Raw genomic sequence first — 132,599 nt, 5'->3', positions numbered from 1 at the left:
TCTGAAGAAACCTAATAATGAAGTGTAGCAGTCTGTTCTCATTGTTTACAAGAGAGACCCAGGTTTGAGTCCAACCTTTGGTGACTGAAGATGTGGAGTTTGCACATTCTGTATCTGTGTGGGTTTCTGCCAGATGCTCCAGTTTCCTCTCACAGTCTAAAGATGAAGTTAAAAAAATCACACAACAGCAGGTTATAGTCCAATAGGTTTATGTGGAAGCACTAGGTTTTGAAGCACCGCATATCTGTTGGACTATAACCTGGTGTTGTGTGATTTTTAACTTTGTCCACCCCAGTCCAACACTGGCATCTCGAAATCTAAAGAGTGTTTAAGTGCATTAGTCGTGCTAAATTGTTTCATAGTGTCCAGGGATGTGCAGGCTAGGTGGATTATCCATGGTAAATGTGGGGTTTATGGGGATAGGGTGGGAGGCTGTGTCTCTACTCGATGGAGTTTTGAAGGATGAGTTTATAGAATAAGAAAACCTAGATAGAGTGGACACACAGTAGATATTTCTACCAGTAGGAGAGACTAGGACGCAAGGGCACAGCATCAGAGTGAAAGGATGATTCATTAGAACTGGGATGAGAAGGAACATTTTCAGACAGAGGATGGTGAATCTGTGGAACTCAAAGCTGCAGCAGGCTGTGGAGGCCAAGTCATTGAGTGACTTGGAAGGCAGAGATAGATATGTTCTTGATAGGTAGGAGTTCATGGGTTTGAGGAGAAGGCAGTAGAATGGGGTTGAGAAACATATCAGCCATGATTGAATAGCAGAGCAGACTTGATGGGCCAAATGGTCTAATTATGCTCCAATATCTTATGGTCTATTAAATATATATTTAGCTCTCTTTTAAAACCTCTTATGGAAGCTGACTCCATCATTCTCCCAGTCAGTGCATTCAAAATCCCAACAAATAAAGTTTCTTATTATCCCACTCCTTTGCTGACCATCTTGAAATTGTGACTCCTAGCTACTGACATACCAATAACCCTGTCAACGTTTTTCATAATCTTGAATACCTCAATAAAGTCACCTCCTAATCTTCTTTGCTGTAAGGAGAGTAAGGGGAGAAAGTGAGGACTGCAAATGCTGGAGATCAGAGCTGAAAATGTGTTGCTGGAAAAGCGCTGCAGGTCAGGGAGCATCCAAGGAACAGGAGAATCGACGTTTCAGGCATAAGCCCTTCTTTAGGAATGAGGAAAGTGTGTCCAGCAGGCTAAGATAAAAGGTAGGGAGGAGGGACTTAGGGGAGGGGCGTTGGAAATGCGATAGGTGGAAGGAGGTCAAGGTGAGGGTGATAGGCCCGAGTGGAGTGGGGGCGGAGAGGTCAGGAAGAAGATTGCAGGTTAGGAAGGCGGTGCTGAGTTCGAGGGATTTGACTGAGACAAGGTGGGGGGAGATGAAATGAGGAAACTGGAGAAATCTGAGTTCATCCCTTGTGGTTGGAGGGTGCCTAGGCAGAAGATGAGGTGCTTTTCCTCCAACCGTCGTGTTGCTATGGTCTGGCGATGGAGGAGTCCTAGGACCTGCATGTCCTTGGTGGAGTGGGAGGGGGAGTTGAAGTGTTGAGCCACGGGGTGGTTGGGTTGGTTGGTGCGGGTGTCAGAGGTGTTCTCTGAAACGTTCCGCAAGTAGGCGGCCTGTCTCCCCAGTATAGAGGAGGCCACATCGGGTGCAGCGGATGCAGTAAATGATGTGTGTGGAGGTGCAGGTGAATTTGTGGCGGATATGGAAGTGTCCCTTGGGGCCTTGGAGGAAAGTAAGGGGTGAGGTGTGGGCATAAGTTTTGCATTTCTTGCGGTTGCAGGGGAAGGTGCCGGGAGTGGAAGTTGGATTGGTGGGGGGTGTGAACCTGATGAAGGAGTCACGGAGTGAGTGGTCTTTTCGGAACGCTGATAGGGGAGGGGAGGGAAATATATTCCTGGTGGTGGGGTCCGTTTGGAGGTGGTGGAAATGACAGCAGATGATATGCTGTACATGGAGGTTGGTGGGGTGGTAGGTGAGGACCAGTGGGGTTCTGTCCTGGTGGCGGTTGGAGGGGCGGGGCTCAAGGGCTGAGGAGCGGGAAGTGGAAGAGATACGGTGGAGGGCATCATTGACCACGTCTGGGGGGAAATTGCGGTCCTTGAAGAAGGAGGCCATCTGGGTTGTATAGTTTTGGAACTGGTCTTCCTGGGAGCAGATGCGGTGGAGACAAAGGAATTGGGAATATGGGATGGCGTTTTTAGAGGGGGCAGGATGGGAGGAGGTGTAGTCTAGGTAGCTGTGGGAGTCGGTCGGTTTATAGTAAATGTCCATGTTGATTCGGTCGCCCGAGATAGAAATGGAAAGGTCTAGGAAGGGGAGGGAGGAGTCTGAGATGGTCCAGGTGAATTTGAGGTCGGGGTGGAAGGTGTTGTTAAAGTGGATGAACTGTTCAACCTCCTCGTGGGAGCACGAGGCAGCGCCAATACAGTCATCGATGTAGCGGAGGAAAAGGTGGGGGGTGGTGCCAGTGTAGTTGCGGAAGATGGACTGTTCCACATATCCTACGAAGAGGCAGGCATAGCTGGGGCCCATGCGGGTGCCCATGGCTACTCCTTTGGTTTGGAGGAAGTGGGAGGATTGGAAAGAGAAGTTGTTCAGGGTGAGGACCAGTTCAGTCAGTCGAAGGAGGGTGTCAGTGGAAGGGTACTGGTTGGTACGGCGGGAAAGGAAGAAGCGGAGGGCTTTGAGTCCTTCATGATGGGGGATGGAAGTGTACAGGGACTGGATGTCCATGGTGAAGATAAGGCGTTGGGGACCGGGGAAGCGAAAATCATGGAGGAGGAGGAGGGCGTGGGTGGTGTCCCGAACATAGGTAGGGAGTTCTTGGACTAAGGGGGACAGGACCGTGTCGAGGTATGCAGAGATGAGTTTGGTGGGGCAGGAGCAGGCTGAGACAATGGGTCGGCCGGGGCAGTCAGGTTTGTGGATTTGGCTCTTGCTCCTGCCCCACCGAACAAAATCCACAAACCTGACTGCCCCGGCCACAAGAAATGCAAAACTTACACCCACACCTCCCGCCTTACTTCCCTCCAAGGCCCCAAGGGATACTTCCTTATCTGCCACAAATTCACCTGCACCTCCACACACATCATCTATTGCATCCGCTGCACCCGATGTGGCCTCCTCTATATTGGGAGACAGGCCGCCTACTTGCGGAACGTTTCAGAGAACACCTCTGGGACACCCGGACCAACCAACCCAACCACCCCGTGGCTCAACACTTCAACTCCCCCTCCCACTCCACCAAGGACATGCAGGTCCTAGGACTCCTCCATCGCCAGACCATAGCAACACGACGGTTGGAGGAAGAGCGCCTCATCTTCCGCCTAGGAACCCTCTAACCACAAGGGATGAACTCAGATTTCTCCAGTTTCCTCATTTCCCCTCCCTCCACCTTGTCTCAGTCAAATCCCTCGAACTCAGCACCGCCTTCCTAACCTGCAATCTTCTTCCTGACCTCTCCGCCCCCACCCCACTTGGGCCTATCACCCTCACCTTGACCTCCTTCCACCTATCACATTTCCAACGCCCCTCCCCCAAGTCCCTCCTCCCTACCTTTTATCTTAGCCTGCTGGACACACTTTCCTCATTCCTGAAGAAGGGCTTATGCCCGAAATGTTGATTCTCCTGTTCCTTGGATGGTGCTTGACCTGCAGCGCTTTTCCAGCAACACATTTTCAGCTGTAAGGAAAATAAGCCCAATTTCAGGATTCTTTCCTTCCATCTAAAATCTCTCATTCTGATATCATTTTAATAAATCTCCTTTGCACTTCCTCCAGGGCTTTCAAATCCTTACTTAAATGAGGGCTGCAGAACTGAACTCAGTACTCCAGATGTGGTCTGACTAATGATTTGTAGAGGTGTAGCATCACTTCCTTGCTTTTATACTCTCGACCTCTATTGAGAAAATGAAGATTCCATAAACCTTCTTAACAACTGTTTTAATGTCTCTGGCCACCTTCAGGGAATTATGTACATGAATCTCGAGGTCCCTCTAATGCTGTACTCCTCTCAAGGTTGTACCATTGAGCCTACATTGTCGCTCCATGTTGCTTCTACCAAAATTCAATACCTCACATTTCTCTGCATTGAAATTCATTCTGCCAGGTGTCTGCCCATTTGGCCAATTTGTCAATATCCCCATGAAGATGTTCAGCATCATCCAATTAGTTCACTGTTCTACCTAGCTTTGTACCATCTTCAAATTTAGAGACTTTGTCCCCAACACCCATCTCCAAATCATATCTCTCAATCAGAAAAATAAAGCGTCCCAAAATTGATTGCTGGGGAGCACTATGTTCAACTCATCTCCAAATCTGAGAAATGCCTATCTACATCTACACACTTTTCCTATTTTTTAGCCCACTTCTAATTCATGCTGCCAAGAATTCATCAATCCTAAACATTTCTAATTTGCTAACCAACCTGCCATGTGGCACCATATCAAAAATTCAATTGGAAGTCTAAATAGTCGAGAGTATGTTGCTGGAAAAGCACAGCAGGTCAGGCAGCATCCAAGGAGCAGGAAAATCAATGTTTCAGGCATAAGCCCTTCATCAGGAATGAAGCTGCAAGCCTCAGGGATGGAGACATAAATGGGAGGGGGATGGAGCTAGGGAGAAGATAGCTGAGAGTGCAATAGGTGGAGGGAGGAAGGGGTAGAGGTGATAGGTCAGAGAGGAGGTTGGAGCAGATAGGTGGGAAGGAAGATTCCTGATGAAGGGCTTATGCCTGAAACGTCAATTCTTCTGCACCTCAGATGCTGCCTGACCTGCTATGCTTTTCCAGCAACACACTCTCAACTTTGATCTCCAGCATCTGCAGTCCTCACTTTCTCCTGGAAGTCTAAATATACAACATCCATAACACTAACGTCATCCACTGCCTGGGTCACCTTGTGATAGGTCACAATCAAATGTGTCAGGCATGATCTGCCCTTGACAAAGCCACATTGACTTTTGAGTATTAACTTATCTTTCTCTTAGTATATATTTACTTTATTCCATATTGGATCTTAATCAATTTTCTCACTGTTGACATCAAGATGACAGGTCTGTCCTGGGCTATCCTTTCCCCTCTTTTAAACAATTGTGTTCCATTTGCAATTGTCCTTTATGGTACCACCTTGTGGAATTATCACTACACTATTAATCCAGAGACCCAGCGAAGGCTCTGGCGACGTGGGCTCAAATCCTACCACCATAGATGGTGGAACTTGGATTCAACAAGGAATCTGAAATTAAGACTTTAACAATGACCAAGAATCGATTGCTGGTGGCGGGGGGGGGGGGGGGGGGGGGGAACCCATCAGGTTCAGTAATGCCCTTTAGGGAAGCAGAAAAAGTTGAAATTCTGAAGGGAGATTACAGAGAGTTCGGCGGAAATTTAAAAAGGAGGTCCTCAAGGGTGGTAATATCTGGATTACTCCCAGTGCTACGAGCTAGTGAGGGCAGGAATCGGAGGATAGAGCAGATGAATGCATGGCTGAGGAGATGGTGTATGGGAGAAGGATTCACATTTTTGGATCATTGGAATCTCTTTTGGGGTAGAAGTGACCTCTACAAGAAGGACGGATTGCACCTAAATTGGAAGGGGACTAATATGCTGGCAGGGAAATTTGGTAGAACTAGTAAGGTGGGGGGAGGGGGGGGGGGGAGGGGGTGGTTTGGACCCAGGGAGATAGTGAGGAAAGAGATCAATCTGAGACTGGTACAGTTGAGAACAGAAGTGAGTCAAACAGTCAGGGCAGGCAGGGACAAGGTACGACTAATAACACAACAAGCCAGGCAGCATCCAGAGATGGAGAAGTCATGTTTTGGGTGTAACTCTTCTTCAGACTGGGGGTGGATGTAGGGGGAGCTGCAGATAGGGGAGGAGGCAGGAGCAGGGTGGTGAAGTGGGGATAGATGAAGGTATGACCTGGTTGGTCAATGGGAGGAATGATTCTGGGTTGGTGGCAGGGAGGAATGGAACAGAGGGGGAGGGGCTGGGAAGGGAGGTTATTTGAACTTGAAGAACTCAATGTTGAGTCCTCCAAGGCTGTAGGCTGTCCAGACGGAAGATGAGATGTTGTTCCTCCAATTTGCAGTGTGGTTCATTGTGGCAATGGAGGAGACAAAGGAGGTCATGTCAGAAAGGGAATTGCAAGGGGAATTAAAATGGGCGGTGACTGGGAGGTCTAGTCAGCCCCTGTGGGCCTGGGCAATGCTTGATGAGCCATTCCCTAGGTTTGTAGAAGAGACCACATTGGGAGCACCGGATACAGAAAACTGGGTTGGAAAAGAGGCAGGTGAACCTCTGTCTCACCTGGAAGGACTGTTTGTGGCCCTTGATGGAGGTGAGAGGGGTGGTGTATCAGCAGGTTTTGCATCCTTTCCAGTTGCAGGGAAAGGTACCTAGGGGTTCAGGGAGAGGGAGACTGGGGTTTTTGGAGGTTCAGGGAGGGGGAGACTGTCACAAACCAAGGACTGTCAAAGGTAACAGTCCTTGTGAAAGGCAGAGAGGGGTGAGGAGGGGAAGATGTTCTTGGTGATGGGGTCTAGTTGGAGTTGGCGAATGTGTTTAAGGATGATGGTTGGATGCGGAGACTGGTGGGGTGGTAAATGAGGACAATGGGTCTCTGTCTTTATTCCGCTGGGGGGAATGTTTAGAGCTGTGGAGCAGGGAATGGAGGTGGTGCGGCAGAGGGCTGTCTGGGTGACAGGGGGAGGAAAAACACGTTGTTTGAAATAAGTGGATATCTGGGATGCGAGTGGGATGTGTCCTCGTCTGAGCAGGTGTGGTGGAGGCGGAGGAATTGGGAGAACAGGATGGAGTTCTTGCAGGATACTGGGTGGGAGGAGATGTAGTCCAGGTAGTTATGGGAGTCTGTGGGTTTATAGTAAACGTCTGTCTGGAGACTCTTGGAGGAAGTAGAAATGGAGAGTTCAAGAAAAGGGAGGGATATGTCTGAGATGGACGAAGTGAATTTGAGGGTAGGGTGGAAGTTGTGGGCAAAGTCGATGAACTGCTCCAGTTGAGCCTGGGTGCAGACGATGCACCCGGATGGGACCTGGGTACACCTATCTTTTTTCGGCCATGTCGAACAGTCACTCCTTGGTACCTACAACATGAATTGTGCCCCAACTCTTTTGCTGTTAGATTGATGACTGTATCGGTACAGCATCCTGCACCCAAGCTGAACTGGAGCAGTTCATCAACTTCACCCACAACTTCCACCCCGCCCTGAAATTAATTTGGTCTATCTCAGACACCTCCCTCCCCTTTCTTGACAGCTCCATTTCCATCTCCGTCAACAGTCTCCAGATGGATGTCTACTACTAATCCATAGAATCTCATAACTACCTGGACGACACCTCCTCCCACCCAGTATCCTGTAAGAATTCCATTCCATTCTCCCAAATTCCTCTGCCTCCGCCACATCTGATCGGGCAAGTAGATATTCCATGCGCGAGCATCGTAGATGTCCACTTGTTTTGAACAACGTGCTTTTCAGCTCTCTGTCATCCAGACAGCCCTCCACTGCACTATCTCGATTCTACATTCCACCAGTCTAAACCCCCCCCACCCCAACACATAAAGACACTTACCACACCCACACATAAAGACACTTACCACCCCACTAGTCTCTGCATCCAACTCATTATCTTTAAACACTTCCGCCAACTCCAACTAGATCCCATCACCATGAACATCTTCCCCTCCTCACCCCTCTTTAACTTCTGCAAGGACTGTTCCCTTTGACATTCCTTGGTTTGCGCCACTCTCCCCACCATCCTCCCCGAACCCCCAGGTCCCTTCCCCTGCACCCAGAAAAGTTTCAAAACCTGCCAGTACACCACTCCCCTCACCTCCATCCAGTGCCCCAAACAGTCCTTCCAGGTGAGACAGAGGTTCACCTGCCTCTCCTCCAACCTAGTTTACTGTATCCAGTGTTCCTGATGTGATCTTCCCTACATCGAGGAAATCATACGTAAACTAAGGGAACGTTTCACCGAGCATCTCAGTCAGGTCCACAGGGGCCGACTGGACCTCCCAGTCACTGCCCATTTTAATTCCCCTTCCTACTCACTTTTTGACACAACCATCCTTTGTCTCCTCCATTGCCACAATGAACCACACTGCAAATTAAAGGAACAACACCTTCCGCCTGGGCAGCCTACAGCCTAGAGGACTCAACATTGAGTTCTCCAATTTCAAACAACCCTCCTTCCCATCCCCCGACTCCCTTCCCAGCCCCTCCCCTCTGTTCCATTCCTCCCTGCCACCTAGAGGATTAATTCCGACCATCGACCCACCAGGTCGCACCCTCTACCTGTCTTCACCTATCCCCCACTTCACCACCCTGCCTGCGCCACCCCCTTTATCTGCAGATCCTCCTGTACCCAAAACGTCGATTTCTCCACCTCCTGATGCTGCCAGGCTTGTTTTATTTTTCCAGCTTCCTGCCTGTCTATTTTGGATTCCAGCATCTGCAGATTTTTTTGTTACTAACTGTTCTCATCAAGACAGCGGGACACGCATTTCACTGTGTCCTCCTCTCTGTGTTCCAATCCCCTTACCCCAGTATCAGGTTGCTGGGTATTATCCTGGGTTCAAAAATAAAATCTGTATTTCAAAGATTCCCTTCATGTTTTTTTTTTGGCTGGTTTGTTTTCTAATTCTGTAATGACTCACATTTGGGTGGCAGCTACAAAGGAATAAATAACAATTTAACAGTGAGTTGGAGCCTGATGAAACTCAGACTGAGAACTAGTTTGACAGGTTTCTGGCTGATGATCCATATCAAACAGCAGAGAACAAGTGTGACTAATAGCAACAGCATTGACACAGAAAGAACTTGTATGTTCTTCAACCAAATTCTATGGTTAATGACTTACATTTTGACTGCTGTTAGGCAGAAAAAATATATGCCTGGATCTTTGCTTCCAAAGCTGCAACGACAAACTGGGAAGTTTCCCAGCTCACCACAGCCTCCTCAAGCGAAACTTGCCGGAATGAAGTGATCTTCCTTCCAGGGGCTTTGTGGGGGGTTAGTCAGGCCTGCAACCCAGGATACAAACTGGGTAAAGGCCCATAGAGACTAGCTAAATTAAAATAAACCAACACTGATGTGATGGGCCAAATGGCCTCTTTTGTGTTGTACAAAGCAGTGAAAAGAGCATTGGTGAGGGAGTACTAAAATAGGGAAGATCTCTCTCCTAGGGGGGAAGGCAGGAGAGATTCAGTGAAATGGTCTGAAAACCACAAATGCTGGAGATCACAGCGGGTCAGGCAGATCCATAGAGGGACAGCAAGTTATCTTGACTCGAAACATTAGCTTGCTGTCCCTCTATGGATGCTGCCTGACCCACTGTGATCTCAGCATTTGTGGTTTTCAGTACAGATTCCAGCATCTGCAGTAATTAGTTCCTAAATTCAGTGAAATGTTGGTGTGTGAAAAAGCAGACAGTATTGAAACAAAATCCAGAAAAAAATGATGAGTTTGCAGGAGGCGTAAAGGGGCTTGACTGAATGGGAGAAATAAATCCTGTGATTGATTCACCCTCCTGCTGTGCTGACACCACACTGGTCTCTGAGGGCAGTGCAAAAATTGTTCATAATTTGAGAACTTGTTCCAACTCAGCACACACTTGCAGCTGTAAAATTTTTTAAAAAGCAAGGATGCAAATGTTGAGATTCTGAAATAAATCTGAAAGATAGTGGAGGTATACATCAAGTTTTCAGTAACATCTGAAAAGAGACTGAGGCAAAGTTTGTGCTTCAGAGATAAGGATAAAAGCAAAGTACTGTGGACGTTGGACAGAGACAAACCAAAAGTCCTGGAGAAACTCTGCAGGTCATGTTGGATCCAAAATGTTAACACATGTGCTGCCAGAATTACAACACCACTTTCTGTTTGTATTTCAGATGTGATTTACTGAAACATTTCAGGTGTGAATTTTTCATTCTTTCAAAGAGCTATATTCAATGTTTTTTATTGTTCCGAGGTGTGGAATTGACTTAATCACATCAGTTTAACCTGAAGATTGCAGAGTGTAAGAAGAAATTCCCATAGTGAGCACAATGCAAGATAAGACAAAAAAAGAAATTGCTGGAGAAACTCAGCAGATCTACCAGCATCTGTGGAGGGAAAGCATAGTTAGCGTATTGAGTCCAGTGACCCTGCTTCAGAACTGTAGTCACTGGATTCAAAACATAACTCTGTTTTCACTCCACTGATGCTGCCAGACTCTCTCATAGGAATAAACAAAAACAGACACATAGGAATGAGCTGAAAAAAGTGTAATATCCGGAACATCGACTTCCTCACCTCCTGATGCTGGCTTGCTGTGCTCTTCCAGCCTCTTGCCTGTCTACTTGAGATCACAGCTGGTCAGGCAACACCCATGGAGAGAAAGCAAATTAACGTTTCAAGTCTAGATGACTCTTCAGACACATAGGAATGTTGAATTAGGCATAATTCGATTGAATGGCAGAGCAGGCTTGAGGGGCTGAAGGGCCTACTCCAGTTTCTATTTCTTAAGATCTTATCGTCTAAGGAATACACAAAGGGCACGGATGAACCAATTCCACCTGATTCACAAGAGGCCCACAGAAAAATTATTCTTTTAAACTTCTCTTGGTACCTATTGGTCACTTCATGACTCCTGCTATGATTTAGCTTTCAGATGTGATCCCTTGCAGAGCTCTTGATCTTGTAATTAAAAAGACCATAAGACATAGGGGCAGAAGTTAGGCCATTCAGCCAATCGAGGCTGCTCCACCATTCAATCATGGCTGGGAAGTTTCTCAACCCTTGCCATCTTCCCTTGCAAAACCTGCGTCCACACCTCCCCCCTCACATCCACTGAAGGTTCCAAAGGATCCTTCCATATTTGGCAGAGATTTTCCTGCACCTCCAAATGCTTCATCTACTGTGTCTGTTGCTCTTGATATGGTCTCCTCTACATTGGGGAGACAGGACACCAACTTGCAGAACATTTCAGAGAACATCTCTGGGACACACGCACCAATCAACCACACCGTCCTGTGGCCAACCACTTAAACTCCCCCTCCCACTCCGCCAAGGACGTGCAAGTCCTGGGCCTCCTCCACTACCAAATCCTAGCCACTCAATGACTGGAGGAAGAACACCTTATCTTCTGCCTTGGGATCCTCCAACCACATGGAATCAATGTCGATTTCACCAGTTTCCTCATCTCCTCTCCCCCCACCTTATCCCAGATCTAACTCTCCAAACTCGGCACTGCCCTCTTGAACTGTCCTACCTGTCCATCTTTCTTCCCACCTATCCGGTCCACCATCCTCTCCAACCTATCACATTCCTAGCTACTTTCCCCTCAGCCCCATCCCCCTCCCATTTATCTCTCAGTGCCCCTGCCCACATTCCTGATGAAGCACTTATGATCGAAATGTCGAATCTCCTGCTCCTCAGATGCTGCCTGAGTGGCTGAGCTTGTCCTGCACCACATTTTTGGATTCTGATTTCCAGTATCTGCAGTCCACACTTTCTTCAAGCACCTATCTATCTCTGTCTTAAATACACTCAATGACCTGGCCTCCACAGCCTTCAGTGGCAATGAATTCCATAGATTCACCACTCTCTGGCTGAAGAAGTTTCTCCTTATCTCCATTTGAAAAAGTCTTCCCTTTACTCTAAGTCTGTGCCCTGAGGTCCTGGTCTCTTCTACCATTGGAAACGCCTTCCCAACATCCACTCTGTCTTGGCCACTTAGTATTCTGTATGTTTCAATTAGATCCCCCCTCATCCTTCTAAACTCCATCAAGTATAGACCCATGGTCCTCAAATATTCGTCATATATTAAGCTTTTCATTCCTGGGACCCTTCTCAGGAACCTCATCTGAACACGCTCCAGGGCTAGTACATCCTTTCTGAGATATGGGGCTCAAAACTACATACAATACTCCAAATGTGCCCAACCAGACCCTTATAGAGATTCAGATGTACATCCCTGCTTTTTTATTCAAGTCCTCTCAAAATAAATGGCATCAAATATTTTTGAGAAGATTTGTGGCGGAGGTTGATGATATGGATGTAAGTTTTTAAGAAAATGGGTACGCAGTAAACACGATCCGCCAATTCCTCAGAAGCAAGCCCAAACAAGCAGACACAACGCAACCAAAAACTATAGCCACATTACCTTACATCAAAGATATATCAGAAATGACTTCCAGACTACTCAGACCCCATTGCATCATGGTAGCCCCACAAACCAACCAACACACTTAAACAGCGACTAATGAACCTAAAGGATCCATTAGATGCCACAAGCAAAACTAACATCATTTACAAATTACCATGGAAGAACTGTAAAAAACATTATATTCGACAAACAAGCAGGAAACTTGTCCACAGGATACGGAAACGCCAACTGGCCACCAAAAGACACGACCCACTGTCACTACATGCAAGCAAAGAAAGACACCATTTTGACTGGGACAACACACACATCCTAGAACAAGCAAAACAGACACACACAAGAATTTCTAGAGGCCCAGCATTCTTACCATGATTCCATCAATAAACATTGATTTAGACCCCATCTACATTCCCTTGAAAACAAGAACCAGAAACGACATCACCCATCTTAAGAAACCAAGACCTATAAATAGAGAGGCGGGACATACCACCAGTGCTTCACCAGAGGTTCTCATGATGATGTTACCTCGTCAGGGTGACGAAACGTCTGAAGACAAACCTTCCAGTTCAGTGAGCTAACTTACATCCATAAATGGCATCATTGCATTTGCCTTCCTAACCACTGACTCAATCTGCAAGTTAACCTTGTGAGAACCCTGAACTAGAACTCCGAAGTCTCTTTGCACTTCAGACTTTTGAATTTTCTCCCCCTTTAGAAAATAGTCCATGCCTATATCCTTCCTATCAAAGTGCATGATCTCACACTTTCCTATGTTGTACTCCATACAACTTCTTTGCCCATGCTCCTAACCTATCCAAATCCTTCTTCAGCCTCCCTACCTCCTCAATGCTACCTATCTTTGTAAATCTGTAAATGTAGCCAGAATGCCATCAGTTCCTTCATCTAGATTGTTAATTAAGAGTCCCTACAGTGTGGAAACAGGCCCTTCAGCCCAACAAGTCCACACCGACCCTCCAAAGGGTAACCCAGCCAGACCCATTCCCCTACACTATTACTCTACATTCACCCGTGACTAATGCACTTAACCAATATATTCCTGAACACTGGACAATTTAGCACTGCCAATTCACCTAACGTGCACATCTTTGGACTGTGGGTGGAAACTGGAGCAGCTGGAGGAAATCCATGTAGAGACAGGGAGAATGTGCAAACTCCACACAGTCACCAGAGGCTGGAATTGAACCCGGGTCACTGGGTCACTGAGCCACCATCCACTCTATGGCAATAAATGTATTAAGTGAAACGTTGTGGTCCCAACACTGAGTCTTGTGGAACACCACTTGTCACCGGCTGCCATCTTGAGAAAGACCTTTTTAACCATTTTAACCCCACTTTCTGCTTTCTGCCAGACAGCCAGGTTTCTATCCATGCTCACACCTTGCTTCTAACTCAATGGGCCGTGATTTTACTTGGTAGCCTCCTGTGTGGCCTTTATGAAGTCCAGCTAGATGATCTGGAAAAATGGTGCACTGAGAACAACCTAGCTCTCAATGCCGGCAAAATCAAGGAACTCATTATTGACTTTCGGCAGGATGTTACTCATGCCCCCCTACACATTAACAGAGATGGAACAGTGGAAAGAGTCAAGCTCCTGGAAGTGGTCATCCACAACAAGCTTTCTTGGACTCTTCATGTGAATGCACTGGTTACAAAGGCCCAATAATGTCTCCTTTTCCTCAGGCAGTTGAGGAAATTTGGCATGACGGCGAATAACCTTGCCAACTTTTATAGGTGCGCCATCGATAGCATTCTGTCTGAATATATCACTACCTGGTATGGCAACTGTACCATTCTAGATCAAAGACGGTTACAGAGAGTGGTGAACTCGGCCCAGACCATCACAAAGGCCAACCTCCCATCTATAGAATCCATCTACCAGGCCCGCTGTCAAGGAAAGGCCACCAGCATTCTCAAAGATCCATCCCACCCTGGCAATGTTTTTCAACAACCTCTACTATCAGGGAGAATGTACAGGAGTCTGACCACACGCACTAGCCAGTTTCGAAAAAGTTTCTACCCTACTGTTGTTAGAATACTGAATGGACTCACAAACTCTTGGTATTCGCCTGTACTTGTGTTTTGTTTTTTGCCACTATTTACCTATTATTTACTTATCTATGTTATTTAACTCTGTGATCTGACAGTATTCCTTGCAAGACAAAGCTTTTCACTGTGCTTCGGTACATGTGACAATAAATTCAATTCAATTCAATCCATTGGCTGTCCTTGGTCTATCCTGCTTGTTACTTCCTCAAAGAATTCTAGCAGATTTGTCAGGCCTGATCTCCCCTTGGTGAAACCATGCTGACTTTGCCCTATTTTACCAGACACTTCCAAGTATTCAGAAATCCCACCCTTCACAATGGATTCCAGGATCTTACCCATGACCGAAGTTAGGCTAATTGGTCTGTAATTTTCTGTCTTTTGCCTTACTCCCTTTTTAAACAGGGGTGTCACGTTAGCAGTTTTCCAGTCTTCTGGGACCCTCTCTGACTACAGTGCTTCCTGAAATATCACTACTAATGCCTCCACTATCTCTCCAGCTATCTCCCTCAGAACATTGGGGTGTAGTCGATCTGGTCCAGGTGATTTATCTACAGGCTATTCAGTTTTTCGAGCACCTTCTCTTTGGCAATGGCAACCATATTTAGCTCTGTCCCCTCACTCTCTTGATTTTTTGGGTATTACTCATATCTTCCAGGATGAAGACTGACATAAAGTGATTATTCAGGTTCCTCAGCCATTTCCTTGTTCCCCACTACTATCTCTCCAGTGTCATTTTCCAGTGGTCCAATGTCCACAATGTGGCACGGATGAAGATGTCAGGCCAAGACGTTACTTTGTTAAGGTAAGCAGCTATGGTGGAATGTATTAGGAATTCCCCTCGACCAGCTTCACCTTAATGATACCTTTCCAACTGGACTGGGGAGGTAAAGTCAATGACAATGGCATTAAATGTGATTTTTGGTTCTCATCAGAATTCCGGCAGTTCTTCAACTGAAACAAAAGCAAAATACTGCAGATGCTGCAAATCTGAAATAACAACTGAAAATGTTGGACATACTCAGGAGATGAGGCAGTTCTATTGGAGAGAGAAACAGAGTTAGCTTTCAAGTCAATAATCCTTCATCAGAACTGGACATAGCATACAGGTGTAATGAATTTAAAGAGTGCACAGTTACAGCAAAGGAGTGAATAAAGCCAAGAAAAGAATAAGAGGAAAGGTCTTTGAGTAGAAAGAAGACAAGAAAAATGAAATAGGATTTATTGTTATTGTATTGAAAAGTATTCATGCAGCTATTTCAGAATCAGTACTAAGGGATAGTTGAACATTTACCAACATTTAGGTTATAAGAACAGTAACAGAACTGGTTCCTGGAGCATGGGTACTGTAGTTTATGCCTACACCAAAGTAAACATTTTGAACTATTAAATATTATGAAGACTAAAGCCATTATTTTCCATCCCTGCAGCAAATTCTGTTCCTTAGGCCTTCAGTTGCCTAGGACCCAAACTCTGGAATTCACTCCCCACACCTTTCTACTCTACATTCGTCCCTTAACATACTTCTTAAAATCCACCTCTTTTACAAAGTTATTTATTATCTAACCTAATATATCCTTGTGTATCTTAACCTCATACTATGTTTTATACTGTTTCTGTGGAGTACCTTAGTACAAATCATTATGTTAAAGACACTGTATAAATACATGTGTTGGTGACTTAACGTTACAACAGGGAAGGATGCCTTTCTCAGTCACTAACTTTAGTGAATCTGATTACTATTTTCATATAACTGTTTCCCTGGAATGTTGGAAGCTCAGGACTAACTTTATAGAGGTTTATAAAATAACGAGAGGCATGGATATGGTTAATAGACAAGGTCTTTTCCCTGGGGTGGGTGAGTCCAGAGCATGGGTATAGGTTTAGGGTGAGAAGGGAAAGATTTAACAGGGACCTAAGTGGCAATGTTTTCATGCAGAGGTAGGGCTTGTATGGAATGAGCTGCCAGAGGAAGGGATGGAGGCTGGTATTCTTATAACATTTAAAAGGCATCTGGATGGGTCTATGAATAGGAAGGGTTTATAGGGATAAGGGCCAAATGCTGGGCAAAAGAGACTAGATTAGTTTAGGATATCTGGTCGGCATGGACGAGTTGGACTGAAAGGTCTGTTTCAGTGCTGTGCATCTCTATGACTCTATGATATTGCCTCTAACTACAAGAGTAATATCCAGGGTTAGGGTTAGGGAAAACACATTGTCTATTTATCCTAATCATGCCCCTCATGAGTTTATAAACCTCGATAAGGTCACTTCTCAGATTCCGATGGTCCAGGGAAAACAGTTATACCAAAATAGTTATCAGATTCACTAAAGTTAGTAACTGAAAAAAGCAGCCTTTCCAATGATAACTTGACATTAAGGCAATACAAAAGCACCTCCAAGATTTTATGTGTCTGTGATTGGTCTGAAATCTTCAAGAATTGACAAAATTGAACAAAACCATGAAAATGGAATAGCAACAGGCATTACTTGATTATAACTTTGCACTGCCTGCTAACTTAATTAAAGTAGCATATAAGTAGCATGAGTGCAGTGTTGAGGGCTGCACACCTGAGCAGGTTTTGCTACAACTGAGAAATTACCACAATTTAAAGATATACTGCACCACTTAATACTACCCTGTACCTCTTAAAGGAGCGCTGCAATGTGCCTAAACCAGCTGTTGGAAGTTGTTTTAGAAATGAAAACTACTCAACAATGACACAACATGGAAGAGAGTGGACTCCACAATGGTTACAATTTGCGTTGGAGACCTTGGTACAGGAGATAAAAGTAGGAGGGAAACCATAGAAAGCCAGGAAGCTCTCCAAACAAACTTTGTGAGAACACAGGTATTTTTACACTATGACAGTCAATGCCAGCAGGTTAGCTCTGAGGATCTGGATGTGTTGTCTTGAGCTAACCCTGAGAATTTGGTTGTGGCTTCAGCAGATTTCAGTGATGGCCTTGTAACTGGAGGGTAGATATTTCATACATTGTTCCTCGCTGAATTTCAAGAAGGAGAAATTCTCACTCAATACCCTCAGCAAAGTTATGTCCTTGCTGAGACATTTCTCCTCTCTTCCAACATCTTGTATTCCAAGGGAAATATCGAGGTATCCATTCATATCTGGGAGTGAGTAACTCATTTGTACAGAAGGCTTGAAGTCAGCAATAGCCTTCAGTACATGCCACACCACTCCCTGTAGATTTTGTAACTAGGATCAATTAGACAGATTTCAAAAAACACTAATAGAATCTCAACAACAGCTGGAAAAATCTAATTGGAAATCTCATTCTAAGACATCAACCAGCAACTTAACTCTAAGTAGCTGATAATCACTTAATGTTGCTAGGATGGGACCTTCCTGTTGTTCTTCTGTACAAAGTTCAGAGATGGTGTTAGAGTACCGATCTACAAAATAGCACTGCTAGCATCAAGTCAATGGTGCACACTGCTTGACATCCTGAACCACTGACTTTGCACACGATGATGTAGGCGTCACCTCACCTGAAGAAGTGAGCTTTGACTTGAGGCTTTACAGCAAGTATTAGCCATCAATTGACAAATGAAAAACATCACAGCAGATATTCACTGCACATGTGCCAATGCCCTGTTCAATTAGGTCCACAAGTGTCCATGAATGCTATTTTGGATTTGGACATTTGTAACAGACAAATAATGGATGTTATTGAGCTCAATTTTTCACCGAAAGGACAGAATCATGTGCCTTCACCTTTGGCACATTTGATGGAGAGGAACATTTGATCAGACGGAGCATCTCCCTGCCTCACCCCAAATAAATCAGTGGTGCGAAAGCCTGGAACAGTGTTCTTGCCTCTAACTTGAGACCTTTAAGTGGACAATTATGCTCAATTAATGTCCCCACCTATAAGCCTTCCATTATTACTGCATTAGCCCAGCAGGTTTTGCAGGTGAGGATTGTGGGTGAAGGATGTTTAAGGGGTTGGCAGAAAATATTTCATATGAGCTTGTGAGAAGTGTGTTCCTCTTCAAAGAGATGATTGAAGGACCTGGCTTCAGGAGGTAAGGGCTGACAATGAGCGTGCCCCTGTTCTTGCTGTCTATTACACTGTATCTCCATCCATGACCCCCTCCCTGCAACCACTCACCTGAGCCCAGGCCCCTCCATAAACTAAGGCCTCAAGTGGGTGTTGTACCAGCAGCTATCACAAACTGCCTTCTGATTGGCTACCAACTCATGGTAGAGTCACGTTTCAAGCATAAGCCCTTTATCAGGAATGTAGGAGGGGAATGGAGCTGAGAGATAAATAGGGAGGTTGAGGTGGGGGGGTGGGAGTGGAGCTCAGGGGAAGGAAGCTGGGAAGGTAATAGATGTATGCAGATGAGGGGTAATTGTGCTAGGTCACCTCCTATCACAATTAACCTCCCCCCCCCCCCCCCACCTGCATCTACCTAACATCTTCCCAGCTACCTCGGCCCCAGCCCCAGCCTCCCATTTCTCTCTCAGTCCTCCTCCCTTTCCACACTCCTGATGAAGGGCTTATGCCTGAAACGAGGACTCTCCCCTGCTCCTTGGATGCTGCCTGACCTGCTGTGCTTTTCCAGTGCCAAACTTTTCAACTCTGACTCTCCAGCATCTGCAATCCTCACTTTCTCCTAGAAACTCATAGTAGGCAGGTCTTTCACCCAGAGAATCCTGATTCCAGAGAAAGGCCCACTTCTCCTCTGGTAGCACATATTTCCAAGCTGGTTTTCCTAGAAAGAGGTGGTGCTGGGCTCTCACTGGCACTTCAGACCTCAGGCAGAAGTCAAGAATGCCAGACATCGATATCAGCAGCAATGCAGCGCAGAGGGGCGGAATTGTTATCAGATCACTGTTACAGCCAGTCCTTGGGTGAATGTCCCCAATTTTGTCACATATTCAGACTGGCTATCCCAAATTGCTCAGCTTCTGGCATGAGCATGGATCAACTGACTTCCCTTCCTTATTCACCTGCCTTCTCAGTTGGTTGCAGAAAGGTTAATTTTCATAAAATGATCCTTTGTGGAGACCATCCTCCCAAACCAAACTAAATCACGCAGAGGGTGGTACGTGTATGGAATGAGCTGCCAGAGGAAGTGGTGGAGGCTAGTACAATTGCAACATTTAAGAGGCATTTGGATGGATATATGAATAGGAAGGGTTTGAAGGGATGTGGGCCGGGTGATGGCAGGTGGGACTAAGTTGGGTTGGATATCAGTCGGCATGGACGGGTTGGACCGAAGGGTCTGTTTTCATGCTGTACATTTCTATGACTCTAAAGGAGGATAGTTTGACCATGTTCTCTTGATAACAAAAGGATAAGCTTATTCGTTACTAAGCACAAGAAGAAGCAATACTATGATGCAATAACCTTCAGTACATGCCACACCACTCCCTGTAGATTTTGCAACTAGGATCAATTAGACAGATTTCAAAAAACACTAATAGAATCTCAACAACAGCTGGAATAAAGATTGGGAATAAAGGAGGTGAGCCCCATGAAAGATAAAAGTTTAAAAATGAAGACTGTACAGATTTGTCTCTAGGTCATTCATGAAGTGGGGATTGCTGAATGCTGCAAGGGTTACTGAAGGTATTATCGCTACATTGATGTTTGTAGATGAACAGTCAATTTGCAGATTCAAGGCCCTGCAGGTTAATTATAATTCCTTCAGCATAAGCAGCAATTAACAGAGCTAAGCGATCCCACAACAAATGGATCAGATCTAAGATCTACAGCCCTGCCACATCCAATCATGAATGGTGGAGGACAATTAAACAACTCACTGGAGGGGAAGGTTCCACAAATATCCTCAAAGATGGAAGAGTACAATGCATCAGTGAAAAAGATAAGGCTGAAGCATACACAGCAATCCTCAACCAGTAGTACCCAGTGGTTGAGCCATCTCAACCTCCTCCAGTGGACCCCAGCAATACTGATACCAGTCTTCAGCCAATTTGATTCACTCCATATAATGTCTAAAAAACAATTGGAGGCACTTGATACTGCGAAGGCTATGGGCCCTGACAACATTTCAGCAATTGTTCTGAAGACTTGTGCTCCAGTACCTGCCAAGTTCTTCCAGTAGAGCTACAATGCTCCCATCAAGCTGACTATGTGGAAATTGCCCAGGTATATCACGTAACTGAAAAGCAGGATAAATCCAACTTGGCAAATAAAAACCAAAAGGACTGTGGATGCCGTGAATCAGAAACAAAAACAGAAGTTGCTGGAAAAGCTCAGCAGTTCTGACAGCATCTGTGACGAGAAATCAAAGTTAACATTTCGGGTCCAGTGACCAGTTCTGAGGGTCACCAGACTTCAAATTAACTTTGATTACTCTTCCCAAATCCAACTTGGCACTAAGTTTGGGTTTCGCCAGGGCCTCTCAGTTCCTGACTGCAAATAGGTTCAAGCATGGACAAAAGAATTGAGTTCCAAAGGTGAGGTGACCATGACAGTCTTTGTTATAAAAGCAACATTTGACCCAGTGTGGCCTCATGGAACCCTGCCAAAACTGGAATCAATGTGTATCAGGGCAAACCTCCCCATTTGGAGTCATACCTGACACGTAGGAAGATGGTTGTAATTGCTGGAGGTCAGTCATTTCAGCTCAACATCTCTGCAGAAGTCTCTCAGTGTAGTGTCCTTCACAGGCCCAACCATCTTCAGCTGCTTGTTCAAGGAGCTTCCCTCCATTATAAGCTCAGAAATGTGGATGTTCGCCAATAATTGCACAATATTCAGCAACGTTCTTGACTCCTCAGATACTGAAGCAGTCCATGTTTAAATGCAACAAGATCTGAACAATATCCAGGCTTGGGCTGACAAGTGGCAGGTTACATTCATGCCATACAAATGCCAGGCAATGACCATCTCAATAAGAGATAATCTAATCATCACCCTTGACAATTAATGGTGTTTCCATCACTGAATACCCCACTATTAACATCCTTGGGGTTATCATTGACCCGAAACTCAGTTGAACTCATCACATAAACAAAGTGGCTACAAGAACAGGTCAGAGACTAGGAATATTTCAGTTAGTAACTCTCCTCTGCCACCCCAAAACCTGTCCACTATCTACAAGGCATAAGTCAGGAGCGTGATAAGTAGATAGGTGTAGCTCCAAGAACACTCAAGAAGATTGACACCATCAAGGACAAAGCAACCCACATGATTGGCAGTACATCCTCAAGCATCCACTCCCTCCACCACTGATATTCAATAGCAGCAGTGTGTGCCATCTAAAACGCACTGCAGAAATTCACCCAAGATCCTTACACAGCACCTTCCAAACCCTAGAAGGACAAGGTCAGAAACTACAATGGAACATCACCACTGGCAGTTGCCCTTCAAGCCACTCACCATCCTGACTTGGAAATATATCACCAGGATTTTGATCACTGTCGCTGGATCAAAATCCTGGAATTCCCTCCCTAAGGGCATTGTGGGTCAACCCACAAGAAGCTATGTATCTTCAAATGTTAGTTGATCTTTGATCAAGAGATAAGAGCAGTTCAAGAGGCCTCAGCTCTGCAGGCTAGTATGGGCAAGATTTACCAAGATTCCTGCATCTCATTGTTATCCAGTAAACATAACTGGAAAGGGAATGTTGATGACCCAGTGGCAATGAAGGAACAGTGGTATAGCTCCAAGTCAGGATGGTGAGTGGCTTGGAGGCAACTGCCAGTGGTGATGTTCCATTGTACATTCTGACCTTGTCCTTCTAGGGTTTGGAAGGTGCTGTGTAAGGATCTTGGGTGAATTTCTATGGTGCATCTTAGATAGTATGCACTGCTGCTACGGATAGACTACAGCAGCTCAAGAAAGCAGCTCATCGCCCCTTTCTCAAGGGCAACCAAGGACACAAAATAAATGCTATTCAGCCATATCCCATGAATGATTTTTTAAAAAGCCTGATTTCTTTCAACAGTGGCAGCACTCAGAGTGAGACTAATTATTATCCTTCTTCACCTGTAACACAGGAGTATTTGATGGCTGTTCTTAAAATTGTGCATCAGTGCACATACTTGAATGACAGACCAACTAACACACAACGATCATGGATTTAGTTCACCTTTAACCCTGTTTATTGTTTTTCTCCAGAAGGGTAAAACACAAACATACCTGCAGGAAATGGCCTCCTGCTGAGAGGGAATTAGATAGTCAGCCTCTTAGTCTTTCCTTTTGAAGTTCCCCTGATGCTTTACAAGTGTAACATTTCAGAATTCCCCTTCATGCAGCCACTGAACTTGCATCTGCAATTATTTTTTGACTGTAGCTGTCCTCTTTTAAAAAGCATATGTTGGAATTAAAAGCTCAGTATGATCATTGGTGCTCCGGTGTTATGATCTCTGGATCATGATACCACGTATAGAGTATGTATGTATTCCAAATGTGTTTATATTTCCTTTTAATTTACATCATTTAGTTTTTGATACTTTAGCTTATTGCTGTACAAGGGTCCGAGATATACAATGTTGGGCTGCAGCATTTCACTATAGTGCAGTTGTAACCTTTTCAAAAGTATGTATGTGCTGTTAAATGTTTTGGTGAACCCTGTTCTGAAAAATGCTTACTCCCACCCCTACTGTACTTTCATCTCACCCAAACACATTTATTTATTTCTGTGAATCTTGAAAATGAGTGTCGGCATCTCTTCAAATCTGGTGCACATCACCACAGGTCATCAACATTCCCTTTCCAGTTATGTTTACTGGATAACAATGAGAAGCAGGAATCTTGGTAAATCTTGCCCATACTAGCCTGCAGAGCTGAGGCCTCTTGAAAGCTCTTATCTCTTGATCAAGGAAGATCAACTAACATTTGAAGATACATAGCTCCTTGTTGTGTTACATTTCAGGTACTTTATATGCAGGTATTTTTGCGTAATAATTACAAAAGTTAGGTTTTGAAACAATGGGTCAACACAGATGTAGTGTGCACAAAAGCCACTTATTTTTATTGCAAAAATAATGTTATTCATAAAATAAATGTATAAGTACAGACAAAAATGTTCTCTTCCTGCTCTGTACAATGTTTCCAATGAAGAAAAAGAAACACAAACAATGCATTGGAATTTTACATCCCACAGAGCTATCATGACATTGCAAGTAATAACGGCAGTTTTACCTCATGTCGGAAGAAAATATTTACATTTTGAGACACTGAGACGATCTAACTGAACAGACCCTCATTATACTTTGGCAAAAAGACCTCAGATGGTGATCTTTCCCCGCTGCACCCTGGCAGCAGCTGCTTCAAGAGTTAGTGTGTCACTCAGGGCATAGTCCTGGATCTTGGAAGGTGCCAGTCTGCAATACTCAGCCAAGGCTAGCTCTTTAACTGGAAAACTAACAAGTTTCAAGCAGACCAAAGAGAATCTTTCACTGAGTTGATGGTCTTCAAGGCACAGTTGATGTTTGGCTTGGTATGCATCCCAGCGCTGAAAATGTGTTGCTGGAACAGCGCAGCAGGTCAGGTAGCATCCAGGGAACAGGAGAATCGATGTTTCGGGCATAAGCCCTTCCTCAGGAATGGCTTATGCCCGAAACGTCGATTCTCCTGTTCCCTGGATGCTACCTGACCTGCTGCGCTGTTCCAGCAACACATTTTCAGCTCTGATCTCCAGCATCTGTAGACCTCACTTTCTCCTCTATGCATCCCAGAGAACAGGCTGTAGACCACAGAGTCCTGCAACACAGAGCTGCTCAGGATAAACTTTGACAAAAGCTACTGTGTCTCCCTCCAGACCTTCTTTGCAAAGGTACGTCTCAGAAGGAGATATGTGACAGTTCCTTCCACCCCAAAGCTGCTTTGAGAGCAGCATGCAATGGCAGAGAGAGTCCTGGCATATGTAAAGAATCTGATGGGCAGTGGCCTTCTCACTACCTACCAAGCTAAGTCTTGGAGCTTGTTGAAAAGTTCTGGCATTGAGGTATTCTGCCAAATTACCTTGAGAGTCTACTCTAAGAAGCACACAAGAGAATCCACCCTCTCCTTTTCCTGCAGGGTTTTGAGGATGCTATGTGCTGACCACTGCTTGAGGACTTCTGGTCAGAGGTGATTTTCTTCACAAATTTCTCTCTGAGGGAAAGATGATATCATCCATCTGTTTGGAGCAGGCAGTGAGGCCAGGTCCATCCATCATAACACCAGGGACAGGTCGAACCTCAGTACACAGCGATACATGGTGTTTGTGTACCGAGGATCTATACACAGCTTGATGCAGCCACACATAAAAATGGCCATCAGGAGGGCAGCATTAGGTACGTCCTTTCCCCCTTATCCAGAAATTTGAACATGGCATCCCTGCAGATGTCCATCTTAGACCACCAGTTGAAGTGGAAGATAGCTCAGTGGCATATGCTTGGAGAATGGGTCAGACCTACAGCAACACCGAGAGAATCTCACACCTGATGAACAGAGTTTTACTCACATTGGAGAGGGAGCAGTGCTCCCATCTGCCTAGTTTCTGTCTCACCTTGGCAATACCCTACTCTCAAATTTTCGCACATAACTCGGCCCTTCCGAATTACATTCTCAGCACCTTCAGGTAGTCTGTCCTAACAATGAAGGTAATAAAGGATTTGTCAGCCCAGTTCTCAAAGAACATGGTCCCACTCTTGCTTTGGTTTACCTTAGCTCCTGAGGCCAATTCAAACTGATTACAGATGTTCATGAGTTTGCGCACTGACAACGGATCCAATATATAGGGAGGCTTCAAACAGCAGGACACCACTTCCATAAGACCATAACACACAGGAGCAGAAATCAGGCCATTCAGCCCATTGAGTCTGGTCCACCATTCAATCATGGCTGATAGATTTTTCAACCCCATTTTCCCACTTTCTCCCTGTAACCTTCGATCCCCTTGGCAATCAAGAACTTATCTATCTCTGTTTTAAATATGCTCAATGACCTGGCCTCTACAGCCTTCTGTTGCAATGAATTCCACAGATTCACCACTTTCTGACTAGAAGAAGTTTCCCTTTATCTCCATTCCAAAGGGTCTACCCTTTACTCTAAGACTGTGCCTTTGGGTCCTTGTCTCTCCTGCCAATGGAAACATCTTCCCAACATCCATCTGTCCAGACCATTCAGTATTGTGTAAGTTTTAATCAGATCCATCCTCATCCTTCTAAACTCCATCAAGTATAGTCCCAGAGTCCTCAAACGTTCCTCATATGTGAAGCCTTTCACTCCTGGGATTGTTCTTGTGAACCTTCTCCGGACCCGCTCAGAGCCAACCCATCCTTCCTGAGGTATCGGCTCAAAATTGCTCACAGTATTCTAAATATGATCTGACCGGAGCTTTATTGAGCCTCAGAAGTGCATCCCTGCTTTTATATTCAAGTCCTCTCGAGATGAATGACAACATTGCATTTGCCTTCCTAACTACCAACTCAGCCTGCAAGTTTACCTTAAGAGAAACCTAGAGTAGGATTCCCAGTTCCCTTTGCACTTCAGATTTCTGAATTTTATCCTCATTTGGAAAATAGTCCATATTTTCTACCAAAGTGCATGACCTCATACTTTTCCATGTTATATTTCATCTGCCACTTCTTTGTCCACTCTCTTAACCTGTCCAAATCCTTCTGTAGCCTCCCTGCCTCCTCAATACTATCTGCCCCTCTACCTATCTTTTTATCATTTATAAACTTAGCCAGAATGCCCTCAATTCCTTCATCTAGATTATTCGGTATAAAGTGAAAGGTTTTGGTCACAACATTAACCCTTGTCACTAGTCACTGCTTTCCATCCTGAGAAGAACCCTTTTATCCACACTCTCTGCTTTCTGTCAGACAGCCAATCTTCTATCCATGCTAGCACCTTGCCTCTAACTCCATGGGTTGAAACTTTATTGCTGGAACAGCACAGCAGGTCAGGCAGCATCCAGGGAACAGGAGATTCGACGTTTCGGGCACAGGCCCTTCTTCAGGAATGAGCAGAGAGTGTTCAGCAGGAGAAGATAAAAGGTAGGGAGGAGGGACTTGGAGGAGGGGCGTTGGAAATGTGATAGGTGGAAAGAGGTCAAGGTGAGGGTGATAGGTCGGAGTAGGATGGAGGCGGAGAGGTCAAGAAGAAGACTGCAGGTCAGGAAGGCGGTGCCGGGCTGGAGGGATTCGGCTGAGACAAGGTGGGGGGAGGGGGGATGAAGAAACTGGTGAAGTCCAAGTTCATCCCCTGTGGTTGGAGGGTTCCCAGTCGGAAGATAAGACGCTCCTCCTCCGACCGTCGCGTTGTTGTGGTTTGGCGGTGGATGAGTCCAATGACCTGCATATCCTCGGTGGAGTGGGAGGGGGAGTTGAAATGCTGTGCTACAGGGTGGTTGGGTTAGACCAGTTCAAAATACGTACAACACAGATGGCCTCCTTCTTCAAGGACCGCAATTTCCCCCCCGACGTGGTCGACGGTGCCCTCCACCGCATCTCCTCCACTTCCCGCTCCTCCGCCCTTGAGCCCCGCCCCTCCAACCGCCACCAGGACAGAACCCCACTGGTCCTCACCTACCACCCCACCAATCTCCATGTACAGCGCATCATCCGCCGTCACTTCCGCCACCTCCAAACAGACCCCAGCACCAAGGATATATTTCCCTCCCCTCCCCTATCAGCTTTCCGTAGAGACCACTCCCTCCGCGACTCCCTTGTCAGATCCACACCCCCCACCGACCCAACCTCCACTCCCGGCACCTTCCCTTGCAACCGCAGGAGGTGCAACACTTGCGCCCACACCTCCCCCCTCACTTCTCTCCAAGGCCCCAAAGGAAACTTCCATATCCGCCACAGATTCACCTGCACCTCCACCCACATCATCTACTGCATCCGCTGCAGCCGGTGTGGCCTCCTCTATATTGGGGAGACAGGCCGCCTACTTGCGAAGCGATTCAGAGAGCACCTCTGGGCCACCCGGACGAACCAACCCAACCACCCTGTAGCACAGCATTTCAACTCCCCCTCCCACTCCACCGAGGATATGCAGGTCATTGGACTCATCCACCGCCAAACCACAACAACGCGACGGTCGGAGGAGGAGCGTCTTATCTTCCGACTGGGAACCCTCCAACCACAGGGGATGAACTTGGACTTCACCAGTTTCTTCATCCCCCCTCCCCCCACTTTGTCTCAGCCGGATCCCTCCAGCCCGGCACCGCCTTCCTGACCTGCAGTCTTCTTCTTGACCTCTCCGCCTCCATCCTACTCCGACCTATCACCCTCACCTTGACCTCTTTCCACCTATCACATTTCCAACGCCCCTCCTCCAAGTCCCTCCTCCCTACCTTTTATCTTCTCCTGCTGAACACTCTCTGCTCATTCCTGAAGAAGGGCCTGTGCCCGAAACGTCGAATCTCCTGTTCCCTGGATGCTGCCTGACCTGCTGTGCTGTTCCAGCAATAAAGTTTCAACTTTGATCTCCAGCATCTACAGACCTCACTTTCTCCTCTAACTCCATGGGCCCTTATCTGACTCAGGAGTGTCCTGTACAGCACCTTGTCCAAGGCCTTCTGGAAGTCCAGATACATAACATCCATTGGCTATCCTTGGTCTAACCTCTTCATTACCTCGTAAAAGAATTTGTCAGGCATGACCTCCCCTTGATGAAACCATGCTGACTTTGCCCTATTTAATGCATGTCCAGGCATTCAGAAATCTCATTCTTCACGATATACTCCAAAATCTTACCAACGACTGAGGTCAGGCTAATTGGCCTATAATTTCCCATACTTTTTCCTACTCTCTTCTTAAACAGGGTGGTTATATTAGCAATTTTCCAGTCCTCTGGGATCCTCCCTGACTCCTTTGAGACCTGAAACATCGCCACAAAAGCCTCCACTATCCATTCAGTTATCTCCTTCAGAACTCTAGGGTACCTTCTGGTCCAGGTAATCTATCCACTTTCAGACCTTTCTGTTTTTCTAGCACCTTCTCCTTGGTGATGGCCACAGTAGTCATCTCTGCCCCTCTACACTCTTGAATTTTTGGGATGTTATTCATGACTTCCACTGTGAAGACTGACACAAAGTACATAATCAGTTCTCAGCCATTTCTTTGTTCCCCATTACTACTTCTCCAGCATCATTTTCCAGTAGCCCAATTTTGCCTCTTATTTGCACTTTATCTATCTAAAGAAACTCTTGCAACCATTCCTAATATTACCAGTTGGCTTACCCTCATATTTAAACTTCACCCTCCTTATTTGTTTCTTCATTGTCCTCTGTTGGTCTTTGTAAGCTTCCCAATCCTCTGGCTTCCCACCGCCCTTTGCCACATTATATGCTTTCTCTTTTGCTTTTATGCTGACCCTGACTTCCCTGGTCAGCCATGATTGCCTCATCCTTCCCGTACCATGCTTCTTTTTCCTCGGGATGAATTTTTGCTGCGTCTCTCGAATTACTCCCAAAAACTCCTGCCATTGCTGTTCCGTTATTTTTCCTGTGAGGCTCCTCTCCCAGGAGACAGTGAGGTCTGCAGATGTTGGAGATCAGAGTTGAGAGTGTGTTTCTGGGAAAGCACAGCAGGTCAGGCAGCATCCGAGGAGCAGGAAAATTGAAGTTTCGGGCCAGAGCACTTCATCAGGACTGAGGCCTCATTCCTGCTGAAGGGCTCCAGCCTGAAACTTCGATTTTCCTGCCTTTCTGATGCTGCCTGACCTGCTGTGCTTTTCCAGGCTCCTCTCCCAGCTAATTCTGATTAGCTCCTCCCTCCTGCCTCTGTAACAGTATTACATCTGATTCCACCTTCTCCCTTTCAAATTGTGGAGTAAATTCTATCATATTATGATCACTGCCTCCTAAGGGTTCCTTCACCATAAGCTCCCTTATCAAGTCTGCCTCAGTGCACACCACTAAATCCAGAATTGCCTGTTCCCTAGTGGGCTCCATCAAAAGCTGCTCCAAAAAGCCATCTGGTAGACATTCCACAAAATCCTTTTCTTGCGATCCACTACCAACCTAATTTTCCCAGTCCATCCACTTTTTAAAATCTTCTATGATCACTGTAACCTTGCCTTCCTTTCACACCTTTTCTATCTCTTGGTGTATCTTATGCCCCAAATCTGGCTTCTGTTTCAAGGCCGGTAGATAACTCCCATTATGGTTTTCTTACCTTTGCAGTTCTACATCATCTTGACCCTACTTCACTTATTGTAATTGATTTAATTTCATTTTTTACTGACAAGGCAACCTGAACCTCTCTGCCCAACTGCCTTTTTTTTGATAGAATGCATATCCTTGGATATTTAGCTCCCAGTCCTGATCCCTTAGCAGCCAAGTCTAAGCGATGCCTACCACATCATAACCTGCCAATTTCCATCTGGCCAGTGTGCCAAAAGTCTTCTTCACTGCCCTGACTACCTGTGACTCCACTTTCAGAGAATCATGCACCTGAACTCTGAGGTCCCTTTGCTCCAAGATACTGCTTAAGGCCCTACCATTCACCATGAAACTCCACCTTGATTTGACTTTCCAAAATTCCATGCCTCATACTTATCTATATTAAATTCTATTTGCCATTTCTTGGTCCACTTCCCCAGCAGATCAGGTCCTGCTGCAATATCTGATAAACATCCTCATTGTCCAAGATATGCCTACTCGGATACACTTAGAGCCATAGAGTCATAGAGATGTACAGCATGGAAACAGACCCTTCGGTCCAACCCGTCCATGCTGACCAGATATCCCAACCCAATGTAGTCTCACCTGCCAGCACCCGGCCCACATCCCTCCAAGCCCTTCCTATTCATATACCCATCCAAATGCCTCTTAAATGTTTGCAGTGTCATCTGCAAACTTACTAATCATGCCTTGTATGTTCTCATCCAAATCATCAATATAGATAACAAACAGCAATGGGATCAGCACCGACCCCTGAGGGACACCACTAGTTATAGGCATCCAGTCCAACAAGCATCCTTCCACTATTACCCTCTGCTCCCTACCATCAAGCCAATTGTGTATCCAATTTGCTAGCTCCCCCTGGATTCCATGTGATCTAACCTTCCAGAGCAACTTACCATGTGGAACTTTATCAAAGGCCTTACTGAAATTCATTTAAACTATATGTACCGCCCTGCCACCATCAACTTTCCTGGTCACTTCATCAAAGAATTCTAACAAATTTGTGAGACATGATCTTCCACACACAAAACCATGCTAACTATAGATACGCAATATCCTGCCAAAGGCCTTCTCTTGGTCCAGACTGATGAGACTGGTGTCCAACCATTGTCCTGCACATAGGCGATCATAAACCTGAGGATCCCAAGGTTCTTTGCCCAGTACAGCACAAGTTTGATTGGGGTGAATCACTTATCCAAAAACAGATTGAACTCAGTTGCTGATGACCTTAGACAGGATTTTATAATCTGTACTCAATGGAGAGACTAGTCGCCAATTTCTGATTTCCTCCCTCTCCCCCTTTTGCCTGTAACTGAGGTTTATGAAGCCCTTCCTCATGCCCATGGTACTTGTCAGCAAAATACCATTGTATACCTCCAGCAGGCCCTGGCCAATCAGGACAATGAACCTGAGATCCACTGGGTTGTGGAGAGATGCAATTCAGATGGAAATGTTTTGAAAGTGAGAAGAGAAGCAGGGTAACAAGTTAAATTAGCATTCTTCTACCAAGAGGAGGAGCTACTGACTGCCGCTTACATCATTCTAAGAGGGCAGAGAGGACCTGGAAAGCCTGATGTCTGAATTTTTAAGGGAGGACAAGCAACTGGGGTAGAGTCTGATAGAATTTTATACCCCCACTTGTGGCATTTTCAGAGGCAACGAGAACATTTAATCGAGTGACAAAGTGGTGTGTGAGCTTTCCCAATTCCGCCATAATAAATTCTTGGGGTGGGGGGCAACCCATGGTTCAATGTCCTGTGACATTATCTATTAATAACCAGTTAAGGGCCAAATCTCACCAGTCCTAGCATTAACTAGCTGTGGGCTGGCCTGGTCACTGTATGGAGGCATGGCAAGCAACTGATGTGGCCTGCTTGTATTCTGCTGAGGTTCCAACTTCAAAGGCACTTGGTGCCTGATAAAGGAACTTGGCATAGGAAAAAGGGGTCCATGAGAGCCAGTCCCTGTATTTTCCACCAAACACCTTAAATCCTCTTCCCTACATCCCCCACCCCATAAAACATCTCCTGCCATAAGTTGTCTCTGGCCTGGAACTCTCTCTGGTGGCTTTATTACTGCAACTTTCACAACTTCCTGACAGAGTGGCTAGCAGATATCAGGAAGAAGGGTTTCCATTTCCAAGGTCCTTGATCTATGGGATTACCTGCTGCATGTCACTTCAGTGCCTGAGAGCTACTAGTGGAGGGAAGATGCGTAACAACCAGCACACAAGACCTCCAGCATCAAAACATAATTCTATCCCATCTCCTAGCTCTTCAGCAGTTTTATATTCAGATCAGATATCAGTCTCCAGTGGAAAACTAGTTAAAGACACAAGTTTTAATTGATTTTGATATGAATTATTGATATGGAAGTAGGTTTCTTGTCCACTCAGATCCATTGCAAAAGTGGAGGAAGTGTGAGGCTGATTTGGGCTCCTCACCACCAATCATAACTGAGTCTTCTGGTTGATCTAAGGGAAAAAAATCTCTAGTCAATGTGCAAAAGCTTTTCACAGCAACAGAAGGAAGTGAGATGTCACAGGGGAGTCAGAAGTTTAGCCCTTGTTGCAGGGCTCATTGTCAAAGTGTGTCAGAGACTGCGAAGAAGAGGATGCTGCTCCTGTACCTCAATGGTGTTAGGAGGAAGTGGGAGGTCATCATCCATCAGAGGCACGTTCCTATCAAGTATCATCCACCTTTGTTTCCTCTTCCTCTCCTCTCATATCTCCTGCTCCTGCCTGGCAAACTGTCTCTTTGAATGACCTTACTGTCCCCCACTTCACATCTATCTAGAGAGTTATGGAGAGAGCAGCAGATCACCACAATGACTAAGGGAAGGTATTGAACATCATGACTAAATCAGTTCTGGCACCAGAAACTCAATGCTCATGTTGTCCTTTTGAAAATGTGGCATTGCTTGTATTGCATCTGCATATTAAGGCTTCCCTGGAGAGGTTGGCAGGTAGATCTTCAAGAGATATCTCTTATTCTGTAGAAGTGATCCATGGATTTTGGAGATTGGGATAAAGATATGAGGTAATCTGTACTGCTGGAGAATGAAGGAATCATGGCAATACCAGAAAAGCAAGTGCACATATGGAGGACATGATGTGGAGGTGCCCTACTCACACACTCAAGCAGACCCCAACTCATATGCACACTCAGACATCCCCCACACCAACGCTCACACCCTCTCACAGGCTTATACTCCATCACACTCACACACTCACTTTACCAAGCATGCCCACATGCAAGCACACACTTTCTCATGCGCACTCAGATTCTCTCACACACACTCAAACACACGCACATTTACATACACACACTCACACTCTCTCTCTCTCTCTCCCTCACACGTGCGCACACTCACATGCACACATATAGGTCTATGGGGTGAATTTGTATTTGCAGAATTGTATTTGCAAAACATTCTATTTTTGCTCAAGCACACAACCTGCAGACATTCAGTGCAGGTAGTCAATCCATATAACATTTTATAAATTCCTATTTTGGAAATAGAACCAGTCTGACTCAAGATTAGGATACAGTCAGATTCCAACCTTACATCTTTAATGCATTGTCTGAGCTGAGATCTCACTTTTTAAAATAAAAGCATAACTTATCTCAGGTATATGGCTTGAAAGAAGTTCTGAGATTTACATCATGCAACCCATTCCAAAAGATGAGAAATTTAACAGCAATCTAGGTTCGGTCAATATATTTTTTTAATTGCAGGATACTGTGATCTTTAGTTATAATTTCTGTGTCTTATGATCCTGCCCCACTAGTTACCTGATGAAGGAGTTGATGGGGTTGTGAGATTTTTAACATGTGGAGGAGACACTTGCTATAGTCACGGAGTAGTTGAATGTGGAGGGAGTGGTAGCCCTTTGTGCTGGTGAATTTGATAGACCAGTCACTGCATTGCACTGATGGTCATATGAGTACAGTCAATGATGGCATGCACCCAAGGAAACGCAATGCCCACTGGCCCTACAAGGCCACATTTATCATGTGTTTGTCACAGTGACATAAAAGATGGACTATTGATTTTTGAGTTCAATTATCTAATTTAATACTTGGGCATTTATTGGACTGAAATGGTTTTAAAACAGGATCAAGAAGAACTGTGGCATAGTGCTGGTGTTCCTACTCCTGGATGGGGAGGCCCTGGTTCAAGTCCCACCTACTCCAGCGATGTGTATAAACATCTCTGAACAGGTTAAATAGAAAAATAAGTGAAAGTTATTATGTACAGCACCAGAATAATGTTCTGTTGTCATGCCATTTTCTCCACTGGGTGAATGAAATGTGATCCATTCTCTTTTCATTACGAAGGGATAAATATATAAAACAACAAAAATACTCACACAAACAGAGTATTATCTGTTCAGTTCTAACCTGTTCTCTCTAGTGCCTGGAGAAAGAGTTTGCAATTACATTTGAGTTCCTGGCAATGTGAGTGAATTTTGAGTGATATGATAGTCAAAACAAATTCCAACAAAATGACCTGTTGTTCTTTTTCTGACACATCTCCAGAAACTTTGTGCCTGGTATACTGTGGGCTCTCTGTGTGCATTTTGAGCACTAAAAAAAACGATGTAGGGGCAGAAGTAGGCCTTTCAACCCATTGGGTCAGCTCTGTCATTCAATGAGATCATGTATGATCTGCTAATCTTTAACCCACTTTCCTGCCTTTTCCCCATAACCTTTGATTCCCTAACCGATTAAAAATCTTGTCTATCTCAGCTTTGAACATACAGTACATAACAAACTAGTCTTAACAACCTCTGTTGTAAAGAATTCCACAGATTCACAACTCTCAGAGGAGAAATTCCTCCTCATCTCTGTCAGTGACCCTTTATTCTGAGTTTGTGTCTTTTCCTCCTTGACTCAAACACAAGAGGAAACAACCTTTTCACACATAGCTTATTCACAGATCTGTGAATCTATCCAGGAATAGCTCAGTTGGGAGAGTGTTAGGCTGAAAAGCAAAAGGTTCTCTAGTTCAATCCCAGGCTTCAGTAAAATAAGTGGTTCTTTGTAGTTGGGATTATGGCTGATAGGTGAAGGTGATGGATTAGAAATACATTGGGGTTACTCCTGCATAGGTTTGAATCCTGCTCATTATGTTCTGCAGTGCCGTTGCTTTACTAAAGCAAGTTGCTGATCAATCTAACAAACTTGCATTTTCTATCTTGATCATATAGGCCAATAGGATGAGGAGTGGCAGATGAGGTTTAATTTAGATAAATGTGAGGTGTTCCATTTTGGAAAGGCAAATCAGGGCAGGACATAGAGTCAAAGAGACATACAGCACGGAAAGGGACCATTCGATCTAATTTGTCCATGCCAATCAGATATCCTATATAAATCTAGTCTAATTTGCCAGCATTTGGCCCATATCACTCTCAATCTTTCCTATTCATATTACCATCCAGACGCCTTTTAAATGTTGTAATCATACCAGCCTCCACCATTTCCTCTGGGAGCTCATTCCGTAAATGCACCACCCTTTGTGTGAAAAGGTTGCCCCTTAGGTCTCTTTTCTATCTTCCCTCTCTCACCTTAAACCTCTGCCGTCTTGTTTTGGACTCCCCCACCCAGGGGAAAAGATCTTGTCTATTCACCCTATCCATGCCCCTCATGATTTTATAAACCTCTATAAGATCACCCCTTAGCCTCCGATGCTCCAGGGAAAATAGCTCCAGCTTATTCACCTTTTCCCGATAGCTCAAACCCTCCAACCCTGGTAACATCCTTGTAAATCTTTTCTGTACCCTTTCAAGTTTCATGACATCTTTCCAATAGAAAGGAAACCAGAATTGCATGCAATATTCTAAAAGTGGCTGAACTAATGTCCTGGTAGGGGATTTTAAATTTCCAGACATAGACTGCGACTGCCATAGTGTTAAGGGTTTAGGTGGAAAGGAATTTGTTAAGTCTCCAGGGGAACCTCAATTATCTGGCATTCGATTATCCGAATATTGGATTATCCAGCAAGATCGCAAGGTCCCAATGTTTGGCTAAACTATGTTATCCGGCATTTGATTAATCGGTATTCGATTAACCAAGCGAAATACTCCACACCCGTGTCCTTCGGATAATTGAGGTTCCTCTATATACAAGAAAATCTTCTGATTCAGTATGTGGATGTACCTATGAGAGAAGGTGCAAAACATGACCTACTCTTGGGAAATAAGACGGGGCAAGTGACTGAGATGTCAGTGGGGGAGCACTTTGGGGTAAGTGACCATAATTTTATTAGTTTTAAGAGTCATGGAAAAAGATAGACTGGATCTAAAAGTTGTAGTTCTAAATTGGAGGAAGACAAATTTTGACGGTATTAGGCAAGAACTTTCAAAAGTTGATTGGGGGCAGATATTCACAGGTAAAGGGACGGCTGGAAAATAGGAAGCCTTCAAAAATGAGATAATGAGAGTCCAGAGACAGTATGTTCCTGTTGGGGTGAAAGACAAGGCTGGTAGGTGTAGGGAATGCTGAATGACTAGAGAAGGAATGAAGCATAAGTCATGTATAGACAACAGAGATCCAGTGAATCCTTAGAAGACTATAAAGACAGTAGGTGTATTCTTAAGAGAGAAATCAGGAGGGCAAAAAGGGGACATGAGATAGCTTTGGCAAATAGGGCTAAGGAGAACCCAAAGGGATTTTATAAATATATTAAGGACAAAAAGGTAATGAGGGAGATTAGGGATTAAGGCCCCTCAAAGGCAGCCGATGTGTAGAACTGCAGGAGATGGGGAAGTCATTGAATGAATATTTTGCATCAGTGTCTACTGTGGACACTGATGCAAAATATTCATCTGTGGAAGATTTAGAATGTGGGGAAATAGTTGGTGACATCTTGAAAATGGCCATATTACAGAGAAGGAGGTGCTAGATGCCTTAAAATGCATCAGGGTGGATAAATCCCCACGACCTGATCAGGCGTACCCTCGAGCTCTGTGGGAAACTAGGAAAGTGATTGCTGGGCTATCTATCACTCCTTGGCCCATTGGCCCATCGGATCAACTTCCCATTGTAATCTGAGGTAACCTTCTTCGCTGTCCACAACACCTCCAATTTTGGTGTCATCTGAAAACTTACTAACTATACCTCCTATTTTCACATCCAAATCATTTATATAAATAACGAAAAGCAGTGGGCCCAGCACCAATCCTTGTGGCACACCACTGGTCACAGGCCTCCAGTCTGAAAAGCAACCTTCCACCACAATCCTCTGTCTTCTACCTTCAATGGGTTTGCAGGGATATGGGCCGGGTGCTGGCAGGTGGGATTAGATTGGGTTGAGGGATATCTGGTCGGAATGGATGGGTTGAAGTCCATATAGGTTACGTATACCACTCTGCCCTCATCAATCTTCTTTGTTGCTTCTTCAATCAAGTTAGTGAGACATGATTTCCCATGTACAAAGCCATGTTGATAATCGCTCATCAATCCTTGCCTTTTCAAATACATGTGAATCCTGTCCCTCAGGATTCCCTCCAACTACTTGCCCACTACCAACGTCAGGCTCACCGGTCTATAGTTCCCTGGCTTTTCCTTACCATCTTTCTGAAATATTGGCGTAACGTTAGCCAACCTTCAGTCTTGCTGCACCTCACTGTGACTATCAATGATACAAATATCTCAGGAATGGGCCCAGCAATCTCTACCCTCGCTTCCCACAGAGTTTTAGGTACACCAGATCAGGTCGTTGTACACTTAATGGTAAGGTCCTGGGGATTGTTGCTGAACAAAGACCTTGGAGTGAAGGCTCATAGCTCCTTAAAAGTAGAGTCACAGGTAGACAGGATAGTGAAGAAGGTGTTTGGTATTCTTGCCTTTATTGGTCAATGCATCAAGTATAGGAGTTGGGAGGTCATGTTGCAGCTGTGCAAGACAATGGTTAGGCCATTTTTGCAATATTGCATTCAATTCTCGTCTCCCTGCTTTCAGAAGGACGTTGTGAAACCTGAAAGGGTTCAGAAAAGATATACAAGGATGTTCTGTGTAAAGGTCACCAGACCGACATGTTAACTATGACTCCTCTTCACAGATGCTGACTAATCCACTGAGCTTTTCCAGCAATTTCTATTTGTGTTTTTGATTTACAGCATCTGAAGTTCTTTTGGTTTTTATTTATTATTAATTAATTGCCACAACTCTTCTAGGCATGGCCGCCTTGCAGAAGTTCTGCTCCTCTCTCAGAAAGGATTTCCACTCCAATCTCTTTTCTTTTCCACTGAGATTAATTTCACCATCGCTCCTAGTGTTTGACCAGGTATTTGCAAAAACCCGTTTCCACAGCCACATCACATTCCTCAGTGACTGTGTTTGGGAGTTCTGAGGAAGGGTCATTGGAATATAAATATTACAGAAATGATCTGGAAGAGGACATTGTTTGCAGATGATACGAAGATTGGGGGAGTAGCAGAAAGCGTAAGGAACTGTCAAAGAATACAGGAGAATATAGATAGACTGGAGAGTTGGGCGGAGAAGTGGCAGATGGAGTTCAATCCAGGCAAATGTGAGGTGATGCATTTTGGAAGGTAGAATTCTAGAGCGAACTATACTACAAACGGAAGAGGCTTGGGAAAAGTTGATAAGCGGAGAGATCTGGGAGTTCAGGTCCACTGTACCCTGATGGTGGCTGCACGGGTGGACAGAGTGGTCAAGAAGTCATATAGTATGCTTGCCTTCATCGGATGGGTATTGAGTATAACAGCTGGTAGGTCATGTTAAAATTGTACAAGATTTTGGTTCAGCTGCATTTATAATACTATGTTGTGGTTCTGTTCACCGAGCTGGGAATTTGTGTTGCAGACGTTTCGTCCCCTGTTTAGGTGACATCCTCAGTGCTTGGGAGCCTCCTGTGAAACGCTTTTGTGATCTTTCCTCCGGCATTTGTAGTGGTTTGAATCTGCTGCTTCCGGTTGTCAGTTCCAGCTGTCCGTTGCAGTGGTACAGAGAACACCTAATGGAGAATTCACCACAAAGGTATACAGGAAAGCCACACACACAGACCAAGTCCTGAACTATGAAAGCAACCACCCCAACACACACAAAAGAAGTTGCATCAAGACACTATTCAAAAGGGCCACAACACACTGCAGTACACCAGAACTGCAAAAAGAGGAAGAAGAACACCTATACAATGTATTCGCCAAAAACAGATACCTGCGCAATTTCATCAACAGACGCCTAAGGGAAAGACAACGGAACGAGGACATGCCGCAACCCAAAGGACCAGCCACACTACCATATATCAAGAGCATTTCCGGAACTGACAGCCAGACAACTGCGACCACTAGGACTCATAACAGCACACAAACCAACAGCCACACTCAGACAACAACTCACCAGAATGAAGGACCCGATACCCAGCTTGAGCAAAACCAATGTAGTGTACAAAATCCCATGCAAGGACTGCACAAAACACTACATAGGACAAACAGGAAGACAGCTAACGATCCGCATCCATGAACACCAACTAGCCACGAAACGACATGACCAGCTATCCTTAGTAGCCACACACGCAGATGACAAGCAACATGAATTCGACTGGGACAACACAACTATTATAGTACAAGCCAAACAGAGAATAGCCAGGGAATTCCTAGAGGCATGACACTCATCCACAGATTCAATCAATAAGCACATCGACCTGGACCCAATATACCGGCCACTGCAGCGGACAGCTGGAACTGACAACCGGAAACAGCAGATTCAAACCACTACAAATGGCAGAGGAAAGATCACAGAAGCGCTTCACAGGAGGCTCCCAAGCACTGAGGAAGTCACCTAGACGGGGGACGAAACGTTCTGCAACACAAATTCCCAGCTCGGCAAACAGAACCACAACAACGAGCACCCGAGCTACAAATCTTCTCACAAACTATAATACTATGTACAGTTCTTGTTGCCACATTACCAAAAGGATGTGGACACTTTGGAGAGTGTGCAGAGATCGTTTACGAGGATGTTGCCTGGTATGGAAGGTGCTGGCTATGAAGGGAGTTTGAGTAGGTTAGGATTGTTTTCATTAGCAAAAAGGAGATTGAGGGGGGACCTGATTGAGATCTACAAATTCATGAAGGGTATAGACAGGGTGGATAGAGATAAGCTTTTTCCCAGAGTGAGGGATTCAATAACAAGAGGTCACACATTCAAGGTGAGAGGTGAAAGGTTTAAGGGAGATACACGCAGAAAATGTTTTACACAAAGGGTGGTGGGTGCCTGGAATGTGTTGCCAGCAGAGGTAGGAGAGACAGGTACGGTAGATTCATTGAAGGTGCGTCTGGACAGATGCATGAGTAGGTGGGGAACAGAGGGATACAGATCCTTAGGAATTGGGCGATAGGTTTAGACAGTGGATTTGGATCAGTTCAGGCTTGGAGGGCTGAAGGGCCGAAGGGCCTGTTCCTGGGCTATGAATTTTCTTTGTACTTTGTTCTTTGACCCGAAACTTTAACTCTGATTTCCTTTCACAGATGCTGCCAGACCTGCTGAGCTTTTCCGGCAACTTCTGTTTTTGCTTACAAGGACGTTGGAGAAAGTGAGGACTGCTGACGCTGGAGAGTCAGAGTCGAAAAGTGTGGTGCTGGAAAAGCACATCAGGTCAGGCACCATCCGAGGATCAGGAAAATCGATGTTTCGGGTATAAACCCTTTATCGGGAATGTGGAGCGGAAAGGGATTTGTAGGTCGGGTGTTCATTGTTGTGGTTCTGTTCGCCGAGCTGGGAATTTGTGTTGCAGGTTGGTGGGCAGGGTGGAGGCAAGTGCTGGGGAAGGAGATGTGGCTGTAGTAGCGGGTCTGCTTCAGGATGTGCTTGAAGAGCTTCAGGGCAGAGGAGATTACCTGTGGCGGGGGGAATGAGAAAGAGAGGGACTTGCTGAAATCCTTGTGGAGGGAGGAGGTGAACTTCTTCAAGGTGGGAATCCTTGGGAGAGACTTCACAGTAGGGTTTTCAGTTGTGAAATGTCAATAACATATTTAGTTTGCAAATATAGCAAGGACCAATTCTCTCCATTTTACATCTTAATTTACACCCTTTTTACGTTTCATTTTTGCTTCCTCCACAATTAACAACTCTTTTGTGTTTTTTTGCATTGGGCCCACACACCATCTTTAGTGTCTGCTCTGCTTCTGTCAAAAGTATTAAAAAGAACCTCTTTTCCAATACCTTTCAGTTCTGAACAAGAGTCATATCAGAGTTGAATCATTATCTTTGTTTTTCTTTCGCTGCAGATGCTGCCAGACTTGCTGAGTTTCTCCAGTTTCTCTGTGTTTGTTCCCTGAAGAATCTTCTATAGTTCAAAAAGGTCACCTCTCATTCTTCTATATTGAGCATTTGAAAGCTGAAAATAAAGCAAGGGGTTCCTTCTCTGCAGTAGCGTTCCGACTCTGATGCTTGTTGAGTGTTTTGGACCCTGTCTCAATGTCACTTGCATCAATGGCTGCTTTCAATGCTTTGTTAAAGTGTGGAGTTACAAGTAAAAGCTTGCACATTGAAATACCCTTCGGCTGTTCAAAACCTGTTTAGAATTTCTTAGTCCATTCTACCTTTGTTTATTATTCTGCAGTAGGTCTGTCAACATCGTAGCTAATTTACAGAATGTTGAGTTAAACTTTCATTAGAATCAATATTATCCCAAGAGCCTCATGTTATTTCCTGTTTTGTTTTGAGAATGGGGAATCTCAGAGTACAACGGGATCTTGATCAGATGGGCCAATAGGTCGAGGAGCTTAATTTAGATAAATGTAAGGTTTGTATTTTGGTAAGGCAAACCAGGACAGGACATATACAGTTAATGGTAGGGCCCTGGGGAGTGTTGCCAAACAAAGAGACATAGGGTGTAGGTGCCAGCAAATTACTGCAGATACTGGAATCTGAACTGAAAACAAAAATGCTGGAGATTACAGGAGGTCAGGCAGCATCCATGGAAAGAAAGCAAGTTAACATTTCGAGTCTAGATGATTCTTCATCATGCTTTCTCTCCTAGAGTGCAGGTGCCTAGTTTCTCGAAACTGGTATCGCAGATAGTCATGGTCGTGAAGAAGGCATTTGACATGCTTGCAATTGTGGTCATAACATTGAGTACAGGAGTTGGGATGTCATGTTGCGGCTGTACAGGACATTAGTTAGGCCACTGTTGGAATATTGTGTGCAATTCTGGTCTCCTTCCTAGCGGAAGGATGTTGTGAAACTTGAAAGGGTTCAGAAAAGATTTACAAGAATGTTGCCAGGGTTGGAGGATTTGAGCTATAGGGAGAGGTTAAATAGGCTGGGGCTGTTTTCCCTGGAGCATTGGAGACTGAGGGGTGACCTTACAGAGGTTTATAAAATCTTGAGAGGCATGGATAGGGTAAATAGTCAAGCTCTTTTCCCTGAGGTTGGGGAGTCCAGAAATCAAGGGTATAGGTTTAAGGTGAGAGGGGAAAGATATAAAAGAGACTTAAGGGGCAATGTTTTCACACAGAGGGTGGTACGTGTCTGGAATGAGCTGCCAGAGGAAGTGGTGGAAGCTGATACAAATGCAATATTTAAGAGGCATTTGGATAGGTATATGAATAGGAAGGGTTTGGAGGGATATTGGCCAGGGGCTGGCAGGTAGGTCTAGATTGGGTTGGGATATCTGGTCAGCATAGACAGGTTGGACCGAAGGGTCTGTTTCCATGCTGTACGTCTCAATGACTCTGTACTGCGTACAATTCTGATTGCCCTTCTTGAGGAATAATGTTGTTAAACCTGAGAGGGTCGAGAAAACATTTACAACAATGTTGCTGGGACTGGAGCGTTTGAGCTATAGGGACAGGCTAAATAGGCTGGTGCTTTTTTCACTGGAGCACCGGAGACTGAGGGGTGACCTTACAGATGTTTATAAAATCATGAAGAGGATGGATGGGTTGCATAGCTAAAGTCTTTTTCCAAGAATGGGGGAAGTCCAAAACTAGAGGGCATCAGTTTAAGGTGATAGGGGTAAGGTTTAAAACAGGTAACTGAGGGATAAGCTTTTCATGCAGAGGGTATTATATGTATGGAACGAGCTGCCAGAAGAAGTGGTGAAGGCAGATACAATTATGGCATTTAAAAGGCATCTGGAAGAGTGTATTAATAGGAAGGGTTTAGAGGGATATGGGCCAAATGATGGCAATTGGGACCAGGTAAGATTGGGATTTGTGGCCAGTGCAGATGAGTTGGACCGAAGGGTCTATTTCCATGCTAGATAACTATATGTCTCTTTAATCTACAGCTTCTAGTACAGTACTGTGGATATTTCTTACCCTATAATTCCATTTCTACAGATGTAAATGAAAGGCTGTCTGGAGAAAGAAACCTATGGAATTTTGCAAAGTAAACTTCAAACATCAACATTTAAATAAGGAAAAGTTGAATCAAAACAGAGTGGATTGTGAATTCTTGCCATGACAAAGATAATGAAGAGCTGATGACCCCCTGCTCCAGAGCAAGCCTCTATCACCCATGACTTATGGCCCAAACTGTTGACACATTTTGTATTTTCTTGTCTAAAGAATATACAAGAACAGGGGTAGAAAGACAGTTTCAGTTGTACTCATGCGTGCTAGTGAGACTGCGTGGGCAAAGGTACCCACATATTCCTGCCAAGGATTTGAGCATTAGCGTGCTGTCAAGGTCAGAGTTGAAGAACTTTCCTGTCATCACCATTGTGTTACATGGACCAAGAGATTTGCAGGGACAAAAAGACTCTCTCTCACCCTGAATGCTAGAATTCAGTCACAATCAAAAGTCTGATCAGCATGGATGAGTTGGACTGAATGGTCTGTTCCATGCTGTACATCTCTATGATTCTATGAAAGGAATCAAAGAACATCATCTCAACCAATCTGATTAGTTAAGAATCTTGAAATCAGCAGGACAAATGGAGAAAGCAGAAAATGGAGAAACATGCTATAATTTTGGTTATATGATTATTGAGGGAAAAAGTGAGGACTGCAGATGCTGGAGATCAGAGCTGAAACTGTGTTGCTGGAAAAGCGCAGCAGGTCAGGAAGCATCCAAGGAGCATCCTTCCTCATGCCCGAAACGTCGATTCTCCTGCTCCTTGGATGCTGCCTGACATGCTGCGCTTTTCCAGCATATATAATTATTGATAAGGGCATAGAGTACAAGAGCATGGAAGTGATGTTGAACTTTTACAAAACACCTGTCAGAGCCCAGCTGGAGTACTGTGTACAGTTGTGGGCACCACATTATAGGAAAAATATGCATGCATTGGAGAGGGTGCAGAAGGAATTTACAATAATGCTTCCAGCAATAAGAAACTTCAGTTATGAGGATAGGAAAAAATGGTGGCTGTGGCAGATTAGGAAGTGTGCAAGCTCCTGTGCCCTTACACTCCCACTTAGCTGGCCATCCACATTCTTCTTTGTTCTTTTGTTTATGTTTCTTAATTTCTCCTTAATATCAAAGTTCACTTCTTTTCTGCAGCTGCGATGGAGGAAACTAGTTTTGAGGGCCCACTATCATGCAGTAGCGTGTGGATCCGGATGTCCATTCCTCATGGCTATGGTGACCACAGTTTTATTAAATGCTGCATCTCAGTGATACGGTTGGTCTAGTCGGTCCCTCCCGGTGATGGTGTGGTGGCTATAGTGGTGTCAGTATTGGGTAGCAGTTGAAGTGGCGACAGCTTCAGCGTTGGCAACTTGGTGGGTCCAGCCTGTCCCTCCTTGCTATGCGGACAACGCAGCGGATTCAGTATTGTCTTCAGCAATAGCCGTGTGGTGGGTCCACTCTGGAGATCCTTCCTTTGGCTACTTCAGGGGCGGCTTCAGCAGTGATGTCCCATAGCCACTTCAGAAAGCTGGAGCTGTGGAGGAAACAAAAATGGGCTTTGTCTCAGTTATGATTTGGAGGAGCCCATGTTGGACTGGGGTGTACAAAAGTTAAAACCAGGTTATAGTCCAACAGGTTTATTTCAGAGTGCTGCTCCTTCATCAGGTGGTTGTGGAGTATAAGATTGTAAGACATAGAATTTATAGCAAAAGTTTACAGTGTGATGTAACTGAAATTCTATATTGAGAAAGAGCTGGATTGTTTGTTAAGTCTCTGATCTTTTAGAATGACCATGTTGGTTTCAGTTCTTTCATATGTAAAAGTATATTATATTTCATATTTAAAGTTACATTCTCAAGACAAGGGCGTTGACCCAGACCCGACCTCCGTGCTGCAACCTGGTGAGCCCTCTCTATCTTCAATCCTCTCATGCCAGTCTCCAAGTCAAGGAATTTCAGAAGCCAATCTTCAACAAATTCCGCAGGCCGCTCACCTTCCTTACCCTCAGGCAGACCGATGATCCGAATGTTTTTTCTCCTGCCCCTGTTTTCAAGATCATCCACTTGGTCACGCAAATTATGAACCTGCGTCTTCAGGGCTTGGATCTTTTCCTTGAATGAACTGGCATCAGCTTCCATCACTGGGACCCTGTGCTCCACCTCATCCGTCCTCTTCTCCAGGTCTCCCAGCTGCTGCTCATGCTTCTGCAGCATGAGAGAGACGGGAGCCAGCTTATCTTCAACCTGTTTCCCCAACATCTCACGAGATTTCGAGAGCTGGTTCACCAGGTCCTGGAGAGTAATCTGCTCTGAGGCTGCTGCAGGCTGAGCTGCAGGCCCGGCCTCAGATGCTCCTCCTGGACAGCTGAAAATACAGGTAAGTCAATTTTTAACTGTTTCTTGGGGCTCCACAATCTTTCCAACACCCCAAGAAATCCTGATGACCTGGGTTGGGTGGGTTAAAGGACCGTCCTGTTCCTGTGAAGCTCTGCAGTGTGATCTTCTCAGATCGCCGCCATCTTAGATCCCCTCTCTCCGCATACCTTGACACCGTCCTGTCCCCCTTGGTCCAGGATCTCTCACATACATTCGGGACACCATCCATACCCTCCATCTTCTCCATGATATCAGTTCCCTGGCACCAATCCCTCATCTTCACCATGGACATCCAGTCTCTGTACATGTCCATCCACCATGACGAAGGCCTCCAAGTCCTCCATTTCTTCCTCTCCTGCCGACCCAACCACTACCCTCCCATCGACATACTAATTTGATTAGCTGAACTAATCGACAATTTCTCCTTCAAATCCTCCCACTTCTTTCAGACTAAAGAGGTAGCTTGGGGCACCCACATGGGCACCAGCTATGCCTGCCTCTTTGCTGGGTATCTGGAACAGTCCAACTTCCGCAGTTACACCAGCACCATTCCCCACCTTTTCTTCCGTTACATTGCTGACTATAGCGGTGTCATCTCATGCTCCCACGAGGGGGTTGAACAGTTCATCAACTTTCAACCTGATCTCAAGTTCACCTAGGCCATCTTGGACACTTCCCTCCCCTTCCTGTACCTCTCCATCTCCATTTCTGGTGACTGACTCAACATGGACATCTACTTCAAACCCACTGACTCTCACAGCTACCTGGAATACACCTCCCACCCCCCCCTGTAAAAATGCTTTCCCTTACACCCACTTCCACTGCATCTGCTCCCAAGAGGATCAATCCCACTCCAGAACATCCCAGACGGCCTCCTACTTCAAGGACCACAATTTCCCCTCCCATGTGGTTGATGATGCCCTCCAGCGCATCTCATCCACTTCCCACACCTCTGCCACCTATTTTTGCCACCTACAGTCAGACCCCACCACCAAAGATATATTCCCCTCTCCACACCTTTCAGCATTCCGCAGAGACCATTCCCTCTGTGATTCCCTTATTAGGTCCATGCCCTCCACTAACTCACCCTCCACTCTCAGTACCTTCCCTTACCACTGCAAAAGATGTAAAACTTGCACTTGCACCTCCCCCCTCACCTCCATCCAATGGCCCAAAGGATCCTTCCACATCTGGCAGAGATTTTCCTACACATCCAAACACCTCATCTACTATGGAGGAGAAAGTGAGGACTGCAGATGCTGGAGATCAGAGCTGAAAATGTGTTGCTGGAAAAGCGCAGCAGGTCAGGCAGCATCCAAGGAGCAGGAGAATCGACGTTTCGGGCATGAGCCCTTCTTCAGGGCTGAAGAAGGGCTCATGCCCGAAACGTCAATTCTCCTGCTCCTTGGATGCTGCCTGTCCTGCTGCGCTTTTCCAGCAACACAGTTTCAGACCTCATCTACTGTGTCCGTTGTTGTCGATGTGGTCTCCTCTACACTGGGGAGACAGGATGCCAACTTGCAGAATGTTTCAGAGAACATCTCCAGGGAATACACACTAAACAATCCCACTGCCCTGTGGCCGGCCACTTCAACTCCCCCTCCCAATCCGCCAAGGACATGCAAATCCTGGGCCTTCTCCACCACCAAATCCTAGCCACCCGTTGACTGGAGGACGAACACCTTTTCTTCCACCTGGAGAGCCTCCAAGCACACGGAATCAATGCTGATTTCACCAGTTTCCTCATCTCCCCTCCCCCCACTTTATCCCAGATCCAACCCTCCAACTCAGCACTGCCCTCTTGAACTATTCTACCTACCCACCTTCTTTCCCACCCACCCACTCCACCCTGTCATCACCACTCCCCACCTTCATCTTCCTATCACATTCCTAGCTATCAATCCCCCAGACCCACCCCCTCCCACTTATCTCTTAGCCCCCTTTGGTGCCCACTTCCCCCTCCCCCAACTCCACCCCACCCACATTCCTGTTGAAGAGCTTATGCCCAAAACATCGATTCTCCTGCTCCTCAGATGCTACCTGACCTGTTGTGCTTTTCTCGTGTCACACTTTTTGACTTTTAAAGTCCTGAGCTGAGTAGTCGCCGTACCAAGCATCCAGATAGAATGCTTTCTATGGTGCATCTGTAAAAGTCGGTGAGAATCCTTATGGACGTGTCAAATTTCCTTAGTGCAGGATTACCAGTGCAGAAGATTGGCACAAGGTAATAAAACTGGTACAAGCATGCTTGACCAAATGGTCTCTTTCTGCATTTCAGTGCTACTGTGAACTGTTCAACTAACAACATCAATGTTATCGTCAATCTCAACTGCAACAGCCATAATGTTCAGCTATCCACTCTTCACAAACAATTCATAGACAGTTTGGTATCTCAGTTTTTAAAAAACCTCGAGCTTTAGCCACCCACCTTTTATTCATAACCTTGTATATACGTGTCACGTTATGGATTCTCCTCGCACTGTGTAATTAATAAATACATTCTTTCTTCACTCAAAAACACCCTGGCTTAATTCATTCCTTTTAAAACACAAGTTCTTTTGGATTTGGGCGAAAAGTAGCCACAACTGAAACGATCTATTTTAAAATTAACCTTATTGTAAACAATTGATGATGCAGGTCAGTAAAGAAGGAGAGCCTATTCATCCCTCCTTATCCAAATCTTTAATGATTTGAGATATCTCATCTGGAATGCTAACAAATTGAGGCATCTCACTTAGGATCTGTTTCTAAAGCATGAACCTTTAAAGTGGGTGTTGGTTATGACGTGATTCCGGCCCCCATTAGTTTACATGATGCTGCTATTACAAGATTTTCTTATAACATGGGATGGACAAGAACGGAACTACCACATTATAGCGGAACCGACTGTATCCATTGAGTGGATTAACCTTAGTAATGCAGGTTGCTTTACCTACCCTATCTATGCAATCTTCCAGCTGGCTTTGAAACAGAGCTGGCTCTGGTCACGACATTACGTTTTTAGTAGTTATAGAGTCATGCAACATGAAAACAGACCCTTTGAACCAACTTGTCCTGATGAAGGGCTTTTGCCCGAACCATCGATTTTCCTGCTCCTCGGATGCTGCCTAACCTGCTGTGCTTTTCCAGCACTACTCTAATCTCCAGCATCTACAGTACCCACTTTCACCCACTTGTCCACACCAACCAGACAATCTGACCTAGACCCATTTGCCAGCATTTGACCCATATCCTGCTAAACCCTTCTTATACATACACCCATCCAGATGCCTTTAAATTGTTATAATTGTATCCACCTCCACCACTTCCTCTAGCAGCTTGTTTCATATTAACACCACCCTCTGTGTGAAAACGTGATCCCTCAGGCTCTTTTTAAATCTTTCCCCTCTCTCCTTCAACCAATTGCCTCTAGTTTTTGACTCCACCACTCTCGGAAAAAGATCTTGATTACTCACCCTATCCATGCCCCTCATGGTTTTATAAATATTAATTCAGTTAATGCAGTTTGAACTTTTTAAGGATTTATATAGTCCCAACAGAGAGAAGAGCAGGATCCAATTTGTTTAAAATTATTGGCACAGGGAACTCTTCTTCATGTGCTTTTGCCTGAAACGTCGATTTTCCTGCTCCTTGGATGCTGCTTGACCTTTTGTGCTTTTCCAACACCGCTCTAATCTAGACTCTGATCTTCAGCATCTGCAGTCCTCACTTTTGCCATATCAGCAAAGTACCAGCAATTACTGTTTCTGTTTCAGATCTTCAGAATTCGTAGTTTCTTGTTCAATTTTAGTACAAGATTTCACATATGCTGGAAATCTGAAACATAAACAGAAAAAGTATTAGAAATACTCAGTAGAACTGAATTTTGCCAGTATTTTCTCATTTAATGATTTAATTGGCTGCAAAGTAATGGTTAAGCTCTGACGTTCTGTATTTTGAAAGCCTTCTATACATGCAGGTGAAGTGAGACTGGCTTTCTTTCCTTCAGTCATCAGTAAAACTAAACAAAGGATGGAAAGAGAGAGAAACAGAGAGAAAAGGACTGAGATTAGTACAGCCCATTGTCACAAAGCACAAAAATGTTAGAAAGAGTTGGCAATTTGGGCAGCATCCATGAGGAGAATCAAAGTATACCATTTCATTAAAATGGAGTCTGTCAGAACTTTAGCCAGTTTGTTATCTGTCTCTTTGTATTGCCCTGGGTATTAGCTCATGTACAATTGTTTAAAAAAGGTCCCCATTGAACTGTGTGGGAAGGAGTTAATACATTACAGTGGGAGGAGAGCACTATAGAAAAACAAAATAAATGTGAATAAGAATCAAATTACTAATTACAGTTGAATGCTGCCAGTTGCACATTGCTCCTTGATGACTGGTAAATGAAACGTCTCAGCACTCCTCCCTCCCAGTATTTCAAAAAGGAAAAACAATGAAGCCACACCTTAGCATCACTGAATACACTGCAAGGTACGTTACATGTGATCTTCCCATGTCTTCTGAACATGTTGACACTTGCTGAGGAACAATTGCACTACACTAATGGAAGATTTGGTAGGGTGGTGTTTTCTTCGTAAAGAGTCCAGAGTAAGGTGACATAACATTAAAAAAGAGCGAGACTGTTCAGGGCAGATAGAGTCATAAAGATGTACAGCACAGAAACAGACCCTTCGGTCCAACTCGTCCATGCCAACCAGATATCCTAACCTAATCTAGTCCCAATTTTCCAGCACTTAGCCCATGTCCCTCTAAACCCTTCCTACTAATATACCCATATCTGAGGTAACCCTCTTCGCTGTCCACTTCGCCTCCAATTTTGGTGTCATCTGCAAACTTACTATCTATACCTCTTATGCTCACATCCAAATCATTTATATAAATGACAAAAAGTAGAGGACCCAGCATTGATCCTTGTGGCACTCCACTGGTCTCAGGCTTCCATTCTGAAAAACAACTCTCTGTTTTCTACCTTTGAGCCAGTTCCGTATCCAAATGGCAAGTTCTCCCTGTATTCTATGAGATCTAACCTTGCTAATCAGTCTCCCATGGGGAAACTTGTCGAACGCCTTACTGAAGTCCATGGAGATTACATCTACCACTCTGCCCTCATCAATCCTCTTTGTTACTTCTTCAAAAAACTTAATCAAGTTTGTGAGACATGAGTTCCCATGCACAAAGCCATGTGGACTATCCGTAATCAGTCCTTGCCTTTCCAAATAAATGTACATCCTGTCCCTCAGGATTCCCTCCAACAACTTGCCGACCACCAATATATGGCTCACTGGTCTATAGTTCCCTGGCTTGTCCTTACCACATTTCTTAAACAGTGGCACCACATTAGCCAACCTCCAGTGTTTCAGCACCTCACCTGTGACTATCAATGATACAGATATCTCAGCAAGAGGCCCAGCAATCACTTCTATAGCTTCCCACAGAGTTCTAGAGTTCTAGACCTGATCAGGTTCTGGGGATTTATCCACCTTTATGCGCTTCAAGACATCCAGCACTTCCTCCTCTGTAATATTTTTCAAGATGTTACCATCTATTTCCCTACAATCTATATCTTCCATATCCTTTTCCACAGTGAATACTGATGCAAAATACTTGCTTAGTATCTCCCCCATTCTCTGCGGGTCCACACAAAGACCGCCTTGCTGATCTTTGAGAGGCCATATTCTCTCCCTAGTTATCCTTTTGTCCTTAATGTATTTGTAAAAACCCTCTGGATTCTCCTTAACTCTATTTGCCAAAGCTATCTCATGTCCCTTTTTTGCTCTCCTCATTTCCCTCTTAAGTATACTCCTACTGCCTTTATACTCTTCTAAGGATTCACTCAATCTATCCTGTCTATACCTTACATATGCTTCCTTCTTTTTCTTAACCAAACCCTCAATTTCTTTAGTCATCCAGCATTCCCTATACCTACCAGCCTTTCCTTTCACCCTGACAGGAATATACTTTCCCTGGATTCTCATTATCTCATTTCTGAAGGATTCCCATTTTCCAGCTATCCCTTTACCTGCGAACATCTGCCTCCAATCAGCTTATGATAATTCTTGCCTAATACCGTCAAATTTGGCCTTTCTCCAATTTAGAACTTCAACTTTCAGATCTGGTCTGTCCTTTTCCATCGCTATTTTAAATATAATAGGGTAATTAAAATTCTACATTTGATTATTTGCCGTGTGTGTGTGTGTGTGTGTGTGTGGGCAGAGAACCAAAAGACAGCACAACCATAACCCTTAACCAGCAGTCACTGGTAAGCCAACCTTTTCACTTGCTATGCTTACATAATAACTTCCAATATGGACTAAAAGTTGGAGTAAACCAGCCTCTTTGCCTCCAAATAGATACGGACAAAGAAGTACAAGTTGAGTAAGATCTAACGATACTGCAAAAAAAATACATCAAATTTCCTTTAAAAACATTTCATCAAACTGAAGAGAACTTTAAAACTGAATTCTACACACATGAAGAGATTCAAGCCATACCTATAGCCATCATTACAGATTTTACTTTCAATAGAATGTATCTTCTCGAGTAACTATAATAAACAACACAGGTTATACAGCTCTTTAGGGTCAGTGGCAGCAGAAAATGAGTATATCAAATCATAAAATATATTGAGAAAGAAAAAAACAATAAAATGGGAAAAACATTCCATTCATAAGCATCTGATTCTCCTGATTCAAATTCAAACACAAAAAGCTGGCTAAACAACTGTTTGAAGTCCAAAAGGTAAATATAAAATGACATTTCTGGGTGATAGAAAAGCTTCTGAAGTAGTTACGCAGTTTAGTTGCGCGGAGCAGAATTGGACTCATCTTGACAGATTTATCCATAATGGAACAGTTGAGCGAAGTTTTACACATTTTTTTGTAACTCGGAAGGATAAACTCAGTGAGTTTTGAGGGGATTTGTAGCTGAAGTTGACATTCTGGATGTAGGTTTGCTCACTGAGCTGGAAGGTTCGTTTTCACGAAAATGAACCTTCCAGCTCAGTGAGCAAAGCCACATCCAGGATAAACTCAGTTTTGAGATATAACGCCTACACAAATCTCATGTGTACAATCAGAAAGAAATTGTAATTTAATAGTTCTCATCCTTGTCTCCAAAATTCTCCCTGATCTTAGTCTTCTATCTCTAACGACTACCAGCTCTACCACTTGAGAGATCACAGAATTCTTCCAATTTTGATCTTCGGTGCGTCCAGATTTCCATCACTCCACCAGTAGCAGCTTGGGCACCAAGCTCCACAATTCACTTCCAAATCTCCTCCTCCAAAGATAATCTCTAAAACTTCTTCTGTTTATCAAGTTTTTGCTCACCATCTCAGTAGCAGAGTGGAAGATTTCATAGTTTCATCAACTCTGCTAAAACAGAACTCTCATTTTAACACAGAGCCCTTAATTGATCAGTCCTGTACTGTATCTCACATGAGAAGTGCAAAAGTTGAATTAAATCCTTGTTGCCTAATTGAGATTTACAATAGTTCTTGAGAAAGTGGTGGGGAAGTCACCTTCTTGAACCATTGCAGTCCATCCTGGTGAAGATACACAGTACTGTTATGGAAGTAATTCTTTCTCCAAAACACTGTTGAGGCTAGATCAATTGAAAATATAAAAACTGTGGTTAATAAGTTTTTTTTAGCAAGGGTGCGTTTATTTCAAAAGTAACATATTATGAATGCTAAAAATCTGAAATCACCGAATTTTATGAAAACGTATTCATTCACAGGATGGAGGTAGCCTTGCAAAAGCCAATATTTATTGCTCATCCCTATCTATCCTTGAGTCAAACCAGTGGCCAGCTAGTTTATTTCAGAGAGCACCTAATGCTGCTACGGGTCTGGAGTCACATATAAGCCAGACCATGTAAGGATGGCAGTTTCCTTCCCTGAAAGACTTTATTGAACCAGATGGGTTTTTATAACAGTCGACAATGGTCACAATAACTGATACCAGCTTTTTGTTTTCCAAGTTTGTTTAATTAATTCAATTGCCCTTTCCAGTATGAAGGGGCATGCTGGGTTTAGCAGAATTAGCAGGCTTAGAGGCTAAAGGATCAACACTTATTCATATGTTTCTATCATCAGAAGTTATTGCTTCATAGCTGCAAACCTTGACAGTGTGCATTGAAACTGTAGTAATTATAACGAGGTCAGCCTGGAGGACATCATAGAATATGAGTTCCCAAAATGGGGCTGTTAATCTGGTCCAATCAGCAAACCCTGGCGGACAAATAAGAACAGATATCCTGTTCACTCTGACAGCTGGCTCTGAGAGAGGTGGATCAATGTCAAGAACTCTCCACACGTAAATAAAGGGTGCCTTGGTGACAGGATACCAGCCTCCGTGGAGTTATTTCAGAAACGTGTTCGACCATGAAGAACATGAAGGCCAAGTCTGACCCTGTCCTCATTCAGATCCAGATGCACTAATGCCACCGTGGAGTAATCAGGAACAGAAAACTCTCAAATATCAAGTTCCAAGGATTGCTGCTGAAAAGTGCCTGAGTGTGGATGCTAAGTTCAGAAAGACTCAAACATTTTAATATTGCCCTACCCTAGTCTGCTAATTGGCTAAACACACAGTTAATTGAAAAAAATGATGTTGAAGAATGGCCATCTTTGGGGAGCAAAATATCTATTGTCCACAGATCTTTTCCAGATTGAGGCCTCCCTTCAGACGTGAAGAGAAAAAATAATTTTCAGATCAATGTCACTGGAGATCTCCTGGTCTCTAGATAGTGAATATTGATTTTACAGCTGAACCATCAGCACAGCTTGACAGCATATTTACAAGTCACAGGTTCAATTCAGGTTTTCCCCTAACTGTTATGTATTGCAACATTGCAATGTTACTAGAAACTAAATACATTCTTTTTTTAGAATAATCATCTCCCCTGTTTTACGAGCACACTGACTTCTTGCACAGGTATGATGGTTTCAAGTATCAGCTGAGAGTTGCTGGCAACACTCATTCCCCTGACTCAGAGGGTTGTGGATTCACGTCACTTCTGAAAAAGAGTCACTGGACTTGAAACATTGACAGTTTCTCTCTTCACAGACGCTGCCAGACCTGATGAGTTTCTGCAATAATTTCTGTTTTTGTTGCAGCACTTTGCCCCTATTTTCATGCTAAAAGCATGTTGTTCTCTTTCTCTCCTTCACAAACCTTCAGCTATATGAACAAATTACAGTGTTTCAATGGATCAGAGCGAGCAGAGCTTGGAGCTAAGGTGCAGAGCCCATCCTTTAACTACATGATTAATTGCTGTTCATCCCGTTTTTTTTTAAGAAAAGCACATTGGGCCTCACATTTTCACTGAGTTATTCTCTCTCCTAAGCCTGCTGAAGAAAGGTATGATCATGTGTAGCAATTTACCAGAATACTAATATATTTCATAGATTATTTTGGAAAGTTTAGTTCAACTGAAACCAGGAAGCAGACGTTCACCCTCAGGTGTTGATGGCAATCACCCAGCACCTGTTTCGAAAACATTTTCGGTTGCAAAGCATTGTATTACAGTGAGATCAGTTCCGACACATAAAAAAACCCAGAGCCTCAGTTTTCCGTACTCCATTTTCTACCGTAGAAATACCGAATGGAATTTTCCCAACTCCTGAACGACATGGACAATGGCAAGTCTCATATGGTGAGATTGGAAAAATAAGATTCTCAACTTCAAGGAAATGATCCAAATTTTCCACCCGAAGTTTTAACAGCAAGACAAGAATCTCACTATTCAGTGGTGAGGGGCCGATTTGCATGCATCAATGTCTCATTATTATCTAATTTCATTTCATTTATTTGTACTTTGCTATTTTCCAAAGGCGCCATAGGGAAAAACTAGACAGCAACAATTCCTTACATGAAAATCCAAACAGGTGACTGGTGGCTCCAGCATCCTGTTTGCTCCTCTGGACCTCAACCTCGGCCAACTTTCACTAACACCTCAGGATATACTCCACGTGCAGTGACCCCCCGCATCCATCAGATGTAGATTGGAACCAGGCTCGGCACATCATCATGACACTTCTTCCACTCCCCTATAGTAGCGAAAACATTGCATATACTTCATAGCAATGTCTCAAAGTTCAGGGTGCAAGCTAAGGAAGACTGACTTCAGTCAGGGAGCTCCTGCCACATGCAGTCAAAGGGTCAGTCAGCCACTTGGGTTTCCAAATTATTTTTGGAATATTGTGTGCAATTCTTGTCTGAAAATGTGTTGCTGGAAAAGCGCAACAGGTCAGGCAGCATCAAAGGAGCAGGAGAATCGACGTTTCGGGCATGAGCCCTTCTTCAGGAATGAGGAAAGTGTGTCCAGCAGGCTAAGATAAAAGGTAGGGAGGAGGGACTTGGGAGACGGGCGTTGGAAATGCGATAGGTGGAAGGAGGTTAAGGTGAGGGTGATAAGGTGAGGGTGATAGGCAGAGTGGGGGTGGGGGCGGAGAGGTCAGGAAGAAGATTGCAGGGAAGGAAGGTGGTGCTGAGTTCAAGGGTTGGGACTGAGACAAGGTGGGGGGAGGGGAAATGAGGAAACTGGAGAAATCTGAGTTCATCCCTTGTGGTTGGAGGGTTCCTAGGCGGAAGATGAGGCACTCCTCCTCCAGCCGTCGTGTTGCTATGGTCTGGCGATGGAGGAGTCCAAGGACCATGTCCTTGGTGGAGTGGGAGGGGGAGTAGAAATGTTGAGCCACAGGGTGGTTGGATTGGTTGGTCCGGGTGTCCCAGAGGTGTTCTCTGAAACGTTCCGCAAGTGGGCGGCCTGTCTCCCCAATATAGAGGAGGCCACATCTGGTGCAGCGGATGCAGTAAATGATGTGTGTGGAGGTGCAGGTGAATTTGTGGCAGATATGGAAGGATCCCTTGGGGCCTTGGAGGGAAGTAAGGGGGGAGGTGTGGGCGCAAGTTTTGCATTTCTTGCGGTTGCAGGGGAAGGTGCCGGGAGTGGAGGTTGGGTTGGTGGGGTGTGTGGACCTGACAAGGGAGTCACGGAGGGAGTGGTCTTTTCGGAACACTGATAGGGGAGGGGAGGGAATTATATCCCTGGTGTGGGGTCCGTTTGGAGGTGGCGGAAATGACGACGGATGATACGATGTATATGGAGGTTGGTGGGGTGGTAGGTGAGGACCAGTGGGGTTCTGTCCTGGTGGCGATTTGGAGGGGCGGGGCTCAAGGGCGGAGGAGCGGGAAGTGGAGGAGATGCGGTGGAGGGCATCGTCGATCACGTCGGGGGGGAAATTGCGGTCTTTGAAGAAGGAGGCCATCTGGGTTGTTCGGTATTGGAACTGATCCTCCTGGGAGCAGATACGGTGGAGACGAAGGAATTGGGAATATTGGATGGTGTTTTTACAGGGGACAGGGTGGGAGGAGGTGTAGTCTAGATAGCTGTGGGAGTCGGTCAGTTTATAGTAAATGTCTGTGTTGATTCGGTCGCCCGAGATGGAAATGGAGAGGTCTAGGAAGGGGAGGGAGGAGTTTGAGACGGTCCAGAAAAATTTGAGGTCGGGATGGAAGGTGTTAGTAAGGTGGATGAACTGTTCAACCTCCTCGTGGGAGCACGAGGCAGCACCGTCTCTTGTCTCCCTGTTATAGACAAGATGTTATGAAATTTGAAAGGGTTCAGAAAAGATTTACAAAGATGTTCCCAAGGTTGGAGGGTTTGAGCTATAGGAAGTGGCTAAATGGGCTGGGGCTGTTTTCCCTTGAACATCAGAGTCTGAGGGATGAACTTATAGAAGTTTATAAAATCATGAGGAGTATGGATACAGTGAATGGTCAAGGTCTTTTTCCCTAGGGTGGTGGAGTCAAAAACTAGAGGGCATAGGTTTAGGGTGAGATGGAAAAGATTTTAAAGAGACCTAAGGGGCAACGTTTTCACACAGAGAGTGGTGCCTGTATGGAATGAACTGCCAGAGGAAGTGGTGGAGCTTGGTACAATTACAAGATTTGGATGTGTATATGAATGGGAAGAGTTTGGAGGATATGGGCCAAATGTTGGCAAATGGGACTAGATTAATTTAGGATATCTGGTCAACATGGACAAGTTGGACCTGAGGGGTCTGTTTCTGTGCTTTACATCTCCAGGACTCTGCCTGACTCTATTACTGTCCAGGATTTGGTCCATGATCATTCCTGAATGTCCTGAAATTCAGTTGGGGAGCAGCCAAAAATCAATCAGGGGTCAGCTTACTAATTAGTTAGGGTTGGCATTTCAAGTCAGTCAGGGGAGTGGGTCACAGTCAGTCCTGGGGAGTGGCAGGGTGTGTTCACTGCAAGTCTACAGGGGCCACCTGCTATAGTGAACAAGTTGGTGAAGTCAGTTGTGGAATTGTCGGCACAGAGGATCGAGACGGTGGTGCAACCTCAAAATGTAAGGAGGAGAGGCAATAGTGCATTGGAGAACTGCAGGAGTGAAAGGGGGTGGGGAGAGAGTTGATGGTCATCACTGACAGCCTAGTTTTGGCGTAGGAATAGCATATCACAATGGTTGGCACAGCTCAGCTGTTAGCCTGGAGCTGAGCAGGTAATATTGGGAAATGATCCTTTAGTGAAAGAACTGGAGACTTTCTACTGCTCCCCTAAGGATTAATGTTACTTTCTGACATTTCTTAGGAATAGCATTGGTGCAATCCAAAGACTAGAGAAATGAGACAGTTTGCTCAGGTCCACCACATTGCCATGATATGTGTGTAGAAAAAAAGGAAGGAACATTTGGTGTCCTGTGAGTAAAGCAAGGAAATTTCAGGACTGGCCAGGGCGGCCTACTTGTGTGCTGTGCCAGAGGGATTCTGTTGCTCTTTAAATTCCATCTCTTTCTCTACTTCAGTTCTATTTTCCCTGATTTAAACAATATAATTTACAACAATATTAAACCACTTGACTGAGGGATTACTGTAAACTAATCTGCTTTAGTTCAGTTTCATTTTGGGACTCGCACGCATGATTTTCTGCCCTGTCCATGTATATAAACATTAAGGACAGGTCTGACATGGAGCTGGTCAAAGTGTTCATGAAACCTGGAAATGGCAGAGATGGGAGAAAATTTAGATAAATAAATGTGAATGAGAAAACAGATTAATCATAGCATGATGGGATTAGTCTCACATTGTTTGGTGATGACTAACAAATGAAACTTCAAGAGCAGCCAACAGAGAAACTGGATTAACCAGGTTTGACATCATAAGATATTTTTTGCATACGAGCGATCCCACTTCTTTTATTCTTTCATGTGTTATTCTGCCTTTCCTTTCTCAGAGGTTTTATACACTCACACTAAGTTTCTCTACGATCCATACCTGCAGCTTTTTGCAGACCTAGCAGAACTTCCCAATAGACTTACATCAGCTCCCTGCAGCAGACAGATTCTCAAGAACTGTCATACCAACATCTTCTGTCTAAGCTCATACAACCTTCTGTACTCTCACTCCAGTATTTTCTCTTTTAGGCCTAACAATGAACAATTTCTCTTTTCATCAATTCAGTCTCAGGAAAGAGTCAGTGGTCCACTGTAGGCTCAGTAATCTGATAGCATAGGTGTGCAGCGTTCTGGAGCACATGCCAATTGCCCTGACTTATCAGTGAGACCTAAAGTGGTGGACCATTACTGAGAAATTATGTATACGGTTCCAATCACGTGCCTTAATAATGAAGTGTTCCTGGATGGATGAATTGCAGCATCTGTGCTGGTTAAACTCAGATATTCTACACACATCTACAAGTTTCTAAACTCAGGAACTCTCTTATCCAGCTTTACATAAGGACTTTACCAAGACTTGACTGAAATCAGAGCAACTAGTGGCAATGAATTACTACTCCTAGCTTAAAGACCACATTTTTTTTTCAGTCTGTTTCCCTATCTTGTTCTATGATTGAAGTTAATTACTTCAAATAAGTAATGTTACGATTCAGTGACATTATTATGGAAGTTTGACAGGTTTTGTATGATAAAGCATGTTAGAATACTGTAGACATAGCATTCCATCAGATATTCTGTCTACTTTGTCAAGCTGAAGAGTTGAATATCTCTCAACATTTTCTTGTGCAGGAGCACCCCACTCCAATTTTTTCAACAGAATTAATTCATGAAAATGTGATTGAGAATTTAAAAGCACTTTTGTTGATTGTTTAATCAAATTGCTCCATTTCTCTGGTCCCATATTTCCTGCCCAGGTTTACTATTTATGATACCTATAAAATCGACTCCATCTACTCCCTCAGCCTAGATGGAATTACATCACAATCATCTACTTTCCTACCTCAAAATCATAATTTCATGCCGCCAGTGTCACGTTAATTCCTGTTTCCTCCAACTTACCCCAGCAACAGTTACAGTGCTGTTTTAGAACTACTCAGCCTTTATTACTCAGTTATTGAAGGGAGCATGAAACAAATTCATATTAATCAGAAAATGAAAAAAGAATGAAACAACTTTGCATGCTGGAAGCCTGATACAAAAACAGAAATTGCTGAAAAATCTCAGCAGGTCTGGCAGCATCCATAGAGACAAATCAGAGTTAACATTTTAGGTCGAGACCCTTCTTCAGAACTAATGGCAGCTCGGAAAAGGATAGTTTTTATGCAAAAGATGGAGGTTGGGAAGGAGTGTGTGGAGAGGACAAAGTGCAGATAGAGCCCATAGAGAGGGAAAAACAGTTGGACAGTCAAAAGAATGGTTAAAAGTCAGGCTGGGGGGAATGAATAGCTGCTAATTGGAACTATTAATGGCTGACAATGGTAATGTGTGGTAGCAGTCCATGTGATGTCAAGACGTGGTGTGTTGGTGGGGGGAAAGAAATGATGAAAGGTTCTCAAGCTCTAGTATTAGGTCCAGGAGGCTGCAGGGCTACTAGCCTGAAAATTAGGTGCTATTCTTCCAGCTTATGCTGAGCTTTGCTGGAGCACTGTTGCAATCCTGAGACAGAGATGTTGACCAAGGAACACAATGGTGTGTTGAAACGGCAAGTAACTGGAAGCTTGGGGTCTTTTTTAAGGACAGGCAGTCTGCTGTTCATTTCTCCAATGTAGAGGAAATCACATTGTGAGCAGTGAATACAGTGGACTAAATTGAGTGACGCGCAGGTAAGGCGAAGCTTCACCTGGAAGGTGTGTTTGGGGCCTTGGATACTGAGGAGGGAGGAAGCCATCAGGCAGGTGTTACACTTCTGCGATTGTGGGGGAAGGTACTGTGAGGCTGTGGAGAGGTCTTGGAAGTGAAAGAAGAGTAGACCATGGTGTCCTCGAGGATACGGTCCTTAAAGAAGGCTGACAAGGGAGGGGAGATGAATATGTGTCTAATGATGGCATCCTGCTAGAGATGGCAGAAATGGCAGCTAATGATCCTTTGGATGTGGATGCTGGTGGAATGGTTTGTGAGAAAAAGGGGGACCCTATTTCTGTTGCGAGAGGTAAGAGAGAAGGTGAAAACCAAAGTATGGGAGATAATTTGGATCCAGCTGAGTCAACTACGGTATACAGGGGAGTCCTTGGCTGAGGAAAAAGATGGACTTTTCAAGGCCCCCTTATCAAAGTTGGCATCAATAGAACAGATGGGACAGAGACAAAGGAACTGGCAGAATGGAATAGAGTCTTTACAGGAAGCAGGGTGTGAGGATGTATAGTCAAGGTAACTGTGGGAGTCAGTGGGTTTGTAGTGGATATTGATGTCCAACCTGGTCCCAGAAATATAAACAGAGATGTTAAGGAAGAGAAAGGAAGAGTCAGAGATGGACCAGGTGAAGGTGAGAGCGGGGTGGAAATTGGAAGCAAAATAGATAACTTTTTCCAATTCTGGACAAGAGAGGGAAGTAGCACTAATGATGTTATCGAAACGCCATGGAATGAGTTGTGGGTGGTGACTAGGTTAAGACTGGAACAAGGCATGTTTCATGTACCCCACAAAGAGATAGGCCTAACTGGGACTCATGCAGGTACCCGTGGCCACCCCTTTGACCTGAAGGCGGCAAAAGGAGTTAAAAGCGAAGTTGATTGGAGTAAGGATGAACTTGACAAGGTGGAAGAGGGCGGTGGTTATTGAGGATAGTTCAGGTCTTTTTTCCAGGAAGACGTGGAGACACCTGAGACCATCATGATGGGGGATGGACGTGTAAAGGTATTACATATCCACGGTAAAGAGGTGGTGGCCAGAGCCCACAAACAAGAAATTCTGAAACTGACCTGAGGCTTCAAAGGAATCGCAGATGTAAGTGAGAAGAAACTCGACGAGGGGAGAAAGAAATTCGAGTCAAAGTAGGAAGAGATGAGTTAGTTGGGGCAGTAGCAGGCAGAAACAATAGATCTGCCAGGCAGTTCTGTTTGTGGATTTTGAAAAGGAGATAGAAATGGGCTGTGGGAATATGGGAGACTATGAACTTGGAGGCAGTGGAGGGGAGATCAGCAGATGAAATAAGGTTAGTGACCACTGTGGTCTTATGTTTCAATGGTGGGGTCAAGGTTCAGGGGTAGATATGAGGAGGTATTGGAGGACTGGCACTCAACCTCTGCAACAGTAACAATAGCACCAACTTTGTCAGCAGGTTTAATCACAAAGTCAGGGTTGGATCTCAGAGCATGGAGTGCAGTCAGTTCAGAGGGAATTCAGATTAATCAGAATGTTCCAGATTCAATTCCTTCTCAAAGGGAACATTACAATTGGCTGTAATCATGTTGGGTAGGAAGGAGAAGATTAGATGGAATTCCTATCTAACTCTGTAATCCTCAGAAATCTCTAGTGTTGCCCCAGTACACAAGGTTAACTCAGCACACAGCATTCCTGATGAAGGGCTTATGTCTGAAATGTCAGCTCTCCTGATCTTCCAATGCTGCCTGACCTGCTGTGCTTTTCCAGTGCCAAGCTTTTCAACTCAGCACACAACAAGACTTGAAAATGGAAGTTTCTGAGTTTTGTATCTATGATGCACATTGAGCAGTGTAATGACGGTTTCAGCAATCAGTGTATGTTTAGGAACCACAGTAAATAATTACTAAATTAGGTTAATTTGACATATGAGCAGGCAAGTTTCATAGGTCAGCTTGTATAGACAGTACAACATGTGCCTAAACATTAAAGAATAGATAGACTCTTCAATACAAACAGATTGCTAAGGCAACAATGATAAGGCATATCTTTGGACTGGCTAGTAATACTGAAGCAAGATAAGGATGAATAGTGGTCTGGCTCTTATAAACAAGCTGGGTTTATGCAATAGATTACATTATGGTGTTACTTAGAATTCTATTGCAAAAAAAAGTCCAGAATGTATTTTCAAGGCAGTAAATAGTGGCTGGACATAACTGCAGTTGGGAGGGATCAAGGTAAGTGGTAGAGGTGACTGATCAAAGAAGAGAATCATTCTGAGACATGAAAGGCTAGAAGGAATATTCATATAGCACAGCTGACAGGATTATGCAACATGGATAATTTCATAAGGCCTTGAGAAGATAAATCGTAAATCTAACAGGACTACCTGATGAAGGAGCACTATTGTTTGTAGCAGTGATCACAAAAGCTCCATGGGGAAAGGCTACAGTCTAAATCCCCCTGCCACAATATACAAAAGGCATAGGAAATACATAAAACCCACAGACTAAATGCACCTGAGAGTGTTTGACATTTTATAAATGTAATGTAGTGAGACAACTCAATGCCGTATACTATACTGGAAGAAATTGAACCACACTGTACTTTAAATAATGTCAAAACTGTTAGGTTTCAAGAATTCAATGAGTAATGTAGATTCTTGAAAGGAAAAAACAATTGTTTTGTTTACATAAGCTCTCTAAACCAATCATTGCACAGCTAAACGGGGTGGCTAGGATTAAGGGAGGTTAAGATAAAGTTCTGAAAAAGTCATACTGGACTTGAACTATTAACTCTATTTCTCTCTCTACATATGCTGCCAGACCTACCTAGTTCCTCCACAATTCTTTGTGTTTGTTCAAGGAAATGTCGATAGTTCTCACTGTTACACACAAGCAAGAACAATTTAGAGAGGACTTTATTACCAGCTGTGAATTGTCATTTTTCGATTTTATTGTCCTTCAATTTCCTGCTCCATCAGCGTTTTTGTTTTGTCACCTTGCTCCAAATGGAACAATTGAGAGAACTTTGTTATTTATCACAAGCTGTGAATTTTCATGTTTTTGATTTATTGTCCTTCAACTACCTTCTCTGTCAGCATGTCTGCCTTGTCACCTTGCTCTGTACCATCCAGAATTGTTGAAATGATTCTCTTCTTTGATCAGTCACCTCTACCACTTACCTTGATCCCTCCCGACTTCAGTTACGTCCAGTCACTATCTACTGCCTTGAAAATACGTTCTGGACTTTTTTTTTGCAGGGGCAATGCAATAGAATTCTAAGTTAATTTACTTAGGAAAACAGCAGTGGCTAGTATAAGGTTAATAACAAAAAGGGTTGGAAGCTGGATGCTCAGATCTGTGTGTCAGTACATCACAATGGAGCAATGTTGACCCAACCACAAGTCCTCCTTTAAAAAGATGCTTTCATTGCAGCAGACAATGAATAAAAAAACACCCTTTAAATTCTAGAAATCTAAAACGAAATAATTGCCAGATACCAAAAATAGATCAGTCAGCATTTGTGATAAGAGCAATTAGCACCTTTTGTTTTTCTTATTGTGTTATGTATAATGTCTCACTTATGTGCATTAGAATTTTGCTCATGAGTTTGCAATATAGTTAATCTAATTAAATTAATTATCTTATTGTAATTATTTAGATGCATTCAAGATGGGGCTAAATGAAGGCCAGCCTAAAACACAGATGGGAAGGTGCTAGATTTGAAAAAGTACAAATAGGCAATGGACAAAGCTTTATTTCATTACGTTAAAAATCACACAACACCAGGTTATAGTCCAACAAGTTTAATTGGAAGCACTAGCTTTCGGAGCACTGATGGTGGTTGTCACAACCACCTGATGAAGGAGCAGCGCTCCAAAAGCGAGTGCTTCCAATTAAACCTGTTGGACTATAACCTGGTGCTGTGTGATTTTTAACTTTGTACACCCCAGTCCAACACTGGCATCTCCAAATCCTTATTTCACGACAAACTCCTGGGCTACCTAGCCAGGGAAAGCTTGAAGAGACATTAATCGTAGCATTAAACAAATCCTGTGTTATGGAACTTAACAAAACAGAACTGATCCTGTTTTTGGTGAGCCATGATCCTTTAAGAGCTGATCTCCTGTCAGATTTTGAAATTTACAGACAAACATACCACAAGGTTAGCTCCAAGGGAAGTATCTCCTTTGCAATCAATAAGAGTTGGGCCTTGAATTGAAAACTCCAATGTAACCTAAATCCAATAATATGGGCACACAACATGAGATTGTGCATTAACAATGTTCAGAACCTCAGCTAACATTGAACTCCCTCAAATTGAATGTGTACTGGAGAAATTTGGAGAAAGCTTTTTATTTAACTGGTTCCATATCTGACCACAAAATATTTGATTGGACAAGGCTGTCTGTATTCTATATGTTGTACAGGTATTTGATCTGGAAATGCTGAATGGGACAGCGTAGAAGGACCTTTACATTGCATTCCCTTTGAACATAGAACATAGAATATTACAGCACAGTACAGGCCTTTCAGCCCTCAATGTTGCGCTGACCTGTGAAATCAATCTGAAGCCCATCTAATCTACACTATTCCATTTTTGTCCATAGGTCTATCCAATAACCATTTAAATGCCCTTAAAGTTGGCGAGTCTACTACTGTTGCAGGCAGTGCATTCCACACACTTACTACTCTCTGAGCAAAAAAACTACCTCTGACGTCTGTCCTATATCCATCACCCCTCAATTTAAAGTTATGTCCCTTCGTGCTAGCCATTGCCATCCAAGGAAAAAGGCGCTCTCTGTCCAACCTATTTAACCCTCTGATTATCTTATATGTCTCAATTAAGTCACCTCTCAACCTTCTTCTCTCTAATGAAAACAGCCTCAAGTCCCTCAGCCTTTCCTTGTAAGAACTTCCCTCCATACCAGGCAACATCCGAGTAAATCTCCTCTGAACCCATTCCAAAGCTTCCATGTTCTTCATATAATGCAGTGACCAGAACTGTACGCAATACTCCAAGTGCGGCTGCACCAGAGTTTTGTACAGCATCAGCATGACCTCATGTTTCTGAAACTCAATCCCTCTACCAATAAAAGCTAACACACCATATGCCTTCTTAACAACCCTATCAACCTGGATGGCAACTTTCAAGGATCTATGTACCTGGACACCTAGATCTCTCTGCTCATCTACACTACCAAGAATCTTACCATTAGCCCAGTACTCTGCATTCCTGTTACTCCTTCCAAAGTGAATCACCTCAAATGTTTCCACATTTAAACTCCATTTGCCACCTCTCAGCCTAGCTCTGCAACTTATCTATGTCCATCTGTAACCTACAACATCCTTCATCACTATCCACAACTCTACTGACCTTAGTGTCATCCGCAAATTTACTAACCCATCCTTCTACATCTTCATCCAAGTAATTTATAAAAGTGACAAACAGCAGTGGACTCAAAACATATTCTTGTGGCACACCTCTAGTAACTGAACTCCAGGATGAATATTTCCCATCAAAGTCCACCTTCTGTCTTCTTTCAGCTAGCCAATTTCTGATCCAAAACGGCTAAATCACCCTCAATCCCATGCCTCCATAAGTTGTGCAATAGCCTACTGTGGGGAACCTTATCAAACACCTTACTGAAATCCATACACACATCAACTGCTTTACCCTCATCCACGTGTTTGGTCACTTTCTCAAAGAACTCAATAAGATTTGTGAGGCACAACCTACCCTTCATAAAGCTGTGTTGACTATCCCTAATCAACTTTTTCCTTTCTAGATGATTATAAATCCTATCTCTTATAACCTTTTCCAACACTTTACCCACAACCAAAGTAAGGCTCACTGCTCTATAATTACCAGGGTTGTCTCTACTCCCCTTCAACATTTGCTATCCTCCAATCTTCTGGCACTATTCCTATAAACAATGATGACATAAAGATCAAAGCCAAAGGCTTGGCAATCTCCTCCCTGGCTTCCCAGAGAATCGTAGGATAAATACCATCTGGCACATGGGATTTATCTATTTTTACACTTTCCAGAATTGCTAACATCTCCTCCTTGTGAACCTTAATCCCATCTAGTCGAGTAGCCTGTATCTCAGTATTGTCCTTGACAACATTGTCATTTTCTAGTGTGAATTCTGACAAAAAGCATTCATTTAGCACTTCCACTATCTCCTCTGACTCCATGCACAACTTCCCACAACTATCCTTGATTGGCTCTAATCTTAGTTTAGTCATTCTTTTCTTTCTGATATACTTATAGAAAGCCTTAGGGTTTTCTTTGATCCTATCCCCCAACAACTTCTCATGTCCCTCCTGGCCCTTCTTAGCTCTCTCTTTCGGTCTTTCCTGGCTACCTTTAAACTCTTAAACATCCAACTGAGCCATCACATCTCATCCCAACATAAGCCATCTTCTTCCCCTTGACAAGAGATTCAACTTCTTTAGTAAACCACAGCTCCTGTGCTCGACAACTTCCTCCTTGCCTGACCGGTATATACTTAACAAGGACCCGCATTAACTGTTCCTTGAATAAGCTCCACATTTCTATTGCACCCATCTCCTGCAGTTTCCTTCCCCAACCTATACATCTAAAATCTTGCCTAACTGCATCGTAATTGCCTTTATCCCAGCTACAACTCTTGCCCTGCGATATATACCTATCCCTTTCCATCACTAAGGTAAACATAACCGAATTGTGGTCACTATCGCCAAACTGCCTCCAAATCTAACACCTGGCTGGGTTCATTACCCAGCAGTTTGATCATAGCACTGGGTGTCAAAAACAGAAAAGTTGTTTCTGAGCAACATATCTCAGCATGATGAGCAGAATATTAATCAGAATTTATGGGAAATGTGTTAGAATTGTCACATTCATACTTTTAAGCGTTCACCAATGTTAGAGTGCCTGTAACACTCTCAGAAGGCAAGCTATCAATATTGTCCAGTTGTTGGAGAGAAGTGGTCTAGTCAGCAAGGCATACATGCCATAAAAATATTTTTTACCAGTAGGTAGTCATGTTTTTATTTATCTTTTTTCTGTCATTATCTCCCTGTATCTCCCGGCTTCATTGACTCGCCCAATGAAACTATTTTCCCACCAATGTTTTGCACAAATTATCTCTTGTCATATACAAATTTAAACTGTCAAATAAAGCCACGACCTATACAGCTCGAGGGCATATTCCAGCTGAAATGTCTTTTTTTCTTAATTCACTGTGTGCTGCTAACCTTGGGCATGACAAAACAATTCACATTTCATTTACTGTGTGCCTTCAATGACATTGAAAAGCTGGTAGTCACAGGTGAATTATTATTAATAAATAGTATTAAATCTCACATATCCTAAAAGAATTTGAGAAAGAAGAATAATCTGTCAATAAATTATTCATCACATTTCTACCTCCTCCTAACCATTAGCCTTTTTCAGATGCCATGCAAAGCAGCAGTATCATCAATTGCAGTTTGGTTTGCATAGATTTATTGCGTTTCAACTTTGTAGCAAAAACCTGTCTACGAGAAGCACCACAGCCCACATTGTGGAGCAGTAAGGATAACTGTATTTCAACCTATTGAATTAATATCTCCATTGTATTGCTGGCCAAGGTAAGCAGAGGCAGATCTTACCAGACGGAAGGCAACATAAAAAGGCTTTCATTATTATCATATTCCTGAAAACCAGTGACACGATATCCCCTAAGATTGTGTACCGCTGGAACTACAATTAGGATAGTCGAGTTAGCATGAGTAGTTAACAAGTCAGGGAAAGGGAAGTAAAACAATATAACTCCAACCAAAAAAAAAGGCCATTTCTGGATATTTGCATGTATTTCCATGTACTGCATACACATCATTGTGTATGTGTATATATATAATGTGTGTGTCTGGGTGTGTGTGCACATGTCTGTGTGTATGTGTATGTGTGCTTAGCACAAAAAAACGATCAAAAAGACAAATAGTGGAATCATATTTTGAGTTTTTACGAATGTGATACTTTTCTTGAAACTCAGTTAAAGAACATCAACCTTGCTAATGAGTGAAAGTGAAAGTCACCAAAGGCTGCTCACTAATGAGGGAGAGATGACTGGTATTGAGTTTAGCCTGATGGTCTCCACGCCTGAGACGAGAGGCAAGTTGAGAAGACAGGGCCTTCATGGTGACCTCAGCCAGTACAGGAATCAATCCCACATTGTTGGCATCACTCTGCATCACAGACTAATTGTCCAGCCAACTGAGTATAGCAAATGACACAGGAATGAAAGAAAATGTACAGCTTTTTCAAAATATTATTTGTGCATCAGATTTTCAAACAATTCAAAAAAAACTGCACTGTTTCAACTATCAAACACATTAAGAAAGCCTCATCCTCCTTTGTACTTAAGGAACTGTACTCCCTGAACACGCACAGCTGTTTGCCAAATTCCAAACAAACACTATCTCCAAGTTGGCTGACGATACCACCATGATAACAGATATCAAACAACAATGAGTCAGAATACAGGAAGCAGATAGAGGGCTTGGTGATGTGGTGCAATGGTAACCTCTCACTCAATGTTGGCAAAACTAAAGAACTGATCATTGACTCCAGAAAGAAAGAAAGAAGGAAAACACGTCCCCTTCTCCATCAATGGAGCGGAAGGTAAGAGAGTTGAGAACGTCAAGTTCCTAGGACTGACAATAACTGACAACCTGTACTGGACTTCCTACATAGATGCGACGGTCAAGATAGCACAATTACGCCTCTTCTTCCTCAGGAGGCTCAGGAAATTTAGCAGGTCCAGAAAGACCCTCACCAATTTTTACAGACACATGGTAGAAAGCATAGTGTCCGGTGCATAATGGCATGGTAGGCTAACTGCTGTGCCCTGGACCGTAAGAAATTATAGCCCAGTTGGCTGGACAATTAGTCTGTGATGCAGAGTGATGCCAACAGTATGGGATTGATTCCTGTACTGGCTGAGAACAGCATGAAGGCCCAGTCTTCTCAACTTGCCTCTCACCTCCGGCATGGAGGTTAAACTCAACACCAGTCATCTCTCGCTCGTAGGAGAAAGTGAGGTCTGCAGATGCTGGAGATCAGAGCTGAAAATGTGTTGCTGGAAAAGCACAGCAGGTCAGGCAGCATCCAGGGAACAGGAGAATCGACGTTTCGGGCATAAGCCCTTCTTCAGGAATGAGGAAAGTTTGTCCAGCAGGCTAAGATAAAAGGTAGGGAGGAGGGACTTGGGGGAGGGGCGTCGGAAATGTGATAGGTGGAAAGAGGTCAAGGTGAGGGTGATAGGTCAGACTGGGGTGGGGGCGGAGAGGTCAGGAAGAAGATTGCAGGTTAGGAAGGCGGTGCTGAATTCGATGGATTTGACTGAGACAAGGTGGGGGGAGGGGAAATGAGGAAACTGGTGAAATCCGAGTTCATCCCTTGTGGTTGGAGGGTTCCTAGGCGGAAGATGAGACGCTCTTCCTCCAACCGTCGTGTTGTTGTGGTCTGGCGATGGAGGAGTCCAAAGACCTGCATGTCCTTGGTGGAGTGGGAGGGGGAGTTGAAGTGTTGAGCCACGGGGTGGTTGGGTTGGTTGGTCTGGGTGTCCCAGAGGTGTTCTCTGAAACGCTCCGCAAGTAGCCGGCCTGTCTCCCCAATATAGAGGAGGCCACATCGGGTGCAGAGGATGCAATAGATGATGTGTGTGGTGGTGCAGGTGAATCCGTGGCGGATATGGAAGTTTCCTTTGGGGCCTTGGAGGGAGGTGAGGGGGGAGGTGTGGGCGCAAGTCTTGCACCTCCTGCGGTTGCAGGGGAAGGTGCCGGGAGTGGAGGTTGGGTTGGTGGGGGGTGTGGATCTGACGAGGGAGTCACGGAGGGAGTGGTCTTTACGGAATGCTGATAGGGGAGGGGAGGGAAATATATCCTTGGTGGTGGGGTCCATTTGGAGGTGGCGGAAATGACGGCGGATGATGCGCTGTTCATGGAGATTGGTGGGGTGGTAGGTGAGGACCAGTGGGGTTCTGTCCTGGTGGCGGTTGGAGGGGCGCGGCTCAAGGGCTGAGGAGCGGGAAGTGGAAGAGATGCGGTGGAGGGCATCGTCGACCACGTCGGGGGGGGGGGAAATTGCGGTCCTTGAAGAAGGAGGCCATCTGGGTAGTACGGTTTTGGAACTGGTCTTCCTGGGAGCAGATGCGGCGGAGTCGAAGGAATTGGGAGAATGGGATGGTGTTTTTACAGGGGGCAGGGTGGAAGGAGGTGTAGTCCAGGTAGCTGTGGGAGTCGGTCGGTTTGTAGTAGATGTCCGTGTTGATTCGGTCGCCTGAGATAGAAATAGAAAGGTCGAGGAAGGGGAGGGAGGAATCTGAGACTGTCCAGGTGAATTTGAGGTCGAGGTGGAAGGTGTTGGTGAAGTGGATGAACTGTTCAACCTCCTCGTGGGAGCACGAGGCGGCGCCGATACAGTCATCGATGTAGCGGAGGAAAAGGTGGGGGGTGGGGCCAGTGTAGTTGCGGAAGATGGACTGTTCCACATATCCTACGAAGAGGCAGGCATAGCTGGGGCCCATGCGGGTGCCCATAGCTACTCCTTTCGTTTGGAGGAAGTGGGAGGATTGGAAAGAGAAGTTGTTCAGGGTGAGGACCAGTTCAGTCAGTCGAAGGAGGGTGTCAGTGGAAGGGTACTGGTCGGTACGGCGGGAAAGGAAGAAGCGGAGGGCTTTGAGTCCTTCGTGATGGGGATGGAGGTGTACAGGGACTGGATGTCCATGGTGAAAATAAGGCGTTGGGGACCGGGGAAGCGAAAATCATGTGTCTCCGCCCCCACGCCGATCTCCACGCCTAACCCCGCCCCCCGCCGAGTTCCGTCACCACGCCTAACCCCACCCCCACGACGATCTCCGTCACCACTCCTAACCCCGCCCCTTCGCCGATTTCCGACAACATGCCTAACCCTACCCCCACGCCTATATCCGTCACCACGTCTAACCCCGCCCCTTCGCCTATCGCCATCACCACGCCCAACCCCGCCCCCACGCCGATCTCTGTCCCCGCCCCCAGGCCTAACCCCGCCACCACACCCAGCTCCAGCCCCACATCAGGTCCTAGCTCCCAGCCCTGCCGAGTTTTCACCATCCCTCCAGACCTACCCCTCTCTGAGGATGAAAGATCAGTCCTCAGCAGAGGCCTCACCTTCAATCCCCTATGCTCTCAGATTAATGAGTTCAACACACGGCGTGACATCGAACAATTCTTCCGCCGCCTTCGCCTCCGCGCCTACTTCTTTAACCAAGACTCTCGCCCACCCTCTGACGACCCCTTCTCCCGCCTCCAACACACCCCATCCACGTGGACACCCCGTGCTGACCTCCTACCTGCCCTCGACCTCTTCATAGCCAACTGCCGCCGCGATATTAACCGCCACCTGAACTCCCCCACCCCTCTCACCCACTCCAACCTCTCACCCTCAGAACGCGCAGCCCTCCACTCACTCCGTTGCAACCCCAACCTCACTATCAAACCAGCAGACAAGGGAGGCGCAGTAGTAGTTTGGCGCACTGACCTTTACACCGCTGAGGCCAAACGCCAGCTCACAGATACCTCCTCCTACTGCCCCCTTGAGCATGACCCCACCCCCCACCACCAAACCATCATCTCCCAGACCATCCATAACCTCATCACCTCGGGGGATCTCCCATCCACCGCCTCCAACTTCATAGTCCCACAACCCCGCACCGCCCGCTTCTACCTCCTGCCCAAAATCCACAAACCTGACTGCCCCGGCCGACCCATTGTCTCCGCCTGCTCCTGCCCCACCGAACTAATCTCCGCATACCTTGACACCGTCCTGTCCCCCTTAGTCCAAGAACGCCCCACCTACGTTCGGGACACCACCCATGCCCTCCACCTGCTCCATGATTTTCGCTTCCCCGGTCACCAACGTCTTATTTTCACCATGGACATCCAGTCCCTGTACACCTCCATCCCCATCACGAAGGACTCAAAGCCCTCTGCTTCTTCCTTTCCCGCCATACCGACCAGTACCCTTCCACTGACACCCTCCTTCGACTGACTGAACTGGTCCTCACCCTGAACAATTTCTCTTTCCAATCCTCCCACTTCCTCCAAATGAAAGGAGTAGCCATGGGCACCCGCATGGGCCCCAGCTATGCCTGCCTCTTCGTAGGATATGTGGAACAGTCCATCTTCCGCAACTACACTGGCCCCACCCCCCACCTTTTCCTCCGCTACATCGATGACTGTATCGGCGCCGCCTCGTGCTCCCACGAGAAGGTTGAACAGTTCATCCACTTCACCAACACCTTCCACCCCGACCTCAAATTCACCTGGACAGTCTCAGATTCCTCCCTCCCCTTCCTCGACCTTTCTATTTCTATCTCAGGCGACCGAATCAACACGGACATCTACTACAAACCGACCGACTCCCACAGCTACCTGGACTACACCTCCTTCCACCCTGCCCCCTGTAAAAACGCCATCCCATTCTCCCAATTCCTTCGACTCCGCCGCATCTGCTCCCAGGTGGACCAGTTCCAAAAATGTACTACCCAGATGGCCTCCTTCTTCAAGGACCGCAATTTCCCCCCCGACGTGGTCGACGATGCCCTCCACCGCATCTCTTCCACTTCCCGCTCCTCAGCCCTTGAGCCGCGCCCCTCCAACCGCCACCAGGACAGAACCCCACTGGTCCTCACCTACCACCCCACCAATCTCCATGTACAGCGCATCATCCGCCGTCATTTCCGCCACCTCCAAATGGACCCCACCACCAAGGATATATTTCCCTCCCCTCCCCTATCAGCATTCCGTAAAGACCACTCCCTCCGTGACTCCCTCGTCAGATCCACACCCCCCACCAACCCAACCTCCACTCCCGGCACCTTCTCCTGCAACCGCAGGAGGTGCAAGACTTGCGCCGACATCTCCCCCCTCACCTCCCTCCAAGGCCCCAAAGGAAACTTACATATCCGCCACGGATTCACCTGCACCTCCACACACATCATCTATTGCATCCTCTGCACCCGATGTGGCCTCCTCTATATTGGGGAGACAGGCCGGCTACTTGCGGAGCGTTTCAGAGAACACCTCTGGGACATCCGGACCAACCAACCCAACCACCCTGTGGCTCAACACTTCAACTCCCCCTCCCACTCCACCAAGGATATGCAGGTCTTTGGACTCCTCCATCGCCAGACCACAACAACACGACGGTTGGAGGAAGAGCGCCTCATCTTCCGCCTAGGAACCCTCCAACCACAAGGGATGAACTCGGATTTCACCAGTTTCCTCATTTCCCCTCTCCCCACCTTGTCTCAGTCAAATCCATCGAATTCAGCACCGCCTTCCTAACCTGCAATCTTCTTCCTGACCTCTCCGCCCCCACCCCAGTCTGACCTATCACCCTCACCTTGACCTCTTTCCACCTATCACATTTCTGACGCCCCTCCCCCAAGTCCCTCCTCCCTACCTTTTATCTTAGCCTGCTGGACAAACTTTCCTCATTCCTGAAGAAGGGCTTATGCCCGAAACGTCGATTCTCCTGTTCCCTGGATGCTGCCTGACCTGCTGTGCTTTTCCAGCAACACATTTTCATCTCTCCCTCGTAAGTGATCAGCCTTTGGTGATTTTCACTTTCACTAATTAGTAAAGTTGATGTTCTTTAGTGGTATGCACAGCCCAGACCATCATGGAAGCCAACCTCTCATCCATGGACTCCATTTACATGTCTCATTGCAAACATTATCAAAGACCCATCTCACCCTGGTAATGCTCTCCTGCAACCTCTTCCACCAGGCAGAAGCTATAGAAGCTTGAACATACACACCGATAATTTCAAGGACAGCTTCTTCCCTGCCATTATTAGACTGATGAATGGATTCTCTACCTTCAAATAATGCTGATCTTGTTACTGTTGATCTTGCCTAGCACATGTCCTATGTGGTGTAATCTGTATGCCTTCCTCTGTCCATTTTTTTTCACCATATGATCTGTATGTCCTTGCTTACTATGACTTGCCTGTAGTGCTTGCAAACAAAGGTTTCCACTGTACATGTGACAATAAATCAAATCAACATTGAACAGCCTCATTGTCAACCAGATACGGTGAAGTGAAAGACATCCTTCCCAATCTATCAGGGACAAGACCATATACTGTAGTTCTAGGAAGAACCTAATACATATCCCAAAAGGAAAATTCCTAACAAATTCAATCAAAGAACTCAGTGGCATTGGAATTCCCACAAGAACACACTCATTTCAGTTTCTGTCCTCCTGCATTTGGATGCTTCAGAACCAATCTTTTCTCTCTTTATTTTCCTTTTATTTCTGTTTGTTTCAGGGTTTGTACTGCCACATTGGGAGACAATTAGATGTGGCAAGTGAGTTGGATAGGAGCAGTTCAAATGACAGTTAGGAACATGCAGCAAATTGTAACATTGTGACATTGCATTTGGAGTTAATCCATGCACCTCCTCCCATCCAGTTTTTCCAATTCCTCTGCCTCTGTGCATCTGCTCATCCGAGGAGACATTCCAATCCCAAGCATCCCAGAGGTCTACCTATTTTGAACAACATGCTTTTCCCCCTCTGTCATCCAGACAGTCCTCCACCACACTATCTCCACTTCCCACTCCACTACTCTAACTCCCTCCAAATACAATAAAGACTGGTCCCCCTTGTCCTCACTTACCACCCCACCAGTCTCCACATCCAACACATCATCCTTAAACACTTCTGCCAACTCCAATTAGATCCCACCACCAAGAACATCTTTCCCTCCCCATCCCTCTCCACCTTCCACAAAGTCAGTTCCCTTCACCGATCCTTGATTTGTGCTACTCTCCCCACTAATCTCTCTGAACCCCCAGGTACCTTCCCCTGCAGCCAGACTAGATGCTGGCACACCACCTCCCTCACCTCCACCTAGGGTCCCAAACAGCCCTTCCAGGTGAGACAGAGGTTCATCTCCTTCTCTACCAACCTAGTTTACTGTATCCGGTGCTCCCAGTGTGGTCTTTTCTACATCGGGGAAACCAAACGTAAACTAAGGGAACATTTTGCCGATCATCTCAGCCGGCCCGCAGAGGCCAACCTGACTTCCCAGTCACTGAACATTTTAACTCCCCTTCCTACTCTCTTTCCAATATGACCATCTTTGGCCTCCTCCATTGCCACAATGAACCACACCGCAAATTGGAGGAACAACACCTCATCTTCCCTCTGGGCAGCCTACAGCCTGGAGGACTCAACATTGAGTTCTCCAATTTCAAATAGTCCCCCTTCCCATTCCCCAACTCTTTTCCCAGCCCTTCCCCTCTCCGTTCCATTTCTCTCATTGACCTTTCCTTCTAGCCACCATCATTCCTCGCAGTGACCAACCAGGTCATACCTACTACCTGTGTTCACCTATCCCCACCTCACCACCCTGCCACCCCCACCCCCTTTATCTGCAGCTCCCTTTACACTCAGCACCAGTCCTGAAGAAAGGTTACACCTGAAACGTTGACTTCTCCCCCTCCTGATGTTCCCTGGCTTGCTGTGTTCTTCTGCTTGTCTACCATGATATATATTTGGACAGGTTCCACAACACAGGGTAAAAACAATGACTGCAGATGCTGGAAACCAGATTCTGGATCAGTGGTGCTGGAAGAGCACAGCAATTCAGGCAGCATCCGAAAAGCTTCGAAATCGACGTTTCGGGCAAAAGCCCTTCCTGATGAAGGGCTTTTGCCCGAAACGTCGATTTCGAAGCTTTTCGGATGCTGCCTGAATTGCTGTGCTCTTCCAGGTTCCACAACACAGTCATTTTAATTCCCAATCTGCATAATAGTCAATCAAAATCAAAACAATGTTTCAACAGTCCTAAATAAGGAGAAAAATGACTTCAGTATCAAGGCAAAATTATGGTGATACTTGAAATCTGAAGTGAGGACAGATAATGTTGCCAGAGTAACACAAGTGCTTTGCAGCAAATTAAGTATTTCTGTAATACATCCACCCTTCAGAGTGACCAATGAGGAGAGACCATTCTTCAGGTTTCAAGACATTGCATTGGAGGCCATCCTGCAAGAGGGGGAAAGGAGGAAAAGTGTTATCTATCCATTCAAATAAAGGCAAAATATTGTGGATGCTGGAAATTAGAAACAGACACAGGAAATGAGAGACAAGCAGAGTTACAATTGTATGAGATTTCAACTTTGCTAACATTATTGGGATAGCTGTGATGTGAAAGGATTTGACAGGGTGGAATTTTTAAAGTACATCTAGGAGACCTCTTTATGCTAGTAAATAGATAGTCCTACTACAGATGTGGCAGTGCTTTACCTAATCCTAGGAGATGAAGCTGGTCAAGTAGTTAAGTTTCAGTGAGCAAGCATTTTGGGGATAGTGACCATAATTCAAAGTTTCAAAGTCTTAGGAAAAAAATAAAGGTAGTGCAGAAGTTTAGTGTCTAATTTGGGGGAAGTCCAATTTCAATACCCAAAGACAAAATCTGCCAAACAGACTGGGAGCAGTTACTTGTAGGTAAGTATACATTTGCAAAGTGGGAATCTTAAAGTGGGAATCTTTTAAAAGTAGCACAGTGAGAATCCAGGACCAGCATGTTCCTCTAAGAGTAAAAGATAAGGCCAGCACCCTGAATGCCAAGGGATATTGAGAGTTTAAGAGAAAAAGAAGGAATTATATGTCAGTTATAGCACAGTAAAAACAAGGAGGCCATTCAAAAGTATAGAGAGTGTAGGGGGTTGCTTAAAGAAAACATATTTAGGGCAAATGCAACCACAAAATATATTTGCCAGATAGGATTGAGGAAACCTGCAGAAGAATGTAATTGCATTAGAGAGGGTGCAGAGGAGAATCATCAAGATGTTGCCTGGGATGAAAAGTCTGAGTTATGAAGAGAGACTGGATAAGTTGGGTTGGTTTTCCCTTGGGCTGAGGAGGCTGAGAGGGGATCTGATTGAAGTATTGTATATCTAATTATGGGAACTTCTTCAGAAGAAGAGTCATACTAGACACAAAACTTTAACTCTGTTTCTCTCTCCATGGATACTACCAGACCTGCTAAGTTTCTCCAGCATTCTCAGTGTTTGTTATCTACCCACAGTGTCCCAAAAGGCTGTATAAAATATTGGGACAAGATAGCTACTGCAGTCAATACCAGCAGTCTAGCCCTGAGGACCCAGCTACAATGCTGTCAAAGTTCAATAACAGCTCATGAGTTGTTAAGGTCCTAAATGCATGCTCAAATGGCATCTTTCTTACACTAATTGAACCACTAGCCTCAGAGACTTTTCAAATCAAAACACCTTCATCCTTGCCTGCCAACAATCCCTATCAATCACTTCTAATTTCTAACATCTACAGCCTCATCTGACCCTCACAATTTATTTCTGTTGTAAGTCTCACATGACAACATACATTACATACAGAGCCAGCCTTCAGACATGACACATTACCTAAGCAGATGGCACCAAACTAATTGAGATACTTCTCTATCTATTGCAAGACATGCCTCACGTAACCAGAGGCAGTGGCACCTGACCAACAGGGGTCAGGACCATTCTCCATTGACATTTGGTCTGGTAGTACGGTTTTTGGCAGCACGTCACTCCGTGTGTGGGTGGCTTGCACACTTTGGTCATGAACCGCGTGCTTAGCAAACATGCCATACTTAGCCCACAGAAAAGATTGTTCAGATACTTGACACCATATTCCAAAAGCAACCATTCCAATTGAACCTTGGTTGCAGTAAGACCCTTCCAGAAATGTGAGAGGTATCTTCATAGTATCTCCGAGGGGGTCAAGCATTCTCCTGGATTCACGGAACTCACTGGCTTGTGACCGAGCAAAGGGTCATTTGAGAGTAAACCAAAGAGAGACTTCATCATGAACTCAAGAGGCAAAGTTGAGGCATCAGTGAGAACACACAAACCTCCAAACACCTCATTCATTCCAACCCATGGAACACCACCTGCATTTTTGGAAACATCTTCATCTTTTACATTGGACTTATCAGCCACGTCAGAACCTATTAAACCAAGGTGAAATGGAGGCATTTTGAATCCAAAGGGACTGCCTGAGAAGAAGGTTATTTAATAGCACCTATCAATCGAGGGCACCTCTGATACATCCAAGTGGTTCAATTGTATAAAGTACAGTGCATTACCACAGAATACCAGTATCACCGACTGCTTCCAGAATGCTAACAGTGACCTTTGTGCCCTGCCTGGTATGGTCTCCTATCAGCTGCCTATATGGGGAGTGGAATTCCTTCCAGTTCCAGACCATCTCAGAATAGACATGTGGCAGCCTCAGCCTAAGTCAGTGCACCCCGCACCATTGGGGGAGCCTGAAGTCTTTGTGAAGCTGTGCACTTCATCTGCCTGTGTCTCAATGACAAGTGAGAATGATTGGAGTGTGTTGCAAGTGCTAAAGTGGCCAGCAAGATGACCACTTCCCTGTGCAACTACCAAAGGTGATATTGCACAGCTATAACATGGCTGTCTCTGCCAGGATGTACTGTAGAAAACATTTTGCAGTCTGTTTGAGCATGGTGCCCCTAGGTCACAGAGTCTATGAACCCATAGCAGCCTCTGGTTCTGCACACCTTTCTCTTCCCCACCTCTTTTTTTTTCATTCTGGTGGATCCCTGACTTACTTCTGCTTTGTCTGAATTCACATGATTACATTTCTTCACAGCATCAATCCTCTGCTTAAGCTGGAATATTGGGATAACCCATTCTGCCATATGGTAATGACGTTCTGAATAGTTTATGTCAGTGAGCTGGCACTCAGGACTCCACATGTAATTTGAAGGGATGAGCAACACCAGCTTTGTTCTTGCCAGCTGCTGATCTGTTGCATTGCAGTAACGTGGCATTGCTACACTGTGGTTCTGCATGTGATTGGTCATTGTATCATATAGCAGTGGCGTTAACAATAAATGTAGTTGTAAATGAAATGTATGCAACTCATTTTGCCTGCACAACGTCAGTGACCTTGTTTATGCAAACTGGAAAATTTTGCAAATACCAGCACTTTCATCCTCTTGGTGACAGTTCTTCTCCCCGCTTCCAGCAGTTTGTCCTCTTTTTGCCATCTCTACTTATTCTCTCAGTCACATTGGAGACAATAGGGGATGAAATGTGATGCCGCTAAGCAGGAAGGCATCTGGTCAACAAAGAATCCTTGATGTCAAGACCAAATCCTTCAAGTCCTGCTGCACTACTCCTAGTGGACTTTAAAAAAATACAAACCTCCTACAATTCTATAAATTCAGGAAAAGCCAATAGATATCAATCAGCAACAAACTTGAAATGATCCTCTTAAATTATGCTGGTGGAGAGGGTGGCAGGGAAGATTCCTTTTGCTGCTGAATGAATGTTCAGTTGCTTGAGTTAGTTGGTATATTGTGCTCCAAAATAACAGTGCAGGCATCATATGGGCATTAAACCTGACTGATGTCATGATCTGCCTACTCAGCATACTTTCAGAATAACCTCCCCAAACCCTGCACTAACAATCTATCTAATTGCAAGGTAGTCTGCACAATACTCACATCAGATATGTGCACACGTACTGCCAAGGCAATTTTGCAAACAAAACAACACCCATAGCATCAATAATATGGGCATTACGAACCATACATGTGGCATGTATTATGTATTCTTGCAACTAAATAATAAAAATTGTTTGGAATATTGCAGTGCTCCTGCCTTACAGATTCAGGAGCTTTTACTGAGAGACTGAGCTGCTATAACTCTCAAAAACTGTAATTATTACATAACAAGTAGGTAGTTTTCATTACAAAGTCCTATGTTTACACTTATAATGAAAAAATTTGATGTAATGTGCATACATGTGTATTATTATGCATTTTATAAATATTCATTTCATATCTTAGTATAGCTGACAGAAAACATTGATGTTTAAAGGATGTAAAACATTTAGAAATGCATAATATGATCAAGCAGAGTCAGCATGGCTTCATGTGGATGAAGTCATGCCTGACAAATTCACTAAAACTCTTTAAGGAGGCAACAAGCAGAATGGATAAAAGAGAAGCAATGAATTAGATTAGATTCCCTACAGTATGGAAACAGGCCCTTCGGTCCAATAAGTCCACACCAACCCATTTCCTTACCATATACTTACCCCTAAACCATTGGGCAATTTAGCATGGGAATTCACCTGACCTATACATCTTTGGATTGCGGAAGGAAACCAGAGCATCGAGAGGAAACCCACACAGACAGGGGGAGAATGTGCAAACTCCACACAGTCGCCCGAAGCAAGGATCGAATCCAGGTCCCTGGTGCTGTGAGGCAGGAGTGCTAACCACTACGCCACCATGCCACCCCTAGACATAATAGATTTGGATTTTCAGAAGGCATTTGATAAGGCACCAGACATTAGGCTACTTTATAAATTAGGAGCCCATAGTGTTGGAACGTGAATAGAGGATTGATTAACTAATAGAAGACAGAGACTTGGTATAATGGTTCTACCTTCCATGCCACCTATCCGCTCCAACCTATCACAATCACCCCCCACCTGCATCCACCTATCACATTCATAGCTACCTTTCCTCCTCCAGCCTGACCCCCCTCCTATTTATGGCTCAGCCCCCTTGAGCCCCTCCCCCACATTCCTGATGAAGAGTTATGCTCGAAACACCGACTCTCCTGCTCCTCGAATGCTGCCTGATCGGCTGTGCTTTTCCAGTACCATACTTTTTGACTCTGATCTCCAGCATCCGCAGTCCTCACTTTCTCATAAAAAAAACGGTCAGTAGGTTGGTAACATTACTCTTAAAATGGGGTCTAAATCATGCAAATTGGCATCCACCTTCTTGCCAAACACAAGTAATCTATCTTGGCCAATGCAATGCTGTGGAAAACTGCCTCGATGCAAACCTCTGCTATTTTACCACAATAGCCCATGCACACAATCTCCAAGCCTGCCAAACCAGAGCTGAGAAAGATCTGCACTATTTATCTGATTGATACACTTTCTAATAGGACAGCGTCCAGCTGCTTCTGAACTTGAGCATTGTTTTGCACCTGCTGGTATTGAATTACATTTATGCTCTGTGACGGATGAATGAAAGTTGGTGTTTTGGCTACAGGAGGTGGCACCCTCTACTGCTGCTGAAACAGTAGAAAAATTAAGGGAGCTTTCTCTGATGAGTCTTGAGCAGGGTCCTGGAGAGTAAGTGGGCTCTTACAATGAATGGTCTAATTGTTTTAAATATGTCAGTGATCCTCTCAATATATTTGGGTAATCTAATTCAAAATCTCTCTTAATATTGCTATTACCATGGACAAATATATGTTGAGAAGTGTAATTAGAGACTGCCTATTTTGTGATGCTGTTTAATAAATGTCAAACAGTGAGATGGAAAATTAGTGACCCGCAATAATTATGTTTTGTTTGCCACCATTTTTGCAGTCTTTAGCCAATTTTGTAAATGCATTGGCATTGTCATGGGCTGCGCAAGATCTATATCTTGGAACTTCTACTGACCTTCAGACAAAAGTGGCTAGAAATACTGGACAGTGGGGAAAAAACTGCAGATGCTGGAAATCTGAAACAAGCAGAAATTGCTGGAGAAACTCAACAGTTTCTGGCAGCATCTGTGGAGAGAAAGCAGAGTTAACATTTTGGGTCCAGTGACCCTTCCTTACAACTGGCAGAAGGTCTTCAGGCCTCAAAATTGTTGAGCTCGAGATTGAATCCTGAAAGTTGTAAGGGTCCCCAAGTGGAAAATGAAATGTTGTTCTTCCAGCTTATGATGAGCTTCAATGGAGCGCTGCAGCAAGCCTGAAACAGAGACGTTGGTCACAGAGCACAGTGGTGCGTTGAAGTAGCACAGGCAACTGGCAGCTCAATGTCATTACTTGGGGCAGAAGACAGATATTCTGCAAATGTCACACAGCCCCCTCAAAAGTAGAAGACAGAGGGTGGTGGTGGAGGGTTGTTTTTCAAACTGGAAGCCTGTGACCGGTTGAGTGCCACGAGGGTCGGTGCTGGGTCCACTACTTTTTGTCATTGAAATAAATGATTTGGATGTGAGCATAAGAGGTATAGTTAGTAAGTTTGCAGATGACACCCAAAATTGGAGATGTAGTGGACAGGGAAGAAGGTTACCTCAGAGTACTTTGGGCTCTTGATCAGATGGGCCAATGGGCTGAGAAGTGGCAGGTGGAGTTTAATTTAGATAAATGTGAGTGCTGCATTTTGAAAAGCAAATGTTAGCAGGATTTACACACTTAATGGTAAGGTCCTGGGGAGTGTTGCTGAACAAAGAGACCTTGGAATGCAGGTTCATAGCTCCTTGAAAGTGGAGTCACAGATAGATAGGATAGTGAAGAAGGCATTTGGTATGCTTTCCTTTATTGGTCAAAGTACTGAGTACAGGAGTTGGGAGGTCATGTTGTGACTGTACTGGACATTGGTTAGGCCACTGGTGGAATATTGCATGCAATTCTGGTCTCCTTCCTTTCAAAAATATGTTGTGAAACTTGAAAGGGTTCAGAAAAGATTTACAAGGATGTTGTCAGGGTTGGAGGATTTGAGCTATCGGGAGAGGTTAAATAGGCTGAGGCTGTTTTGACTGGAGTGTCGGAGGCTGAGGGGTGACCTTATAATGGTTTATAAAATCATGAGGGTCATGAATAGGATAAATAGACAAAGTTTATTTTTATGAGGTGGGGGAGTTCAGAATTAAAGGGCATAGGTTTAGGGTGAGAGGGGAAAGATGTAAAAGAGACCTGAGGGGCAACCTTTTCATGCAGAGGGTGGTATGTGTATGGAATGAGCTGCCAGAGGAAGTGGAGGAAGTAGTACAACTACAACAGTTAAAAGGCACTTGGATGGGTATATGAATAGGAAGGGTTTGGAGGGATATGGGCTACTTGCTGGCAGGTGGGACTAGATTGGGTTGGGATATCTGGTCGGCATGAACGGGTTGGACCGAATGGACCGTTTCCATGCTATACATCTCTATGACTCTGTGGTTCATCTCCTCAGTGTAGAGGAGACCACATTGTGAACAATGAATACGTTAGACTAGATTGACTGAAGTGCCGGTGGAGTGCACCTTGGATAGTGAGGAAGGAGGAGGTAAATGGATGTGTTACACGTTACATGGGAAGATGCCATGAGGCAGTGAGGGGGCGTTGGGAGTGGAAGAGGAATGGACCAAGGTGTGCCAAAGAGAATAGTTTCTGCAGAAGGCTAACAAGGGATGGGAGTGGAAAATGTATCTGGTGACATCCTGCTGAAGGTCACGGAAATGGTGGCTACTGATCCTTTGGATTTGGATGCCCACAGGGTGGAATGTAAGGACTGGTGTTATGGGTGGGAAGAGAAGGAGTGAGTGCCGAAGTACGGGAGATGTTCAGACATGACTGAAGGCCCTGTCTACACAGTGGTGGGGAGTCCTCAGTTGAGGAGGAAGGTGGACAATTTAGAGGCTTTTTTGAAGTTGGCATCATTGAAAGAGATGCAACAGAGACAGAGAAACATCTGTGGAACAGATTCTTTACATGAAGCAGGGTGTGGGAATTTATAGATTCCTGATGAAGGGCGTTTACCCAAAACATTGATTTTCCTGCTCCTCGGATGCTGCCTGACCTCCTATGCTTTTCCAGCACCACTCTCATCTTGACTCTGATCTCCAGTATCTACATTCCTCATTTTCACCCTGTGAGAGTGTATAGTTATGGCAACTGTGGGATTCAGTAATATTTTCTCATTAGTCATTTTTTGATTGTTTATTTTTAAGATTATAATGTAGCCTCAAGCCTTATAAAAATTCCATTTGACTGTACTCTGGGATTATCTGCCAAATCTGACACTGTGCAAAAGTGTGTTACTCTGCAACTTGTTATGTTTATCTCCCTCTCCAAGCAAGAATTTTAACTGTAAGAAGACACAAGTTTCAACATGCTGAGATTGTGGTCAGGTATAGTAAACTATATCTTAAACCATAATTTAAAAGAAAATAAATCTTTTATTCAAATTACCCCTCATTAAAGTTGGATTTCTTTAAATAAAATTCTTCACAGATTCCATCAAGTGAAAATATTGATGGTGGAGCACAGCTCGAGAATGTGGTGAGGGAAGGGGTAAATAAGTAGATCTTCAGAGCTATTGTGAAGAGTTAAAGACCAAAAGCTAAGCAGTCAGATATTAAAGCTGTAAGTAACATAGGGAGATCCATACAGCAGACAGTGAAGGGACTGACCCATAGAGCGGGCAGTGAAGGGACTGACCTTTACTGTCAACAGAGAAGGCACATAACGGAGACAATAAAGGGACTGATTTTAATGACCTTTACGGGGGACAGTGCCACACAACGGGCAGTAAAGGGACAGATATGTACTGGAGACAGTAAAGGGACTGACCCATACAGCGGGCAGTGAAGAAACAGATATGTAGAGTAAGGATCAGTTTAGTACTGGTGTCTGATGGTGTTTCAGGATTTTTCACCAGCCCATAATTAAGAACAATTGAATGAAATAATCATCAGACAACAGAGATCTATAAATTCCAATCTGGCTGGCTGTAGAGCAATCCAGTTAGTTCTACTGCCCCCACTCTGTCTTGGTAGTTAATTCACTCAAGTGCCTATGTTACTTCCTTTTGAAAACACTTAACCACTGGGGTGTCAACACTCTCATTGATACCAGTTCCAGAATTCTCAACATCTGTCTCAGAACAATCTGTCTCCAGACAATATACCCAATACTAAAAGCAAAATGCTGCAGATTCTGGAACTCTGAAACAAACACAGAAACTCAACAGGGTGGTAGCGTCTGTGGACAGAGAAAGTTTCAAGAATAACTTCTTCAGAACATATACTCAATGATGTTCATTCTGTCATCAGAGCCCTCTCCCTTTGCCTATGGTATTATAATGACTAACTGTTGCTTGATTTTTCATTAAGCCTGTACAAGCTTCCTAATGTTGAATGCACTGAAAGCAAGAAGTAGCAAGGCCGTGCATTGCTTATTTGTCACTGTAATATGTAAAATAGAAGAAATTGCATTCTACATATAAACTGTGAACATATTCATCTACACGGTAATAAAGTATGTTTTTTTTTAGCAAACGTTTAACGTGCAGCACATTATGCGTCAATTCATCGTGTCAGACTTACGGTTTTCTCAGTTTCTAACTAGGTTTTGAACATAAAAATGTACAAAACAGAAAACACTATTATCTTCGATGTGGAGGTGCTGCTGTTGGATTGGGGTTTTAACTATTATCTTTATTCTTGTTATTCGTTTCTAGAATTTGTAATCAGCTTCTTCTGCATTTCCTCTGCAGATTATCTACATCGGAATGTGTGCAAAATAAATCTCTTTCGACGTGACTATTGATTAAGGTACAATTCATTTACAAGTGTTACTTTTAAGCAAGAGATGCAAGGTTTAAAATCTAGTGAAGAGCCGAGATGGAGTGGGGGAGGAGTTCTTGATAGCAATCAAGGCTGATGAATTGTTCATTGGAATGTTGCATGTCTTCCAATTTACAATGGGGGAGGTGTTAAGCCTTTCCTGTGAACCACTGGGCATTGTGTTGGGAAACGATTATTCATTCAAAAATCAGCGGGAGGTAGATTCAAGGAGACCACATAGTGGCTGCGGCTGAGGAGTGGGTGGGAACAATCAGATCTATTTGCCAACTCCCTGACAAAAATGAGTCAAAGGTTAAAGTGCCAACCATCTTAAAATGGAGATATCGCAAATAAAACAGAGAAGCCCATAGTCCAGATTCTAAAAGATCCCCAGAAAGGCCAGCTCTCTTTTTCACACCACAGATGCAGCTTGAGCTGCTGAGTATTTCCATCTTTTTTCCTGATTTTATTATATATTCAGGTGTGGTTAATATGTTTTACTATGAGATAGGAAACTTAGAAAAGTAGTCAACAAATCTACAGCAATCCTGGGTCTGATTCAATTAGAGTTATTAACCCGCTAAGGGATCAAGGTTGGTATATTTTTAATGTTTTTTGTCACAAATTAAAAATGGAAGAAGTTGAATATGCCTTCATATAACACTTGTCATTTCCTTGGAACATCAGACTGCATCATAGTCATTGAAGTATTCTTGAAATATGTATGGGCTGAATTTTACCAGAAAGTGGTTAGTGTCAATTTTGGTGAGTTTCACAGAAGGATTATCACTGTGATCCCAATAGGAAGATTTCCCATGTTGTTCTCAGAAACTCACATCATTAGCTATGCATGACACCTCTATGGCATCCCACTCATCCTATCTCCCCCCTCTCATCCAAGGCAGAAATACTGCTCACTGTCAGGACCTGCCAGGATTGCTGCACTGTGCACTCAATCGAGGGCTGCCAGCCAGGAGTGGCCTCCGTGAGAAACAAAGCTCACTCACTTCAATAATTTCAGTCCGAGACAAGATCGGAAGCAGAAGTTTCGTTTATTACGCTCTTGCAAGAGTGGTGTGGTGTCTACTGTTTACAAAGGCAGTCATACATACATACACACACATACACACCTAGTTTAACAAGTACATAATTATTTATACCATTTATTTCTTGTCACTCCTCCCCCTCTCATCTCATTGGTGTGTTCATATGTCCAATCCACATTTTTCTCCCTCCTTCTCCCATTGCTCCTCCCCTGTTTACATTTCCCACTACTCTAAGCCCGACGACCACTACTCTGTTTGTTTCTTGCCCTAAGTGGCCTTGTACACATCAAAGTGCAGGTGTTTGCTTGATCGTTTTACCACACAGTCTGACCATCGCACTACATCCCTCTGTGGAGAGAGTCACTCTCCAATTTTAGCTATGTTTGTGCTTGCTAGAGTGTTACTTCTTCCTCTTTTTTTAGTCCATACTGAGTGCCCTGGATCTTATGACCTCTTGACTGTGGTTTTATTTGCAGAAGCAAGAAATAGCTGCTCATCATCTGCTTGTGTAAGCTTATTGTAAATTATAACCCCTTCATAATTCAGACCTGCAACCCTTGCAGACAACAATCTTCATAATCTTTTCCTTACAATTCCCCCCTTTTTGTTTTTACATTCAATTGTTGTTTCTGCAATTTTGTTTTCCTTTAAGCATCGCCCCCAAAATTTGCGAGCATCATTCCTGAGACTTCGTTCATCCTGGTCTCACTCATCCCCTCATTATTTAATAGGTATAGTTCTGCCTGATCCACTTTCAGGGGCACCTTTTTCATTAAAGCTGTTTCAATTAGTCTCAGAGTGAGCCCTCGTATACGGGATATAATGCAACAGCCACCAATATCCTGGCTACGACTGTCAGGGAAGTAAGGATGGAGACCACCACCCCCTTCCATTTGCCAAACCATGATTCAAGCCATCCTGTGAGAGATATGTCTACTTATGAATTCTCAGCCAGTTCCTCTGCTAAGGTAGTCAATCCCCTAAAGGCCCGAGTAATTGAGTCATCAGGCGCAGTGTTAATAGGAATAAAGGTACAACAGCTTCCTCCTAACATCACACACACTCTTTTTCTGCTAATATCATATCGAGGGCCATTCTATTTTCCCATGCCATCCCACTTGTCGCATCAAGCTGTTCTGCTATTCCTTTAAACGCATCTCTTGTATAATTTATAAATCGCTGCTGATTATAGAAAATGTAATTTATCCAATCTACACTTTTATTAATCGTTAGCCACCAGAAGACATCCGACTCAAAGCATGCTGCAATCTGGTTGCGAGCTTTGAACTCATCAGGTACCCCTCTAGGGACTCCTATAGAGTCTAGATAAATCCTGTGATCAAAAGAAGTGTCTAATAATCTTTTACTTTTTCCCTTTTTCTCTACTATCTTTTCCTTTTCAAATGCCAGGGTAAATGGAATTGCCAATTGTACAATTGCACATATCCCTCTCCAATCCGGAGGTAGGGTGGGTCTCAATATTTTGCCTCCACAGTACTACCACAGATCCGCTCGGGGAATCTTCAGTGCTGAGTAGTTCCCTCCCTTGTCTGTGTCAGTGACATTTTTAATTTCTGTACAAAATTTCAGCTCCCCCAAGTCTCTGGACCGATTTGTACCTTGCTGACACACACGCGACATGTGATTTCCAACTGCATCTGAAAACGTGGTGGGGGGTGCTTTTAAGTCTTTCTTCTCCAAGGGGGGGAAACATTAGAGATAGGGAGGTGCAATTCCTATCATTCCATGCAGTCTTATCCTGGTACAGGGCTATCATACATTTCATGCTCTTCCTGTCTCGCTTCTATCTGAGCGGAAAGGGAACCACCTGGGTCACTGGCCTACCGGAGGCACATGCATAGCAATTGCTCTTGTTCAGACTTTTTACAGTATACTGCACCCATTCAACCCAGGCATTTGCATCCCCGTACCCAGTTTCTATTTCGATGGTCAGTTTCAAGTCCTTCACGTCTTTAATTTTTACCACCTTAGGGTCATCGAGAGGGGTGAAAGGTTGTTTGTTATTATCCAGTAGCTCTGTCCGTTTTCCCTTTCCTAAACTAATTCGAAAACAACAGCCTGAGAAATCCTTCCCGTTTGCTTTCATTCCTATCCCAAATGTTTAATTTAATTATACCTAATGGGTGCCCCCCCCAGAATTGCTTCATGCCATGTGGTTTTCTTTATCGTTAGGTATATTGGGTTACACTTTTTATCGGGACAATCGGAAGGGGGCCCGTTGTACTGTGACGAGACGATTATGTCAAGTACCATCCCCAAGGACTTAAGATGTATCTCTGAGTTGCTGTACTGTCTCTGATTATCTACATCCCCACAATTTACTAAGCTGCATGCATCAGGTCTATTACTTGCGGATTATCAGACTCAGGGATCATTAATAACACATATGAAAATAATGTTTGACAAAATCCCAATATTAAGAGAGCTAGTATCATAACCCTAAGCATCCCCAGCATTCTAAAAATCGTGCTGAAGCACCAAAAGATTTAATATACAATCCTACAGAAATAATCCTGCGCTCGCGTTGCCACTGTATAATCAGTTACTCAAAGTCTCTTTAGTCTGAGTTTCAGCGGGTCTTGCGTTGATTCGGCTGTCCAGACTTCTTCCTCAACTGGAGATTCTACTGGCCCTTTGATCAGAGTGTAGTGAGTCCAGCCTTTCCCCGCCGTCCTTATCACTGTTTCAGTGGTCAAGAGAGCCTGGTACAGCCCTTCCCAGTCTGGTTGCAATTTAGTCTCTGTCCGTGATTTTACTAAGACAGAATCTCCCAGTTGAATCGGGTGAACAGCGAATTCAAGGGGCAGAGTCTGTGCCAATAAAGCCTGTTTCCTGAGGAAAAACAAAGAGGAGGACAAGCCCAGCATATACTTCTTTAAGAACAAATCTTTAGTTTCTGGGATTGGCAGTGGCCAGAGATAGGAGCTTCCCAAGGACCTGGGACAGTACATATTAGGGAATAAACCACCGCTTCCTGTGGATTCAGGGCTGCTTCTTTAGTTACCTCATCAGCCAGTAATGTTGTTTTCCATTCTTTAATTAGCAATGAATTAATGCAGTCATGTTTTAAATTAACCATGAATCAATATGACAGGTCACTGAGAATGTGTGAAGGGATCCTGCCAATTAATACTGATTCAGGCAAGCACAATCGATTTATTATAAATACTAATTTATATAAATTTATATTACATATTATATGAATATAAAAATCATTATCTGTAATTCAGGGTGGAAATGCAACAAGTGACTAAAACATTTTTAAAACTGTAATTGCGCAGTTCTGTTTGTTTACCAGTCAATTGTGACTTCTCATTCTGTTTCTGTAATTGTTTTGCTCGAGCACATTCATTTTTAAGAACCTCAACAGATTTCATAGCACCATTTGCAGTTAATTCAATCCCAATTTGGTGACAGTATCTTGTCATGAGCACAAAACTGATTCTTCGTGCCTCTCATCACAAAACTGTCGCCATAATCCAATTAACTCTTTCGTTCCCGCTCCCTTGGGCTTAACATTTAAGGATAACCTTACTGCCCCCATATCGACTAGGAAAACTACGTCCTCTTTATAAAGTCCCACCTTTAAATTTATCAAGGGTTCCTGGTGGGTCCATGGGGGCAGGAACTCCTGACACCCATATTTGTCATCAAGGTTCATAAATGGCACTGCCTTTGCTTCCTTTTTCAGATCTGGACACTCTCTCTTAAAGTGACCTGTATTTCCACAGTAATAACATCCCGCCTGTGGGGATTTCCACTTTGATCCTTGTTCCTGTCCACCAGACCCCTTAACATCTCCTCCCTGACCATTCCGGTTTCTTTCTCCTTTTAGTTTTGTCTTTTTCTTTATTATCTCATCAACCGTGGGCTAGCACTATTTTTGCCTTTTGTTTCTACTTCTCATATTACGTTGCCAGATCAATTGCTGACCCTATTTAACCAATTGAACAGCTTTAGGGCCACCTAATGGCCATTCTTCATCACCCAATGTTTTATTTAGATATTGAAAATTTTTCTTCTAAGAAATATTGCAATATTTCTTGCTCTCCATAACTTCAAATACCAATTCATCAATTTATGCTTGTCTAACTTTAAAGCCTGTTCCTAACTATACATTTTGGAACCTTACTTGTAAATATATATTTATATGTTATAAATTCATTTATTCAGGATTTAATATTTAAAATGTAAAATACACACAGTTCCCAACTTTGAAATCCACTATAATTACACCGTTTTAGTCCCTTAATTTAAATCCAAAAGTAGTTTTCTTAAGTAGTCCCAACCAATCATTGCTCAATTACAATGCTATAGGTCGTGAAATAATCAGAGCTGCCTTAAAAGGATTTGTCTATTCAAGTTAAAAAAAACTGCTAATGTATGAATAATGGTCGAATCCAAGGTCACAGACAGTAACCATCGGATTTTTTTTGTTATTATAATCTAATGTTGAACTGAAACTTCAACTGTAAGGATAAAAGAGATTAGTTAGAAACTGATAGTAAGGCAGTCATGACCAGTAAAAGTAACAGGAGTTAACATTTTATTTCATAATCACTGTAAAATCCTTAACCTTAAAAGAAATCATGTTAAATTTCCATAATAGAAATCAGATTCAAAACAGTCCTGGATCTCAAGCTCCAGGGAACAAAGCACAAACACTCCATCACCAACAAACAAATGGGCATTCAGACCAAATCACAAAGGGTTAAACTTTCTACCAGCTGTACAGCTCTTCTCTCTCTCTCTCTCTCTCTCTCCCTCTCACACACACCGTATCTCACAGACACTTTCTGAGCTTCCCGCAACAACACCTCTAGGTGCTTCTCACTTCATCCCTCTATCTTTTGAATATTTTTCTGGGTGTCTGGCCAAGATTTAGTTACAAAGTGTACCCTCAGTAGCCCTTCAGCTACTAACCCTTCTGACACGAAGCATAATCTGATTCCTCCTGACTGTAAGGCTGTTTTCCATTGACATATAAATTCAAATATTGACAAACCCAGTCTTCGTCCGACCCGTACTTTGGCCAGAAGATGGCGGGACAAAGAATGGATTCCTTAGTCCATACAAAGCAACAATATTGAATCATCTTTTTCCTATCTTTTTCCCATTCACAAGTATTATTTTTCCAATTTTTCAACATCTGTCCCAACTGTGGACTTTCTGGAGGGATGTCTTCTGGGATTTCTTTACCCTTTATCCCAGGCGCCTCATTTTTGCTTCCTTTGCCTCCCATAGTGGTCAACCCACCAGTCCCTTAATTTGACAGGTATCACACTCCCAGTCATCAAGGCAATTCTAACTCAAACCCCAATCAAATCTAGGGGATTCTAACCCCAATCAAACCGAGGGGAACATCCCTCCCAAAGGACTTTCTGGAGGTATGTTGTCAGGGACAACACCTCCATTTCCATTTCCTTTAATTCCAGAGGCTTTTTCTTTGCCCTCGGCACAGCCCATATTGAGTTCCTTCGTTTGTCGCTTATTAACTACTAAACTCAATCCCGGCCACCAAGGCAGTACTTAAAAGTCAATTTTCTTACCTTGATGTGTGCACAGAGTTGCCTGGCCCCTTTTTGCTGTATTTTCTATTGACCTTGCACTGTTTGATTCAGATGTCTCTCTTGTGGGATTCATACCAGTCCGCCCAAAGGAGCGGACCAAACAGGGACACGTCTTCCCAGTGTCCAGAGCCAGCCACTCCCTCCGACGATGGAAGAATATCCCGGACAAGCCCCCAATTATGAGAAACAAAGCTCACTCACATCAATAATTTCAGTCCGAGAACAAGATCGGAAGCAGAAGTTTCGTTTATTACGCTCTTGCAAGAGAGTGTGGTGTTCTAATGTTTACAAAGGCAATCACACACGCACACCGAGTTTAACAAGTACATAATTATTTATACCATTTATTTCTTGTCACTCCTCCCCCTCTCATCTCATTGGTGTGTTCATATGTCCAATCCGCATTTTTCTCCCTCCTTCTCCCATTGCTCCTCCCCTATTTACATTTCCCACTACTCTCAGCCCGACAACCACTACTCTTGTTTGTTTCTTGCCCTATGTGGCCTTGTACACGTCAAAGTGCAGGTGTTTGCTTGATCGTTTTACCACACTGTCTGACCATCGCACTACATCCCTCTGTGGAGAGAGTCACTCTCCAATTTTAGCTATGTTTGTGCTTGCTAGAGTGTTACTTCTTTCTCTTTTTTTAGTCCACACTGAGTCCTCTGGGTCTTATGACCTCTTGACTGCGGTTTTATTTGCAGAAGCAAGAAACAGCTGCTCATCGTCTGCTATAGACTGTAGGGAAATAGATGGTGACATCTTGCAAAATGTCCAGATTACAGAGGAGGAAGTGCGGGATGTCGAAACGGTTAAAGGTGGATAAATCCCCAGCACCTGATCAGGTGTACCCGAGAACTCTGTGGGAAGCTAGAGAAGTGATTGCTGGGCCTCTTGCTGAGATATTTGTATCATCGATAGTCACAGGTGAGGTGCTGGAAGACTGGAGGTTGGCAAACGTGGTGCTACTGTTTAAGAAGGGTGGTAAAGACAAGCCGGGGAACTATAGACTGGTGAGCCTGACCTCGGTGGTGGGCAAGTTGTTGGAGGGAATCCTGAGGGACAGGATGTACATGTATTTGGAAAGGCAAGGACTGATTCAGGATAGTCAACCTGGGTTTGTGCATGGGAAATCATGCCTCACAAACTTGATTGAGTTTTTTGAAGAAGTAACAAAGAAGATTGATGAGGGCAGAGCAGTAGATGTGATCTATGTGGTCTTCAGTAAGGCGTTCGACAAGGTTCCCCATGGGAGACTGATCAGCAAGGTTAGATCTCATGGAATACAGGGAGAACTAGCCATTTGGATACAGAACTAGCTCAAAGGTAGAAGACAGGGGGTGGTGGTGGAGGGTGGAGGTAGATGACACCAAAATTGGAGGTGTAGTGGACAGCGAAGAGGATTACCTCAGATTAAAACAGGATCTGGACCAGATGGGCCAATGGGCTGAGAAGTGGCAGATGGAGTTTAATTCAGATAAATGCAAGGTGCTGAGTTTTGGGAAAGCAAATCTTAGCCGGACTTATACACTTAATGGTAAGGTCCTAGGGAGTGTTGCTGAACAAGGAGACCTTGGAGTGCAGGTTCATAGCTCCTTGAAAGTGGAGTCGCTGGTAGATAGGATAGTGAAGAAGGCATTTGGTATGCTATCCTTTATTGGTCAGAGTATTGAGTACAGGAGTTGGGAGGTCATGTTGCGGCTGTACAGGACATTGGTTAGGCCACTGTTGGAATATTGCATGCAATTCTGGTCTCCTTCCTATCGGAAAAATGTTGTGAAACTTGAAAGGGTTCAGAAAAGATTTACAAGGATGTTGCCAGGGTTGGAGGATCTGAGCTAGAGGGAGAAGCTGAACAGGCTGGGGCTGTTTTCCCTGGAGCGTCGGAGGCTGAGGGGTGACCTTATAGAGGTTTACAATATTATGAGGGGCATGGATAGTATAAATAGGCAGTCTTTTCCCTGGGGTCGGGGAGTCCAGAACTAGAGGGCATAGGTTTAGGGTGTGAGGGGAAAGATATAAAAGAGATCTAAGGGGCAACCTCTTCACGCAGAGGGTGGTACGGGTATGGAATGAGCTGCCAGAGGATCTGGTGGAGGCTGGTACAATTGCAACATTTAATAGGCATTTGGATGGGTATACGAATAGGAAGGGTTTGGTGGGATATGGGCCGGGTGCTGGCAGGTGGGACTGGATTGGGTTGGGATATCTGGTCGGTATGGACTGATTGGACCAAAGGGTCTGTTTCCGTGCTGTACATCTCTATGATTCCATGGCTTGTGTAAGCTAATTGTAAATTATAACCCCTTCATAATTCATACCTGCGACCCTTGCAGACAACAATCTTCATAATCTTTTCCTTACAGACTCCAACCCTGGACTTACTGTGATGGGAATCGAAAAGGAATGCTCCTCAGGACACACAGGTGTCAGGGCTGACACTTTGTTTCAAACATGTGAGTATTGTCTTAAATAACCCCAGCTACACGGGTTATCCAGATTATCTCATCTTATAAACCTCTTCTCTTGGAGTGAGTGCTGCTCTTTCCCTAATGCCCAGTCTAGAATGGCATCATCCCAATATTCATCACACTGGGGAAATATTTCACTTTTATTCAGCAACAGCAAAAGTAAAGAAAAAAAACAAACAAAAAGATCTACATTTTCTCCTGAAATAAACAGGGACTGTTGACCTTTTGAGCAGCAAAGAAATTTACAGTCAATTCGTGATCACAGCAGCCAGCTCACATCTACTGGAAATGTGTAAACTCTATACAGTCACCCAAGACTGGAATCAAACTCAACTCCCTAGAACTGTGAGGCAGCACAAGGCCTCCACCAGACTGATCCAAGCATTAGAACCTCATCTTTAGCAGGCCTATGGTCTACTCTATGATGACTATGGTGAAAGAATAGACTATATTGCATCTACACTTGGCCCCAGTCAGGGTGTAACATCAGCCAAATGGACCTCATAGAATATGAGATCTCTGAATGGGCCTGTAAATCTAGTCCAATCAAGAAGCCTTGCTGACAGATATAAACAGGAGTGTCAGAGGTTCTGTTTACTTTGACAGCTGGCTCTGAGGGAGCTGGATCAGTGTCACTGACACTCCATTTGTAAATATAGAGTGACTTGGTGACAGGATAATAACCTGTTATTTCACTGGCAACGAGAGTGGGATCATGCCGTGATTTCGGAAGCTTCGCTCATTCGATCCTGCCATCGAAGGCTGAGTCCAGTATTTGGAAAGAATTTCTTCTGGGCAAATGACAGTGGGGCAGATGAAAAGCAACTGACAGTGTGCGGTCTCACAGCTTTTTCGGTTATTAGGAGCCTAACTTTCCCTGAGGCACCAGATACTGAAACCTTTCAAGAGGTGACAGATTTGGTTAAAGAATATTATCACTCCAAACCTTCTTTAATTCTGAGATGCTATTGGTTTTACTCAGTTCAAAAACCAGGGAAATCCATTTCAAGATTTTTGACTAAGTTAAGACAACTGGCAGACGCATGTGACTTTCGTTTAACCCTTAGTGAGACGCTGAGAGACTATTTGACATCTGGAATTAATGATTTAACCATGCAAAAATGCCTGCTAGTTGAAGCCCAACTGTACTTCAAACAGGCGCTACAATGGCCTTTATCATTGGAAAATGTTGCAAGTGGAGTGTATGAGTTGTAGGGTATTCCGATGGAAGTGGATGCGCTCACCAGTCTCACTGAGTTTAGGGAACACCACCTGACTGAGGCAATTGCACAGCCTCACTCAGGACATATTCCAAACAGAGGGATTCTCGGTCAGTCCACAGCAAGATCCCAAAACAAAGCCAAGCCTCTGCCAAATGGTTAAAATTTTCTTCAGGATGCAGGCCGGAGAGTCATTGTACTTGCTGCCAGTATGTGGACTCGAGTCAGCAAAAGAGTCCCATTACAACTAAATGTTGTTATGGTCTCCTTCCTATCGGAAGGATGTTGTGAAACTTGAAAGAATTCAGAAAAGATTTACAAGATGTTGCCAGGGTTTGTGGATTTGAGCTATAGGGAGAGGTTGAATAGGTTGGGGCTGTTTTCCCTGGAACATCGGAGGCTGAGGGGTGACCTCAGAGGTTTATAAAATCATGAGGGGAATGGATAGGGTAAATAGACAAAGTCTCTTCCCTGGGTGGGGGAGTCCAGAACTAGAGGGCATAGGATTAAGGTGAGAGAGGAAAGATACAAAAGAGACCTAAGGGGAAACTTTTTCATGCAGAGGGTGGTACGTGTATGGAATGAGCTGCCAGAAGTGATGGAGGCTAGAACAATTGCAACACTTAAAAGGCATCTAGATGGGTCTATGAATAGGAAGCATTTGAAGGGATATGGGCCAGGTGCTGGCAGGTGAGACTAGGTTGGGTTGGGATATCTGGTTAGCATGGATGGGTTGAACTGAAGGGTCTATTTCCATGCTGTATGTCTCTATGACTCTATGACTCTAAATTGAGTAACAGAACTCATAAGTCAATATACAGGACAGTGCACACCCTGGAAAGTTCACCTATACCTGGTTTGGAACAGTTAAATTGCTTTGCAACATACAATCAGAATCAATCAAAATAACTGTCTGGTTAAGTGGTCACCTAATTCTAATGGAGGTCAATACCAACACAGCCGTTTCAGTGATCGCAAAACCAGCCTATAACAAAACGTAGTCTGGACGCCAAGCCTTAATCCAAGCTTTCCTGATGAAGGGCTTTTGCCCGAAACGTCGACTCTCCTGCTCCTTGGATGCTGCCTGACCTGCTGTGCTTTTCCAGCACCACACTCTCGACTCTGAGCCTTACGTTTGTGCATGACCTTGGTTAGACTGAAACCCGATACCGGAGAACTTTTGCCAATGAAGGTTACAACTTCGGTTCCTGTCTCGTATGAGAAGCAGCTGGTTCAGTTACCACTGATCGTAGCAAAAGGCTTAGGTCCAAGTTTGATGGGGCAAAATTTGTTGAGAAGGATTCACCTAGATTGGCTCAATTTTTCAATTAGAAAATGACTGCCTCAGTGAAGTAGTAATTAAATAACTGGAGGTTCTTATTAGGAAAGTCTAGGGACTACCAAGGCAAACAAGGCCAACTTGTACAGCATGGAAACAGATCCTTTGGTCCAACCCGTCCATGCCGACCAGATATCCCAACCCAATCTAGTCCCACCTGCCAGCACCCATATCCCTCCAAACCCTTCCTATTCATATACCCATCCAAATGCCTTTCAAATTTTGCAATTGTACCAGCCTCCACCACTGCCTCTGGCAGCTGTTAAGACGGACCCGCGGGGTCCCGTCTTTGCGTGTTCTTTCGGAAGGAGAGACTCACACTGGCAACTATGGTTAGACGCAGACAGCCAGTTATTCACAGAATCTTAACTGGTACAACGAATCTACAAGCATGCATTCGTTGGAGAAGGCGTTCTCCCTTCTCGTTCAAACTTGACACAATTATACTTCGCGCTGCCTGGATTCCCCGGTCAGTTCGCCTTCCCCATTGGTCCATTCATCTGCGCGCGCTGGGGATCCGTCCTCCTATTGGCCGCATCGAAGTGCCTGTCCAGCTCCTGCTGTGCTTGACAATGGCTCAGCCATCCCCGGGAGCGGTTCCGATCCCGTATTCAATAGTTCATTGTTTCAAGGAATTACTATGCGTCTGACAGGCTAGCCATTTTCAATAGTTTCAGTTTAACTAAATTGACAATTACACTTATCAACTTTAGACTTAAATAGAGCCATTCACACTAAACAGTTACAGGTTCCGGTAGAGCAATTCACACTTGTCTAACAGTTACAGATTCCGATCGGTTTCTTTATTAATCCCGAGTTTCGATGGGGCAATTGATACTGGCTGGTATTTACAGGCTCCAAGATTTAATTAACATTATGCATATCCCTTACAAGCTCCAGCCAGGTAGTCATGCAGTCGCCAGCAGCAGCTCGCTTGGCTGTTGTTAACCATTTCAGGGCTGGAACTAGAAGTGTCTGTTGCAGAACTAGTGTCACCCTCCCTAGCCCTACATTAAACACCCCAGTGAAATCTCCCCAACACAGCTCACTCCGTACACGTACCACCTTCTGTGTGAAAAAGTTTCCCCTAAGGTCTCTTTTATATCTTTCCCCGCTCACCCTAAACCTATGCCCCCTAGTTCTGGACTCCCTGACCCCGGGGAAAAGACTTTGTCTATTTAACCTATCCATGCCCCTCATAATATTGTAAACCTCTATAAGGTCACCCCTCAGCCTCCGACGCTCCAGGGAAAACAGCCCCAGCCTGTTCAGCCTCTCCCTAAATATCAAATCCTCCAACCCTGGTAACATCCTTGTAAATCTTTTCTGAACCCTTTCAAGTTTCACAACATCTTTCCAATAGGAAGGAGACAAGAATTGCAAGCAATATTCTGACAGTGGCCTAACCAATGTCCTGTACAGCCGCAACATGACTTCCCAACTCCTGTACTCAATACTCTGACCAATAAAGGAAAGCATACCAAACGCCTTCTTCACTATCCTGTGACTCCACTTTCAAGGAGCTATGAACCTGCATTCCAAGGTCTCCTTGTTCAGTAACACTCCCTAGGACCTTATCATTAAGTTATAAGTCCTGCTAAGATTTGCTTTATCAAAATGCAGCACCTCGCATTTATCTGAATTAAACTCCATCTGCTACTTCTCAGCCCATTGGCCCATCTGGTCAAGATCCTGCTGTAATCTGAGGTAACCCTCTTCGCTCCACTACACTTCCAATTTTGGTGTCATCTGCAAACTTACTAACTGTATCTCTTATGCTCGCATCCAAATCATTTATGTAAATGACAAAACGTAGAGGGCCCAGCACCGATTCTTGTGGCACTCCAGTGGTCTCAGGCCTCCAGTCTGAAAAACAACCCTCTACACCACCCGCTGTCTTCTATCTTTCAGCCAGTATCCAAATGGCTAGTTCTCCCTGTATTCCATGAGATCTAACCTTGCGAATCAGTCTCCCTTGGGGAACCTTGTCGAATTCCTTACTGAAGTCCATATAGATCGCATCTACTGCTCTGCCCTCATGAATCCTCTTTGTTACTTCCTCAAAAAGCTCATTGAGTTTGTGAGACATGATTTCCCATGCACAAAGCCATGTTGACTATCCCTAATTAGTCCTTGCCTTTCCAAATACATGTACATCCTGTCCCTCAGGATTCCCTCCAACAACTTGCCCACCACCGAGGTCAGGCTCACCGTTCTATAGTTCCCTGGCTTGTCTTTACCGCTCTTCTTAAACAGTGGCACCACGTTTGCCAACCTCCAGTCTTCCGGCACCTCACCTGTGACTATCGATAATACAGATATCTCAGCAAGAGGCCCAGCAATCACTTCTCTAGCTTCCCACAGAGTTCTCGGGTACACCTGATCAGTTCATGGGGATTTATCCACCTTTACCCATTTCAAGGCACCCATCACTTCCTCCTCTGTAATATGGACATTTTGCAAGATGTCACCATCTATTTCCCTACAGTCTATATCTTCCGTATCCTTTTCCACAGTAAATACTGATGCAAAATACACATTTAGTATCTCCCCCATTTTCTGCGGCTCCACACAAAGGCCGCCGTGCTGATCTTTGAGGGGCCCCTATTCTCTCCCTAGCTACTCTTTTGTCCTTAATGTATTTGTAAAAACTCTTTGGATTCTCCTTAATTCTATTTGCCAAAGCTATCTCATGCCCCCGTTTTGCCCTCCTGATTTCCCTCTTAAGCATACTCCTTTATATTCTTCTAAGGATTCACTCGATCTATCCTGTCTATACATTACATATGCTTCCTTCTTTTTCTTAACCAAACCCTCAATTTCTTTAGTCATCCAGCATTCCCTATACCTACCAGCATTTCCTTTCACCTTAATAGGAATGTACTTTCTCTGGATTCTTGTTATCTCATTTCTGAAGGCTTCTCATTTTCCAGTCATCCCTTTACGTGCGAACATCTGCCCCCTATCAACTTTTGAAAGTTCTTGCCTACTACCGTCAAAATTGGCCTTTCTCCAATTTCGAACTTCAACTTTTAGATCTGGACCATCCTTTTCCATCATTATTTTAAATCTAATGGAATTATGGTCGCTGGCCCCAAAGTGCTCCCCCACTGACACCTCAATCACCCTGCCCTGCCTTTTTTCCCAAGAGTAGGTCAAGTTTTGCACCTTCTCTAGTAAGTACATCCACATACTGAATTAGAAAATTGTCTTATACACACTTAAGAAATTCCTCTCCATTTAAATCTTTGGCAGTCCCAGTCTATGTTCGGAAAGTTAAAATTCCCTACCGTAACCACCGTATTATTCTTACAGATAGCTGAGATCTCCTTACAAGATAGATTCTCAATTTCCCTCTGACTATTAGGGAGTCTATAATACAATTCCAATAAGATGATTATCCCTTTCTTATTTCTCAGTTCCACCCAAATAACTTTCCTGGATGTATTTCCGGGAATATCCTCCCTCAGCACAGCTGTAATGCTATCCCTTATCAAAAAAAGAGCAAAGCAAACATCAAACCAGTCTAGTTTGAGGAATGGTCAGCACTAGTCATACTGACTGTCAAGCCTGATGAGTCAGTTCACCTTTGTAGGAATTTGAAATAAACAGTAAACCACTTTTTGCAGCTGCATGTACACCCAATCCCTCGCAAAGATGATTTATATGCAAAACTGGCCGGGGGGAAGCAGGACGTGAGTTATACCTACTTGCAATTGCAGTTAGATGAGGATTCCCAGTAGTAAGTTACATGAAATACCCATAGGATATCTACCAATGTATGTGACTACCTTTTGGGGTATCGTCAGCCCGTCCAGTTGTTCAGTGGACGATGGAGAACATTTTATAAAGTCTACTCTATGTCACCATTTATCTAGAAGACATGCTAATAACAGGGTAAACCAATAAGGAGCACTTGGAAAACTAGACATAGTCCTTAAACATTTCTCCCAGGCAGGCCGATGCTCTGGAAGGGAAACATGTGTTTTCCATGCACTCCAAGTGACCTGCTTGGGCTACAGATTTGTCAAAACTGGGTTCTACCCTTTGGAAGATAAATTGAAGGTGGTCAAAAGTGTCCCAACTCCCATGTCTGTACGGGAGTTTCGGTCTTTCCTCAGGCTAGTGAAAAGTTCGTACATAACTTGGCCTCTGCCATGGCACCTTCGCATCAATGTTTTATAAAGGAGTCAGCCTGGGAAGTTAAAAATCACACAACACCTGGTTATAGTCCAACAGGTTTAATTGGAAGCACACTAGCTTTCGGAGCGACGCTCCTTCATCAGGTGATTGTGGAGGGCTCGATCGTAACACAGAATTTATAGAATTCTGTGTTACGATCGAGCCCTCCACAATCACCTGATGAAGGAGCGTCGCTCTGAAAGCTAGTGTGCTTCCAATTAATCCTGTTGGACTATAACCTGGTGTTGTGTGATTTTTAACTTTGTACACCCCAGTCCAACACCGGCATCTCCGAATCAAGCCTTGGAAGTGGTTGCATAGCCAAGCCACAGCTTTCAGGGAAGTGAAGAAACAACTATCATCCTGATTCAGCTGGTGGTACTGGCACATTATGACTCCAAGTGAAATCTGGTATTGACATGCAATGTATAGCCTCAGGGTAGTATCAGCTTATAGGTTTCCCAATGGAGAGAAAAACCCAATGGTGTATGCATTCAAGACTTTGGCTAACACAGGAGCGTAAATACACTCAGATAAAGAAGAAAGATGTGGTGGTCATATTTGGAGCCAGGAAGTTCCACCAATTCCTTTGTGGATGTAAATTTGTAATAATAAAGGACCATAAAACCTTGATAGGTCTACTTAAAGAAGACAAGACAGTGTCACCAATAGCTTCAGGCCAAATTCAGCAGTGGGCTCTCATATTGAGTGCGTACAATTACAAGTTGAAACACCACCCAGGAGGCTAAGTAGCAAACGCAGATGCATTGAGCCATGTTTCACTGGTAGATGCACCATCAGTAGTACCACCATTGTAAGAGTCAGTAATGGTTTTAAATTTTCTGGACACACTTTCACTCACGGCTGGTGGTGATGGGCTATCACATCCAGAACCGAAACATTTTTGTACTCAGAGTGACCAGATCACTGTAGAGGACAGCACATTTTTATGGGGAGCAAGAGTAATTGTCCCAGCAAAGGTTGCCGGCAGATACTTGCTAAGCTCTACGAGGGTACTCCACGAGGGTCATCCAGCATTTTCCATATGATGGCCAGGACTAAATGCAGACATAGCTGCATTGATGAGGCAGTGCTCAGCGTGCCAACAAGGACAAAAATTACTGCCAGTAGCTCCCCCATATTTGTGGGAATGGCTGGACAAACTGTGGACTGAGTTACTTGCCTCCTATGCAGGTTCTTTCATGGGCTCAATGTTCTTAGTTATTGTGGATGACCACTCACAGTGGCTGGATGTGCATAGACTTCATTCATCAAACAGAGGACAATGATAGAAAAACTGTGTGCTACTTTCGCAATCGATGGTCTCCAGGAATTGTTGGTCACGGATAATGGGCCATTAATTACAAGCCATGAATTTGTGTATTTCCTAAAGATGAATGATATTCATCATAAAAGAACAGCTCCAAACTAATCATCATCCAATGTTCTGGCAGAAAGAGCAGTCCAAACTTTGAAGATTGGTTAGGCAATTGTTGGAATATTGCGTGCAGTTCTGGTCATCGAAAAGATGTTGTGAAATTTGAAAGGGTTCAGAAAAGATTTACAAGGATATTGCCAGGGTAGGAAGATTTGAGCTATCGGGAGAGGCCGAACAGGCTGGGGCTGTTTTCCCTGGAGCATCGGAGGCTGCGGGGTGACCTTATAGAGATTTACAAGATTATGAGGGGCATGGATAGGGTAAATAGGCAAAGTCTTTTCCCTGGGATGGGGGAGTCCAGAATAGAGGGCATAGGTTTAGGGTGAGAGGGGAAAGATATAAAAGAGACCTAAGGGACAACTTTTTCACACAGAGGGTGGTACGGGTATGGAATGAGCTGCCAGAGGATGTGGTGGAGGCTGGTACAATTGCAACATTTAAGAGGCATTTGGATGGGTATATGAATAGGAAGGGTTTGGAGGGATATGGGCCGGGTGCTGGCAGGTGGGACTAGATTGGGTTGGGATATCTGGTCGGCATGGACGGGTTGGACCGAAGGGTCTGTTTCCATGCTGTACATCTTTATGACTCTATGGCTCTATGACAGGCTAAAAGAAACATAGCTTCGCTAAATACCATACTGTCCCGGCTCCTATTTGGTTACTGGACTAGCCCTCATGCAACTACAGGGATAGCTACGGCAGTGTTTCAAATGGGGAGAAGACTCCATACAAATTTAAATCTGGATCAGTGGTGCTGGAAGAGCACAGCAATTCAGGCAGCATCCGAGGACAGGCAAAATCGACGTTTCGGGCAAAAGCCCTTCAGGAATAAAGGCAGAGAGCCTGAAGCGTGGAGAGATAAGCTAGAGGAGGGTGGGGGTGGGGATAGAGTAGCATAGAGTACAATAGGTCAGTGGGGAAGGAGATGAAGGTGATAGGTCAGGGAGGAGAGGGTGGAGTGGATAGGTGGAAAAGGAGCTGGGCAGGTCGGACAATAAATGATATGAGTGGATGTGCAGGTAAAACTTTGATGGATGTGGAAGGCTCCTTTAGGGCCTTGGATGGAGGTGAGGGAGGAGGTGTGGGCACAGGTTTTACAGTTCCTGCGGTGGCAGGGGAAAGTGCCAGGATGGGAGGGTGGGTTGTAGGGGGCGTGGACCTGACCAGGTAGTCACGGAGGGAACGGTCTTTGCGGAAGGCGGAGAGGGGTAGGGAGGGAAATATATCCCTGGTGGTGGGGTCTGTTTGGAGGTGGCAGAAATGTCGGCGGATGATTTGGTTTATGCGAAGGTTGGTAGGGTGGAAGGTGAGCACCAGGGGCGTTCTGTCCTTGTTACGGTTGGAGTGGTTGGGTCTGAGGGCGGAGGTGCGGGATGTGGACGAGATGCGTTGGAGGGCATCTTTAACCACGTGGGAAGGGAAATTGCGGTCTCTAAAGAAGGAGGCCATCTGGTGTGTTCTATGGTGGAACTGGTCCTCCTGGGAGCAGATACGGCGGAGGCGGAGGAATTGGGAATATGGGATGGCATTTTTGCAAGAGGTAGGGTGGGAAGAGTTGTAATCCAGGTAGCTGTGGAAAACTTCAACCCCAGGGCATCAATGTGGACTTCAACAGTTTCCTCATTTCCCCTTCCCCCACCTCATCCTAGTTTCTAACCTCCAGCAACACGATCCCCTGACTTGTCCGGACTTGTCTGACCTGCCCAGCTCCTTTTCCACCTATCCACTCCACCCTCTCCTCCCTGACCTATCACCTTCATCTCCTTCCCCACTGACCTATTGTACTCTATGCTACTCTATCCCCACCCCCACCCTCCTCTAGCTTATCTCTCCACGCTTCAGGCTCTCTGCCTTTATTCCTGATGAAGGGCTTTTGCCCGAAACGTCAATTTTGCCTGTCCTCGGATGCTGCCTGAATTGCTGTGCTCTTCCAGCACCACTGATCCAGAATCTGGTTTCCAGCATCTGCAGTCATTGTTTTTACCAAATTTAAATCTGGTTTCTCCAGATCTGGAGGGAGGATGAAACAGCATCACTGATGCCAACGCTGGACACACAAATCTGCTAAGTAAATTGGCAAAATTGACGATACCTCAGAATCTGAAATGGGCACGGCTGATGTTGCTTTCTTCCAAGACACCCCAGGTGCAAGAGGCAAGCCACTGTGCGTTATCTGAGGGGTACTCGCCTCCTGTGTGCTCTGCCCATGTCCAAGTTCCTCGGCCTCAGCTCCACTTACCTCAGTGTAAGAGTCAATTTGTGCTGGTGGGAGAGCTTTAGTACAATGATTAAGGTGGTACCGTATGTGTCGTCCTTCCACTTGGATGGCGATAAGTGATACCTTAGTCACTACGAAAGGTCCCTCTCTCCTTGGCTCATTCCAGCGTCTTCGAAAAATCTGCCCGTACACCCAATCCTCGGGTTTAATAGGTCCTTCCTCGTTTACAGATGTTGGTTCCCTTTGTGTTTCCTGCAGGTGGATAGTCTCATGTATCATAGTTATCTGCTGCATATATTGCTTAAGTTCTAAGCTTAACTGCTCCAAGCTAGGCCCTTCTTACGGGCCTCTCCACCTGGGCACTGGCATAGGTCTACCTGTGAGCATCTCATGCAGTGTTAGGTTGGTCATGCGATTAGTCTGCATGCGATAACTCATTAGCACCAGCAGCAGCGCATCAACCCAATTAAGGTTGGTGCTTGCGCAGATCTCGTTTAATTTGGCTTTCAATGTCCCATTAATTCTTTCCACATACCTTGTGACTCGGTATAATACACGCACCCAAACCTCTGTTTAATTCTCAAAGACTGTAGCACCAACTTAACTACTTTCTGAATGAAGGCAGACCCATTGTCTGAACTAATTTCCGACGGTATAGCAAACCTTGGGATAACATCATTCGACAGAAATTTCACTACTGTCCCAGCTCCTGGTTTCAACCGTATTTTCACGGGGCTAGCTGATTTCAATCTCCCCAGATCTGTTATCATGCTGTGACCACAAAGTGGCTAGTAATGCATCCAGTTGCTCATTACCATATTGATCACCTTCCTCCACTGTCACTGGAATGCTCCACTGGGGTGTTACCTTGACTTCCTTCCGATTCCTTGTCAAATTGCAGCATGCTAGGATTTTAATGTAGCTGCCATCCCCAGATTCCCAAACCCCTGTCGTGAGCATATGCCATTCCTTAACTGTTTCTACATGCCTGCCATAGGTCGTAAGTCTTTAGATTGATATCCCTTATTTACCAGTAAGGTTACATGTGGTGAGGCGCCTGATACACTATACCACTTTTCCAGGAAGACATTTCTCTCTATTTGCAAGATCACTCCTTGCTCCCCTAATGCTATTGCTTCACTTCTCAAATGATGTGGAGCAGTGACTTCCTGCTGTCACTGCCTCTCTAACACCTCATCCTGAGACTCATCGAATATCACTGTACAGTGCAGCTCAGACTTAGGTGATCTTGCTTTAGTGAACATCGTCAACACTTCTGCTTTCCACATCCCCCAAATGTCTTGAATATCACTTGCTATACCCCCTATCCAATAAACATTAACATCTTTAACTTCTTACATCACTAATTGTGTATTGGCCTTTTCTACGGCCAAGCCCTGGTGTGTGCACTCCAATCTTACCTCTAACTGTAGTAAAGCATCCCTACCTAACAAGTTAATTGGTGTCTCTTTAGACATTAATATTGGCAGAACTGTCTCCCTTCCTTCCATTTCTAATCTTACTGGAGCTGTAAATCGGGTTAACTGTGATTTCCCTGAGAACCCTACAGTTTTAACAAATTTACTTGATATGGGAAGGTGGGAGGCATACCATGGCTGTACACAAGTGTATGTAGCTCCAGTATCTATCATCACCGGTGTCTGCCGCCCTTCTATATTAACTTGTATTACTGGTTCTTGATCAAATTCCTATGCTACTACATGGTAGTGCCCCTTCCCACCCAGGTTCTCAGGGCATCCCCAACACATCCCATACAGGTTAGCAGGTCCTTCTGGGCCTGTCGGTGTCTGGTAAGTGGCCACTGGGGATTGCCGTCATCTAGGCCTGCTGTAGGGCAGTAAGAGCAATTCCTCCTAAAGTGGCCTGGTTAATGGCATCCCCAGCACTTTATTTCTGGACCCCTTTGAGCCTGATTATTTATCGTGTACCTTAGTCCCCCATTCCAGTAAGAGCAATTCCTCCTAAAGTGGCCTGGTTAATGGCATTCCCAGCACATTATTTCTGGACCCCCTTGAGCCTGATTATTTATCGTGTACCTTAGTCCCCCATTCCTACATCCCTGTCCTTGGGGACTCCAGTTCTGTTTAGGCTGTTGTTTAAATCTGCCCTGCCCGGATACGTCACCCACGGGAAAGCTTCTCTAAAAACCTCCATTGCTGGCATGGGACTTTCTGGCCCCTGTCTGGCTACCTGATAGGACCCCCCTTGCGCCGGCCCTTGATTCACGCCAGTGTTGATTACTGTGTCAGCTCTTACTGGCAACACCTTTTTAGCCTTCTCTTTTTCTTTCTTTTTAAGTTCTCACGGGGGAGAGGGGCCAGCAAGAGGCCATTGTCCACATTGGAACCAACAACATAGGAAGGGAAAAGGTTGAGATTCTGAAGGGAGATTACAGAGAGTTAGGCAGAAATTTAAAAAGGAGGTCCTCAAGAGTAGTAATATCTGGATTACTCCCGGTGCTACGAGCTAGTGAGGGCAGGAATAGAAGGATAGAGCAGATGAAGGCATGGCTGAGGAGCTGGTGTATGGGAGAAGGATTCACATTTTTGGATCATTGGAATCTCTTTTGGGGTAGAAGTGACCTTTACAAGAAGGACGGATTACACCTAAATTGGAAGGGAGTAATATACTGGCAGGGAAATTTGCTAGTAAGGTGGGTGGGGGGGGGGGGGGGGGGGGGGGGGAGGTGGGACCCAGGAAGATAGTGAGGAAAGAGATCAATCTGAGATGGGTACAGTTGAGAACAAAAGTGAATCAAATAGTCTGGGCAGGCAGGAAGAAGGTAGGACTAATAAATTAAACTGCATTTATTTCAATGCAAGGGGCCTAACAGGGAAGGCAGATGAACTCAGGGCATAGTTAGGAACATGGGACTGGGATACCATAGCAATTACGGAAACATGGCTCAGGGTTGGGCAGCACTGGCAGCTTAATGTTCCAGGATACAAATGCTACAGGAAGGATAGAAAGGGAGGTAAGAGAGGAGGGGGAGTGGCATTTTTGATATGGGATAGCATTACAGCTGTGCTGAGGGAGGATATTCCTGGAAATACATCCAGGGAAGTTATTTGGGTGGAACTGAGAAATATGAAAGGGATGATCACCTTATTGGGATTATATTATAGACCATCTAATAATCAGAGGGAAATTGAGAAACAAACTTTTAAGGAGATCTCAGCTATCTGTAAGAATAATAGGGTGGTTATGGTCAGGGATTTTAACATTCCAAACATCGTCTGGGACTGCCATATTGTTAAAGTTTTAGATAGAGAGGAATTTCTTAAGTGCATACAAGACAATTTTCTGATTCAGTATGTGGATTTACCTCCTAAAGATGGTGCAAAACTTGACCTACTCTTGGGAAATAAGGCAGGGCAAGTGACTGAGGTGTCAGTGGGGGAGCACTTTGGGGCCAGCGACCATAATTCTGTTCATTTTAAAATAGTGATGGAAAAGGATAGACCAGATCTAAAAGTTGAAGTTCTAAATTGGAGAAAGGCCAATTTTGACGGTATTAGGCAAGAACTTTCGAAAGCTGATTGGAGGCAGATGTTCACAAGTAAAGGGACGGCTGGAAAATGGAAACCTTCAGAAATGAGATAACAAGAGTCCAGAGACAGGAGGAAGTGCTGGGTGTCTTGAAATGGGTAAAAGTGGATAAATCGCCAGGACCTGATCAGGTGTACCCGAGAACTCTGTGGGAAGCTAGAGAAGTGATTGCTGGGCCTCTTGCTGAGATATTTGTATCATCGATAGTCACAGGTGAGGTGCTGGAAGACTGGAGGTTGGCAAACATGGTGCCACTGTTTAAGAAAGGTGGTAAAGACAAACCAGGGAACTAGAGACCAGTGAGCCTGACCTCAGTGGTGGGCAAGTTGTTGGAGGGAATCCTGAGGGACAGGATGTACATGTATTTGGAAAGGCAAGGAATGATTAGGGATAGTCAACATGGCTTTGTGCATTGGAAATCTTGTCTCACAAACTTGATTAAGTTTTTTGAAGAAGTAACAAAGAAGATTGATGAGGGCAGAGCAGTAGATGTGATCTATATGGACTTCAGTAAGGCGTTTGACAAGGTTCCCCATGGGAGACTGATTAGCAAGGTTAGATCTCATGGAATAAAGGGAGAACTAGCCATTTGGATACAGAACTGGGTCAAAGGTAGAAGACAGAGGGTGGTGGTTGAGGGTTGTTCTTCAGACTGGAGGCCTGTGACCAGTGGAGTGCCACAAGGATCAGTGCTGGGTCCTCTACTTTTTTCATTTACCTAAATGATTTGGATGCGAGCATAAGAGGTACAGTTAGTAAGTTTGTGGATTACACCAAAATTGAAGGTGTAGTGGACAGCAAAGAGGGTTACCTCAGATTACAACAGGTTCTGGACTGGATGGACCAATGGGCTGAGAAGTGGCAGATGGAGTTTAATTCAGATGAATGCGAGGTGCTGCACTTTGGGAAAGCAAATCTTAGCAGGATTTATACACTTAATGGTAAGGTCCTAGGGAGTGTTGCTGAACAAAAAGATCTTGGAATGCAGGTTCATAGGTCCTTGAAAGTGGAGTCACAGGTAGAGAGGATAGTGAAGAAGGCATTTGGTATGCTTTCCTTTATTGGTCAGAGTATTGAGTACAGGAGTTGGGAGGTCATGTTGCGGCTGTACAGGACATTGGGTAGGCCACTATTGGAATATTGCGTGCAATTCTGGTCTCCTTCCTATCAGAAAGATGTTGTGAAACTTGAAAGGGTTCAGAAAAGATTTACAAGGATGTTGCCAGGGTTGGAGGATTTGAGCTATAGAGAGAGACTGAACAGGCTGGGGCTGTTTTCCCTGGAGCGTCGGAGGCTGAGGGGTGACCTCATAGAGGTTTACAAAATCATGAGGGACATGGACAGGCTAAATAGGTAAAATTTTTAACCTGGGATGGGGGAGTCCAGAACTAGAGGGCATAGGTTTAGGGTGAGAGGGCAAAGATATAAAAGAGAACTAAGGAGCAATGTTTTCACGCAGAGGGTGGTATGTGTATGGAATGAGCTGCCAGAGGATGCAGTGGAGGCTGGTACAATTGCAACATTTAAGAGGCATTTGGATGGGTATATGAATAGGAAGGGTTTGGAAGGATATGGGCCGGGTGCTGGCAGGTGGGACTAGATTGGGTTGGGATATCTGGTCGGCATGGACGGATTGGACCGAAGGGTCTGTTTCCATGCTGTACATCTCCATGACTCAATGACTGTATGACTCTTCATGCTGCATTTGCACCAGCTTTCTTTACACCTACCGTTCAGACAGTTTCTCTTTGCCTTTTCAAAACCTTTCAACTGCATGAGCAACATGACCTCTAAATTCCTGGTGGCTCATCGATGATGTCAGATCCACCACCTCCTCCAGTCTTGACCTGACTTGGGTGGGCATTGCCTCAATGATGGAATTTCGCAACATTGTGGTCAGCAACTGGTTAGTCTCTATGTCTTGCCATGTTTCCAGCCTCCACTTCTTTAACTATTTCTCCAAGTAGGCAGCTGGCTTTTCACTTTCTCCCAGTGGATCCCCTCTCAGAGCCTGGGGGTCCATTTTGGGTGGATAACGGTCTCCTAAGGCCTGCCATACATTCTGTGTCACTCGATCAAACCCATCAATCACTGGATTGTCTGCCACATTTTTCGAACGGGCTCAGGCCATTATTTCCTTTAACTTCGGGAGCCCTACCAACCTCACCAGCAGTGCCTTCAATCTCCTATAGCCAGCAATCACCCTATGGTTTCATCTTCAAAAGCTCTGATCCATTTTCCCACTCCCTCATGTAAACTGGGCAGCGCATTCTTCAGCCCTTCCAGATCCTGAGTTCCCCAAGGAATGTATTGTGGGTTTCTCCCCTCTTTTATAAGGAGCGGTAGCATCCTTCCCTGTTGACCCTTTCTCCCTTTACCTACACTACTTCTCAATAATTCCCCCTCGGGCTCTGAGTCCGATGATTTTTCTAATTCCTCTCATTCTTTAGGTATTGGGGCTTTTTTCTTTCTTTGTTTCTCATCAGCTCTTTCTGCTTACTCTGCGTCACTTTCACTGCTTTTCTCTTCAGCCCTTCTTTCATATCGCAATGAGTATTCCGCACAGCACACTAATCTCATGTTTCAGCTTTTCTTGCTCTTGTTGTACAGCTTCTATTTGCTCCTGCCTGTTCCTTTTCTCTCTTTCTCTTCTTTCCCTCAGTTCATTTTTGTCTTCCGCACTTCCATCCCATTCTAACTGTCCCTCTGTTTCTACTATTCCCTTTATTACCAGACACTGCTTCAATGCCTCTTTATTCGAGTGGGGAGGAGGTCTTTTCAACTCCTCCATATCTGGGTATGGGGGGGGGGGGGGGGCTGATTCCTACTTTTCTGTTTCCTGTAACTGCTCAGCTTGTTCTGTTGCAGCTTTCCTAGTCACCACAGGTGCCTGACAAGCTATTGTCAGTTCCTCACCCTCTTTCCTGAAAAGTTTCAATATTTCCATCTCCTGATCCCGTTTTTGGTTTCTATTTTTGGATTTATCTTTCGGTTTATAGTTCTTTCTTAGTCCTTCCATCTCATTGCACATATATATATATCAAAGATACCTCCTTTTGGCCATTTAGTCAATAAATTCTTAGTTCATTTTTCCCATTTCTCAGAAATTTTTGCAATATCATTTCTTACCACTGGAAATTTCTTACTCAGTATCTCAACTGCAGTCCCTTTATCTATCCTACGATATATTTCAGTCCAATAATATATTATATTTGTTCTCATAAATCACTTCCTCATGTGATTTAAGTCTGGTAGAGCTTTGTCAATAGTATAAGCAATCCCTAACTTTTATAACTTGCAATTGTCCCTTACCAATCTATTAATTCTTAAATGTCCTCAATTGCAGCTAGTTAATACAAACAACCTATTCATTCAGCCTAAACCAATCTAACGCTGCACTTTCAAAATGCACTAATCACTAATGGCTTCTTGAGAAATTTCTCTCTCAAAAAAAAGTATCTTAAATTATTACAGTGCAAAATAAAATCAAAATACCCCTGGATCTGGAGCTCCAGGGAAAAACACAAATATTTAACCACCACCAACAAACAACACACAAACACACACTCACACCCACACAAACTCGGCCATAAATCGATCTCTGTCAGCCAGAGCCTTACTTAAACAGACTCTTTGTTCGTTTCTAAAAGTGCTATTATCCTACAGGCCTTATCTAAAACATTTAACAGTCTAGTAATACTATGACTATTCTCTGCTATTTTACTTTTAATCATTCACTACCAATCTGCCAGCTTTCTAAACAGGTCTATCAGTGCTTCCACTAAAACAATTTCCCCTTCTTTATTCTGCCCTATCTATCTATAGGGTCTTATAAAACGATTTTCCCCTCTTTATTCTGTCCTATCTATCTATAGAGTCTTATATACACCACGTGGACTTTTTTACTCAGACAATCGCTACGTTCTATTGTTACTCATCCCTTACCCCACTGCGCAATTTTCTTGACCAATTCTCCACGTCTCCTTCAGCAGCAATTTACCCCTCGCCTTTGGATCTTGGATCGGAGAGACCCTCCGGCAGGTTCCTGCACCTCTGAGTCCCCAAGGACCACTGCAAGCCAAAAGAATATAGTCCGAATTCACAGCAAAAATGCTAACCTTTTTTTATGTTGGGTAACCCTTATTCTGTTTGTCTCAGGAGTGCCCCCGGTGGACTGTTACTGCTGCCCTCTATCAAGGTGGGTCTCTGCACAACCCTGCTCGCAGCGCCAAATTTGTTGTGGAGACAATATAGAGAATCACTAGGAGACGCAGAGAATTCTTCAAGATGGAGGTCTTTTATTTGCAAACAAAAAACCGTGATACTGAGAAAGCAGATTCTCGAATGCCCACAAACCTCACGATCCATGATTTTTATATATTTTTTAAATTATGTTTCTGTTAGCTTATCAGCATGTCCAACTATATTAATCAAAGTACCTCACTCTAGCTACACAATAAACTAGTGATGTTAGTTCCCATTATCTCTTTAGTTGTACATTCTACTTAATGATATTCTAATGTCACGGTTAGATATTTATTGCTGACTCTGCTACAGTGATCTTCCATTCCAGACTAACCTGTCAAGATAGATATTTAGCTATTCCATCTTCTACAATAGTTTCCTGTCTCAAGCTGACTTTACTAAGTTTTAATTAGATATTTTAATGTCATGTCCCAAATATTTATTGTCCCGATCCTGTCATAATAAAACTTAACAGAGTAACTTGCTTTATTACTTGTGTTATCTCATCTTGCCATAGTGACCTTTCAGCCTTAACCTTACTCTGCTAATTGGTGTAAGAGCGTTCCACTATTCTTATCCCATCCTGCCAGTGGTCTTCATACTTTAACCCTTCCCATGCTTTCATGTTCTTTATTTTCCATAGACACTGCAAACATTTCAAGGATTCTGGATAATCCAAGATGGAGGACGGGAAAAAAATGTAGCTGTAAGTGCTGCTCCTTTTTTGAGGTATTTTCAGCGTTGAGTAGTAATTACTGTATTATAAGCTTTTGCACTGTTTTGGAACTTTGGGAAAGAAAGGTCAAAACAATGGCACTTTAAAAAAGGAGCAAGGAAGTCAAAGGCAGTGACCATATTGTGGGAAGTGAATCAATGGAGGAAGAAACCTACACTGCTCTCTGACACAGCAGTGAAACTACACAGTTACTGCCTTTGGTGTTTGAGTTCAAGTACCTCTGGACATCGGAGTTCACCTAAAAAAAACAGTAAAATTCCCAGCTGACCTTGGAGGAGGAGGAGATCACAGAAGGGAGCAGCTAAGTGGTGCATTTTCTTTTGTAAATCTACAATAGAAGGTAGAGTGGGTTCTTTTTGATATGTTTTATTGAGATCTGCCTCTTGATTAAGCTTTAAAAATATGAGACATAGGTACTAAGCTAGCCTGGAGAAGTGTTTTTCCAGCAGTAAGACTGTGATATTTTCTGGGTCTGTGGATTGTTAAGGTGCAAAGATGGTCTTTAGTAGAGTGATGTGCTCTTCCTCCTGGATATGGGAGATTAGGGAGAGTTTTCACATTAGTGATGATTATATCTGCAGAAAGTGTGTTTGGTTGCAAATCCTATCAGCTGGCATTAATCAGGTGGCAGTTGTAGGCAATGAGGAATTTACAGGAGCTAGTGGGTGTGATGGATGGCAGTTGCAGGAAGGGAGATAAACTGAAGATACAGCTAATTAAATAGGGGACCTCCAAGAAATGTAGGAGATGAAGGCAGATTGCGCAGGAGTTTCTTGTGGCCATCTCCATCTCAAAGAAGTACGCTGTTTTGGAAAATACAGGGGGTGATGGATTCTCAGAGGGATGTAGCACGAACAGCCAGGGTTCTGGTATCGAGACTGCCTCTACTGTAATGAGGGGTACGGCAGGTTACAGGCGAACGATTGTGATAGGAGACTCTCTAGTCAGGGACACAGACAAACATTTCTGTGGCCGACAGCGAGACATCAGAATGGTGTGTTGACTCCCTGGTACCAGGATCAAAGATACCTCAAAGAGGGTGCAAAATATTCTCAAAGGCAAGAGGGACCTGCAGGAAGTTGTTGTATACGTTGGAATTAATGACATAGGAAAAGATACAGACGAGGTTCTGAGGAGAAAATATAGAAAGGCGGGGATTTAAAAAATAGGTCCACGAGGGTAGAAATATCTGGATTATTCCTAGTGAGCTAGTGAGGGTAGGAGTAGGAGGATGGAGCAGATGAATGCATGGTTGAGGAGCAGGTACAGGGGAGAAGGATTCACATTTTTGGATCACTAGAATCTCTTCTGGAGTAAAAGTGACCTGTATAAGGATGGATTGTATCTGAATTGGAATAGGACGAATATATTTGTGGGGAGATTTGCTGGAGTTGCACAGGAGGATTTAAACTAGTAAGCTGGGGGGATGGGGTGTGGTGTGAGGGGCCCAGGGAGATAGTGAGGAAAGAGATCAGTCTGAGACTGGTAGAGTTGGGAAAAAAAGCGAGTCAAACAGTCAGGGCAGGCAGGAACAAAGCAGAGACCGATTGATAAATTAAACTGCATTTATTTCAATGCAAGAGGCCAGCAGGTAAGGCAGATGAACTCAGGGCATGGTTAGGAACATGGGACTGGAATATCATAGCAATTACAGATATGTGGCTCAGGGATGGACAGGACTGTCCCCTTAATGTTCCAGGGTATAGGTACTATAGGAACAATAGAAAGGGGATCAAGAGAGGAAGGGGAATGGCATTTTTGAATGGAATTACTGCTGTAACTAGGAAGGATATTTCTGGGACTAGGTCCAAGGAAGTTATTTGGGTGGAACTGAGAAATAAGAAAGGGATGATCACCTCATTGGGGTTGTACTGTAGACCCCAGTAGTCAGCAGGAAATTGAGAAACAAATTTGTGACGAGATCTCAGTTATCTGTGCGAATAATAGAATGGTTATGGTAGGTGATTTTAATTTTCCAAAAATAGACTGGCTTAGATGGAGAGAAATTTGTTAAGTGTGTACAAGAAAGTTTTCTGATCCAGTATGTGGATGTACCTGCTAGAGAAGGTGCAAAATCTGACCTACTCTTGGGAAATAAGGCAGGGCAGGTGTTTGAAGTGTCAGTGGGAGAACACTTTGGTGCCAATGGCCAATTAGCTGTAAAATAGTGACTGAAAAGGATAGACTGATCTAAAGATTAAAGTTCTAAATTAGAGAAAGGCCAATTTTAATGGTATTAGGCAAGAACTTTAAAAAATTGATTGGGGATGGATGTTTGCAGGTAAAGGAATGCTGGAAAATGTGAAGCCTTCAAAAAAGACAAAACGAGATTCCAGAGACAATACATTCCTGTTAGTGTGAAGGGCAAGGCTGGTAGGTGTAGGGAATGAGGGATGACGAGAGAAATTGAGGTTTTGGTGAAGAAAAAGAAGGAAACATACGTTAGGTATAGACAGCAGGGATCGAGTGAATCCCTAGAGGAGTTTAAAAGGCAGTAGGAGTATACTTAAGAGGGAAATCAGGAGGGCAAAAAGGGGAGATGAAATAGCTTTGGAAAATAGGGTTAAGCAGAATACAACTGGATTCTACAAATACGTGAGGGACAAAAGGGTAACCAGAGAGAGAATAGCGCCCTTAAAGATCAGCAAGGGCACCTACATTTGCAACCCCAGAAGATGAGTGAGATTCTAAGTACTTATTTTGCATCAATATTTACTGTGGAGAAGGATAGGGAAGATATGAAATAAGTGGCGACATCTTGAAAAATGTCCATATTACAGAGGAGGAGGGACTGGACGTCTTAAACTGCATAAAGGTGGATAAATCCCAGAACCTAATCAGGTGTCCCCTAGAACTCTGTGGGAAGCTCGGGAAAAGATTGCTCGGCTTCTTGCTGAGATATTTGTATCATCGATAGTCACAGGTGAGGTGCCAGAAGACTGGAGGTTGGCTAACATGGTGCCACTGTTTAAGAAGGGTGGTAAGGACAAGCCAGGGAACTATAGACCAGTGAGCCTGACGTCGGTGGTGGGCAAGTTGTTGGAGGGAATCCTGAGGGACAGAATGTATACATATTTGGAAAGGCAAGGATTGATTAGGGACAGTCAACATGGCTTTGTGCATGGGAAATCATGTCTCACAAACTTGATTAAGTTTTTTGAAGAAGTAACAAAGAGGATTGATGAGGGCAGAGTGGTAGTTGTGATCTATATGGACTTCAGTAAGGCATTCGACAAGGTTCCTCATAGGAGACTGATTAGCAAGGTTAAATCACACGGAATACAGGAAGAACTAGCTATTTGGATACAGAACTGGCTCAAAAGTAGAAGATAGAGGGTGGTGGAGGAGGGTAGCTTTTCAGACTGGAGGCCTGTGACCAGTGGTGTACCAGAAAGATCGGTGCTGGGTCCACTGCTTTTTGTCATTTATAATAAATGATCTGGATGTGAACGTAGGAGGTGTGGTTTGTAAGTTTGCAGATGACACCAAAACTGGAGTTGTTGTGGACAGCGAAGAAGGTTACCTCAGTGTGCAACAAGATCTTGATCAGATGGACCAATGCGCCAAGGAGTGGCAGATGGAGTTTAATTTCGATAAATGTGACGTGCTGCATTTTGGAAAGCCATATCAGGGCAGGACTAATACACTTACTGGTAAGGTCCTGGGAGGTGTTGCTGAACAAAAAGACCTTGGAGTACAGGTTCATAGTTCCTTGAAAGCAGAGTCCCAGACAGATAGGATAGTGAAGAAGGCATTTGGTATACTTGCCTTTATTGATCAGTGCATTGAGCATGGGAGTTGGGAGGTCATGTTACTTTGGTCAGGCCACTTTTGGAATACTGCATGCAATTCTGATCTCCCTCCTATAGGAAGGATGTTGTGAAACTTCAAGGGATTCAGAAAAGATTGACAAGGATTTTGCCAAGGTTGGAGGGATTCAGATATAGACAAAGGCTGAATAGGCTGGGGTTGTTTTATGGAGTCATAGAGTTATAGTGATGCACAGCACGGAAACAGACCCTTTGGTCCAACCCATCCATGCTGTCCAGATATCCTAACCTAATCTAGTCCCACCTGCCAGCACCTGGCCCATATCCCTCCAAACCCTTCCTATTCATATACCCATCCAGATGCCTTTTAAATGTTGCAATTGTACCTATGCCCTCTAGTTCCCCTGTAGTATCGGAGGCTGAGGGGTGATATTATAGAGGGTTATAAAATCATGAGGTACATGGATAGGCTAAATAAGCAAGGTCTTTTTTCCTGGGTGGTGGAGTCCAAATTCAGGGGGAATAGGTTTACGGTGAGAGGGAAAAAATATAATAGCGACCGAAGCGATAACTTTTTCACACAGAGGGTGGTGCATGTATGGAATGAGCTGCCAGAGGAAGTGGTGGATTCTGGTACAATTACAACATTTAAAAGGCATCTGGATGAGTATATAAATAGGAAGGGTTTAGATGGATGTAGGCCAAGTGCTGGTAAATGGGACTAGATTTATATTGGATATCTGGTCGGCGTGGATGAGTTGAACTGAAAGGTTTGTTTCCGTGCTGAATATCTCTATGACTCCATGACTCTATAACTCATACACAGGGCACTATGATTACTGAGTCTTTAACCTGTATGGTGAAAGTGCCTGATTATTGCAACTGCTGCTTGAAGGGCCTCATATCTTTCATAAGTAGAGCCTGTAAACACTGAATCCTCCAGGTGGGATGACAGTGCTTTTGCATTTCCAGAGCAGATTCACAATTCGCATGAGAATGGAAGACAATGCAGGAGGCACTTGGTATAGTGAGTCACAGGTTCGGCCCACAACAAGGCTCACCTTCATCTTCCTTTCTTTCTATCAGACTCTGTTAAGCTCATCGGTATTGAGCCGCCCCATGTTCCAACATACCTCTTTGAATTACGATTTCATCTGTTAACATTTTCATCAGACGTGATGGATGCTGAAGAGCTGGGAGACGTCATCTCCCTGAGCCCCAGTGCTACAGCTTAGTGATGCCAACCATTGTACTGCACTGCCCCTATGTGTGGTTGTGACCATCAATGACCTCCCGCCCATCCCCACTGAAACTCATGTCCTCTGAAGCACTATTCTCCCAATTCTTTTGTGTTCAGCTTCCCCTCTGTATCCCAACATGCTGCCTCCAATCCCTGGAATTAATTTTCCTTAACTTCCTTAGCACAGCCCTGGCCCCCATTGACCTTCATTGTGTTGATCCCCAGGACTGACCATGGCCAAATCCCCTGAATGACATGGGCAAACAACCTCAGCGGATGAGTGAGCAGACACCTGCCTGATACCTGTGCAGCTCCCTGACTCGCTTACTTAGACACCCTGAGTTGGTTGCACAGAACCTGCAGGACTGACTGTGATCCTCTCCCCAGTCATTCGTGATATGGACCCTGGATGCCCAAAGCATATCCAAGTCCCTAGTCTGATATTGGATGATGCCTTGACATACTGTGCCAAGATCCCCTGTCCTCCCAGGACCCAGGGAAACAGATGGCTGACTGAGGACTACTCCCTGTATAGGACTACTCCCTGAGACACAGCTATCTGATTAAAGCACATGCAATGCATTTGCCATGTTTGTGGCTGGCACATGTGCAGGTGGGATTTAAGACAGCAATTAGAAGAGCAAAGAGGGGGAATGGAAAAATGATGGCAGGTGAGGTTAGTAAGAATCCCAAGATATTCTGCAAATGTACCAAAGAGATGAGGATAAGCAGGGAAAGTGTAAGGCCCTTTGAGGACTGTTTATGGAGCTGAAGAACATTGATGAGGTTGTGAAACAAAATCTTCACAACCGTCTTCACTTTGAAGAAGGAGGATTTAGGTACAGAATTCAGGAAGAGGGACTGAGAGAATCTTGAGCAGTTTGATAGAGAGTGAGGAGGTTTTGGAGGTTTGGGTGGGTGTAAGAGTTTGCAAATTCTTAGGTTCAAATAAGTTATATTTCAGGCTGCTTTGAGAGACAAGGGAGAAAATTATAGGGGCGCTCAGCCAAATGCTTAATTCCTGTCTGGCTACACAGAAGGTACGAGAGGACTGAAGGATAGCTAATTTGGTTCCACTTTTCAAGAAAGGTAGCACAGATAAACCAGAGAATTGCAGACCACTATATCAAGTGCCATCAATGGAAGAGAAACTGTCGGAGAAAGTTCTGAAGGAGAGAATTAGTTTCCATTTGGAGAGGCATGGTTTGATCAGGGATAGTCAGCATGGCTTTGCCAAAGAGAGGCCATGTCCAATGAATTTAATTGAATTTTTCAAGGATGTGATTGGATGTGTAGATAAGGGTAGTGCAGTTGATGAAATTTATATGGGTTTCAACAAGGCCTTTCAAAAATTTCTACATGAGAGACTGATAAAGGTAAAAGCACATGGGATGTTTGGTAACTTGGCAAGATAAATGCAAAATTGGTTTCGTGGTAGGAGACAGAGAGTGGAGGAAAAAGGCTGTTTGTGTGACTGGAAGCCAGTGCTCCATGGCTCCAGGGATCAGTGCTGGAACCCTTATTGCTGTAGTATATATATAAAATATGCGAGAATGTGGAAGGAAATGATAAGTACATTTGCGGATGAGCCGAAGATTGGGCAGGGTGGTTGATAGTGAGGAATGTTTTAGTTTATAAAAAAGAAATACATGGATTAGTCAAATGGGAAGATCAGTAGCAGGTGGATTGGAATCCTGAAAAGTGTGAGGTGATGCATTTTTCAAGAAGGAAAAAGTACTCAATGAATGGTAGGACACGAGAAAGCTCAGAGAAACAGAGGGATCTTGGGGTGCTTGGTCACAGGTCACTGAGCAGATTAACAGGGTAGTTAGGAGGGCATATGGAATATTTGCCCTTATCAGTCATGACATTGATTATAAGAGCAGAGAGGTAATTATGGATGTGTACAAAACTTTGTTGAGGTCACAGCTAGAGTACATAGTGCAGTTCTGGTCACCACACTGTAGGAAGGATGTGATTGCACTGGAGGGGGTGCAGAGGAGATTTACCAGAATGTTGCCTGGGTGAAGCAGATTGAGGCGTTTAAAGATTATGAGGGACAACGACAGATTGAATAGGGAGCAACTGTTATCCTGAGTTGAAGTGCCAATATCTAGGGAGTATAATTTTAAGGAGAAAGGTTTAAAAAGGGTTAGTGGGAATCTGGAATGGGTGGTGGGGATCTGGAATGTACTGTTTGGGAGGGAATAGAAGTGGGAAACCTCACAACCTTTAAACAGTACATGGATGAGCACTTGAAATTTGATAATATTCAAGTCTTTAGGCCAAGTGCTGGAAAGTAGAAATAGTGTAGGTAAGTTGGTGCACTCTTGATGAGCTGAAGGGCCTCTTCTTGCTATATGACTCTATGGCTGTAACATGGATCTTGGCAGAGCACACAGTGAGCTGGAGCCACCAGGTACCCGCTCTGACTCTCAGATAGGGAATTGTCACCATCTTGTTTCTATCCAGTAGGTGGGAGAATAGCAAACAATACATCAATGAGACAATGCATCATGTTGATGCATCCAAATGAATGCAAAAAGCTTCTTGCCATTGACCAGCAAGATTCTTATCTCAGTTTTCAAAACTTGCTTGTAGAATCAAATTTTTGTTACTTGACATCAAGAATTTTATTTCTGCTGATCTCACCTTATTTTCCCAATTGACTCACCAATGCCCACATCACTCAGGGGCTGGGAAGATTCCGCCCACAATTATTATTGCAACATAAGTAAATAGTGATACATAATATGTTTCAAAGTATACAAGGTGCAGTTCTCAGTCAGACTAAGGGATGTATTATTTGAGGTATTCCGAGCATCTCTGTGACACAAACCTCTATGCTCTATGGTTTGTTCCATGGGATGCACATCTGATCAAGATCCCGTTGTACTCTGAAATAACTTCTTCACTGTCCACATTACAACTAGTTTTTGTGCCATCTGCAAATTTACTAACCATACCACCTATGTTCACATTCAAATCATTTATATAAAACAAAAAGCAGTGGACCTAGCTTTGTAGCACACTGCTCCAGTCCAAAAAACAACCCTCATACAAAATCTATCTCCTACCTTCAAGCCAATTGTGTATGCAAATGACTCGCTCTCCCTGTATTCTATGTGATCTCATCTTGCCAATCAATCTACCATGGGGATCCTTGGTTGAATGCCTTGCTGAAGTCCACATAGACAATGTCCACCCACCAGCCTTCATCAAACTTCTCTGTTACTTCTTCAAAAAACTCAAGCAAGTTTGTGAGACATGATTTCCCATGTGCAAAGCAATGTTGACTACCCTTAATCATTCTTGCCTTTCCAAATACATAGAGGTAAAAACAATGACTGCAGATGCTGGAAACCAGATTCTGGATTAGTGGTGCTGGAAGAGCACAGCAGTTCAGGCAGCATCCAAGGAGCTTCAAAATCGACGTTTCGGGCAAAAGCCCTTCATCAGGAATAAAGGCAGTGAGCCTGGAGTGTGGAGAGATAAGCTAGAGGAGGGTGGGGGTGGGGAGAAAGTAGCATAGAGTACAATGGGTGAGTGGGGGAGGGGATGAAGGTGATAGGTCAGGGAGGAGAGGTGGAGTGAATAGGTGGAAAAGGAGATAGGCAGGTAGGACAAGTCCGAACAAGTCATGGGGACAGTGCTGAGCTGGAAGTTTAGAACTAGGGTGAGGTGGGGGAAGGGGAAATGAGGAAACTGTTGAAGTCCACATTGATGCCCTGGGGTTGAAGTGTTCTGAGGTGGAAGATGAGGCGTTCTTCCTCCAGGCCAAATACATGTAAATCCTGTCCCTCAGAACCCCGCCCAACAACTTATCCACCACTGATGTCAGGCTCACTGATCTGTAGTTCCCTGGCTTCTCCTTACTATCTTTCTTAAATAACAGCACATTAGCCAAACTCTAGTCTTCCAGCACCTCACCCATGGCTATTGATGTTACAAACATCACAGCAAGGGGCCCAACAATTATATCCCTAGTTTCCCACTAAGTTCTGGGGTAAATCTGATCGGGTTGTGGGGAGTTTTCCATCTTTATGCATTTTAAGATGCCCAACAGTTCCTCCTCTATAGTATGGACACTTTTTATGATATCACTATTTATTTCTCCAAGTTATCTAGCTTCTACATCTTTCTCTGGTAAAAACTGACATGAATACTCATCTCCTGTGGCTCCACACAAAGACACCTTTGTTGATCTTTAAGGGGCCCTATTCTCTCCCTACTTACTCTTTTGTCCTTAAGGTATTTGCAGCATCCCTTTGGATTCTCCTTAACCCTATTTATCAAAGCTACCTAATCTCCCCTTTTTGCCCTCCTGGTTTCCCTCTTAAATATATTCCTACTGCCCTTATATTCGTCTAGGGATTCACTCAATCCCAGCTGTCTATTATTAACATATGCTTCCTTCTTTTTCTACACCAAAATCTCAATTTCTCTACTCACACAGCATTCCCCACACCTACCAGCCTTGCCCATCACACTAACGGGAACATACCGTCTCTGTTCTATCGTTATCTTATTTTTGAAGACTTACCATTTTCCAGCCGTCCCTTTACCTGCAAATAGCTTCCTCTTACCTAGCACTGCCAAAATTGGCCTCCCACCAATTTAGAATTTTAACTTTTAGATCAGGTCTATCCTTTTCCATAGCTATTTTAAAACTAATACAAATATGATCACTGGCCCCAAAACGACCCAACCCCCCCACCCCCACCACACACACACACACACTGATACCTCAGTCACTTGCCCTGCCTTATTTCCCAAGAGAAGATCAAATTTTGTTCTTTCTCTAGTAGGTACATCCACATAGTGAATAACAAAATTTTTTTGTAAACACTTACAAATTCCTCTCCATCCAAGCCCTTAATACTATTGCAGTCCCATTCTACATTTGAAAAATTTAAATCCCCTACCATTAAAACCCTATTGTTCTTACAGATAACTGAAATCCCCTTACAAATTTGCTTCTCAATTCCCGCTGACTGCTGGGTGGGTGGGGGGGGGGGGCTTTATTACAATCCGAATAAGATGATCATCCCTGTCTTATTTCTCAGTTCTACCCAAATAACCTCCCTAGATGTACTCCTAGGAATATCCTCCCTAAGTACAGCTGTAATGTTATCCCCTAAACAAAAATGCCACACACCCTCCTCTCTTGCCCCTATTTCTATCATTCCTAAAACATCTATACCCCTGAACATTAAGTTGCCAGACCTGCCCATTCCTGAGCCACATTTCTGTAATAGCTATGATATCCCAGTCCTATGTCCCCAACTATGCCCGAGTTCACCTGCCTTACCTGTTAGGCCTCTTGCACTGAAATAAATGCAGTTCAATTTATCAGTCCCACCTCGTTCTCTACCTTGCTGTTGCCTGCCTTGACTGTTTGACTTGCCCTGTTCTCATCTGTACCAGCATCAGACTTATTTCTTTTCTCATTGTCTCTACTATCACTATTTCAAATTCTTCTCTATCCTTTCATTTGTTTTTCAGATAAGATATTAAAGATTGTCTGTCTGCTCAGGTACATGTAAAAACTCTCCATGAATTACTTTAGCAACAATTACTTGCATTTATATAACCTCTCCAACATGGTAAAACATCCCTTAGCACACCATGGAAACACAATCAGCCAGAAATTGAAATTGAGGCAAAGACGATGATATTACAGAATGCTTGGTTAAAGATGGATAGTTTAGCAGTGTTTAGAAGGAGAAGACAAGTGGCGAGGCAGAGAAGTTTGGTGAGGACCAAGGCCTTTAAAGATGCACGTGCCAATAATAGAGATAAGGAAATGAGGTATGCACTCACCTGGACAATATTCTTTCCTCAACTAACACCACAAATAAAATAACATTAACAAATAATTAATTTCCCACATACAGATAAGCTACTGTATTTTTCTAGGTAATGATGGTATCTTAATTTTAAAATATAATTTACTAGTTCTGAAATGTCCTGGGATTGTGCAAAGCTTCACTTTTGTCTTTGAAGGTTTGCATGCAATTACTCTCCAAGCCACCTGGGGGAGCTCACATGTAATTTTGTTTGCTCTATCTCACTAGCATTGGGCGTAAATTGGTTAAGCATTACAGGCTGAGCAACACTTAATGAAGTGACACCTGAGTAATGCTTAGTTTTGAAATTGGCATATGACTGAGGAAATAAATATATATGTATACACAATTGGGATAGTGTACTTTTCACATCAGTAGAAAATACAACATTGTGAACACTGGGCAGTGTGGGCTCATACTTAGTTATGCTGGCCTTCGTTGTTAAATGCTGAAAATGTGTTGCTGGAAAAGCGCAGCAGATCAGGCAACATCCAAGGAGCAGGAGAATCGACGTTTCGGGCATGAGCCTGTGAAGAAGGGCACATGCCCGAAACGTCGATTCTCCTGCTCCTTGGATGCTGCCTGACCTGCTGCGCTTTTCCAGCAACACATTTTCAGATCTCCAGCATCTGCAGTCCTCACTTTCTCTTTCGTTGTTAAATGGTACACCTCACCTGTACGTATTCTGGACTCACATACGAAAAGTCCGCAGTGGCAGTGTATTGCCTTTATTCACATAGAAAGAATGTAGTTTAGGGTGTGAGGTTCCCACACTGGCTAAAGTTACCATGAAGCACTCTCCTTTTCAACTTTTCCCCTTGCCTAAGGCATGTTGACCCTCAGGTCAAACCCCCACCAAAGGTGTCTCTCTCTAATGCAAAAGAAACCCTATGGTGCTCTAGGAGTATGGTGACTTTACCTTTTCTTTTATAAGATTCTATAGGAAGAGAGCTTACTAAAAGTTTTTTTTCAGGAGTGGAGAAAATAAAGCATTTTAGTTTAATATTCTGCATCTTTTAACTAAAGTTATAGCCAAACAGGATGAAGTCACTGACTGCAAATTCATTAATTGGCTCCAATTCATAACCAATCCTTAAACTACTACCTGCTGCCTCACTGGACTCAAAAGTGAAAGCCGCATGATCATACCAATCCCGATTGTCAACAATTGCAAGAGAAATCACTGGGATTTGAAAACAAGTAAACGTGGTGCTGCAATTCCAAACACTGATAAAATGGACGCAGGCCAGAAGATGCAAATTCTCAATCTCATTCAAGGAAAAAAAAGTAGAATTAATTAAGTTGAAGATTATGTTTACAGTTGCAATTTACCAAATCCTAGTCAGTGTGGATTCTGAAGAGTAAGATCGTGATTGGTAAGCCTGCTTGTCTACTTAAAGCAGTGATATCAAAAGAGAACTGGATCAGCCAAATGACGGTGTGACCGTTGACCGTGCTGGGGGTCTGAGATTTATTATCCTTAGTTACACGATTGGGATTTAATTGTGCTGAACTTTTCCTTCCATTTTTCATCTGTTTAAACATGGCTCAAACAAGCACATATTCTCAGGGCAGTGGTGAAAAAGCTATTCAGCTGTGGAGGCATCACCATCTGCTTCCACCTTCTTCCTGAATGTAATCACGCAAATCTACTTTCTATCGGAGGTCAATGAATCAAGGAGGCTTGAAAACAGTTAATTTGGAATGGACTAAACCAAATCTTGAAATTTCAGAGGTTTTAAAGATTTGAAATTCCCATTTCATCAATTTTAAGAAATGAATTAGCATGAGTTTTAAACAGGTGGTATTGCTTATTAGCATAAACTTTAGTAAAAACAGGGCTTTTGCCACCATGATCTGTGTCTCAAGTCTAACTAGATTAAGCCATGCATATATTTGACCCATAAAGTATTTTAGTCAGGGGAGATAGGCTTCACTGGGTACCTTTGTGTGGTTAATGTGCTTAAAAGAGCTGTACTTCTATCTATGTATAGAATGGTCCTTATGAAACTGTCTCCAATGGCTGCTGCAATTATAATGATAGGCGTTCAGTGAGTGAGTCCTAAGAGAGTAAGTCAGCAGCCCTGAGTTGTAATTTTGTCCAATCCATGAAGTGAGTGTCTGTCCCTGTGTGCAAAGTATTCTCACAGTAGCCCTTTAATGCCAGTGCAGCTGCAATGAAGGACTGTGCTTCCAGAGCAGCCTGCAAATGCTTTGCAGAGGTGCCATGATGGTTGCGCAGGGTTGGTAAATGTCAGATGCTCATGTCCGTGGACGAGGAGTGTGTGGAACTGGTGCCCATGAATCTTGCCCCAAGATGCTGCTTGATTGGATGAAACATGGAGGCTCCTTGCTCTGAGCCAGGCATCCACTCTGACTTCCTACGATGAGAATTCTCGATGTCGAGCTTGTGCTGTCTGATTCATAAGATATGAAGCTGACTATTAATGAGGTGAGTCATGCCTTTAATAATGCAGTGAACAAGCAATAGTTCCCTTTCATTGGCAACTCGTGGCTGCGTAGTGAGTCAGATTTGCAGCAATCTATGGTTTCCCTTAAATGAAGCTCGCTAGTATTATCTAGCCAGATTCCTGAATAGAAAAATATTTCACTCCCTCATTGTCCAGCTCGTTTATGACCACAGCAACAATTCCTGCAGGTGAGCACCCACTTCCGAGAGAGCTGCCACAGCAATTTACATTCTGCACAACTCTCAGGTTCCATTAAGGTTCTCCCACATCATCTCCAGGAATAGCTCATGGGTGACAAATATATCTCCTTAAAGTATGGCTAATGTTCCCAGCAGGAAATCCTCAGAATGATTATAAACAGCTACAATGCTGTTCATGCTTCCAAAAGGGTCATCAGAACAGGCCATTTGTGATCTGAAGATATCCTTCTGTTTCCTGGACCAATCAGGAGGGGCACTCAAGTAAACACTCCAGAACAGTTTGTATTGGCTGCGCCCTGCACAACTCTGCTCCATTGGGATTTAAAATGTAGAAAAGGAGGAGATGGAGCAACCATGTCTCCTCAGACAAGGAATAAGTAAAGCCTTAAGGAGATGCTGAGAATGACAAGGCAGTACTGAGGTGAGGCAGATAAACCTGAGAGACGCTGATTGAGGACAAATGACATTGCATGAACATTTGTGGACACTTGATGTATTTAGCCAATTGTGACAAAGAGGCATTCCTACTCTCAAGGGACTTCTTCTTTTTTAAATGCTACTCATGTTTAACCATTCTATTGAAGCTCTTTAAGAAGGTAATGTGTGAATAAAGGGGAACCAATGGATATAATGTATGTAGATTTCCAGAAGGCATTATATCATGACTATAAGACTGGCGAACAAGAAACAGAAGTAGACAAAAATGGATCTGTTTCAGGTTTGGAAGATGTAACCAGTGGCTTGCTATAGGGATTGGCTCTGTGGCCTCAACTTTGAAAAATTTATCTAAATGTCACAGATGATGGTATGAATGCTAAATTTGATGACAATGCAAAGATAGTTCGAAATCAAATTATGAAGAGGATATAAGGAGGCTACAAAAGGATATAAATAGGCTAACTGAATGGGCAAGGTTGTGGAAAATGTGAAGTTGTCCATTTTGGCAAGAAATAAGAAGTATGAAAGCATTTTATCTAAATGGTGAGAAATTTCAGAGTTCTGAGAATGCACAGAGATCTTGGCTTCCTTACACATGACTCACAAAAGCATATTAAACAGATACAAAAAGTGTGTTGCTGGAAAAGCACAGCAGGTCAGGCAGCATCCGAGGAGCGGGACAGTTTTTGTTTTGAGCATAAGCTGATGAAGAGCCTACGCTCGAAACATTGATTCTCCAGCTCCTCGGATGCTGCCTGACCTGCTGTTCTTTTCCAGCACCACACTTTTTGACTTTGATCGCCAGCATCTGCAGTCATCACTTTCTCTATATTAATAGGTACAGCAGGCAGTTAAAGGAAAGATAATATTAATGTTATCATTTATCATAAGGGGAATTAAATACAAAAGTACAGAGGTTAATCTTCAGTTATACAGGGCACTGGTGAAATTGCTTTTGGATTACTATGTGCAATATTGGTCACCTTCTTTAAGGAGTGACGTAACTGCATTGGAGATAGTTTGCAAAATCGAGACCAATATCTGAATTGGGAGAATTCTTTTATAACAAAAGGTTAGACAGACCAGGCTTGTATCCGCCAGAATTTGTAAGAGAAAGAAGTGACTTGATTGAAACATATAATCTTGAAGGGTCTTGACAGGGAGATGTCAAGAGGCTGATTCTCTATGAGAGAGTCTATAACTAGGAAGTCACTGTTTAAAAAACTGGGATCGCCCATCTTCAATGGAAGTGAGATGACTTCTTTTCTCTTTTTTCTCTGAATAGATGGTAGAAGTGGCATCTTTGAATATTTTAAAGCAGAGGTAGATAGATTCTTGTTAAGTGTGGGTTGAAAGGTTATAAGGGGTAAGCAGGAATGAGGATTTGTGAATATGATCAGATCGGTCTTGATCTTATTGAATAGCAGAGCAGGCTCAAGGGGCTGAATTGCCAACCCTGCCCCTAATCTGTGTGTGTGTATGTAAACATTAGATCCATTGATTCCCATTTATCGTAGTTGGATTTGTTTCTTTTGCACCAATAACCCCCTGTTCAATTTCCTGGCCAGCGCTTCGCTTCTGGTCAGACAGAGGTAGTGAGACAGAGCACCTCCTGCAGTATCCTGAGACAACAATCCCAGGGCACCTGTCTGTTGCTTTTCCTCCCAGTTGTTGCACAATGGCATCTTCTTTACCTCTTGAGGACATGGAGCACCTGGAGAACAAGGTCCCTTGGCCCCTTTGCCAAGTCAGTGAATGAATATATCCAATGGGTTTTAGTCATGGAGAGAAGGTCTACACTCGTATCCAGCAGATAATGACTTCTGATGGACCTGGCTCTCCATGATAACCTTCACCCAGTCCATGGAGGCAGGCAGAGCCACAACTTCAGACAGAATGTAGGTAAATTTGTAGCAGCAAAATACAACAGACGAAGGAAATCCGAAGCATACATAAAGAATTATTGAAAAACTCAGCAGATCTCGCAACATCTGTGGAGAAAAAGTCACAGTCATACTGGACTCAGAAAGTTAATTGTTTTCTCACTGCGGGTGCAGACAGACCTACTGAGTTTCTCCAGCACTTTGTATTTGTTTTAAGCAAAATCCTCCTCATTTCACTGCAGCCTGCACATAATCTCTGGCACCTCTTTTCCCATACATTCCCCTGCTGGTCTTTGCATCTAGGTCAGCTCATTAATAGAAAAGTTTAAAGATATTTTCTAATCAACCTATTCAAAGATGTTATTGCATGCCTCTGGAACAGGTGAAACTTAGAGTCATGTACAGCACAGAAACAGACCCTTCAGTCCAACTCATCCATGCTGACCAGATATCCCAACCTAATCTAGTCCCACCCGCCAGCACCTGGCCCATATCCCTCTAAACCCTTCCTATTATGTACCTGGACCCCTAGGCCTCTACGTTCTACAACACTGCCCAAGACCCTACTTTTAATTATATATGGCTTGTCTTTGTCTGATTTACCAAATTATCAGGTATCACCAGTGCTAGCCCCTACACCCCTGACTGTACATTGACATTTATTATGCACATCCTTCTCCTACAGGGGAGAAGAATAGGGAGACATTAGCATGAGGACATTAGCACTGCAATTGTAAATATAGGTATCAATCCCCAGTGCTGGGATCATCCATGTGTGACACTTGTAAGGTAAAGTTGCCATAGTCCCAAAAGACTACTCCCTCAAAGGGAGAGATGTCAATTGTTGAGTTTAAACTGAGCATCACCAAGCCTGAAGTGAGGGACAAGGCTGAGAAGGCAAGGCCTTGTTGGTAATCTCGGATGATGTAGGAATTAAGCTCACACTGTTAATGTCACTCTGCATTGCAAACTAGTCAATCCAGTCAACTGAGCTAAAATTTTGGGATTGAGGGAGTTTGGAGTTAAATGATGCTGATTGAAAGGTTGTTCAATGTTGCCAAAGAGCTAAAGATTGATTGAAATTAATTTATGAGGTAAAAACAATGACTGCAGATGCTGGAAACCAGATTCTGGAGTAGTGGTGCTGGAAGAGCACAGCAATTCAGGCAGCATCCGAGGACAGGCAAAATCGACGTTTCGGGCAAAAGCCCTTCATCAGGAATAAAGGCAGAGAGCCTGAAGCGTGGAGAGATAAGCTAGAGGAGGGTGGGGGTGGGGAGAGAGTGGCATAGAGTACAATAGGTCAGTGGGGAAGGAGATGAAGGTGATAGGTCAGGGAGGAGAGGGTGGAGTGGATAGGTGGAAAAGGAGCTGGGCAGGTCGGACAAGTCCGGACAGGTCAGGGGATCGAGTTGCTGGAGGTTAGAAGCTAGGATGAGGTGGGGGAAGGGGAAATGAGGAAACTGTTGAAATCCACATTGATGCCCTGGGGTTGAAGTGTTCCGAGGCGGAAGATGAGGCGTTCTTCCTCCAGGCGTCTGGTGGTGAGGGAGCGGCGATGGAGGAGGCCCAGCACCTCCATATCCTTGGCAGAGTGGGAGGGGGAGTTGAAATGTTGAGCCACTGGGCGATTTGGTTGATTGGTGTGGGTGTCTCGGAGATGTTCCCTAAAGCGCTCTGCTAGGAGGCGCCCAGTCTCCCCAATGTAGAGGAGACCGCATCGGGAGCAACGGATACAATAGATGATATTAGTGCAGGTAAAACTTTGATGGATGTGGAAAGCTCCTTTGGGGCCTTGGATAGAGGTGAGGGAGGAGGTGTGGGCGCGGGTTTTACGGTTCCTGCGGTGGCAGGGGAAAGTGCCAGGATGGGAGGGTGGGTCGTAGGGGGGCGTGGACCTGACCAGGTAGTCACGGAGGGAACGGTCTTTGCGGAAGGCGGAGAGGGGTGGGGAGGGAAATATATCCCTGGTGGTGGGGTCTGTTTGGAGGTGGTGGAAATGTCGGCGGATGATTTGGTTTATGCGAAGGTTGGTAGGGTGGAAGGTGAGCACCAGGGGCGTTCTGTCCTTGTTGCGGTTGGAGGGGTTGGGTCTGAGGGCGGAGGTGCGGGATGTGGATGAGATGCGTTGGAGGGCATCTTTAACCACGTGGGAAGGGAAATTGCGGTCTCTAAAGAAGGAGGCCATCTGGTGTGTTCTATGGTGGAACCGCTCCTCCCAGGAGCAGATACGGCGGAGGCGGAGGAATTGGGAATACGGGATGGCATTTTTGCAAGAGGTAGGGTGGGAGGAGGTGTAATCCAGGTAGCTGTGGGAGTCGGTGGGTTTGTAGAAGATGTCAGTGTCAAGTCGGTCGTCACTGATGGAGATGGAGAGGTCCAGGAAGGGGAGGGAGGTGTCAGAGATGGTCCAGGTAAATTTAAGGTCAGGGTGGAATGTGTTGGTGAAGTTGATGAATTGCTCAACCTCCTCGCGGGAGCACGAGGTGGCGCCAATGCAGTCATCAATGTAGCGGAGGAAGAGGTGGGGAGTGGTGCCGGTGTAATTACGGAAGATCAACTGCTCTACGTAGCCAACAAAGAGATAGGCATAGCTGGGGCCCATACATGTGCCCATGGCTACCCCTTTGGTCTGGAGGAAGTGGGAGGATTCAAAGGAGAAATTGTTAAGGGTGAGGACCAGTTCGGCCAAACGAATGAGAGTGTCGGTGGAGGGGTACTGTTGGGAACGTCTGGAGAGGAAAAAACGGAGGGCTTGGAGGCCCTGGTCATGGCGGATGGAGGTGTAGAGGGATTGGATATCCATTGTGAAGATGAGGCGTTGGGGGCCGGGGAAACGGAAGTCTTGGAGGAGGTGGAGGGCGTGGGTGGTGTCTCGTACGTATGTGGGGAGTTCCTGGACTAGGGGGGATAGGACAGTGTCGAGGTAGGTAGAGATGAGTTCAGTGGGGCAGGAGCATGCTGAGACAATGGGTCGGCCAGGGTGGTCAGGCTTGTGGATCTTGGGAAGGAGGTAGAACCGGGCAGTGCGGGGTTCCCGGACTATGAGGTTGGAAGCTGTGGGTGGGAGATCTCCTGAGGTGATGAGGTTCTGTATGGTC

At 44.4% G+C, this 132,599-nt stretch overlaps 1 long non-coding RNA gene across 2 annotated transcripts; it reads left to right on the top strand.

The window, feature by feature from the left end:
• Positions 1–84,086: 84,086 nt before the first annotated feature.
• Positions 84,087–113,590, top strand: LOC148141909 (uncharacterized). 2 transcript variants are annotated; one of them, XR_015752382.1, is made up of 4 exons: positions 84,087–84,152; positions 85,520–85,577; positions 94,593–94,682; positions 113,555–113,590. It is a non-coding gene; the product is annotated as an uncharacterized LOC148141909 (long non-coding RNA). The 2 variants fall into 2 exon arrangements; XR_015752381.1 differs by lacking the exons at positions 84,087–84,152; positions 85,520–85,577 and adding an exon at positions 93,007–93,153.
• Positions 113,591–132,599: the final 19,009 nt, after the last annotated feature.

The sequence above is a fragment of the Chiloscyllium plagiosum genome, unplaced genomic scaffold (genome assembly GCF_037043375.1).
Source record: "Chiloscyllium plagiosum isolate Xiang-an unplaced genomic scaffold, Cpla_swu_hap1 HiC_scaffold_31, whole genome shotgun sequence".
Classification (NCBI taxonomy): Eukaryota; Metazoa; Chordata; class Chondrichthyes; order Orectolobiformes; family Hemiscylliidae; genus Chiloscyllium; species Chiloscyllium plagiosum.
The sequence above is the reverse complement of the archived record's forward strand: the minus strand, read 5'-3'. Positions and strand labels throughout refer to the sequence as shown.